Here is a 115,164-nt window from a genome sequence, read left to right as displayed (position 1 = left end):
GAAGGAGTGTGGTTGGATGGGGGTGGCCCGAGCACCCGAAGGGCGGGGCCCGAGGGGAATGGGACCCATGAGTCTTTGAGGATAAAGGGCGGGGCGGGCACGGAGCCCTGCCAGGAATGCGGAGCCGGGAGCCCGTGAGGGTGAGGGTGAGGGCGGGGGCGGGGGCGGGGCGATGGGGAGCGGGCCGCAGAGTGGATCTCCAGTGGCTCTGGGGCTGACTGTAGGGTCCCTGCCGGTCCACTATGAGACAGACATTCACTAGACTGTGCCAGACCCTGCCCTGGAGGACTCCCAGGCCGACGAAGAGAAGGGCGAGGGTCCGGGCGGAGGGCGCAGAGCAGAACCCTAGGGTGCCGGGAAAAGAGGGGAGGGTGCCGACTCTCAGGGTGCTGCCTGGGCTTATCAGTCACCAGGCCTGCCCCAAGAGCTATCTATCCCCGCAGCCTTTACCCACCCTTCTCAGACCTTGAGCTGGTGGGTCCCTGCCTTCCTCCCCAGGCCTCAGCCTGAGCTTTTGGCTGTGGAGGGCCTGGTGGGCTCAGACTCCACCCAGGACCAGAGAGCTTCCTGAGGAAAGAAACGAGGTAGGCAGGCTCCCTGTGCACGTGGCACAGGATTGGCTGGGCTAAGATGGCAGCAGAGAGCAGGAGAGGCTGGACAGTAAGGATGTCCCCTCCATATACCTCAGTCTGGCTGGTCTTCCACATTCAGGGCCCTGGCTCCCTGCTCCATTGTGTGCTGGTGACTGCGATTCCACCTGTCTGATCTTCAGCTTCCCCTTTCCCATCAGTGTCATCATTACTTACTCAAGATTATTAGTTAAAAAAAAAAAAGTCTCAGCTGGGTATGGGGACCATGCCTGTAATCCCAGCACTTTAGGAGTCTGAGGTGGGAGACCAGCCTGGCCAACATAGTGAAACCCTGTCTCTACTAAAAAATACAAAAAATTAGCCAGGTATGGTGGCGGGTGCCTGTAATCCCAGCTACTTGGGAGGCTGAGGCAAGAGAATTGCTTGAACCTGGGAGGCAGAGGTTGCACTGAGCTGAGATCGTGCCATTGCACTCCAGCCTGGGCAACAGTGTGAGACTGTCTCAAAACAACAACAAAATACTAAAAGAGTCCCAATTTTCTGACACCATTGCATTCGTATGTACAGGACTGGTATCAAGGCCAGAAACAGGAGAATGAGTGGCCCCAGCCACCAATTTGGGTGGAAAGATTGGAAATTAGGATGTTCATCAAGCATCATTTGTAATAGGAACACTGGGAATATAGTGCCTGTTCCTCAGGTTGTGTGCGGTAGACTGGCTACGAACTCATGGTGTATGAACTGTGGAGGTTGGGCACTGGAAGACGAACATTTAAGTACCTGAAATAAACATGTGGAAATAAACAGAAAGCTAGAAAACAGGATATATTGCACCTTCTGACTGCTTTTTAAAATGACTGGAGCAAGAAATAGGAAAGGACACGTGTCAAGATGTTAACTCTGGGGAGAGGACCAGAGGTGAAGTTGGGATTCTTGTTTATCTGTGTTAAAAAAAAAAAAATCTAGCAATTCTGGTTGACTTTGTTAAGGAGGTACTCCTGGCCATCTGAGGAAGGCCTAAGGTGTGGCAGCCAGCAAGAGTTTGGGGGTTGGAAAATTCGGAGCAAGGCAGAGAGGTGCAGGGCTTGTTGGCAGCACTAGGAGGCAGCACTTGCTCACTGTCTCCCCAGAACCAGGCTCCAAAAAAGCTGTGTGTGCAGTCAGCACATTAAAGGCCATGGAGGCAGTCCCTCAGCAGCCTGCGCACTGACTGCCTGATCCAGGTCCAAGCTTAGGACCTCTACTTGGGCACCTTTGCGGAGGGCTCATTGTCTATGGATGGCTTGCTGTGGACTCAGCCCCATGTTGTGCCAGCATTTCTGCAACTTTGTCTATCCTTTTCTCTTTAGCCACGGACAGGATGGTTGCAAATTTGGGGATTTGTTCCTTCAGCTAAGCCTTCCCACTTGAGAAACCATCCCAGAAACAGTCTGTAGGTTGTTTATATCAAGTCCGTTTATTCTGATACCACAGAATTACCTTGTCACAATACAGGGGGAGGGACACTGAAGTACCACGAGTTCTCACAGAGCACAGGAGGACAGCACACAATTCACAAGGTCATGTGGAGGACTCGGGTCATTGCACTTACAACTGTAAACTTGTTTGTTTGACTTTGTACAGCACTCTTCCCCCTCAAATAAAGGCGAGAAGGAAAGAAAGGGAGAGAGGGAGGAGGAGGGGAAAGCAAAAAAAAAAAAAAACAAGACATGAAAGCTAGAGGAAAAGATATTGAGTGGCCACCACTCTCCAGGGTACTGCACTTGGAGAGAAGGAGTTGATTTGACCCCAGAAACTGAATGAGGCAGACACACACACACACACACACACACACACACACACACAATCATGTGCATACACAAAATATCTCACCACTTCCATGGCTCTCCAGTGCCACCCCAGTGCACATGGCAGCAGGGCTGCTGGCACCCAGGGAGACAGAGATGGCATCTCTGAGGAGTTTCAGTTGGTTAGGCCTGTCCCTCTAACCCTGTTGGAGTCCATGATGACAAGTATTTACAGCATGGGCATGGGTAAGGGGAAAGGGGAGGGGGCAACAGGGCAGGACCATGCTGTCATGGCAAAGGACCTGCCTGGAAAACTCCCTACAGGCTCCAGAAGACAGGGCATAGTTGCCACCACTGCTGTTCTTTCATTGTGGGCCCTGAGACTACATGCTAGCCCAAGGACTAAGGATGGTGGTGGGGGGAGGGCTGTCACTGTGAAGTGAGTACACTGGGCCCTGAAGTGGGCAGAGAGAGGAGGCAATGCCCTTGTTCATGATGCTGGGAAGAGGGGTATGGAGAAGGCCTGGGCTGCATGCTAGAGACTCATTTGGAGATGTGTCTGTTGCTCTCTACTTCCCAAGGCACCGAATGCTGGTCCCTCAGCTTCTGGCTGCATTGTCCCCAGAGTCACAACTGCATCCATGCAAGGGCCAGGAAGGATAGTCCACGGACCAGAGGCCTGCTCCAGCCACCTTCACAGAGGGCCAATGATGTGTCCTGGGGGTACAGTGGGGGATGCGAAGTGGCAGCTGTCAAATTTCAAATTCAGAGGGCTTGGCCAGAAAGGAAATTTGCAGAAAAGTCAATACTTTAGAGCCTGAGACTAGGCCTGCTGGAGGCTCTGACTTCCTAACATTTCCCTGCCTGTTCCTTGCTTCTTGTCCCATCCCCTGGCCTGTAGTGGAAAGGATGATTGCCTTGGTCTCCAAGGCACATCCCCACACAGAGCTGGTCCTGGGTGGCCAGAGGTGTTAGATGATGGCTTCCCTCAGCCCTTGCTCAGATGGCTTCATTCAACCCATACCTGATCTCTGGGATGAAGAAGGTATTCCTTGGGTTGGGCGAGGCCAAGTCCCAGGAAGGCGAGGGTGTTAAGTCCAACACAGAGGTTGGCAGCTTCCTGTCCCATCCATTGCTTCCAGAGGTGAGCCAGGAGCCCTCACTGAAGGGGTGTGTAGACCTTATAAAAAAAAAAAACATGAGAAATGCGGACCCCTGAGAAATGCATGGTGCAAACCAGAGCACTCTGGACAAAGGTCAGGCCTTGAGGGGTCAGGCAGCTTCTGCCTGCCGTACTCCTGGCTCAGTGGTAGAAAAACTGATGAGCAGTGGGATGCTTGGGCTTTGGAGAAGAGGGTGGGCAGGGAGCATAGGGTCCTAGGGACAGATGTAGAGAGGGTCACACAGGACCTTCTATAAGATTTGCTATTGAGAAACTTCACAAGAAACTTAGCTTGAAGCCACTGTTTATATGCACAGTTCCAGATGACCATCATCAACTGTTCCCACCACAAGTGCCAAAGGCCCAGCTCTTCCTGAGCATCCATTGACCCCCTAGCTCCAGCCCAGATCTCCTGGCTCACAGTCCTTTGAGCCTCTTAGCCACAGAGGAGAGGCATGGAACAGGTGCAGTCAAGAGCTGGGGTCCCTGAGGCACAGCCTGGTCTGGTCTTATCTCTGCCTCTCTGGCATGGATGCTGCCCAGCTCTGCCCTTGACTAGAGCCCTTTGGGAAAGGGCTAGCAGATGCCTCTGGCTCAGGGTTGGGGTAGGAAGGGAAAATGACAGACAGACAGACAGAAATCCTACAGCAAGCCTTCAGAATGTCCATACACACACATCCTGTTCAGGGTCCTACCATTGCATCTGCTCCGGGGATTCCTGTTTACCTGCTATCCTGGACAGAGAAAACTGCAGGGTGTGTGGGGCCTTGAACTACCTGCCCTGCAGCCTGGCACACTCAGGCAACAATTCTGGCAGGTCCTCACTAGCTTGTGCAGAAGTCAGCTAGAAGTGCTCCTGAAGGAGAGGTTCTGAGGCAAAAAGAACTCCAAGCAAGAGGGTCGAGCATTTAAAATGGATGAAATCGTGCAAAGAGGCTGCGAGCTGTGCATGCTCCACTGCGGGACAGGCGGTGACTCACCTGGCAGCAGCAAGTCCTGCCACAGGTCAAACATGCCACAGACTGAGAATTTCACACACACAATGGGATCAGGGGTGGGGTGGGGGTTGGGGGTGATATGAGAGTGTATCTATCCAGTTTCTCAATTGCATGTTTGCAATTAACTCCATATACATAACATGGAATTTATTAAATATTAACAGTTGTCATTGAGGGTTTATATTTCATTGCATAGAACATTAGAGATGAGACTTGTGGCTGTGCCCAAGATGAAGGGAGGCCCCCAAGGGAAGGGCCTTGGGGAGGAATGCAGCCCAGTCCACCAGATGGATAGACAGTGGCACACTCCCCCACACAGGGCTCTAGGCCTTTCCCTTGGCTAGCAGAAGCCTGGCCACTCTGCTCTGAGCACACCCACTGGTGATGGCTTAAGAAGGACTGGAATTGCACAGTAAACAGAGGTGGGCTGAGGGACCTCCCTAGACCTCGCCCTGGGGTTGTGCTCTTGGTGGCCTGCTGCCCCCTATTGCTTCTAAGTCAACATTCTCCCTGTGCTGAGCAGGGGCAGAGCAGAGAGGAAACTGAACCATCAGTCACAAAGTGGTGGTGGAGGGGAGAGGCAAGGGGTGAGCCAAGAGAAGAGAGAAAGTGGGAGAGAGAAACAGAAGAAAAATGTTTATGAGGTATACACGTAAATCAAACTGGAATGATTAAGGCTGTTCTTGAAATCAAAAGAAATCCCCAGGTGTACGGACGAGGAGCCGGCTGGTTGAGACAATGGCGGTGCCGCTGGGATGCTCACGATGGCTAGGGGGATGGCTTTGAGATGGTGGCAGTGTGCTAGGACGCTGCCACCCACAGGCTGGGAGAAGCCTCAGTCAGCGCCCACGCTGCTTTTCGGTGCTACGGCCTCTTATTTCAGCGGTGAGACAGTGTTAGGTCCTAATGTTTGTAAAGTTCTCCCAACCCCATGCTGGCCACATGGAGGTCTGCTGTGATGTCACCCAGAGGGCAGGTGACGGGGGCAGGGCCCTGTGCCACAGAGGGATCCGGGCCAGCTGGAATGTGAAGGAAACGGAGCCCCGGGCCCCCAGCCCTCAGTCAAAGCCCCTCTCCAAGGCTGTGGAAAAACTTCTGGCATCTCGGAGGGAGGGCAGTGTGCGCCCAAACTCTGTGTATAACGCATTGGAAGCCTGGCTGGCCAGGCTACAAAGAGGCGGCTGTGGGAAGTATGGCAAGATACCGTGGTGGCCGGGTTTCTGGAGAGGGTCTTCCCGCCCAACGAGGGCTGTGCCTTGAAGGTGGTGCCCTGCAGAGAGCAGCGTCTCTGGAAAAACAATCAAAGGTCCCCCGGCCACTGGTCCCACTTGTCTAGCAGATGCTTCACATAGACAGCTGCTGTGAGAAAACATCGCGTCCTCAACTGAGGCCTGCCTGCCACGTCCCACCTGGTGAGTCTTTGGGCCAAGGGTTTGCCAGATTGTAGATGCTTGAAAGAGAAAAGGAGGAAGGGAGGAAGGAAAGAAAAGAAAGAAGGATTCTGTCAAGAACCATAGATAACTGCTTCCCACCCTCACACACCTCTCAGCCATCTGCCTGTGCCAGCAGCCACCTCCTCACCCATGGGGTGCCATGCCACTCAGGCCCAGGAGATGGGTGCTTGGGCAGGTTGGAGGTCACAGAGAGGACAGGAAGAAAGAAGAATCAGGTCAGCCAGGAAGGGACACTTCAATGTAACAAAAGTTCCTTTTTTTTTTTGCTTGAGAGTGATGGAGATGGAATCTGGTTTGCAATGGCAAACCTTTCCAAGCCCATCTCTGAAATCGCTGTAAAGAGCTCCAGGAGAGGGATACTCACGGCAGCACTGTCCACTTGACCCAATCATTAGCCGAATGCTAGAACTACAAAGTCAGTTGTCTCAGTGGCCCGCCCACACCATGTGGCAGGATGCAGAACAAAGCTGTGTCTGTGCTGCTTTTGCCTGCTCAGGAACCACACCCTGGCCCCAAACCCAAGGTAGGTACTGCCATGAATCTAGGCCATGGGCTGCCCCTCCTTCCCCTCCTCTCAGCACCACTTCTGATTTCACATCTGTTCCAGGGCAACTCCAAGGAAACATCAGCTGAGTGGGAAGCTGCAGGAAGCCTACTGTGGGAGGGTGAAGGCAGTAAGAACGCTGAGGCCTGCACTCTGCTACAGTAATTAGAATAAATTCCAGGCTTCTTACTTGGCCTGCATAACCCACCCCAGCTGGGTCCCACCCCCTTGGACTTTACCCCTGACCACCCCTCCCCTCCACTGTGGCCCTAGCTGTGCTGGCCTTTTCCCTGTCCCTGGTGCCCCCCCAGTCCTGTCCTAGCATCCAATCATCTGTCAGTGCTGTTCCCTCCCCTCTGTACATCCCACAGCAGCTGTCCTCCTCCTTCAAGCCTTCCCTCACATATCTTTAGCTCTGAGCACTTTATCTAGAGCAGACCTCACTGCTTTCATAGCTCTGCTTCACTGGCTTTAAAATACTTATCACTTTCAGAAAGTACCTTTTTAATTGAGTTTTTATTTTTTTAAACTTTATTTATTCTCTATCTCCTTTAATGGATTGTCAGCAAGGACTTGGTTTTGTTCTCTGCCACATCCCCAGAACCTGGAATAGCACCTGGCACATACCTGGGGCTTGACAAACATTTGTTGAATAAATGGATGGAAGCCTGGGCCTTTTCAGGGCCCCACTGCTTTTCCAGAGAGGTAGCCTGTGAGGTACCACACCTAGCTCCTTCCCTCCCACACGCAGGCCTGGCCTGGGCCCAGCATCTGCTGGCCCCAGGGCTCCCTTGAAGTGACCTGCTCACTGACCACCAGGCCCTGCATGGATACCACATACATGCCTGTGCACCATGAGAAGCACCCTGACGTGGGAAGGAGAGAGAAGAGGAGGGCCAAAGGGCTATGGGACAGTGGTCGGTGGTCCTGGCTATGCACAGAGCCACACCAACAGCCAGGTGATTCTCCTACCACCCAGGATGATGCACTTTCTCCTCCTGCCACAGAGGCAGAGCCAAGGCCAGGGCCAGGGCAGTGTCCAGGAAGTGGTGTCTCATCCTGCCTTGGCCACTGCAGCCCAGACAGGGTCAGGGCTCCCATCCTGAGGCCATTCTGTCCTCTCCTTGGGCTGACCTAGTCTGGGACTGAGACTCGCTTTCTTCTCTGTCCCTTCCTGTCTGCCTCTCTACTCCGTCCACTCTTCTATCCTGTGGGCCACAGGCTCAGCCTGTGACGCCAGGAGTGTTTTGACTTCATTCCCAGAGCTGCAGATGCAGCTCTGCAGGGTTTGGGGACTCTAATCTCTTCCAACTGACTGGAGCAAAGGCACCAGTAGCAGACATCAGGGAAGAGGCGTGCTCCCTCACAGGAGCCACAAACCACCCTGTCCTTTGAACTCAGTGCCCAGCACATAGACTTCAAGTTGTGGGGTGTAGTTGGCTTTTCTGGGCTCTTCTCCAGGGGTGCCACCTGACTCATCTGTCATCATCTCAGGGAGCTCTGTGGCCCCTGCCTCTGCCAGGATGGAGGGCTGCTGGGCCCATCACAGCTGAAGGAAGCCCACCAGGCCCTTCCCAGTTCACACTTGTTGGAACTGGCTAGCTGTTGTCTTGCCAGGCCTTGGCCCTTCACCCCTCCTCTGGCACTTCTCTCCCTGATCCTGACACTCACTGTTATACGCAGAGTCCAGAGCTGCACCCAGGCCTCTGACTCCAGAGATTTTTCCACAGCAATGATAACTCTCTTCATTTCTTCAAGAGCCTGTGGAGCATTTACAGAAGAGGGCTGGAGAGGAGCTGCATGCCAGGGACCCTACCTACAACCCAGTGCCAGCCCAGTGTTGTGAGAGCCCTGCAGGGGATAGCGGATAGTTTGAAAGACAAGGGGGCATCAGCCCTGGCTTTGGCCCCTCCTTTGCTGGGGGCCTCTACTGTGTTGGCCCCATGGTAGGGGCTCTGTGCACAGTGTCCTTCCTCTTTCTCCTCCCATATTCAGAGAAGAGAACATTGTGTCTCTGGCCACAGCACCAGCAGAAGACTGGACTCCTCCCAGAGGGCCCTTTGGACTTACAGCCCCACCCCCACCCCCATTGCCTGGGGCCTTTCCCAGAAGAGGCAAGGTACAGGCTGCTTGTACTCACCCTGCTGGGCATGGTCACCAGAATGAGGAAAATTTTTTGCCAAAAGCAGAAACAGCTGTGACATAGAAAGAGGAGAGAGGCATCAGGAAATTGGGCGAGACCCCTCCCAGTCAGGGCCGCTTGGCATAGTGAAGCCAAGCATCAGCAGGTGGGCCCTCTGGCTGGCCTGTGCCTGAGTGACTGAGTCTGGAATCATCTCATAGATGCACCAGAGCAGGCCCCAGAGCAGCCACCCACCACAGACCCGGTCACAGGCAGTGCATACCTTCCGTCAGTTTGCCAGCTTGCTCGGCTGCCCCTCCAGGGAGGATCTTGGAGAACACGCTCTCCCCTTCGGCACCTGGCTGGCTGGCGGGAGCCCCTGGGGTTCCTCCAGGCCTTGCTCCAGCCTTCACACCTAGGAGGAAAGAAACCACCCTCATGAGCTGTGCATGGCCTGGCTCTTCAGGGTCTGAGAGTCCAAGTAGCCACAAGGGAATCTGAACACAGGTACCCCATGAGGTGGGAGGGTGAGAAGGAGGCTATGAGAATAAAGAGATGAAGGAAAGAACAGGAAAACAAGGGGTGGGAGGAGGCAGAAAAAAGGAGGTTGAGGAAGGTAAAGAAGAAAGGGAAGCAAAGGCAGAGGAGAGGAGGAAAGGGGAGGGAAGGAGGGAGCAAGAAGCCGTGGTCCCTGCCCTGTGCTCACCAGTGCCTTCTAGCTTCTCCGCCCAGAGCTGCCTGGGCCCTAAAGCCCCTGTGCTGGTGACCTCATTGGCTTATTCTAACCCCAGGCTTGTTTTCTTCTGGTGAGGTCCACAGCCCGTGGGGCACCTCTTCAGGATTAGTAAGGGCATGCAGTGTGGGGGAGCTCAGGGTGCAGGTGGTGTAGAGAGAGAACAGCCTGGGTTCTGTGCTGTGGGCCATAGCCAAGGATGCCAAAGGATAGGCTCACCTGCAGGTCCAGATCCTGGTGTTGACTGGGCCTGAGGAGCCCTTCCCTGTTGCGGAGCTTTGGTTGTCCCTTTAGAGCCATTTGTCTGTTCTGCCCGTGGCTGCAACACAGAACCTACATCTGAGATTCTGCCCATCAACCCTGTCCATGCCCAGCCTGGAACCAAGGGGATGCCCAAGCTTCATTCGTAGCATCTGCCCTGGTTATAACCCATGTATGGGAGCTCTGCTTACCAGTCCTGCTGGCTGAGGGCCTGTGGCTGTCGTAGGACCTGGCTGAGGCTTCCCTGCAGGCTGGCTGGCAACAGGGGCTGAGCCCCGGGTGGTTGGCTGGCTCTGTTGCTGCAGCCGAGCCTGTGTCGGGGCCTGCTGCGGGGGCTGCAGCCCAAGACTTTGCTGCTGCTGTTGCTGTTGTTGCTGCTGCTGCATCTGTGGCTGGCGCGATGCTGCCCCAGAGGGTATTTGCCTGGATGATGGTGGCTGTGACTGCTGTGGCCCTGGAGCTGCCTGCCGACCTTGCAACTGCGGCTGTGCCTGGGGTTCTGCCTTTGACTGCGGTGCAGCGGGCCCGGAGTGGGCTTGCCGGGAGCCCTTCTTGCTGTCAGAGGCATGATGGTATGCGGAGGGAGCACGGGATGGCTGTGAGTACTCAGCAGAGCTGGGGTAGCCAGGCTGACCCTTCTTCGGCATAGCTGGAGCAGAGCTGGGCTGAGAGTGGGGCCGGGCCTCATGGCGACCCAGGTCCCGAGCATGTGGTTTGGCAGCACGCCGTCCTGGCTCCTCACCAGTATGGCGGCCTGAGTGTCGCCCGTGGTCACCATGGTGCCTGTGTTCCTTGGCTGAGGCATGGCGGCCTGGGCCACCCTCATCGTGAGGCCACAGGCCCTCCTCAAGAGGTTCATCGTAGTCATGGTAGCTGTGCCTGGAAGGGCCTCGCTTCTGGGAGGAGGAGGAAACTGCATGGCCCCCGTGGTGCCTGAACCGGTCGGAGCGGGCATCCCGGGGCTTATCAAACCAGTCTGTCTCCTCCTGGCCCAGGTGATACGCTTCAGAGACCAAAAACAGAATACCATCAACCCCCGGGCTGGCCGCAGGGGGAGGCCTAGCTGAAGCCATGCAAAGAAACCAAGAGAGTGGATGCCACAGCCACAAGCGGATCAGCAGGCCCCCAGCCCACCCTCCCGCAACCAGGGACCAGGGTACAGATGGAGCAGGCAAGGGCAGCCTGTAGCAGGGCCCACCAGAGGAAGTGCCAGACCAGACCCTGCTGGGACATCTCAGGACCCAGGGCCCCATAGGCAGGCAGGCCCCCCAGGTGCTGAGTATCCGCAGAAATCACCCCTGGCTGCCATTACCTTCACTGTCGGAAACCACGCAGTGGGAATCATCCAGGATGTAGCCCTCCTCACGCTTATATGCGTGGGCTCGAGGTCCGTCCTTGACATGCTCCTGGACATCAGGCATGGAGTGGCTGGAGCAGAACTGTGGGCAGGTATCCCCACTGGGAGGGAGGGGCCCTCCGGCAGGGCGGGGCCTCCCCAAAGGGCTGACAGGGCTCTCCTCTTCAGAGGCCTGGCTCCGCATGGGGGGCCGTGCCCGGCTGTGGGCCATACTTAGGGATGAGGGCTTGGGGCCTGCTTTTTGAAGTCGCTCCACAGCCTCCCGTTCCCTTTCATACCCCTTGCCCCTGCCGCTGAAGTCATGGCTGGACAGCTTCTCCCCACTGTATGTAGAAGGTGCCCGGGACCGGCTGCTCCCACCATAAATGCGGTCATCCTCCTCTACTGCGTCCCGGCTGGACATCCCATAGTATCTCTGCTGCTCATACACGTTCTTCTTAAGCCCATAGGTGATTTCATCCTGGAACTTCCTGCTTCGAGAGACCAGGCTGCTGCTGACTGCAGGTAGGGGGTAGGACGCCAGGTCTGACTCCACATCCTTGGCCTCTTCAATAGGCGAGAACTTGGAGATCTTTTGCTCCATGCCCTGCTTCCGGTGCTTGCTGCGCTTTGAGGAGATGGCAGCTGGAGCCAGGCTCTTGGAGGGATGTTTGGGCCCCATGGGCCCTGGACCATACTTCTCTGTTCGAGCCCCATGTCTGTAGTCACTGTCACCATAGTAGTGGGTACTGGCTGGTCGACCATTGCTCTCCATGCTCCGGTGATGGCCACCCTTGCCACGGGGGTCATACGAGTCCTCCTCCGATTCCTCTTCTCCTCTGGCATAGCAGCAGGGCAGTGTGGGCCCCTCAAGGACACCTGGTTCTCCAGGCTCTTTCCCTGAACGCCCACTGCTGCCTGGCCCCATGGGCTCCAGCCGCTGGCTGTCAGGAACAGTAGAGGTGCTGTCCTTGGTCAGTTCACTGATGTCATCGATCATTACATAATTTCGAGGAACGTTCTGCTCCAGATTGGTATAGTGTGAGTCAGAGGGGTAGGTGGGGGCTGGGCTCTGGCTCACACTGCCACGGTCACCAGCTCGGGGCAGCTCAGGAACCTTGCCCTGCTCATAGCCACTGCTCACTGTTGGGCCACTGTAGCTGGTTTCAGAAGGGGCCGAAGACATGGCCACAACGGGGCTGGCGATCACCTCATAGTTGGTAGGCACCTTCTGCTCCAAGTCGGCTAGCGATGTCTGCCGTGGCTTCTGCGGGGGGGCACGGCTATCAGTGGGGACTGGAAAAAGGGTGCTCTGTGTAGTTGGCATGGGTGTTTGGCCTACATAATGGCCTGTGGGACGGAAAGCCTGCTGGTTTGGCAGGCCAGGCTCGGCTGGGTAACTGGTGCCAGGAGGAAAGGCAGGAGCAGCTGGGTACGTGCTGGGGTCAGGGTAGGTAGGGGCCTGGTGGGCTGGGAATCCGTTCTGAGCTGGCCCACCACTGCCTGCAGTGTACTGTGGGGCCAGAGGCTGAAAGCGGGGCTGCTGGAAGGCAGTGGGACCTGAGGGGGTGGTAGGAGCAGCGGCAGTGGCAGGGAAGTCCACATACTGGCCAGAGGGAGTAGTACAGCCCTGGAGCCGCAGCTGGTTGAGCTCACTGTCCGACAGGTAGTCACGATGCTCACCAAGACCACGCAAGGGTGGGTAGTCACGGCCACCTCGGTCTTTGGCCAAAGACTCTTTGCGTTGTGTAATACCTAGCTCCAGGTACTTGAGCTTGGCGTCAATCTCCTTCTCCTCCTCATCCAACTCCGCCTGCTTCTTGCGCAGCTTGGTGGACTCATGTTCCACCAGCCGCAGGTCCCGGTCCAGCTCCCGGAGCAGGCTGGCCTTGGTAGCAGGGACAGCGGTGGGCCCCGTCAGCCCTCTCTGCAGCAGGCTGGCTGCATACAGCTGTGGGGCGGCCTGGCCAGCCAGGGGAAGGTGAGCCTCCTCTGGAGGGGGGCTGGGCAGTGTCCGCTTCACCTTGCGGACCAGGCTGTTGGGTGGCAGCGCCGACACCTGAGACAGAGGGAAGGGTGGGCAGCACTGAGACCCAAGGTGTGGTGACTTAGTGGGGTGTGGGGTAGCAGAACCCAGGCCTGGGCTGGGGCAGGAGCTGGGCTCCACCCTGCTGGCGCCCTGATTTACCAAGCAGCCTGGAGGCCTACCCTGCCCACCCATAGGCCTTGGTTTCTTTGCCATGGAAGGAAGATCTGTGATTATTTTAAAGCCCTCCTTCCCAGAGCTCTGGGAAGTAGGAGGGTAGGGGCAGATTCCCTTCATGCTGATGTCCTATACTGGCCCAGCACGTGGCTTTGAGAACCCCTACACATCTCCAATGGGCCTGCCACCCTCTGCTTCACATTGAGGTGAGGAGAGTACAGCTGTGGTTCTGGGTTTGGGGCCTGGCAGCTGAGGAGGGTTGAGATCAGTGGAGAGTATGAATAGGAAGGGTGGAGTGGAAAGGATCCTGGGCTCGCCAGACTCCCTAGAGGATCACGGGAAGGGACACGTGCAGGCTATATGCCAGTCGTGGCAGGCTCTGAGTCTTATTTTGCCTCCTGCCCTAGTACTCTAAAGTGTCATGCTTCTCAGCAACCTGCCCACCCTCTTCCTCTAGTGCCCTGCACCACCCTCTGCCAAACCGTCTGGGCTGTGCTCTTGGGCTAGTCCCTAGCTCCCTACAGGTCCCTCAGTCAACCTGCTGTTCTCTGGAGCCACCGGTGCACCTCTAAGTCCTCTCCAGCCCTATCTCCAGCAGCATGGCTTCCTGGCCAAGGTTCCCTAACAGTGCCTGCCGCAGATGCTCTGCATTGCCTGAAGGTCCACATTGCCTGGCAGTTCACTCCACCTTCTCACTTTTTCTCTAGCTCCTGTCATTCCCAGAATGCCCCATGCCCCTGGGTTTCAATGCCCTTAGAATTTGGACCACCCAAATTCTAAAATATTCTGAGAAGTGACTCTTACAGGATTCTTACTTTTTACCTTGTCAATTAACTACCTAAAAGCCTCCCACCTACTTCTACTATGTGTCATAATAAAAATTATCATGTGCCACCAAAATCTGAGTGGGCCTTTTATGGAATAAATTTAGCTTTTTGAACCCCTTACTCTGTTGTCTCTTTTCTTATTTTGGCCACGCATCATGAGTGCCTATCATGGCCTGGTCTCACATGACCAGCCCATGGGACCTCTGTGCCTGCAGTCAGGACCCCCCTGCCTCTCTGACCTGCCCTCCCTGCCAGCCCAGAGTCCTGATCCCACCCCCACCCATATGGCCTGCATATACCAAGACTCTTCACTACCCAAGATCAACACCACCACAACCCCAAACCAAGGCTCCACTTTTCTCCTCTGTGTCACACCTGAAAATGGGCAAATATACCTCACAATGCCTCTGCCAGGTCTCTTCCTTCAGCCCATCATCTCACATTCTGCCCAGGAAACTTCCCAAAATATCTGCTTTGTCCCATCTCACCTGCCTAAAACCTCCAGAGGCTTCCAGGGCCTTTAGGAAAAGCCCACCCTCCTCAGCCTGGCACTCAGTCATTGGCATTAGGCCCTCAAAACCCCCTATTCTCACCTCTGCTGTAGCCCACAGCCAAGCCGCCTCTCACAGTCCCCATACATCACTGGCAAATAAAGGCACAGCCAAGGGTAAGTTTATGCTTCTGAATCCCTTATCCAGGGGAGCAGACAGGTGTGTAAACAGATTTACCGAGGGCCAGGTAGGGGCAGGGAACACCCTGGGGCAGAGAGCACACTGCAGCCCACTGGATGAGCCTCTAGTGCCAGGCCACAGGGCCTGGGCTTCCTGTGTGGCAACAGAAACCAGGCCAGGACTGAGAGGCCAAGAACAGCCCTGCGAGGTCCATGTGACTGATTTTCCTAGGAAACACCCATAGAATGAGGTTTGGAATGGAAGGGGTCCAGACTAGAAGTGAGAGTTGAAGAGGCCTGAAGGGGGAGGTAGCAGTGGCTGGACTAGGGACAGTGCTGGGAGAAGGCTAAAGCTTCTAGTGGGGTATGTGGCTGGAAGGCTGTGGGGGCCCATGTGTGTGTCTGTATCTGCCAGGCTGTCCACCGGGCTGCAGGCTCTATCAGACGTGCACCAAGGAGCATCTGCCATTAACTCCTTCCCCTGGGGCTCTGGAGCCAGAGATGCCTCCACTCCCACCCCAGAAGAAGTCCCTCCCTGTGGGGGCCCCTTGGGCTAGGCAGAGACCCCTGTCCCACCCTGGAACAGCCCCTGTTCCCATACCTGGCTACCCAGTCCCCCCTGGTGCTGGTAGAGGGAGAATCTCTCTTTGGCAGACTCTTCAGCGGTGGGGCTGAGGGGCTTAGGGTCAGACAAGGACCGCTGCAGGGTCTTCATGGGGCGAGGCAGCGTCTGCTGGCGGAGAGTGCTGTCAGCTGTGAAGTGCTTCTGGGGACTCACGTGAGCCTTGTTCAGCCTCTCACTGGAAGCAAAGGAGGTGTCCAGGAGCCGGTGAGGGGACAAGGGTGAGACTGGTGAGTAGAGGACCTGAGGGGACTTGGGAGGCTGGCGGCTCATAAGCTGTGAGAGAGACTCTGGAGGCAGGTGGGCCTGGTACCCAATCTCCAGGGGATCTGGCTTCTTTTTTTCAAATCTGCTCAGAGGTCCTGGGGTGACGATCTGGATGCCAGGCAGGTAGGGGCTGATGGCAGTTGGCCCTACAAGCTGTGGCCCAGCTATACCCTGGGCCTGCCCATCTGGTTCCGTCTGGCAGGCCAGGCTCTCCCCGCGCCCAGTCTTCTCTGGAGCCGATATGTACCTGACGATCTCCACCTTGGGATCGGTGGCAGCTGTGATGTGGATGGCTGGAGAGACCCTAGGCATCTGGTCAGGCTCCGTCTGCACAGAACAGTCACTGATGGTCTGGATGCCCACACTGCTCATGGCCCTCGCAGTGGCAGCAGCAGTGGATGACAAGGCAGTGGCATCATGCTTGCTGTCAGAGCCTGAGTCTGAGTGGCGGGGAAGACGGGACCTGCGGCGGCGCACTGGCTGCTCCCACTCAGCACTGTCCTCGTCGTCCGTCTGCACGCTGCAGTCAGTACTCCGCCGTGCCCGGCGTCGCCGGGTCAAGAGGTAGCGGCCCTCCCCATCCTCATCGTCTGTCTGCACGCTGCTGTCAGCAATCCTCCTGACCACGCAGGGCTCAGGCGCAGATTCTGGTTCACAGGCATCTCGCAGGCGTGGCATGGAGTGTCTCTTCTTGATGCTACTACGGCTGGTCTCCCATTGCTCCTCCGTTTGCAGTGACATGTCTGAAGCAGAGCTGGGGAGACCCCGGTGCAGCACAGGCTCACGAGGCTGCCCAGGTCCTTCAGGCCCTGCCATGGCAATGAAGGCTGCATGGGTAAGGGGGGGCCAATATTGGCCGTTCTGGGCCAGCTCAGCAGCCGCTAGAGGAGGCCCTCGGCCAGGTGCCTCACAGGCTGCAGGGAAGGGGGCTTTCTGCCGCTGCTTCTGCTCCTCTAGCTGCTGCTGTAGCTGCTGCTGCAGCTGCTGGATCTGCTCTAGCTGCAGACGCTGCTGTGCTAGCTGTTCCCGCTGCAATGCAAATTGAGCCTGGCGTTCCTCTTGCTGCTGCTGCAGCACATGGTGCTTAATGGTCTGCAGCTCCTGCAACTCCCGCTGCACCAGCAGCTGCTCCTCCTCACGGTGCCTCTGCAGCTCCACACGTTCACGCTCTAGCTCCTCTTGCAGCCGAAGTTGTCGCAGCTTCTCCAACTCCACCCGCTCCCGCTCTAGCTGGAGCAGCTGCTCCTGCTGCTTCCGCTGCCTCTCCTCCTGTGATGCCTCCTCTTTCTCGAACCCTGGCCGGCTGAGGGCCCCAGTGCCACCTCCAGGAGCAGCATCTGCTGGTGGCTTCTGGCCAGTTAGTGGGACAGGAGCTGGGGCTCCTGCAGCCTCCTTGATGGCAGCAGGGGTGGTTGTGGGAAGAGGCTCTTCCCGTGCAGCCCCTGCTGGCATCTCTGGCCTTGAAGGGCCCCCAGCCCCAGAGGCCTTGGCAACAGCAGGTTTCCCCAGATAGAGAGGACCCTCTACAGGTGGAACACTGGAAGCAATGGGGAATCTACTTGGTGCAGGATATCGGTACAGCCCCGTGGGTCCAAGAGGTACCCGGGGGGCAATCATGGGCACACGTGTCAGACTGGTGAGTGGCACGGCTGTGACTCCACCAGATGCATAAGGCCTGTACATGCCACCACGCACCATGGGCCGCAGGACTGAGGCAGGCTGGGTGGTGATGGGCAGTGTTGCAGCAATTGGGGTGTTGATAGTTGAGTAGATCATGCCATCAGCTGCACGCACAGTGGCTGTGGATGGTAGCAGCTGCCTGACTGCTGTACCCTGGCCTGCTGCAGGCCCATACTGGGCCAAGTTCCCAGGACTTGGGTGGCCCTCTGGAAAGGTGGGGTTACCAAGGATTCCAGGTCGGAGGGGAGCCAGACTCTGCGGAGCACTGAGCCCGGGCCCGTGCTGGGACTGGTACTGTACAAGGTCAGGGCCACCACCACCACTGCCATGCCGCCCACCATACTGGTCCATGGAGTTGAGGGCAGCGCACATGCGACTGATTTCACGGGCTGTGGTGGCACTGTACTGGGCCAGGCTGGCCTCCTGGAAGCCAACTGCATCTCCCCGTGGGCCGTACCTGTGGTCTGAGTAGATGTTTGACACTGAGCTATAGCGCCGAATGGGAATTGGGTGAGCCAAAAGGTCTGTAGGATGACGCAGGTCTGTGAATGAGCCATACTGCAAGCCCTGCCCTAGGTAGCGTCCGTCCGCAAAGCCCAGGCTGTAGGAGTGCTTCAGTGAGCTGAGGTCCATAGCCGACTCTCGTCCAGGGCCCTGGAAGAGCTGCCCGATCCTCTGGGCATGGTAGTTGAGGCCAGCCTCAGCCAAATTGGTGTCAGACATGGAGGAGTACAACCTACCAGGCAGGCCCTGTGGGTAGGGCCTCTGCTCCTCATGAGGCCCAGGCCCCACAACCCCCTGTGCCCGGTAGGTGAGGGGCTCAGGAGGCTCAGGGTCCCGGGGACCATAGAAGGGGCCACTGCTTTGGCCAGGTGGGGCAGCATCTGCCATGCTCTTCTCAGGCGCACTGGGGGCGGGGTGGAAGGTGCCAGTGCAGCTGCTCCCAAAGGGGAGCTTATAGACCATGTCACAGCATGCCAGCTGGCTCTCAGGCCTCATCCCCGTGAGGTCCAGGGCACCCGTAGGCTCCTCTGGGAGCAGCGTGGTCACAGTGCCTGCCGTGCCCTCTCCCATCTGCACCACCACTGTGTGTGGCTTCCTGGCACCTGGCAGAGCATGTGACCGAAGCTCTGCAGGGGTGGCCCTATGGGGCTCGGCACCAGGCTCTGGCACTGGGCCTGGCTTGAGGCCAACACTCTGGGCGGTGCCCATCTGAGTGATTAAAACGTCCCTTCTGGCCAGAGGTGCTACTTGGTTGGGTAGGTTATATCTGGCAAGCTTGGCCTCCCTGGGTCTTCCCCGGGGCCCACTTCGGTATGGGGCTGTCTGGACAGCCTGCTCTACTTGTTTGACCTGGGCCAGGCACACGGGACTACCTCCACCCTGGCCAAAGTCAAGGCGGCTCTGGTAGGGGTCTCCATAGACCACAGGCTGCTTTTGTTGAGCCATGAGCACAGACGAGGCCATGGTGATGCTCACGGTGGTGGCAGTGGCAAGGAAGGTATGGGTCTGCTCCTGGGCATTGAGGTTGATAACCAAAGGCTGCACAGCGGTCGACTGTCGTCCTGGGATTGGATCTAGGGCAAGACCATACTTCCTTGCTTCCACAGCAAGAGAGGTGAGGTCCATGCCCTGGTCAGTGAGGATGATGGGCGTGGGCTTGACAGCTGTACGGAGGTCTACCACTGCAGTGCCAGGGGGCCTGGGTCCTGGCTCAACCCTAGACGTCCCAGGGACAGAGGAGATCCGGCAAAGGGAGATGTTCTCAGCAGGGAGGGCACCCCAGCCATATAGTGCCAGGGGCCCATCCACACCAGCACTGGGTGCCCGTGGAAAGCCAGGTAGCCCAGGTGGCTCTGGGGGTAGCTGAGACACACTCGGAGGTGTTGTCTGGCTGTAGCTATGGGTGGTCGGCTGGGTTTCAGTGGGTGAGCAGAGCGGGGAGGTGGAGGCACTGGCATGTACCATCCTGGTCTGGCTGGAGGCATCTGATGCCAGCGTGATGACCATAAAGGGAGCCTCCTGCGAGGACTCCTGCCACACCAGGCGAGGGGTGCTTGGTCGATGTGGTGTTTGTGTGCCCTGGGCTACCATAGGTGATGGGGTGGGGGCACCAGGGCTCCGTGGCATGTCTGAGGCAGGGGCTAGACTTGGTGTCTGTGTAGAGAACTCTGCTGTGGCCCTTTGGCCCAGCTTGCCAGGGGAGAATGTGGGACTCTCTGAGGGGGAAGATGGGGAGAGAGGTGGGCTGGAGCTTGCAAAGTAGGAATATGCCCGGGAAGGCTGAGGAGTGCCACCCTCACCGTCACTTGCACTCAATGGCTTCTCTCTGGCAGCCCATCCAGCTGCAGCAAGGCCACTGGGGACCTGTGGTAGATCCTCAGTTTGGGACCCATAGTTTGCAGTGGTTGGGCTGTGTCCATAGCTATGGCCTGTGGAAGACGGTGAAGGACTGCGCTCGGAGCCTGCTGGGGAGGCTGGAGTCATATATCCTCGTGGCAGCCTTGCTGGACAAGGAGCCACAGCTGTGGTGGCTGGGGTCCCAAGGCCCTGGGACAAGGGCATGCCTGCCTCCTTGGAAGCTGAGCTGGGGGAGGCAGGAGAGCTGTGCAGCTTGAGGGGGTCCTGAGGCTCCTTTGCAAAATGCTGAGTGACACGGACATCGGGAATAACTCGGCCCCCGCTGCTGTCCAAGGAGGTGGACGTGGAGAAGGACACAGGGGCAGCGAGCTGGGTGGGACTGGTACCAGGAGTAAGGGGGCCGCCATTTTGCTTCATCGGGTCCATGTATGCACTCTCAGCATTCAGAAACTGCTTCTCCTTCTTTTTGTCCTCAGCAAAAGCCAGGTCTCGTGAGGAAGCCTGCCGCATGAGAACTATGCTCTGCGATGTCTGAAGAATTTCTTCGTACACAGCTGCTCCCAGGCTGGCTGGTGTGCCCTCTGTGGCAGGCTGAGTAGCCCGGCCATAGTCACGGTCTGCAGTGTCTTGATATTCAAAGGAGCCTGGGCCCCGGGGGCCTGTGGGCTGAGAGGGGCCACCATGGGGTCCCCGGGCCCCTGGCGCCTGGCCCTGCTGCCTCTGGAGCAGCTCAGCTTTGCGCATCATCTCCTCATAGGCCTCCTCAGCGCTCTTGAGGGGCCGTCCGGAACTCGGAGTAGTGGAGCTGCCAGAGGGTGTCTCGGTTGGTGAGTAGAGGGACATGAAGGTGGGCAGGTTGTACTCACTGCCTGACTTATAAAGCCGGCTGGGGCCACCATCCAGGGTCTCAGCCTCAGAGTCAAGGGAGGGTGAGGGTGAGTACTCAGAGCAGGAGGAGCGGTGCAGCTCCTCCATCTCAGCTGCCTGCCTCAGCTCCTCTGTGGGGGAGGCATCCTCGATGGGTGACAAGTTACTGGGTGGTGTCTTGGAGCGCTCTCGCCTCCGCTGGGCACGCAGTTCTTCCTTGTCCCGCCGGGTCTTGCGGGCTGTGCTGCGGATGCGCTGCTGCTCCACCTCCCGCATCTTCTCCTGCTCACGCAACAGCTCCTCTTCCTCCCGCAGCTCCTCCTCCTCCGAGGAGTCCTCAATGGTGGGCAGCAGGGGTCCGTGGGAGCGGTGCCGGGCCTTGCGCTGCTGCTTTGCTTCTTCCAGACGCTGCCTGCGGCTGGGGCTGCTGTCACTGTCCTCCTCTAGGGAGGACAGAGAGGTGGGAGAGGTGCCCGAGGTATAGCTGGGTGTGGAGGCAGGCAATGTAGAGGAGTGCTCGCCACGGGAGCGGTCCTCAGGGGAGCCCGTCAGGCTCTCCATCTCCAGCTCGGGCTCCCGGTCCAGACTGGGGTCAGGGCCTTGGCCCAGGTCCAGCTCATGGCCATAACTTCCCGTGCTGTTGAGCTCAATGGTCTTGAAGCGACGGAGCCCACCCTGAAGGGTCCCACTGCCATCAGTAGCCTCTGCTGAGCCTCCCTCAGGGAGCAGCTCCTCATAGCCCGTGGTGGCATTGTGAGGCAGCCGCCTCTTGGGTAGTGCTACTGGTTCTTGGCTAGGCTCAGGCCTGGGTCTGGGGCCGCCCTTGTGGGTGCCACGCTTGGCCAGGCCATGCCCGGAGGTGGCAGCGTCATCCTCCTCCAGGTTGTCTTCCTCGGCACTCATCTCCAGAATCTGCCGTCGCATGAACTCCTCATCAGTCAGTTCTGCTGCCCTGGCTGGGGGCTGAGGTGGAAGAGGGGACAGGCCACCTTCACTGCTGTCTTCCACATAGTCATGCCTCAGTTGGCTGCCAAAGTCATCTGAGGACTCGGCAGTGTCCTGCTGCTCCCTCCGGCGCCTCCATTCGACAGAGCCTTCCTCTTCTTCCAGGATATCCTCCAGCTCTTCATCAGAGTCAAAGGCCTCAGGCGTAATGGACAAGGAGTGGGGCCGCTGCTTCTGCTCCTCGCCAGTACCACTGCAGGGTGGCTTGCTCCGTTCACCACTGGGGGCCAGGCCCTGGGCCTCCAGCAAAGGCCGCATGCTGCTCCCCACCTTGTGGATCTCAGAGGGGCTGGGTGGACATGGCCCCGTCACCCCTGCACTGTCCAGTTGTTCCACCTCCTGCTGCACAACTCCTGTGATCTCACTCTGGGAGCTAGAGATGCCATCGGAGGAATAGCCTGTGTCACTGAGGCTCTGTGGGCTCCGAGAGAGGTCCTGAGAGTAAGGCTTGCCCACCAGGTCCTGCAGCAGGGTGAAAAGCAGATACTGACTCCCCGTGGCAAAGCTCATGGTGGGATCCCAACCCTCCCTGTCAATCCCAGGGCCCCAGGGAAGAGTCCATCCATTTCTCAAGGGCTTGCCACCCACCCTATCTCCCTTTAGCCTTGAATAACCTGAAAGTTCCACGGCAAGCCCAAACCAGCCCTTGGTCTTCAAAGAGACACTTTACTAGATCAAAGGATATCAAAGCCCAGCAAAGCATCTAACAAGGTGCCATACGCAGCCTCAAACTCACAGTCTTCAAGACTGCAAGAACCTCATCTAGACTTTCTTTCTGCTGGGGTGTCCCTTTCCTCCTGTGTGGCCCCAAGGCACCTGTCCTAGGCCTACCCAGCTCAGCCACCCAGGAGGCAAGCCTTTCCATAGACTGTCCTGTCTGAAAGCTAAGGTCCCTGGAAAATGAGTGGGACTGACCTCCACCTCCCCACCCTTGGGGGCTTCTGGAATAGCCTTGATGACAGGGGTGGCAGGTTCAGCCCTCCTCACCCCACTCTTCACTTTAGGAGTCCCAGGGGTCGGGGTAGTTTCTGGAGGTGGCTTCGGCATGGGCTCAGCTTTAGTGGGGACTCCAGTCTTCTTTTCCAGGGCGTTGCTTGGGGTCTTGCTAGGTTCAGAAGCCCTGAGGGGCTTGGCCTGGGGGCTGGCCTTGGTGGGTAGGGGGCTGGCCTTGGTGGGTAGAGGGCTGGCCTTGGTGGGCAGAAGGCTGGCCTTGGTAGGCAGAGGGCTGGCCTTGGTGGGTAGAGGGCTGGCCTTGGCAGGCAGGGGGCCTGATGGCTGGGCCAGCCCCTGTGGCCCTTTCTGCTTCAGAGGGGTTGTTCCAGATGCATGGTGAGGGGCCCTGACAGGGGGCTGCTGTGAGGTGGGTGGTGGCAGGGGGGTCGGCTCTCCCAGGCTGCCCTCCAGTAGCCGCTTGGTTTGGCAGTTCAGACAGAGCCACTCTGTTTTCTGCAAGGAAATGAGAGAGGAGGTTGATGAAAATGACAAAGACACTGAAGAATTCAAAGAATATTTCCATGGCTATTTCTGTAACCTTAGGGAGGAGAGAGGCTTTCAAAGCATGACACCAAAGATATAAGGAGAAAAAAACTGATCAATTTACTGCCCCCAAATGACAAACTTCCTTATCCTTAAGATGAACATGTACAAAGTCAAAATGCAAGTAACAACCCCAAAGAAGAGTACTTTCCTTAACTGACAGAGAACTTTTCACCCATCCAGAAAAGGGAGAGAACTGTGGGGGATGGGAGGGCCTAGCCCTAGACATAAGGGGAAGCTGAGGTCTCAATCTGAGGGAGCAAACAGTGCCTAGCGGGCTGGTATGGAGTCCAGCAGTTGACAACCCTCACAGAACAGGAGTGGCATCCAAGCATGGAGTACTTCCTGGAGGCACTACCCTTCCCCTGCCTCCCAGCTCTCAGGTCTGACTCTATCCTTACCCAGCTGTGGAGGGGTATCCTTTAGATGCCCTACATATATATATTCACTATGTTCTGTGCACAGCCCAGCCCTAACACCACTTTTGACTCCCTTGGACCTTCTCTGATGCTCAATGTGTCTCCACACAAAACCCCATGAGGCAATAAGTGCTGGCCACTGGCCAGGCCCTGGGCTCACTTGGCCTAGCAGGGTCCACCCACAGAGGTGCCTGGGGAGAATGCTGGATAAGCCCCAGAAGAACAGAACATGGGAGAGCACAGAGCCCAATCCAGGAACCCTAGCTCACATGCCCCCAGCATCACCTGTGTACACAATGGAATTCCTCTGTGTCAGAAAGGACTGTGAGATGGCAAAATGACCCTGGAGAGATGGCAGGGCTACAGGCAGAGACCAAGAGAGAGAGCTCTGGAAATGAGCAAACAGCCCCTTCCCCAGCCCCAGGGTCAGCATGATGGGTTTAGGATCTAGGTCCAGACAGTGGGCTGGCCCAAGGCAGTGCTGCCCTCACTCCACTTTGGAGCCCCGTACATCCATCCCATGTTAGCCCTCTCAAAGTTTGGTTATCTGCCCTGGTCCACCTTGGTGGCTTGGCAAACCCATCTCTGGCCTGCAAACTCCACACAGAAGCAACAGTCTAAATGAAGTGGGGCACCTTGGAAGGGTGGTCTGGATGGAGGAGGCACCTAATGCTAAGTGCTCTGACAGAATGCTGGAGAGATCTGCTTGGCTGAGCCAAGGCCCAGCCCTCAGCAGAGATGCTACCTGCGATCCCATGCTTCCTGGGGCTTTGCTCCTTCATACGCTTATTCACGGAGAGAGCCAGGCTGCAGGTTGCCTGGCAGGCCCTCTTGCTCCTGGCTCTGCTATAGTAGGCAGTGAGGAAGGAAGAGCAGGCAGGAAGAGGCGTGTGAAGTAAGAGTTAAAAATAAACATTGACCTGGCTGCTGGAGGCCCTTCCCAAGCCCTCTGGGGGTGGGGAAGAAGAGTACAGCGCATTAGGGCTGGTAGGAGTAGAGCCAGGGGAGACCTGTCCCAGGCCCAAGTCTTCCGGGGAATGAGAATCAGGTGGAAGGCAGGCCATGTAGAATCTCTGTGCCTGGGGAATGGGACACAGCTGCTAGGGTCCCAATTCCTTTATTCATTCTATTCTCATTTTCCCCAACCCCAACATACCCCTACCTCCATCCCGATCATTCATTTCCTCATTCTTCCACTCACTTCCATTCCGCAACTTCAGTGTTCTTTACTCATTCATCCACCCAGTCATTGCACAGCCTTCTCATTCTCTGCCTGGACCAGCCCATGCCAGCCCGAGTCCTTGGGAAAGTGCTGTCTGCTTACCCCTTTGCTTGGCCTCTTTGACAAAAGGGCAGGGGATGGATAATGGGGTGGCTCTGTTGACTACTTCTACCTCACCTCCCTCTGCCCAGTTCCTTTATGGGGCAGGAAGGCACAAATCCCCCAAGGACAATCATCACCTAACGGTGGGAGAGGCAGGTGTGTATGCCTTTAGAAGGAACTCAGTGATTCAGGGCATCACTATTTAGGGTGAAGAAGGGGAAATGAGATGACTGAGTTACTGAGTCCTGGGGTGCCCTCTAGGCATGTGAGAGCTGCTGCCTTCTGGGACCACTGGCCATTTGCCTTGTGGGCCAGGACAGATCCTGCACTGTCTGCCATCATCTAAATGAACCTGTAGTCCACATAATCTCTTCATGTGTGGAGCTGGCTTACATGCCAGTATGGTTACGGTGACACCATTCCAGTCAACACCCTATGGCCAGCTGCCTGGCCCTACACACCCTCAGCCCCATTGCCAGACCAGGGGGCCGTGAATGAGAACTCCAGAGAAAAGGATGCCCAGAGGTCATCCTGGAGGACACTGGACCACAGGGATGGCCATCACTGGTGCTGCTGTTTCTCTCCTGACTCTGCAACGCTGCATCTGCCTATCCCTGAACGTACCTAAGCTCCTTCTTTCTGGGCCTCTTCTTCCCATAAGAGAAACCCTCCCTGGTGTTCCCAGTGTGTATCCTTGTGGCTGGGCTGTACCTCCCTCACCTCCCAGGACCAAATGTGTTCATTCCCTCTAGGGCATCCCTCATGATACCAAGAGCTTGCACTGGCCACAGGGTCCATCCACACTCAGATAGGAACTCATGGGGATGCTTCCTTTTTCTCATAGAGACCCTCTTTCAGGACACTCCTGTTCCAATACCCTTAAGCTTAAGGGCTGACTGTGTCAGGCCTTGCATAAGCATCTGAGGTACAGCATCTAACCTGGTTCTGTCCCTAAGAGGGAATATTGTGGCCCCCATTCTACATGGGAGGCAACAGGGTCTCTGGCCTGGTACCCCTGCTGCAACCCCTGCCCCTATAAGCAAGCCCAGCCCCACGTATCATGGGTGCAAAGCATTTTGCCCAGGGAGGCCTGACTTGTCAAGAGCACAGCTGGAATTCTGGCAATTATGATATAATAAGAAACTGGTAATGTTAATGTGACAATTCCAATTCTACTAATTTCTTCACAAACTCTATTTTGAACTGAAAGTCAATTAAAAATTAAGCCAGAGGGTACTATTATCCTTCCAAAAGATAAATAGGTAAAAAAAAATTGGAATCAACAACTCTTAATTATGAAATGACTCACTAAATAGCACTATGGTTATTTTTTTCAGAGGAAACTTCAAAGGGGAAAAGGATTCAATTTTACTCCCTCTTCTATTGTGTGCTCTGAGCTCCCAATCTAGAAAGACGATTTTTACAGCTCAGAAATGTTCAGGAAAATTTCCAACCTTTGGGGAAAATTCCCAACCCATTGGCCCAGATGCTTGACTCTGGCCTAAGATGGAGTCCTGGGAGGTCTAACAGGCCTGTGGGGAGCTATGAGTGAGGCTCTACTGGTCTGTCCTTCCTTCGTGTACAGAGACACAGCACAGTCATTCTTGAGCTGGCAAGGTCCAGAGACAGGTATGGCAGCACACCCTTAGGACCCAGAGAAGGCGCTGCTGGTCTTACCATCTCACTCCCAAGGCAGAGTAAGTGTCTCTGGCAAGTGCTGAGAAATCAGAAACCACTAACCAAGAACACATAAAGTAGGTCACAGGGAAGCACAAAATCACTCAGGACACCAAGTGGCCATTGGCTGAGGTGAGATCCAAGACAGCCCATGGCCTGGTTAGGGACCTCAGTGAAGAAAAGCAATGCTAGGGGGATGGGATGGGGGACATAGCAACACCAGCCCCTCTCCACCAGCCCCTCGCAAGACCCAGGGCAGGTGAAGTCACACAGGTTTTAGTCATTGTGTGGGTAAGGGAGGATAAGGACGGAAGGACTAAGGCTGTGACCATGGGTGGAAGAGGAGAGGCCAGATTCTTGTGACAGTGGGGAGGCAGGGCTGGCATGGCTTGATCTATGGAGCAGGTGCAGAAGTGAGAGAGGAGGAGGGGAGGATGACCCTGGCTGCTGGCTTGTGTGTCTGGTGGTGGATGGTGGCACAGTCTCTATGGTGGGAACCATGGGAGGGGTATTATGGCCGCCTGCCCACACCTTCCCCAGAAGGGCCGCGGGCCCTCTGGGGACAGTAGCATTGACAGGGAGAGCTATGAGAAAGGAGTTAGAGAGATTTCATCACCCTTGACTGCTGTCAGGAGCAGCCTGGGCTGGGGATGAGGTAGGACCAGGACTAGGACAAGGACATCTCCCAGCTTTGCTTTCAGGCTCACAGGATACATTAGACCTGTGGAGACAAGAGTGGTCCTGGCTAATGAGGGGTCAGCAGGGCAGGACATGGAGACAGCAGGAAATCACGGCGGGTGTGATGGGGGGAACAATGGCCATCAAAAGACAGAAGCTCCAGGGTGCAGGAAAGCCAGAACCAAGCAGTTAATGAAAGGCCTAGGTCAGAATCCAGACACTTCATTTCAGTGTGCAACTGAAGCTCTTCTGTTTGGGCAGAATCAGCAATTCCTGTGGCCTGGCCCAGGGGCTGCCAACAAGAGCTGTCAGGAATATTTATGCTCCTGGACAGAGACAGTTTTCCCCACCCCTTCATGCACATTCTGCTTAATAAGGAGATGTGGGCTGGGAGGTCTCTTGGGGACAGGAGTCCTCCAGGCCAGATCAACTCAGGAGTCCACTGGGGCTCACAGTCCCTCAGTGTCAGGGTGCCTCACCTGACCAGCAGTGAGTTTGTGCTTGGAGGTCTCTGGGAAGAGCAACCAGCTAGGGTTCTCCTGGTCTTGTGGTGACATCCTGGTACACCCCTTCCCCCGAGCCAGTGAGGCAAACCGTGGCCAGTGAGCCACCAGACCTAGAGCTTGGAGAGTTGGCTTTGTGGTGCCTAGAAGACCACATGGGTGCCGCGTGAGGAGGTCAATTGTCTTGTTCAAGGGTGCCCTTCCCTGCATATTGTAAAGCATGGCCTTTGGTGACCAAAGTAGTCTTCCTACTCACCCTGTGCTCCCATGGTGACTCCTCTGGAGGCCTGGCCCAAGGGAACTCAGAACAGGATGCCACAGATGCCATGGAAACACCATACTCTCCTCTCTTGTCTCATCCTGGGCCAGTGATGGTTTGTACTCTGCACACCGCTGCCCCACCATCAGCTACAAATGGCTCAGCCCAAGAGACCAGAGAGCTCAGGTGGCTGCCCATGTGCAAGAGCCAGGGCCTTGCCTCGAACATCTAATGTGACACAGCTGGGAAACACATTCACCTATCGAGACTGAGGGCACTCTAAGGAAGCAGACACACTAAGCTATGCCTAAGGTAGCATGGTAGGGGTGGCCCTGGGCCAGGGAGAGTGGGCCACAGGACTGGGGGAGGAGCAGTAGCAGCATCTGCTCCTGGCCCAGGCTGGTCCAGTTCTGCCAGGGCACCTTCACCTTCTGAGCCTCTTGAGCTAGACTCCAGGTTTCGAGGGAACACTGAGCCTTACACTGGGCCTCCTGCTCCCTCCCACCTAGCACTGCACAGTACCCAGTGCCCTTCCCTGGAGCAGAGTCTGCAGAGAGAATGGCCCCAACTTTGTGCCTCAAACCGTCCTGTGTGAAAGAGGAGCATCTCTGAGCATCCCCACAAGCAGTCTAAGGAGAGCCCAGGCCCAGCCTGGGTAAAATATGTGGACCAAAGGCTGTAACTTTGACAAGTAGACGTCAACACTTAGGACCTCAGAAGAGACAATCAAGGTTGAATACCAGCTAGCTGGGCTGGAGCCTGGGCAGTGGGACATGCCCTGCCCCATTGTGAGAAAGCTCCCACCCTACGCTGGACATGGGACACAACCCTCTGCCCCATGGCCGTTCAATCCCTACCCCTGTGAGGGTCACAGATCTATGGCAGTGTCAGACCTCCCCTTCTGAGCAGGGGAGGTTGGTGTCTTTCACTAGGGACATGCCCATCGTAGCTAGAAATGGGGAGGCCAGCTCAGGGACTCTGGGATCAGCCTTAGGGCATTAGTCAGAGTCAGCAGGCACCATTACCCCCAACTATTGTGCCAGTTAGTTCTCTGAGTGAAAGTTAGTTGTGAGTAGAACTGGGGCCTGAGGTAGGAACAGGAAAGGGAATGCAGTCCCTCTGCAGTATTAGATGTGCAGGGGCTGCCCCGCGGCTGCTGCACACCCAGTACTCTTCCTGGTTTCCATGCCACCCACTACCCCAGCCCGGCCTCTCATCAAGGCTCAAGGGAGCATGCTTGGTCCAGCTCTTACCTCCACCAGGTGGGGTGTTGGGTTGAAGCCACACAGGTTGCACACCTGGAGCTTGCAGGTGGTACACGTGTTATAGTTGGCTGGGCTCTTGCTGCCCATGTTGAGCTCAGCTTGGCACAGTGGGCAGGTGGCCCTTTCCTTCGGCATGGTCTTTGGCTTGGCAGCAGCCTTCGACGCTACCTGGTGTTCTGCTTTGCCATGCTTTGGACTGGTTGTTCCCCCAGTTTTCGCCAGGGCTCCAGGCCCAGATCCAGGACCTGTTCTAGCCCCAGGTTCAGTTTTGGCTCCAGGTGCTGGCCCAGGCCCGGGCACTGAGCCCGAGGGTTTTGGGCCAGCTTCCTTGCTGGCATCACTGAAGACGATCTTGGGTGTCCCCTTGCTGGGGGCAGGCTGGCCCTGGGTGTCAGCCTCGGGCTGCACAGACATGAGGGTGCTCGCCTGGGTTAGCAGCGACGCACCAAGGCCGAAGAGCTTACCAGTGAGGCCCTCCTGGGTCTGCTCGGTGGCACCAAGCCCAGTGGGCACTGTGGTGGCACTTTTGGCTGGGGCCTCTCCTGCAGGTGGCCTGGGCTCAGCTGTGGAAGGCTTGGTGGGTTGAGGGGGCTGAGGAGACACCCTCCCCACCTCTGGAGGGGCAGCTGCTTGGGCAGACCCCGGCACTGAGGTGGCCCTGGCTGTCTCGGCCTGGGAGGAGCCAGGCTGTGGTCCTCCTGGGCCCCGAGATCTCTCTTGCTCTGGCTTCCCCTGGGGCTGTTTGGCAGGGGAGTGGGCAGGAGACAGGGCTGGGGAGTGCAGCTGCTGCTGGCTCTTGGAGCGAGGCGCAGTGGTCATGTCCATTCCCAGAGCCCTCTGCATCTGACAGTTCAGACAGAGCCACTCCTTCACCTAAGGAGAGAAGCAAAATAGTCAGCAGGGTGGCCAGGACTGGCAGTACTCATGGCCCAGGTCAGTGCAGGCTCCACAGCAGCCAAGGGTACTCCTAGCACAGGTAGGAGCACCAAGCCCTGCTCAGGCATTTCTGGGCTGCCAGGGGGCAGGGCTGAAGGACAGATGGCACTCCCCTACCCTCTAGGAGTTGCCAGGTATATGGAGCAGAGCAAAGGTAGTCCCATCCTCCCGCCCCACCTGCAACCACCAGCCCACTGCCTGCCAGATGCTCCTGCTTGAGAGTCCTCCCCACTGCCCCCTGGCTGTGCCTCAGATCTGTGCACCCCAACCTCCTGCTTGGATGAACCCAATAGCCTTCCCCTGCTTTCCCCTTCAGGCCATTTACACACAGCAACCAGACTGCTCTTTTAAAACCTAACCCAGGAGGAAAGGCATATGGCCCTAGAACAGTGCCTGTATACAATGGGTGTTCAGTAAAAACTTGCAGAATGAATAAATATGTGAAGAGTAACACATGGGAGAAGGAGGCATAGAAAATTAAAAGAAACCAGAAAGAGAAAAAAAAAAGAGAATAAAAAGAAACCATGATTCCCATTCTGAAGGAGCTCAGAGTCTAGCTAAAGAAAGATGATACGGAATGAAAAATCTTGAGAGCAAAATAAGTGAGGGAAAAGTAATGTAATGTAAGTGACTGATGTTAAGTAGAATTTTTAAAAGCTTTTTTTTGCCCCTTAAGGAAGATAGCTTTTTAAAGAAATGGGATAATTCATGCTTCCAGAGCAAACGAGACATGTGCCATTATCCATGTGATAAACATGTAATTTCCCTCTGTCATTAGCCCTGTGCAGAGATAGGCATGTGACCTGGCAAACAGAGCCAGTTAGCACTTTCTGTGTTATTTGGTAATGAACAACAGGAGAGAGGGTCTTGTTTCCCTTTCCTTTGGATTATTAATCAGAAGGATGGAGCTTTGGAGCAGTAGTAGTCTTTCCCAACATGCAGAGAGACACTAAGAACAACGTCCATAGCTGGGCGCAATGGCTCACACCTTTAATCCCAGCAGTTTGGAAGGCCGAGACGGGCGTATTATGAGGTCAAGAGATAAAGACCATCCTGGCCAACATGGTGAAACCCCATCTCTACTAAAAATACAAAAATTAGCTGGGTGTGGTGGCGCGTGCCTGTAATCCCAGCTACTCGGGAGGCTGAGGCAGTAGAATGGCTTGAACCTGGGAGGCAGAGGTTGCAGTGAGCCAAGATCACACCACTGCACTCCAGCTTGGCAACAGAGCAAGATTCCATCTCAAAAAAGAAAAAAAAATCAAAAAAAGAATGACATCAATAGATGGTAGGAAGAGGAGTCAAGGAAACGGGAAAGGAGTAGATCTGATGACTTCATTCCATTCCCTGGATCTGGCTATGCCCCAAGTCTACCCTTGGACTTCCAATTACATGAGCCAAGATTTTTTTCTCCAAAAAACCCACATGTAAATCAGAGCATCTCACTAATAGGATCAAACCCTCTAAGTGGATTCCCACCACACCTTGGGAACTCTTTGGTACAACCCTGTGACCCACCCCAGCCTGCCCCTTTCTCTGGCCTCTTTTCTGCCATTTCCCCTTGTCTGTCTCACTGCAGACACACTAGGCTGTCTGCTCTGCCAGTAGTTCCCTGAGCTCATTTCTGTACCAGGGCCTTTGTACTCCTTATTCCCTCTGCCCCTTGGCCCACCTTGTTGTATAGATTTCAGATGAGGTATCACTTCATCTGATTGTGTGGCCAGGACCTCCTCTGGCCACACAATCTAAAACACTCTCTCTCCTTTGGCCAGGCGCAGTGGCTCATGCCTGTAATCCCAGCACTTTGGGAGGCAGAGGCAGGAGGATCATTTGAAGTTAAGAGTTTGAGACCAGCCTTACCAACATGGTGAAACCCCATCTCTACTGAAAATAGTAAAAATTAGCTGGGTGTAGTGGCGAACACCTGTAATCTCAGCTACTTCGGAGGCTAAGGCAGAAGAATTGCTTGAACCCAGGAGCAGAGGCTGCAGTGAGCCAAGATCGTGCCACTGCACTCCAGCCTGGGCAAGAGAGGGAGACTCCATCTCAAAACAAACAAATAAATAAATAAAAATAAAACACCCTCCAGGTACTCTGCATCAAATCACCCAGCTTATTTTCTCCATAGTGCTTATTCTTTCCCAAAGTGTCAACTGATTTGTTGTTTATGAGGTATCTCCTGTCCCCGCAAGTGGCCTGTGAGCTCTCGTTGACAGGTTGTTCCCAAGGCTTCACACAACATGTGGTGCAGAGTAGGGCTCATTCCAAAGAGGCTTGCTTCATTCATCCTGGCAATTTGGTTAGGCAGGTCACAGCTCAATAAGGTAGAAGCCCCAAGATCTGGTGCCTCAATAAAGAGGCTCCTCCTCCTCAACCAGAGCCAAGGCTGGAGGCCAAGGCTGTTTTCTGTCTGTGGTTGCAGCCAGAGGTTCTGAATGCACCCAGAGGGCCACCCAGTCATCACCAAGGGAAGGTGCAGTCTCATCCCTTATTCACCCACAAGCGTGGCTGCAGCCCTGCTCTCTGCCTTGAGAAGAAGTCTCACCCCAGGGCTACTGCTGCAGCTTGACTTGCCAGTTAGGGGGCCTGGGCTCAGGTGCCTTATCCCAGCAACCCAGGAGCAGCAGCCAAGAAGAGGGAGAACACTGCACTTTAGCGAGCACCGCCTTGTGTCAACCACCACATAGGGCATGATCACAGGCATTCTCTCATTTTGTCCTCACAGGAGAGAAAACCAAATTCTGAGATGTTTTAGCAACGTGCCCTCATGGTTCCCTGGCTTGGAAGTGTTGCTGCTGGCAAGATTGGCCCTGACAGCTCTGCGCAGCTCCTAAACCACAGCCTGAACAGCCTGGATCCTGATGCCTTCTACAGTCCTGCCTCTTCCAAAGGCCAAGTCAGGCTCTAGAAGTCAGCACTGCAAACCCTGGCAGAGGCCCCTAAAGGTCAATCCCAGTTCTAGAAACTCTAAGAACGGTGATGCTGAAGCTGTGAGGTATGAAGCCATTCGCCTAGCTGGGAACCATTAACCTACCCAGATGCTTTTTAAGAAGCAAGGCAGTTTTGTCTATGTTTGGGCAGAGAAAGCCACAGAGAAAACAATTTCAGTCCCTGAACCCAGTCTAAAGACCTCTTTAGAAAGGTGATTCTTAGGAGGGAGGGGCTCACTCCCATCAAAGTGGGAGTTCCCAAAAGCAGGCCACCTCTACTCATCCGGAGAGGGAACCTGGAAGGGGATTACTCCCCAGAGGGAAAGCTCAGCCTCTGGTTCAGGGTGGCAGCCACAAATTCAGTTCTTGCCGTGGGTGCCCAGCCCACACCCAAGATCCCATCTCTCTCATTCACCTGGCCACTGCAGCATGCCCTGAGGTGAGACTTCTTCCTGGAAAAGGGGATTTTGGAGGTAAGGCTTCTTATCCTGGGACTTTAGGGTGACTCTCTCTGGGGTTCTACATTAGGCTGAACAAAGGCATGTGCCAAACCTCCTGTACTTGCCACCAGAACTTTCCTTTCCCCAGCCCCTGTTATCTAGGCTGTGGCACAGGCATCTCACCTAAAATAGAACTTCTCCAAGAAAAGGCTGAAACACCCCTCAATGACTCATCGCCCAGATGGGTGCAGCTATTTCTATCCAGCCTCTTCCAGACGGTGAGGAACCTTGACCGCACCCTCCTCACAGCCCCTCCCAGGCTCAGGCCCAGCATGCAAGACCTCCTAAGGAAGACACTGGCTGAGGGAATTCTCTGAGGCCAAAGAGACCTCCCCATCTCTGCCTCTCCCAAAGATCCCCAAGAGTTTCCTGGGAGGAGCCCAACCTCAGCCTTTTCCTCCCTGCTGCAAGGGCCCCTCCATCCTCAGGGGGATGGAGGCTGTCCATGGGGTAGGGAGAAAGATGATAGCCGTGCACCCCAACCTACCTGCTCACCCAGCCTGGGTATACATGAATAGTCCTATGGAAGACTCCCCTGGTCTGAGTGCCAGCACAATTAGAGCCTTCCTTAGCTGCGCAGTGATGCCTCTTCATCAGGAGGTTGAGCCCAGAAGGCCCCTGTGGCTCCTAGGCCCTCTCCAAGCTGGCTGTCCACCAGAATCAGAAGAGCTAGTCTTCTACCAGTGCGACAAGAAGCCTCAGCTAGGATTCTGCTGTCTAATACCTCCAAGACCCTGATCTGGCACATGGGCAGGAGATGTGCAGGCCAGCAGCCATTAGCCTTATGTCCCGGGAGTCTTCCTGGGGTACCCTAAGGTGAACAGCTCTGCTAGACATTAGCTTTTATCAAGCTGACCCTTCTTGCCAGCAAGGAAGCCCATCTTGCCTTCTCCAAGGACTGGTAGGGACCTCCATGGAAGCCTATGCACCCTAGCCCAGTGGGCGCCTGGATAGCAGTAAGGATGGGAAGGCTCAGTGCAGTACAAGGTCAAGAGGTTGTTTGAGGAGTAGGGGAAGCAGAAGCTACAGGAAGCCTTCCTACAGGCTGTGCAGGGAGCCACTGCCACCTGCTCTGCCATGTGTCTGCTAGGGACTTGGAAAGGCAGGGCCCTGTGGGCTCTGTGGCTCTGAGAGGACTTTCTCCCTCAGAAGAGTCTTTCTTAGCTGCTTCCTTACTCAAACTGTTCAGTGTGCAGAAGGGCAGCTAAGGTGGCACTGGCTACCAAGGATCCAGAGGCTTGGGGCCCAAGCCGGGGGCTGTATGAACCCTAAGTTGAATGAGGAACTGTGATCTGTCTGCAATGGCCCTCCCTGCTAATTCCTCCAATGGGCTCTGGAGCAAGGAGGGCAGTTCTGGGAAGAGCTTCTACATCTTCCCTGCAGGAACACTGGCTACAAAGAGTGTCTCAGCCCTCAAGAGTGGGACCCAGCCTTGCTTGCCATATCTGGCCCCAAAGGATGCTCACAGGGTGGAGTCTACCTCACTGTCACCTCCATGGCTACCAGGAAGCTCTGAGAGCCCCCAGAAGTCACATGTTCTCTTCCCACTCCCCTTCCCTCACCGCCCCCCGCCCCCCGCAGCAAGGAAAAGGAGGGCTGCAGACGTCAGTCAGCCTTATTCCTGTGGAGAGCCCCAGCCCTACCAGGGAGAGCAGGCATTCAGTGTTTCAGATCACTCAGCACTGACATCACGCCTGATGCTGCATTCATGTTTTCCATTTTGGCACAAGTTGAAACATCACAGAAACAGCTCATAAAGGAGCCCTCCCTGCAGGTGCCAAATCTAGAGGTTCTTAGAAGGGCCCCACTGACTAGTGTAACTATATGCCTTTCTGGGCTATGAGTCACTGGCCAGGTCTCAGCTGGAGAAGCATACCTCCCCATGTCCCCTGGATAACAAGGACAGGCCAATATGCAGAAGGGCAGCTAAGGTGGCAGCTATGAGGGAGGGAGCCAGGCCTGGCCTGGGTCCTCACACTGCTATAGCAACGGATATGTCACCTGCCCTATCTAGCACCTTAACTGTCAGCTGGCTGACCTCAGGCTTAGGAAGCAGTGGGCATAGTCACACTGATCCAGAGCTGGACTAGCCAGGGGAGGCCTGTGCCAATCTATCAGAGTCCTGAGGAAGGTCTTGGAAACCTACCCAGCATCTGAGGTCAAGATCTGGGGAGTGGAGGGTGAACCTAATCGCTTCTTGGGGCTAGAAGGCCTCACTGGCTTGGATCTTCACAAAAGGGAGGAAATCCATTCCCTTGCTGATCCCTGGACACATCTGCCTCTCTGCACCCAGTATCTCTCAACTCCTCCCACACTGCTCTGGACAGCCTCCCCTCCCTTCCAGCCCAATCCAGTGCACCCTGTAACACACCCCGTCCATGACCTGCCAACTCACCTGCACCCTCCCCATACACACTCCTCTTAGTCCCCAGTCACCCTCTCCAGGTGCACCCTTGGACTAGCCTCAACTTCTCCTTAAAATCCCCAGGACCCCGCCGGTGCAGTGGCTCACACCTGTAATCCCAGCACTTTGGGAGGCCGAGGTGGGTGGATCACGAGGTCGAGATTGAGACCATCCTGGTCAACATGGTGAAACCCAGTCTCTACTAAAAATACAAAAAATTAGCTGGGCATGGTGGCGTGTGCCTGTAATCCCAGCTACTCAGGAGGCTGAGGCAGGAGAATTGCCTGAACCCAGGAGGCAGAAGTTGTGGTGAGCAGAGATCACACCACTGCACTCCAGCCTGGGTAACAAGAGCAAAACTCTGTCTCAAAAAAAAATCCCCAGGACCCTTTGGCTCATCCCCAGCTTCCCCACATTTCTCATTTCTCCCTGGCTTCTGCTGCCCTCCCAGCCCCTTCATCCTGGCCTGCAAGTCCTTGGCCCTTGCCTCCTAAACTCCCATTAAATGACTCTCACGGTCACTCCAGATGACCTGCAACCCACATGGGGCTGAGCTGCAGACCGCTTCTCAAAGCTTACCGACTGGAACAATTAATCTCTGTACATTGCATTATATGTAAACTTTACCTAAAAAAAAAGAAACCTTACATAAATGCTGAACTCTAGTTAATTATATGCTTGGTGAAGTGCTTAGCTGGAAGTATACTGATGTCAGCAATGTACTGTTTGTTTGTTTGTTTGAGACAGGGTCTGGTTCTGTCACCCAGGTTGATGTGCAGCAGCATGATCATGGCTCACTGTAACCTCTGCCTCCCAGGCTCAAGTGGTCCTCCCACCTCAGCCTCCTGAGTAGCTGGGACTAGGCATGGCTCCACCATACCCAATTTTTTGTATTTTTTTTTTTTTTGTAGAGGCAGGGTTTCGCCATGTTACCCAGGCTGGTCTTGAATCCCTGGGCTCAAGCCATCCTCCCACCTTTGCCTCTCAAAGTGCTGGGATTACAGGTGTGATCCATCATGCCTGGCCCACTGCAATGTACTTGGACATTCAACAAAAAGATGGATGGAGAGACTGACAGAAAGAAGAACAAATAGAAGAATGGATAGGTGATAAAGCCAGGAGAGGAGGGGTTCATCATAAATCCAGATAGTAGCTTTGTGGGTGTTCCTTGTACAATTCTTTCAACAATTTTGTAGGCTTGAAAATGTTTATAACATGATGTTGGGAGTAAAAATGAGTTGTTGACCTGGTTGTTCTGTGTTGCTCCACCCAGTGAGGCATCAAGAGCTGCTGTGATGGGCTCTTGGCAGTTGACTCCCAACTACTGCCCAGACATTCTCCCCTCCTGGACCCCTTGGCCCTCCACTTGCTGGCCTTTCTACTCTTCTTTGCTTATCCTTGCCAGCCACCTTTTCTGGGTTCTTCTCAGTGTTGGGGAGCCCAGATCCTGGCACCTCTTCTCTCTGTCCACATCTCTTCTACGGCACTTTAAGTATCATTATATGCTTGTGAATATGAAACAAAAGTCTCCATCCCAACCTGCCTGCTTCATGCCAGGGTCTTAGATTCATCAGGCACCTTCAACCTGGCATGGCCCAAACAGAAAAATTCCCTATCTCCATCTCCTACCCCCACATCCGATCGAATTCTGTCTGGTTAGCCACCCAAATACACCAGGAATCTATCATGACTCTCCGCAGTCACCATCACCACTACCCTAGCCTCAGCCTCAGCCCCTTCTGCCCCTCTGGCTCCCAGTGCCCACCCCCTACCCTTACAGGCTATTCTTCACATAGCAGCTGAGGGGGAGCAGTGTATATACATGTGTTTGTGTGTATGTGTGTGTTGTTTTAGTGTATATGTATGTATATGCACACATATATATAGTGTGTGTTAAATATAAAATTGCCATTTTAACCATCTTAAAACATACAATTCAGTGGCATTAATTATTCATAATGTGTAACCATCACTCCTGTCTATTTCCAGAGGGTTTTTAGAATTCGCATTATTTTTGGCCAGACACTGTGGCTCACGCCTGTAATCCCAGCACTTTGGGAGGTTGAGGCACATGGATCACTTGAGGTCAGGATTTCGAGACCAGCCTGGCCAACATGGTGAAACCCGAACTCTACTAAAAATACAAAAATTACCTGGACATATTGGCAGGTGCCCATAATCCCAGCTACTTGGGAGGCTGGAGGTGGAGGTTGCAGTGAGCTGAGATTTCGCCACTGCACTCCAGCCTGGGTGACAGAGACTCTGTCTCAAACAAATAAAAATTTGCAATATTTTTATTGTGGTAAAATATATGTAAATTTACTAGCTCAACCATTTTTAAGTGTACGGGTCAGCGGTATTATATTCATAATGCTGTGTACCCATTATCACCCTCCATCTTTGTAACTCTTTCCATCTTGCAAATCTGAAACTGTACCCATGAAACTCCCCATTCTCCCTTCCTCCAGCTCTCGGCTACTACCATTCTACTTTCTGTCACTATGACTTTGACTACTCTGTCTACCTCATATTTGTCTTTTGGTGACTGGCTTATTTTACTTAACATAATGTCCTTAAGGTTCATCCATGTTGTATCACGTGTCAGGCTGTCCATCCTTTTTAAGGCTGAGTGATGTTCCATTGTGTGTATATAGGTATATACATACACTTGGCTTATCTGTTCATTTGTCAATGGGCAGTTCGTTGTTTCCCCATTTTAGCTATTGTGAAAAATGCTGCTATGAACATGGGTGTACAAATAGCTCTTCAAGACCTTCCTTTCAATTTGAGTGTATACCCAGAAGTGGAATTGTTGGATCATATGGTAATTCTATTTATAATTTTTTGAGGACGTGCCACACTGTTTTCCAGAATGGCTGTACCATTTTACATTCCCAAAAACGGTGCAAAAGGATTCCAATTTCTCCAACATTCTTGCCAACATTTATTTTGTTTTTTTTTAATAGCAGCCATCCTAACGAGTATGAGATGGTATCTCATTGTAGTTTCAATATGAATTTTTCTAATGATTAGTCATGTTGAGTATCTTTTTTTTTCGAGACAGAGTCTTGCTCTGCCGTCTGGACTGGAGTGCAGTGGCACGATCTTGGCACACTGCAACCTCTGCCTCCCAGGTTCAAGCAATTCTCCTGCCTCAACCTCCTGAGCAGCTGGGATTACAGGTGCCCACCACCACACCTGGCTAATTTTTTGTATTTTTAGTAGAGACGGGATTTCACCACGTTGGACGATCTGGTCTCAAACTCGACCTCATGATCCACCTGCCTTGGCCTCCCAAAGTTCTGGGATTACAGGCATAAGCCACCACCGCCAACCTATGTTGAGTATCTTTTCATGTGCTTATTGGCCATTTGTATATCTTCTTTGGAGAAATATTTCTTCAAGTCTTGCCCATTTTGTTTTTCAGAGACAGATCTAGCTAGTTGCCCAGACGGGTCTCAAATTCCTAGGCTCAAGATATCCTCCCGCATTAGCCTCTCAAGTAGATAGGACTAGAGGTGTGTGTCACCACCACACCTGACTCCTCTTTGCCCACTCCCCCTGACGCTTTTTTTTTAAGACAGGGTCTGGCTCTGTTACCCAGTACTGCGATCTTGATTCACTGCAACCTTTGCCTCCTGGGCTCAAGCGATTCTCTTGCCTCAGCCATCCGAGTAGCTGGGACCACAGTTGCTCACCTAGTTAGTCCCCAGCTAATTTTTGTATTTTTAGTAGAGATGGGGTTTCACCATGTTGCCCAAGCTGGTCTCAAATGCCTGAGCTCAGGCAATCTGCCTGCCTCAGCCTCCCAAAGTGCTCGGATCACAGGCGTGAACCACTGTGACCAGCCTCTTTGCCCATTTTTAATTGTTTTTTGTTTGTTTGTTTTTGTTGTTGAGTTGTAGGACTTCTCTGTATATGCTGGACATCAATCCCTTATCAACATATAATTAGCAAATATTTTCTCCGATTCTGTGAGTTGCCCTTTTACTCTGTTGATAGTACCTTTAGAAGCAAAAATATTTTTAAATTTTCATGAAGTCTATTTTTTTTTGTTGCCTGTGCTGTTGGTGTCATATCCAAGAAATCATTGCCAAATCCAGTGTTGTGAAGCTTATCCCCTATGTCTTCTTCTAAGAGTTTTATAGTTTTAGTTGTTTTTTTCTTTTAAAGATGGGGTTTCACCATGTTGGTCAGGCTGGTCTTGAACTCCCGACCTCAGGTGATCTGCCCACCTTGGCCTCCAAAGTGCTTGGATTACAGGCGTGAGCCACCACACCCGGCCCAGTTTTAGCTCTTATGTTGAGGTATTTGATCTATTTTGAAGTTAATTTTTGTACATAATGTAAGGAAAAGGTCCAACTTCTTTTTTTTACATGTAGATATCCAGTTTTCCCAACACCATTTGTTGAAAAGATTGTTCTTTCCCTACTGAATGGTCTTGGCACTCTTATCAAAAATCATCTAACCATATACCTAAGAATTTATTTCTGGGCTATTTTACTCCATTGGTCTATATGTCTGTTTTATGCCAGTACCACATTGTTTTGATTACTGTAACTTTGTAGTAAGTTTTTAAATCAGGCAGTGTGAGTTCTTCAGCTTTGTTCGTTTTCACAATTGTTTTGGCTATCTGAAGGGCCCTTGAGATTGCATCAGAGGGGTGTTTAAAATGCACATCTGACCCTCCTACTGCCACCTTCCCAAACCTTAGGAGTACAGTAGGAGACCCCAGCAAGCCCAGAAGGACGTGTATGCCTTCTGGTCCTGTTCTGTGATACCCCAGCTGTCCTGGACCTGACTTGCTTCTGAGCCCTCAAATAGACCAAGCACATCCCCTCAGGCCTCCCCTTTTACCAACTGCCTTCTGTCCAGCAATTCCAACATTCTACAGCCTAATGTGCTCTCTTTGGAGAAGCCCCCAATAATTTTTTTTTTTTTGACAGGATCTTACTCTGTCGCCCAGGCTGGAGTACAGTGGCATGATCATGGTTCATGCAGCCTATACCTTCCCAGGCTCAAGTGATCTTCCTACCTCAGGCTCCCAAATACTTGGGACTACAGGCATGCACCACCATATGTTTTTGCACCATGTATTTTTTTTTTTTTTTTTGAGATGGAGTCTCACTCTGTCACCCATGCTAGAGTGCAATGGCACAACCTTGGCTCACTGCAACCTCCACCTCCAGGGTTCAAGCAATTTTCTGCCTCAGCCTTCTGAGTAGCATTACAGGTACACACCACTACACCTGGCTAATTTTTGTATTTTTAGTAGAGACGACGTTTCACCATCTTAGCCAGGCTGGTCTTGAACTCCTGACCTTGTGATCCACCTACCTTAGTTCCCCAAAGTGGTGGAATTACAGGGATGAGCCACCATGCCTGGCCACACCATATATATATGCATTTTTTTTTTTTTTTTTTTTTTTTGGTAGAGATGGGGTTTCACCATGTTGCCCAGACTAGTCTTGAACTCCTGGGCTCAAGTGATCTGCCTACCTCGGCTGCTCAAAGTGTTGGGATTACAGGTGCGAGCCACCATGCCCAGCTACCCCCAGAAATCTTGTCTCAGCATTGTACCAACAGCAGCCCCCACACCACTCCCCTCCTTGACCCCAGATGTGGTTGTGTGTTTGCTTGTATGGTTCTTGATGGAAGTGCTGCCTCCTGCACTGGCCTGAAGGCTTCACAGAGCTGAGCAGCACATCTGCTTCACTTCTGCCTATTTCTCTGGGTCTGGGACAGTTCCTGGCTAACAATAGGACTGAAAAGCACTGTGGAGGGTGGCAAGGACAGGAAGAAGGGAGAGGTCTGCCCTCTGACTCAGTAGGAAAAGCATGCCTGTCCAGGCCAAAGACTGAGCAAAATAAAGAGTAGAGCAGCAAAACCAACAGGTTACCAGCCAGCAACTGGGAACTTTACCAAGATTTCATGTTCCCTGCCTCTTGCTGCCTCTGGCTCTCTCTCCCTCACCTCCCTTTCCTGCCTCCCCTTCTTGTGCCTTCTTCCGCATCTTCCCACTCCTGCTTTATTTACGGATTTCTCTTTTTCTCTACCATTTTTAATGCATTTTCTTTTTAGTCTGTTTCCTTTATCCTTAGCTATGAAAACAAGTGTTTTAGGAGTAAAATTTCATATTTTTGGTTCAGAATTAATTTTACATTCATTCTTAGCTTAACTTATGGCCATCTTCCAAAACTAAAAGGTAGAATTCCATGCCTGTTGTCTCCTCATGACCCCAGTGGCTCTGGCCTCCACCCAGCAGAGGTCCAAGCAAATAAGTAGGCTGAAGGTCCTGTCTCCTGGGAACATGGACTGCTTCGGGGCATGTACTAAGCTGCCCCAGGGTAACTGAAGTTTGGAGAGCATTTCTCTATTGACTTGGAGACTGTTTAGGTCAAAGAGGCTACTCTAAAGCAAACTGCCCAAGGACTAGCTATTCGGTGGGAGAAAGGCCGCCTGGAGGACCTGCCACCTGGAGATCCACTTCCATTTTGCTTGGAGGTGAGCATTGGAAGGCTGGGCAGACACCCTCCTGGGCCCAGGAAGGAGGAAGACACCTTTGCCTCCCCTCAGTACACTGCTGGTCCCATGTCCTGAAACCTGTTCCTCGTTCCTCTCTGGCCCAGGAGGCAGTGTGGCCAGGTGGGAGCAGAGGGAAAGAGACAAGGCTGCTAGCTGCAGCGGAGGGATCTGTGCTGAACTCACAGCACCACCCCCGAGCCATCTGGTGCCCTGGTCCTTGCCGGAAAGCAGTGGGATGCAGGCAGGAGAGAGAGAGGTTCGGAGCCACTGCATTATCTCCCTCCCTCCTCCACGCCACCCACCCTGGGTGGGAAACTGCGTAGGCTCACGGCTTACCATTGGGTAGGAGTAGTGGATGATATGGGTTAAAAATCTTTGGGTTGGCCTCAGCCAAGTCCAGACCTTGGAACAGGTGAGGGAAGACCATGCTTGCTCCTCTGTGGTTTTCCTAGAGAAGCTTATAAGTAATTCTGACTAGAGCAAGGGAGGTGGGAGGCAGATAGACCACATTGGCTTAGAAGGCTGGGAGTGGGGTGGCAACACTGCTGTTGCCCACAGGCACAGAGGGTGGGTCCCTTTACTCTAGATGGTGCTCTGAGAGGATTCAGCTGATCAGACTGGAGGCTTGGACATGCAGGCAATCCTGCATCTACACCGCAATCACTGCTGGGATGCCTCTCTGATGAGGACAGACTGGTGTCTGAAGGAGCTCTAGGCCAGGATGTGCTTCTGGGGCTGCTTTGAGGGTGGCATGGAAGCTCCAGACCACTGTTCATATTCTCCAGCAGCTCACTCCCATCCCCACTGCCCACCCAAAATGCACCTTCCCATCTTCTACCCAGCAGGCTCAGGCCCATGCCTTGTCTCCTACTCCCAGCTGTCAAAATAGAAGCAAAATAAGGGCAACACGGACCACCCTTCTGGTTCAGAGAGGGGTGGTGGGCCCAAATGTAAGTCACTGAAGAATGGAGAGGTGGACTCGCAGGCCTGAGCAGGCATGGACATTACCAAAGCCACTGATGCCAATCGCCGGACTCCTGCTTTTCCATCAGAGAAATCTGACATTCAGGAAATTCAAGCACTTCTCCAAAAACCCACATCTACAGAGAGAAGAGGAGAACTGTCTTCCTGACTTCTCCTCATCACTGGGGACTGAATGCCAATGCCTCTGCCTCCCTGGCATCAGTGTATTGCCAGAGGGAGGGTCTCTTGTGGTTGGTGAGAAATGTTCAGGCCTCAAACAGAAGCACCTAGTCTTTCTCTGTGGTTTCAGACAGGTTAAATTACTGGCTTGCCCTGAGCTACCAGGCCTGAAAAAATCTGGAAAGAAATGGCCTCCACCAACAAGAGTATCTGGGACCTCCCTATTTGTTGAGAACCAGCTTCAGTCTGAGCAAAAATGGACTATGGATGGGGAAAATGAGGCAGAAAATCCCTGGGGGAAAGCTGGAGACCAAGCCACTGGTCTAGGTCCACAGCTCTTTTGTCCAGAATAAGCCAAGACACAAGGAAGATGTGCCACGGATTATTTTTCCTTGACAAGAACACCACTGAAGGCCAACTCTGGAGAAGCAAAGGTTCTACCTGGAAACCCCAGCAGAAAGGGCATCCATCATGTGTGAACTTGGAGAAGGGACCAGGTCAGCAATTCCCAAACTGGGTGCCATGGAACAGCAGCTCCCAAGATGTTCTGTGAAAGCAAGTCTGGGAAAGGCTGCCAACCATAGCCCTGTCCTGGAACTCTGCAATGCCCCTCAGAACACTGAAAGTTCTGCAGAATCTCACAGCAAAGAACCATTTCATTTCATCTGTCCAGCCCATCATTTGCTTGAAGTATTTGGCTGAGACCTGCTCTTCACCAAACACTGTGGATCTGCAGTGAGATTGAGGCCCCATCTTCTCCTGGCCCTGAGCCTCAGCTTCCTCTCAGCACAATGAGGCAGATGGACTGAGTGTCTCCAAGGTCCTCCACTCTGCTGTTTTTCCAGGAATAGCCAAAGGCTGGCTCCCTTCCTACCTCACTGAAGGTCCTGGGCTTGGAGAGCCTATACACAGAGGCCATGGGGTGGTGAGGAATGGGATACCAACCAGGAACCTGGGGCCACCATGTGTGGCTCTTCCTTAATCCCCACCCACCTCTCCTGGAGTCTCCCAGGTCCTGTGCTACATCTCAGGGGAGCTGGAACCCAGAGGGGCAGGGCCAGCATGAGGAGGGAATGTCCCCATAGCAGTCCAGTCCACCTCCTCCCTGTTCCTGTGAGGTGCTTCTGGCTTCTCGCTGGTGGAAACACACAGGTGAGCTTCCCTGGCCTTAATTGTATTGTTCTAAATTCTGAATAGCAAGCGCTTACCTAACTGAACAGTGCAGGATGGCCTGTTTCTAATCACAGATGCAATAATCACGAGCGTGCACGCCTCCTCAGGAAGCCCCCACACTCCAGGAGCGACTCCAAAGGCACTGAGTCATCTCCCCACACCGACAGCTCCTTCCTCAGAATCTCACACTTACCTCTCACAAACCACACATCCCACACCCACAGCACCTCATGGCATATATAGACCCTGACCTGTGAACAATTATTCTCACTCAGCCCTCTCCCACATGGTCCAAACGGCTCCAGCTGCTGTGAATCCCAAAGGCAGCCATGCCTGTGCCTGCAGCCAGCCTCTCTCCATTCTGTCGAAAGACAGATCCTTGTGGAGAGAACCAGAGGAGTAGTAGAAAATCAGCAGACTACTCTGTTCATTTCAAAGCGATGGCCTCAGCTCACTTGGCAAGGCATCCCACAGTCATTCAAAGCGTCCTCAACAAAGTCAGATTAGGGCTGTAGACCCAGAGTCCTCTTGTCCTCTTGGGCAAAAAAGAAGCCAAATTCACAGAAATCGTCCTACAGTGGCCTCTTGGTGAATGTAGGACACTGTCATCATCCTTGGCAAATGCTTGGTTCCCAGCCTGGGTCTTTACCCCGTCATTTCTTTAGAGTAGGGTAGCTGCCCCACCACCTCAGGCCCCCAGCTGACTGGAACTAAAGCCCATAAGAGGTGCTTCCCAAGCCCAGCTGGAAGACAGTTTCCTCCCTCCAATGAAACCTTTCTCCCCTCACCAGCATCCCCCTGTAGGGCCTGCTGTCAAAGAGAGGCCTCCTGGCCTAGGTCAGGGAAGTTTGCCATAGTGAGGTTTGACCCCGCACCAAATGAGCTCCATTGGGAAAAATTGTTCATAAGATTGTCTTGACCCCCATCCAAGGCCATTTTTCCAGACCAAACTTGATCCAGAGGGTTAGACAGTATCTTCTACTCTCGGACTCTGCCCAAGCTTTCAGGATATGCAGAAATCCCTTGGGACATCTGGGGCCAGGCCCAGTTCTTTGCTACCACATCTTATAACCAGGACACATCCCCACAGGAGGACACAGATGCTGGTGGCCAAGGGAAATGACCAAGAAAAGAAAGTTGATGAAAGAGGGGAAGGGAACCGGGGGAGGCACGGTAATGAGGTGGCAGGTGAGTGGGGAGCCGGCGCAGGGGTGGTTACCTGGGTGAGATGAGGGTTGGGGTTGAAACCACACTGGTTGCAGACCTTGCTGTGACACTGGGTGCAGGTGTTGAAGTTTGGCTGGCTGGGGGTCGACGTAAGGTCCGAAGTCTTGCATATAGGACATAGCATGCTGCTGGGAAGGGGGGCGATCTGAGGGACGGAGTAGGGCGATGTGGGGGTGCTGCCTCTGTCCGGTGACACGGAGGGGGACCGCCCTGATCTCTGTGTCCTGCTGTCTACCTGCAGCGTCCTGCGGGGACCATCAGCCTCCTGGCCTGCTGGTCCCTGTGCCCTTGTCTCCTGCAGGCTCTCATGGCCAGGAGTAGTAGCAGAAGCCTGCTTCAGAGTTGGGGAAGGTGCTCTCTGGCTACCCAGGGGTTCCTTGGGGTCCAGTCTCCGGGAAGTGCTGAAATGACATTGAAAATGACTGTTAGAGACACATTTTAGAGAAGCAGCTTAGAGGTCTCTACCAAGCTGGGTGATCCTGCCAAGCCCCATCACCACCCTCCTCCTCCTGCCCAGCGGCATCATCATGGTGCCCATTTGCTGTGTCCTGTGCTGAGCTTTGACAAGCGTCTCTCACTTGAACCCTTAGCACCACATCATGTGGCCGGATCAGAACATGTCCTCTCACGTTCTGATAAAGTACAGACTCTGATTCAGTAGATCTGGGTAGGGTCTGCATTGTAAGAAGCTCTAAGGTGATACCAATACTCTGGTCTGAGGCCCATGCTTTGAGTACCAAGATTCTAAACCTACACATTAGAAATACCTAGGGTGGGCCAGGTGAGGTGACTCAAGCCTGTAATCCCAGCACTTTGGGAGGCTGAGATAGGCACATCCCTTGAGGTCAGGAGTTCAAGACCAGCCTAGCCAACATGGTAAAACCCTGTCTCTACTAAAAACACAAAAATTAGCTGGGTATGGTGGTGCATGCCTGTAATCCCAGCTTCTTGGGAGGCTGAGATGGGAGAATCACTTAACTGGGAGGCAGAGGTTTCAGTGAGCAGAGAACGTGCCTCTGCACTCCAGCCTGGGCAACAGAGTGAGACCCTGTCTCAAAAAAAAAAAAAAAAAAAAAGAAAGAAAGAAAAAGAAAAAGAAAAGAAAAGAAAAGAAAAGAAAAAATACCTAGGGTGATATTTAAAATTCTGACTCCCAGACTGCAACCCAGTCGAATTACATAAAAATCTGTGGAGGCAGGACCCTGGCATTAGTATTTTTTCCAACATACAGCTCAAGTTACTATACTATACCATACTATACTGAGATACTATACTGAGATACTACAGTATACCATACTATACTGAGATACTATACTGAGATACTACACTATACCATACTATACTGAGATACTACACTATACCATACTATACTATACCATACTATACTGAGATACTATATTGGCTGATCTGTTATATCTTGCCTTGTCTCCTTCAGAGGCTACCCCTAGATCACTGGGGATGGGGAGATACTGTAATGCCTAGTTAATGCCATCTCTTATACCAAGGGCCTGTCTCTATACAAAGGAGCCTTCCTTCTGGTGGCCTCTGGCAAGCCTGATGCCAGACCAAATCTACCAAGATGGGACAAAGTGTTACTTTTCCACTAGTGTGAAGCGGGGTGGGGCTGGAGTTCCAGGATCCAGCCTTGAGGAACCACTGAGTGAGATCCAATGTGTCTAACCCCCACCTCTATCCCAATCTGGCTGCAGAGGAGCCAGCAGTGTTGGGTAGCTCCAGGAGGTAGAAAGCAGAAAGCAAACCATCAGGCTAAAAGTCCATCATATATTCCTTCTCCTTTGACCCAACTTAAGTTCATCTCTGCAACTTTCCTCTTTTTCAGTTTAAAAGAGGATGAGCACAAAAAGCTAAAGGCAATGCTTTATACTGCTTCCCTGAAATTCTCTCCCTGCTTTAGTCTGTACTCATTAGGGTGATGCTGACACTCAGGAGACAGGGCCGACTGGCTGAGAGCAGTGAGGAGGCCCAGCCCGTGGAGGAGGCTGCCCTGGCTGCTTCTGCCTCAGTGCCCCAGGGTCTGACTGACAGGGGATGATTCTAACTTTGCTGCCCCCATCTGAGGCCATCTGCTTGCCAAAAAGATTTAAGAGCCGACTGGTAGGGCATCTTAGGACAAGCCATTTAAGGGGAAAGATGAGGAGCCCGCCTGGGGACGCCCAACCCAAGACACTCTGCAGTCCTTCCTCCCTTCTGAGGAACTGGGGTGTACAGAAACATATCCTTGGTCTAATAAAGGCTCTTCTGGAAAAAAAAAAACCCACTATTAAATAGTGTTTAACGTTACTGTCATCAACCATCAATGGCATATACCTAAACCATGCAGTCACAGACCCACCAATTTCTTCTTCAGCAAGACAACCAGAGTTTGAGTCCAGCCCCTCAGGGCCATCTTAGCCACCAGCTGTGAAGCCTAGCATGGTAGTGGCCACAGCATCTGTGGCCCACAATGGGAACCTGGGCTTCTCCGGGCCCTTTTAGTATACTAATTTCTAGGTGTCCTAAAGCAATATTTCCCACTTGGCTAAATTTATAGTTTCATTTTTCACTTAAATTATTTGGGACTGGAGTTTAAAGGCAGCCCTTGAAAGCAGATCAGAAGCGATTGAGAGCCTTTTTAACATGTAAATGGGCTGCAGCCCCCTCTCCAGGCTGTGCAAGTCTTCTGAGAAATGTAGCCATTTCTACTCTATTTGTGTTGCCCAATAAGTAGCAGGCAATCTATGTACACAGTGACTTTTTAACTCAATGTTGTATCACAATGTAGTCTTTCTGGAGACATTTTATGTGAAGATTGGGGTTCTAAACTCAGCTGTGGTAAGTGAATAAACAAGCAATGTCTCCTGCAACCAGCGAAGTCTGCACTGCAAGGGCAATGCTCCTGGCATTGATGTGTGCCCACATACCTCATAGTAGCCATCTTAACACCTGGAGATTGCAATATATGCCCACGGCCCTTGTACTCTCCCATCTTCCTGGATGCTTCCTCATACCTCCTTGATCCTCAAGCCTCCCAGCACCTCCTTCTGTCTCTTCACTGTCATTGATGACCTGCTGACCCATCTCACGAAAAAGTAGGACCCACCAGAGGGAACCTGCACAACCTCAGCCTCCCTACTCCTGTCCCCAGTGTTCACCTGCCTCTTGATCCCAAGGCCCACTTCTAACCTTCTCAAATTCTCCCCTCTCCCTCATCATCCATTTCCCCCTCGCTATTGGATCATTTCAATTATCATACAAACAAGCTTCTCCCATCCTCAAAAAAAGAAGCAGCAGCACTTTGCTCCACTACTCCTTCAGCCACTGCCCCATTTCTCTGCTCTTCTTCACAGCAAAACTCCTTAAAATAATTATCTCCACTTGCCTGGCAAGGTGACTTGCACCTGTAATTCCATATTGGGAGACAGAGGCAGGAGGATCTCTTGAGCCGAGGAGATCAAGGTTACAGTGAGCTAGGACCACACCACTACACTCCAGCCTGAGCGACAGAGCAAGATTCTGTCTCTAAAATGAATAAATAATAAAAGAAACTGCCTCCGCTCACTACCTCCCACTCCTCTCCTTTCTCCCTCTCAACCCACCCCTCCAACCTGGCTTTTGCCCATCACTCCACAGATATTGCTCAGGTCACAGTCAGTAGGGACCTCTACATCGTCAAATCCAACAGTCACATCTCAGTTCCTCATCTCACTTGACCATCAGCAGCACTTGATCCTTGGTGTTCACTCCCTCCTTCCTGAAATAAGTTCTCTACTTGTCTTCAGGAATACCACCTTCTCCTGAATTACCTCCCCCTGCCTGGCCACACCTTCCCTGCCTGGCCACACTTTTCTAATCTCTTTTGCAGGTTCTTCCTCATCTGCCAACCCCATAACCCCACTTCTTACACTGGAGAGACCTGGGGCTCAGTCTTTATACAGATTTGCTTCTCTGGGTACTCACAGTCCCCAAGTCTCAAGACTTATCCAGTCTCAGGGCTTTAAATCCACTTTCCATTAATACCCACCAAATGTCTATCTCTGGCCCGAACTCTGCTCTGAACTCCTCACCTGTCTAACTGCCAACTCCACATCTTCACAGAGATGCCCTGCAGGCATCTCCACCTTGACACACCCAAGCTGAGCCCCTAATTTTCCCCCTAAATGTGTACCTCCTAGTCTCCCTGTTGGTGCCATCTCTGCCTCCCTTCCTCTCTCATCCTCAGTCAATCCAGCAGTAAATCTTGTTGGTTTCTGAAGCTGGCCACTACTATCTCCTCCCTCCTCCTCACCCTACCTGGTTCGAGCCATTCTCAGTTGCCAGGATAAGGCTTTTTGTTTTGTTTGTTTTTGAGAGAGTCTCCTTCTTTTGCCCAGGCTGGAGAGCAGTGGTACAATTTAGACTCACTGCAATGTAGCTGGGACTACCAGTGTGCACCAGCACGTTCGGCTTATTTTTTGTATTTTTAGTAGAGTTGGGGTTTTGCCATGTTGGCCAGGCTGTTCTCGAACTCCTGACCTCAAGTGATCTGCCACCCTCGGCCTCCCAAAGTGCTGGGATTACAGATGTGAGCCACCACACCTGGCCCCAGAATAAGGGTTTAAATATACAAATCAGGCCACTTCTCTGCTTTGTTTAAACCCTCCACTGGCTTCCATTCCCTCCCAAAGGAAAAGTCAAAAGTCTTACAATAGCCCATGAGGCCCCATGAGATTTGGCCCCTTTCCCTCCGGCCTCATCTCTGATTACCATCTCCCTGATTCCACTTCCCTATGCCAGGCCCACTCCTGTCATGTGCATTTGGCCATTGGATTTGCTGTTCTTTCTGCGGACACTTGCTCTCTCTCAAGCCTTTGCTCTGGTGGCATCCTTTCAGGGAAACTTACCCTGACTATTTAAAACTGTGCTTGTCTCCCTGCCTCTTTGTTCTCTGTGGCACTGAGCACCTTCTGATCCATCATATAACAAATGTACTGCTTTTTATATCCTCTGGGATCCCTGCATTAAACCGCCAGCTCTGTGTGGGCATGGCCTCCATGTGCTTTCTTCACAGCTTTCTCCCAAACCCTACCACCATACCTGGCACAAACTGGATGCTCAATATGTATTTCCTTAATGGACGGACTGTAGGCACTATGTGATTCAGGGCAGTAAAATGTGGCCCCAAAGTTTTAAAGCTAGGGAAACACGGCAAGTACCTGGCATGGTACTCGGCCCTTCTCTGGGTCTGCCTTCATGCAGGAGATAACTTAAGGAACAATACCTGGCATCCTCCCTGCAGCTGCTGGCTACACCGCCAGCCATACCACAGAAGGCTCTGCTGACAATAATCATGGTAATGCTGACCGAACCCTCACCATGAGCCACCTGTCACATAGTAACTGCTTTAAGCCTCACAGCAAATTCACTGGGTAGGATCTATTTTGCCCATTTTACATATGAGAAAACTGCCACACATGAAAGTTAAGTAAATGCCATCATGACTTGCAAATGGTGGAGCTGGCATTCCAGCATCCAGGCTACCAGTATATGTCCTTAACCATGTCCCATACTGCCTTTCTAGGGGAGCGCCGTGTAGCTGTAGAGGGGGTCTCTGTGTATACAGATTGCCTGCTACGTATTGGGCACAGTAGAAATGGCTACATTTGTCTCTTGCACAGCCTGGAGAGGGGGCCGCAGCCCATTCACGTGTTATAAAAGGCTCCAAATAGCACTGCAGTTGAGATTCTTTGGATTATTTTTTCTGAAGAGCTGCTTGCCACAATGCCTGGCAGAAGCTCCCTGGGAAGAAGTCTCACCATTTTGCGCCCCACTATATCCTTAGGACCCAGTGCCATGCTTGGCATTGAGTGCACACTCAATAAGCACATGCACAGTGACCAGAACAATGTGTAAACAGTAGAATGAGCTCACGGAGTGGGGCTGGGCTAGGGCCATGACACCTGGGACTTGCCTAGCAACACTGAGAGACTCATACAGAAAACGACTCCAACAATAGATATTCATTCATTTAGGCATCACATTTACTGACCCCTGGAATAGTTCCAGGCCCTATAATAGGCATTGAGAGTATAAAGGAATTATATCTCTTCAATGGAAGGTGGGTCCACAAGTGTTCATCATATTGCTATTCTTCACATCTTACTCATGTTTTGTAAGTATTCTTATATTCTCTATAAACAGTTATTTAGTATTCAATTAAATTAATTTTTGTTTTTTTGAGATGGAGTCTCACTCTGCTGCCTAGGCTGGAGTGCAGTTGCGCGATCTCGGCTCACTGCAGACTCTGCCTCCCGGGCTCCAGCGATTCTCCTGGTCTCATGGATGTGGCCTCATCAGCAGAGAGGCCTCTTGAGGCCAGTGCTCCTCCCAGTAGCTATGGGTCCACTACTGCTAGGGAGGGCCAGGGTAAGGGTGAGTAAGCAAGGACGGGAAAGGGGCGCCACCATAAAGCAGACACAGGGTAGCTGGGACTACAGGCATGTGCCACAATGCCTGGCTGATTTTTGTATTTTTCCTAGAGATGGGGTTTCACCATGTTGGCCAGGCTGACCTCGAACTCCTGATCTCAAGTGATCCTCCTGTCTCAGCCTCCCAAAATGCTAGGATTTCAGGTGTAAGCCACGGTGCCCGGCCTAAAATAAATTTTTAAAAATGATTCATATAGGAGTCCAGTCCTCCAAGAGCCTCTGGCCTAGAGTAGAAACAGATAGGCAAACAAATCCCTGCAAGACGCACTGCTGCATGGTCCAGTGGCGGGCAGAAGCAGAAGTCTTTGACGATGAGAAGACATCTAAACTGGGTGTTAAAGGATGGGCTGTTCATGCCAAGGTGACAAGGCACGCTAGCCAGAGGCAATAGCACGCACAAAGGCCCAGAGGCACAGCAGAGCACGCTCAGTCTGAGTAGCTGTGTAGGGCAAGCATGGAAGATGCAAGTCATTGCTGCTCCCAGAACCTAGAACAGCTCCCAGCAATGGTGTTGTGATAGTGTGTGTTGAACTACCTGAGCTCATTGGGAAGCTAAAAGCTAAAATGAGCAGGGCCTGTAAGGTTTTCACATAGGGGAATGTTTAGGCTCTGTTCAAGGAAAAGAAGATGATGAGGTAGGGAAACCAGTGAGAATAAGGCACTGGCCCAGGAGATAGTCCGTGTGGTGAGAGGAAGGGAAGGTACAGCAGCAGGTATTCTGGCTTTGGCTCCTGGGAGGAGTGTTCCTTTTCACTGAAATGGGGAATCCAGGGAGATATGTCAATTAGTGGGTGAGAAATGGAAAGTGAAATTGCAAAATCGCAAGTTTGGATTGGTTGTGTTGAGGTGGGGGTAGGGGGTAAGACACATTAAGAGATGGGTCACGGCTTGGGTTCAATTCAGATTAGTGTAGGTATTTTTATCTGGGAGAGTTAAAGGTCTTGTTCACAGACAATTCTCAGGCAGAAATCACCTGGAGAGCAGTGGTCCAAGAAAGCTTTGTGGGGAGGACCAATGTTCATGGTAGTAGAGGAGATGTCAGAACCAGAGAAGTCAGAGAAGGAGAAAAAAAGAGAAGACCCCACAGGGTTAGAGGAGTTCCTGCGAGGAGGAGCACTCAGCAATGCCCCATGCCATGATGACTTTACATAATATGAAGGCCAAGAAGTCACAGGAAGAAAGGTTACACCCATGAGGGCCACACACCATAAATGCCCAAGCCCTGTCCCAAACCAGTCCAGCTCGGAGTGGCCAGTTCCTTCTCCAGCTGAACACAAAGGCCCACCATGGCAGGAGCTTCAGGGGTCATGACTATCTGTGCCACACAACTGAACACACGTCCCAGGAGAGCCACAGTGACTGCAACCATCCAAGGCCTCCTCAGGAGGGAAGAGGTGAGCCCTCCTGAAGGCTCTTCTCAAGAGACACAAACAAAGTCCTGGGCAGGAGGAAGAAGGGAATGAGGAAAAAGAGAGGGAGGTGTCCACAGACAGGACTCAGCCCACCCCAAGGAAGACCTGGTCTCACGGATGTGGCCTCATCAGCAGAGAGGCCCCTTGAGGCCAGTGCTCCTCCCAGCAGCCATGGGAGCCCTATTGCTGGGGAGGGCCAGGGTAAGGGTGAGTAAGCAAGGAGGGGAGAGGGGCACCACCATAAAGCAGACACAGAAGATAGGCAGGTGTAGGAGGGGAACAGCAGAGAGATGAAGGAGTGGCTAGGAGCCAATCAGGGAAGACTAGAAATGCCTTATCTAGGGATAAATATATATTTTTTAAATTTTTTATTTTACTTTAAGTTCTTGGACACATGTGCAGAATGTGCAGGTTTGTCACATAGGTAAACATGTGCCACAGTGGTTTGCTGTACCCATCAACCCGTAATCTAGGTTTTAAGCCCCATATGCATTAGGTATTGAGACAAATATATTTTTAAGGAGGCCAGTAAAGGTAGAGAATGTAGAAACAGCCAGATATCTACCAGTTTTCCTTCCTTTCAGCATTTAAGGCTATTAACTGATCAGAAACAATCTTAACTCAGAGCTGTTTGCCAAGGCAGGAAGGAGCCCCCTGGCCACAGAAGGGCTGCTGGGAAGGGGAACAGAGCCAATTCAGTTAGCCTCTCCCCCAGCAATCCTTAGTATCCTGTGGCCTCCTGCCCCATCCCATGACCACTGCTGGGGAGAGATAATCCTGACTGCACTGGTCAGAGGCTGGGGTCCTCTCTGTCAAAAGCCCACAGAAAGGCACAAGGCCAGCAATTGTCAGTGACTAAAAAATGCTCCAGACACCAGTTACATCCATAATGGCAGAACGACCGGGGAGAGACGTGGCTGCCCTGAGGCACAGTGGGAAGAAGGGCCTGCCCAGGCTGATTCAGACCAGAAGGAAAAGCAGCCAGGCATGGAGCCAGTGCAGGCACCAGAGGGAAAACCAAGCTGGTCCCCACAAGGCAGCATTCCAAAGCATGCCCCTCATGGCCACCAGTTGAGCATTTGAAAGAGAAGTGTTTCCCATTAATAAACGGCTGTCTTTGTTCACCAGGAGGGGAGTGAACTTAAGGAAACTGTTTCTCTAAGTCAGAGCAGCCGGAAGAGTCCCACAGCTTCAACCGAGGTTTTGATAAATTCATGGCTGACCTTTCTGTAATGGGCAATTAGGGATGGGCAGGTGCTGTGGGAGGACCCTATCCTTTGAGGCCCAGGGCTGGAAGGACTACTGGGCCACCCCACTGGTCCCTGTGCACCCAGGCAGTTAAGTAGAAGCTGTACAGCAGTGGGTGCTGGGGCCAGGCCCTGTGTCCTAGAGCTCCTCTCTCAGAAATGGATATGAGAATCCAGAAGGTTTAAGCTTGGAAAAAATTCCAGTTTTTGCATAAAAATACATGTCCTGGTCTGCTCAGCCTTCAGGCCAGTGGCCTCCTGCCTTTTCAATCATGTGCCTTTAACAATAAAACATGTTTCAGCCTCTCCAACATATGAATATTCATCTACCAATTATATGCATGCGTATTTTTTATAAAACCCACCTCCCCAAATGGAAAAGTTTTAAAAGATGAGATAGACAATAAATGTAAATAGGAATTTCCATATGTTCTACCTGTCCCTCCCTCTTCCCCAATCCATTGGCATATGTGTCCTAGATGAGGCCACTGCTAGGAAAATTCTTAAACTCTCAATCCCCAGTCCTTAAAATAGTATCTGTTGGTTTCCCAGACCAGATTCAGTCCTACCTCCCAGTGGGTTCCATGGAAAGTATACTTAGGTCAGTGACAGCGAGGCCCCAGGCCATCAAGGGCTGGCCTCATCAGCTTCCTGATTGCCTATAGGCGGCCAAAAAGAATTTGCAGTGCTGATGGCAACAGCACAAGGGTGAGGATCTCCATAACATTCAGTCACACCTACAGAAAGAGCCTGTGATTGCCCAAGAAGATGGTATCAGGAGCTCAGAGCCTCTAAGATGCTGTCTGCTGGCTAGGGAGGGAAGATGCCACACTCAGGGTTCCTGGGCAGGGTAAGAGGTCATGCCATAGGCAGAGCTCCCTTGAGGCTGACATCTTCTCTTCCTAACTTCCCAGCCCTTTTAAGTTGTGGCTCCACTCTGATGGTAAGTTTCCAAGACCCAAAATAACTCAGAGTAACCCAGAGAGCTAGCTTTTTGGTGGAGCTGGGGACAAAGCACCATGGTGGCCTGGTGATGGCAGGTATATACCGATGCACTTGGGCAGACACGCACTCAACACTCCTGGGCAGACAAACCCACATGAAGGAACCATCAGTGTTACCAGGTACCTGCCACCTCCACTCATCCTTTCCACTCAGAAATGTCTGGCAGGTGGGACTCCTGTGGCCAAACAACAAGGCTCAATTTGCTCCAGGCCAGTCTGTTTGGGCCAGAAGAGAACATGTTTAAGGCAGTGAGCTCTGACTGCTGTGCTGTTGCTGACAGCAAGAGTCTGGCATGAGACTTCAGGTGGGTCAACAAGGGGAGAATGTGACAAGAGGAACTAGTAGGAGCAAGACTTGCTACCATTAAACACAGGCTAGGGGAAGCTGCCAGCATCAGAGGGAGAGACCACCAGGAGTCTGGGAGCAAGGGGGAAGCTAGTAACCGCCACAAGAGCAAACCTCATTCCCCAGCCTTGGGGCCTGAGTGGGTGTACTGGATTGAAACATCTCTCAGGGAAAATTGATTTGCATTTAGTTTCCTCCAGGACCAGCTAGTCTCCAGAATCCAGAGCAAGGATGGGAAATAAGGGTAACTTTCCTAAAACTCCAATAAATTGGTAGTGACTCCAATAAATGAGGTAGGTTTGGGAAGGATTCATGGGAAAGACTGTTACCATCAATTAAGCATAAAGGCCATGGGCTTGTCATCCATGATGAAGAACAAAATCAAACCCTTAGAGCTGCCTCTATTCTTGTAATGTCCCACTAAGAATTGCACCAGGCCCACCTCTGGCCAAATTCTATAAAGAGACCAGTGGGTATACAGTAGCTGTTTATGTAGTGTTTACCTTTGATCTTCCCCTCAGTCCCATTTTCACCTCTATCCCATGGCTTTTCCAGAGTAGCAAGAGCTATATGTGGCACCAGTCAGCTGAAGTGTCAAATGCCATGAGCTCAGTGCCACTTTAAAGACTGAATGTCGCCGGGCAAAGTGGCTCAAGCCTGTAATTACCAGCACTTTGGGAGGCCGAGGCAGGTGGATCACGAGGTCAAGAGATCGAGACCATCCTGGTCAACATGGTGAAACCCCATCTCTACTAAAAATACAAAAAATTAGCAGGGCATAGTGGCGCGTGCCTGTAATCCCAGCTACTCAGGAGGCTGAGGCAGGAGAATTGCCTGAACCCAGAAGGCGGAGGTTGCGGTGAGCTGAGATCACGCCATTGCACTCCAGCCTGGGTAACAAGAGCAAAACTACGTCTCAAAAATAAATAAATAAATAAAGACTGAATGTCTTTTGCACCATGGGGCCAGTGACAAGCATTGTGTGATTGATGGCTCATCTGAGGGCAAGTAAGTGGTGACAAGGTTACTAGTCCTCTAATGACAGCATCTCCATCTATGTCTTATGGAGTTTATCTCTAGAAGTTTTTATTCATTCATTCATTTAAAAAGAACTCATGGCCAGGCATGGGGTCTCACGCTTGTAATTCCAGCACTTTGGGAGGCCGAGGTGGGCAGATCACGAAGTCACAGAGTTTGAGACCAGCCTAACCAACATGATGAAACCCTGTCTCTCTTTTTTTTTTTTTTTTTTTTTGAGACGGAGTTTCGCTCTTGTTACCCAGGCTGGAGTGCAATGGCGCGATCTCAGCTCACCACAACCTCCGCCTCCTGGGTTCAGGCAATTCTCCTGCCTCAGCCTCCTGAGTAGCTGGAATTTTTAGTAGAGACGGGGTTTCACCATGTTAACCAGGATGGTCTCGATCCCTTGACCTCATGATCCACCTGCCTCGGCCTCCCAAAGTGCTGGGATTACAGGCATGAGCCACCGCGCCCAGCCCAAAACCCTGTCTCTACTAAAAATACAAAAATTAGCTGGTTGTGATGGCGTGTGCCTGTAATCTCAGCTACTCAGGAGGCTGAGACAGGAGAATCACTTGAACCCAGGCCCTCCAGGAGGTGGAGGTTGCGGTCAGCTGAGATCATGCCATTGCACTCCAGCCTGGGCAACAGAGTGAGACTCTGTCTCAAAAACAACAACAACAACAACTCAGAGAAACCATATTTTCTAAGTACTTGAATGTCTGAATATATCTTCATGACCTTTACACTTGAACTACAGCTGGGCACAGTGGCTCATGCCTGTAATCCCAGCACTTTGGGAGGCCAAGACGGTGGATCACTTGAGGTCAGGAGTTCGAGACCAGTCTGGCCTACATAGTGAAACCCCGTCTCTACTAAAAAATCCAAAAAAAAAAAAAAATAGCCAACTGTGGTGGCACATGCCTGTAGCCCCAGCTACTCAGTTGGCTGAGGCAAGAGAAGTGCTTGAACCCAGAAGGCAGAGGTTGCAGTGAGCCAAGATCGCACCACTGCACTCCAGCCTGGGCAAGAGAGCAAAAACTCCATCTCAAAAAATAATAATAATAATAATAAATTAACTTGAACAACAGAATTCTGGGTTTACACTCTCTCTCCCTGAGGACTTTGCAGATATAGACCCTCTGTTTTCTATCATTGATTATTACTGTGGAGATCTCTGGGCCAGCCTTTTTCTCCCTTTATATAGATATGCTAACTTTTCCCCTCTGGATGCAATAGAACTATTCTTTTCTCTTTGGAATTCAGTGACATTGCCAAGATATGTTTTTGGGGTATATCTATTTTTCCTAAAATTTGGTGTGGCCTTTCAAACAAAAGATTTATGTGTACTTTTATTTCAGGGGAAAAATTTTCTTCTGTTATATCTTTGAATATTTTTGTGTTCCATTTGTTTTGTTTTCTTCTCCAGAGATACTAATTATACCTATTTTGAATTTCCTTCATTTTTCTATTGGCTGAACTGCTGGCAACCCACAGTTTTCCCCTCCCATGCCACACCCTGCTCAATTCCTAGGGTAACTCCACCTCCCTAATAACTCCTTGGCATCCCACAGGGTTCAAAGACACTCCCTAACCTTCTCTGCATATGTTGGCTTTGCTAACCAGTCCAACAGAGCATTATTTGTTTTGGCCCTCTGGACTGTGACAAGTGTCCCCGCCTAAGATCCTCCAACCTGGACTGATTTTGATCCTGGAGTTGAAAATCATTCTTTGTTTCTGGTATTTCAGGTTATGGGTGTTTGTTACTTTTGGTGAAGGTAGAGTTTTCTTTTCTGTTTCTTACTCCTCTTGCAGCTTTTGGTAGGAAAAAATGCCTTTTTTTCCTACTTAGTCATCAGACTTGGGTAATAGCTCATCAGCAGGAAATTCTTAGGGGAGCTAGGACAGGTGGGAGCCCACTGAGGCCAGGCCAGAGTCACCTCCTGAAGCCAAGACCTGGGTCAGCAGCTCCTTGAGGAGCTCCCCCTATGATCTCCTAGGCTCTCCAGATGACCTTGGCCTGGGACACCAGAAGAAACTAGGGCCTCAACCTTAGGGACTCTTCCTTTTGGGTGCCATAGGACTGAACCCAACACATTGCATGTCTCTGAGCAAGTCACAGTGCATTCCTGCATTAAGACCTTCCTGGCCTTTCTAGTCTACAGTGACGGGGCACCTTTTAAGAGTGTTCTAGGCCAGCTAGGTATCTCCATGTGTTTCCCTACTAGGCTCAACTCCCTGAAGGAACGTCTAACCAGCCAGGTAAACTCTCAGCCACCTCTCCACAGACTTCTAAGGACCCTTGGCCTCAGTGCCGGCCCTCTGTTCACATTTCCAAACCCCATCTTCTGGGAGTACGATGGCTCTCAAGTATACCCCAGGAGTTCTGATGCAGCCCAATTAACTGAGGCTTCTGCTCCCCAGCCAGGCCCAGGCTTGCAGACACCTGCATTAGGACCCCACATGACACAACTTTGGGTTGTATAGAATCACAGTGTTCTGGCCCAGGTCAGCTCCTAAAGCTGGGAAGCTTGAATCAGGAGACTGAAGTCATTACATAAAGCTGAGCCAGCTTTTCCTATGTTCCAGCTACTGCAAATCCTACTACTACAGCCTTTTACCAAGGGGACAATGCTGTGCTTGTCAGCTTTCTTCAAAATTTTTCTGCAATCTGGAAGTCAAGATAAGCTAAGAGAAAACCACAAGTCTTTGTGACTAGAAAGGAAGCAAACCACTTCCCATAGTCCTGCTCCCAACAGGGCAGAAGCCAGGAATCTGGTCAAAAACTTCAAGTTTCTGACTAGTCATCAGTCCCAATACTGATAAGAGACTCAGCACTGAGCCTGCCCTCAGGGGCTGTCTGGACACATCTTTAGCCTACAAACATGGTTAAGGGTCTACTTCACACTCAGCCCTGCTCTAGGCACAGGAAGAGAGATACAGGCCAGCAATGGAGTTAGCAAGATCACCCAGTGTCTGTGTCAATAGTGCATGCATGAATTAGCTGAATGAACATCTGCTGTGCTCAGGGGACTAAACTGACCCTAGAAACATCCCAGTGTATGAAGCATCCCAGAGCCTCCTGTTTGAGACTTCCAGGGAAACCCCGTCTGAGACCCCTTGATACCTTTCTCATGGGAAGTCAGTGGAATTAAAAAACTATGTCTATTGTCTATTTTTCAGGAGAAAGAAACACCAAACTAATATCTATTCATCCCATGTTAAAAATCTCTCTGTCCAGAAATCTGGCCTACTTGCCATTTTCTTTTCTTTTTTTTTTTTTTTTTTTTTGAGACAAAGTTTCATTCTTGTTACCCAAGCTGGAGTACAGTGGCATGATCTCGGCTCATTGCAACCTCCGACTCCCAGGTTCAAGTGATTCTCCTGACTGAGCCTCCCAAGTAGCTGGGATTATAGGCCTGAGCCACTATGCCTGGCTAATTTTTTGGATTTTTAGTGCAGATGGGGTTTCGCCATGTTGGCCAGGCTGCTCTTGAACTCCTGCCCTCAGGTAATCCACCGACCTCAGCCTCCCAAAGTGCTGGGATTACAGGCGTGAGCCACTGCACCCGACCCTATTTGCTTTCTTAAAAATTCAAAGAAAAATATTTTGTTGACTAACAATAGCCTGCTTGCTTTTACTATTTCTATATAAGAATAAAGGAAAACTAAAAATTAGCTGGGTGTGGTAGTGCCCGCCTGTAATCCTAGCTACTCGGGAGGCTGAGGCAGGAGAATCTCTTAAACCTGGGAGGCGGAGGTTGCAGTGAGCCGAGATCACACCATTGCACTCCAGCCTAAATGACAAGAGTGAGACTCCATCTCAAAAAAAGAAAAGAAAAACTTACAGCTGGGCGCAGTGGCTCATGCCTCTAATCCCAACATTTTAGGAGGCTGAGGTGGGCGGATCACCTGAGGTCAGGCGTTTGTGACCAGCCTGATCAACACGGTGAAACCCTGTCTCTACCAAAAATACAAAAAAATTAGTCAGGGGTAGTGGCAGGCACCTGTTATCCCAGCTACTTGGGAGGCTGAGGCAGAAGAATTGCTTGAACCTGGGAGGCGGAGGTTGCACTGGGCCAAGACAGCATCATTGCACCCTGGGCAACAAAAAAAAAAACTCATTCTCAAAAAAAAAAAAAAAAAAAAAAAGAAAGAAAGAAAGAAAAGAAAAACTTTTCCGTGACTCAAAAATGGTAAAAGAAAATTGTGATTGGGGATCACCTGTGTTTTAGCTCTGCGCAAAACAACAGAAGGGGTCTGAACTTCTCCATCCTCCTTATTCCCCAGAATCATCCTGTTGGTGTCCTCTGTCACTTGCCCTCAAAGCCCAGGACACTGTGTTAGCTCTTGGAGAGGGCTACTGCAACAGCTGAAGAATCCTACCTTTGGACAAAGGGCTACAGCACTGGTTTGGCACCAGGCAGTGCTTGGCACTAGAAATGAGAATGAGACCCTCTGAACTCTACCTTTGCCTTGCAATTTCAAATGTATTACAATCAGAAGAATACAAAGCAAATGTTCTCACACACAAAACTCCATCTGTCACACACAAAAGCATGGGAACTTGAATGTGCATGTGTGTGCATGGTAAGAGAGGTTAGTGGTCCAGGGGCTCCCAGAAGGAGAAATCAATGTGGGCTGGCAGAGTTCGAGAAAACCCTGGAGGAAGACGTGGAGAAGGGGATTGGTTCCAGAGAGAAGTGGTCCACTGGTTTTCCACCATACACAGTCACCACTGAGTCCTCAGAATCTGGCACAGGGCCTGGCCAAGAGCAGGGCTCAGTAAATGTTTGTGGACTGAATGACCTATGGGCTCAGTTGATTGATCAGGGAAGCAGAGGCTCTGTGTGGTAGTTGTGGCCAACACACTGGGCATAGAAGACAGAGGACCCACTGCATTAATCCTGGGGCCTGTAAGGGCATCCCAGGTCGATGATAGACAAGTCTGGGGGAGACAGGACTCTGAAGCCTGGTACAGAGACATTAGTTAGGCCCTACTTAGGAGTCTCACTCAGCCTGTTTGAAAAAAGGCCTGGCTTTCGTATGGTAGCTGCCACAATCACAGTCACATGTGTGAAAGCTCACACTGGTTATACTGTGCCGAGTGCTCACTCCTCCCACCTAATCCCACCATATGCATGTCGGGCACAGCAGCATATCCAGGGTTACCACTCCACCCTGGACACATGTGCCCACAGCCTTCAAAGCACTCTACCGTGTGGCTCCTTCTATCTAGGCAGTCTCTCTTCCTGCACTAGGCAGGGATTCCTGAGGCTCCTCATCTGACCCCCACCCCTACCAGCTCATGCTCTATTCTCTTTCTACAAGGCCGTTTCCTTAAAAGCCAATTCAGGCTAGACGTGTGGTGGCTCATACCTACAGTCCCAGCACTTTGGGAGGCTGAGGTGGGAGGATCACTTGCACCTAGGAGTTTGAGACCAGCCTGGGCAATACAGAAAGATCCCATCTCTACAATTTTTTTTTTTTTTTAATTAGCCAGGCATGGTGGTATGTGCCTGTGGTCCCAGCTTCTTGAAAGGCTGAGGCAGAAGGATCCCTTGAGCCTAGGAAGTCAAGGTTGTAGTAAGCTATGATCGCACCACTGAGCTCTGCAATCCAGCTGAGGTGACAGAGTGAGACCCTGTCTCAAAAAAAAAAAAAAAAAAGTCAATTTAACCTTCAAAACCTGGTTTAAGCATCCTGCCCTCTATGGGCCCTCATCAGATTCCTCAGTTCCCAGAAATCTGCTGTGCCTTCCTGCAGACTCCTCATGGCCTCATGCAGGAGGGCTCCTATATGCTGTGGGCCCCCTCTGGCCTCCCTCTTTCCCCTCTCCTGCATGCTGCATGAAGCCAAATGCCCAGGGCTGGTGCTAAGGAAGTATGGACCAACTGAATGCAATTCTTTATAAGGCTTATAAAAGACAATGAGAATGATTTTTAAAATACCATCTCAAGACAGTAACTGAGACTCAAGATTTTCAGCAGGAAAAACATCCCCTCTTCTAGATAATACCCATTGCAACATCAAAGGACATTAAAAAGGAAAGCCATCTACCACTTTCCAGCCTTCAACATTACTGTGTCCTTTGTTCTACATGCCTGTCAATCTAGTTGCAGAAAAATGTACATAAATGGTGGCTTGTTTTCCTTTCTTGCCAACTATGCATGCTTTCCTCTGTGGTTTTCTTGTTTTTCACTTCTGAGGTGTCTAACTCAGAAGGAGAAATCTAATACCTATCTGTGGCACTTTGGCTACTGCCTTTCCTTCTCTCTCAGCCTGTGAGAGCCAGGAAGGTGCTGGGAGTTCATTTCTAGATTCCCCCTATGGACAATTTCCCTAGTGGCCAGTCGGGGAGATTGCCTCCTACTGACAGACCACCCAGTGAGAGGCTTCCCGCAGGAGATGACTGACGCCCCCTCCATACCCTCCTCCCATTCTTCCCTCCTGCCTGAGAGATTGATTCGCAGTTCTTCTCACTGTTCTGCCTGATATGGGGTAACAGCCATGAAGGCCTGGTCTAAGGAGCCATCAATCCCTTTCAGGTGGCTGGACCCACCCTTGACCAGAAGAGTCCCCCGCCCCCCACTCCTGGCAGACCACCAGGAGCTCCCTCCTCTACTCTCTTCCCCTTTAGAGGGTTCAGGTCTGTGGAGCACAGGATAAGGGAGCACAGGTCTGGGGAGCACAGGTTCAGGGATGCCCATGTTCCTACCTGACATGTTTTCACACGTTGAGAGCATTAAATTCAGCTACTGCGGCCTAAATTCAATCAAGACAGATGCTCTCATATAGGAAATATCTGCCCATTGATTTGAGAGTGGTGACTAAGACCTGAGAAAAAAGCGTGATGAGACACTGTGCACACGTGCATGTGTAGTGTGTGCCCACACGTGTGTGGAGTGTGTGCCCACATGTGACTGTGCACATGCATTGTGTGCATGTGTGTGTGAGAGCATGTGATAGTATATTGTGATCACACTCTCCATGACACGGAGCTAGCCACTGAGTAATGAGTAATATGCTGCCAAGCAGTCCTGCTCCCAAAGAGACGGGCAAGGGCTCTGATGGACTAGCCCAGCCCTGAATCACCACACCCAGAATGCCTGGGCCGGACTGAGCCAGCAGGGAGGCCAGGGCCACCCCAGCATGAGGAAATGCAGTGCCAAGTGCCCAGTAGGCACTGAGAAAAACATTAGCCTTGCCTTCCTCCCTTTCTTCCTTCCCTGGCTTGACAACAAGTGGAGTGGGCAGGAAGCCTGGATTCTGATGCCAAAATCTTCAGAGTAGTGGGAAATAATGAGAAATCCAGGCAGCAATGCTAAGGTAGAGATAGTATTAGAACTGTATGGTCTGTGTCTGACAAGAGAAGAAAGACCAGGGTCTGAGAGCCACGCTCATGCAAAGGCCCCCTGGCCCAGAGGATCAGGCAAGTGTGTGGGGGTCCACACAGCTCTGCTGAGGGAGTAAGGAGAATACTACATACTCAGGCACCCGCCACCCTGTCCAGCTAATTTTTGTATTTTTAGTAGAGACAGGGTTTCACCATGTTGTCCAGGCAGGTCTCAAACTCCTGACCTCAGGTGATCCACCCGCCTCAGCCTCCCAAAGTGCTGGAATTACAGGCATGGGCCACAGCTCCCAGCCTGCAAATAATATCTTGACATGGCCAGGTTTTTAGCTAGCAGAAGGTAAAGGGAATGTCTGTGGAAGGTGCTGGGCTCAGGGTAGCTTAGGAGTTCCAGAGAACAGAGTGGGGTACCTAAGATGGAGGATGTAAATATAGACCCAAATATAAAACGGGGAGGTAAAAGGGGTCAGGGCTCCGATGGTGGCCAGAGCAGCACAGGTGTGTGGCTTTACTGCATGTCAGGTCCTCACTGGGAGCTTCACAGCCCCTGGCACTGGGCTGCCCTGCAGATGCTGGCTACCTAGTAGTGAGCAAGGCAGACAAGGCCACTCATCTCACAGGACTCACCTTATGATGCAGGATATAGGCAAAGGCCAAGAAGACAAATCGATAAGCCCCATTCATTCAGAGTACAATAGGTGCTTAGAAGAATGATATGAATGAGAAAGGAAAGAAACTACCCTGGTGGGTAAGGGGCACTTCTGAAAAGGAGCTACCTGAGCAGAGTCATGCAAATATATATATGCATACATATATATTTTTTTGAGACAGAGTTTCACTCTTGTTCCCAGGCTGGAGTGCAATGATGTGGTCTCGGGTCACTACAATCTCTGCCTCTGGGTTCAAGCGATTCTCCTGCCTTAGACTCCCAAATAGCTAGGATAACAGGTGCCCACCACCATGTCCAGCTAATTTTTGTATTTTTAGTAGAGATGTGATTTCACCATGTTGACTAGGATGGTCTCGAACTCCTGACCTCAGGTGCTCTGCCTGCCTCAGTCTCCCAAAGTGCTGGGATTACAGGTGTGAGCCACCATGCCTGGCCTGCAAATATTAATATTTTGGGAGAAGCCATGCCAGGGCCTTAGGAAGAGCATCCCAGAGGAAGAAATGACAGGGTCCATCAAAAAAAAAAGAAAGAAAGAAAAGAAATGACAGGGTCTTAGAGGCTTTGAGGCGGGGGTGTGCATTGCAGGTAGGGAGCAGCAAGCAGGCCAGTGTGGCTGGAGGGATGTAGTCAGGGAAAATATGGGGAGGGGAGAGGGTGGGGGAGGTAGATGTGGGAGGCCTGGGAAATGAGAGTAGACCCTGCTCCTGGACCCATTCTCACACCTCAGCATCTCATCCAGTGCTCAAATGTATGACCCTGCTCCAACTGTCCATCAGGCTGTTGCAGTGCCCAAGAATCCATGCATAATTCACACTAGCCAAGAGGTAAAAGCAACCATGCCCATTGATAGATGAATGGGTAAAAAAAGAGTGGTATATGGAGTATTATTCAGCCTTAAAAAGGAAGTAAATTCTGATATATGCTACAATATGGATGAACCTTCAAGAAACTATGATAAGTGAAATAAGCCAGTCACAAAAGGACAAATACTGTATAATTCCACTTATATGAGGTACCTAGAATTGTCAAATTCATAGATATAAAAACTAAAACAGTACTTACTACAAGCTGGGGGAAAATGCAGAATTACTGTTCAATGGGTACAGAGTTTCTGTTTGGGATAATGAAAAGTTCTGGAGATGGACGGTGATAATGGCAGCACGACAGTGTGAATGTGCCTAATACCACTGAACTGTACACTCAAAAATAGTTAAAATGACACATTTTGATCTGGGCACAGTGGCATGTGCCTGTAGTCTCAGCTACTCAGCTACTAAGGCCTTCAACTCCTGGGATCACTTGAGTCCAGGACTTGAAGGCCAGCCTGGGCAATGTAGTGAGACCCCCATCTCTTTAGAAGAAAAAGAAAGGTACATTTTATGTGACATATAGTTTACCACAATAAATAAAATAAAACAAGATAAAACAAAAGGAATGAAGTACTGATACCTGCATACTACAATGTAGATGAACCTCAAAAACATTAGGCTAAGTGAGAGAAGCCAGGCACAAAAGGATATCTATTTTATGATTCCATTTATATGAACTATTCAAAATAGATAAATCTATAGAGACAGAAAGCAGACTAGTGGTTACAAGGGGCTGGGGGAGGGGGAAATGGGGAGCAACTGCTTAATGAGTGTGGGGTTTTCTTTTGGAGTGAAGAAAATGGTTTGGAACTAGATAGAGGTGACAGTTGTACAACATTGTGAATGTATTAAATACCACTGAAGTGTTCACTTTAAACTGGCTAATTTTATGTGATGTGAATTTCACAGAGAAAGACAGAATCCCTGTGTAAGATCAGAGAACGCTTCTAATGGGCTGCAGAGATCCTCACCTTGTTCCTACCATGAGGCAGGCTTCATTTAATGTACCAACAAACCTGCAGGCTTCATCTTCTTCCTGACCCACAGGGTCTACTCAGCACTTCTCCACATGAGGCCCCTCTTGGACAAAGCTCCAATCATTTGCTCATTCAATAATCATGGTATAATCCAACAAGCCTACATTGCCTAGTGTGGCAACCTTGGCAGGCAACTCCTAAGATACACCCTGAGAAGTGAGGAACCTGAAGAAGGAACTGGGCATGGCTGGTGGCATCTGCTCACCATCACTTCAACTGGCCCTCAGGAGGAAGAGTTTAACTAGGGTCCCACAGTAGCCAGGTAGCAACCACCAACAACCAGAGATGAGTGAGTCACAGAGGCAAGGGCACTTCCTGTGACAGCTCAGAGACTGTCCCCAGGCCAAGCACAGAGCAGGTAAGCAAAAAGGTAGGACCTGGGGGCCTCAAGTTCCCAGGCTGGTTGTCTGGGAGGGGCCAGCAGTGGAGAGGCATGACTTGATGGGCCCAGCCCTGGCCACAGATATGGAAGACTAGGCCCCAGCTGCCCAGTGAAAGGCAGGTATGCCCAAGTGGGTCAGGCTGATCTGCTGACCAAGCATGAAGTGCCAGGAGCAACACTGCAGGGAGCTGCGTGGGATGTCAGCATCTTCCGTGCCATGCCCTGATTCACAGCACACCCCTCCCTTTACTCTGCATGAGCATGATCTGAAGAAGGGGCAGAGTGTGCAGGAGAGGAGGCCAGACTATGGGAGAGGATCAGAAAACTGGTCATTTTTTAGCATGTGCCAGGCACTTTATACCCATTGGTTAATCATCCTCATAACAGTGCTGCACTGGAGGTCCAGATAAGGAAATCAAGACTTAAAGAGAGGGCCAGGAGCAGTGGCTCATGCCTGTAATCCCAGTACTTTGGGAGCCGAGGGGGGCAGATCACTTGAGGTCAGGAGTTCAAGACCAGCCTAGCCAACATGGTGAAACCCCATTTCTACTAAAAATACAAAATTAGCTGGGTGTGGTGGCGTGTGCCTGTAATCCCAGCTACTAGGGAGGCTGAGGCAGGAGAATCACTTGAACCTAGGAGGCAGAGGTTGCAGTGAGCTGAGATTGTGCCATTGCACTCCAACCTGGGAGACAGAGTGTGACTCTGACTCAAAAAAAAAAAAACAAAAAAAAGACGTAAAGGAAGTGATGCGCATAAGGCAGAGCAAGGATTGGTCTCTCCTTCCCCAAGCCTGTGCCCTTTCTCTTGTATTGTTTCATGCTCCCATGACCCTTCCTGACCTGAGGCATTGCCAGCTGCCTCAGAGAGAATTCAGTCAGAATGAGTTGTCCTGCTGCCCCAGGGACACAGAGGAGACCATCAGGGCACAGCAGGTCAAGAGGACCTACGGAAATCACCCTGCAATGGATGCTCCTCTTTCTGATCCAAGGGGCGAACTCAAGGGCACTTCAAGGAAAGAGCTGGCAGAGTTCAGTGGATAAGGAGCCCTTGGCGCCAGCCCCTACCCTGACTCACCCAAACACAGTAGGCTAATTAAAAGGATCCCAAGTAGAGAGGCTCTCAGGAAACAGGGCCCATTTTCCCAGATCTCAGGCAAGGCTTGTGTCGGACAGGCAGTGATGGTGAGCTCAGGGAACACCAAGTTCTCCTGCTTCTCTTATAGCTCAGTCATAGAACAGAACCGGGGGACCACGCAAAAGCAACAGATGGAGTCCTCTCTATTTCAGCCAAATGCTGTGACTCATTTAAACAAATCCTACAGTTTTCAGAAATCTAATAACTACCTCCTATCAAGAAATAAAAGAACAAATACTTCAGAAGCAAACCATGCTAGTGATACATACAAAAACTGGAAAACTGTTCTGGTGTCATTCTGAGACAGGATATAAACCAGGCTACACTCAGAATCAGCCTTCACTCTGAAAGTGGCACCACAGAGCAGCTTGGGTGAGAACGACGGCCTCCCAGGAAATAGGCTCCTGGTCCTCCCACCCAAGCCCAAGCTCTACTTGCCAGACTTGGCTTCACCCTCAACTTTTTGGCCAAGATACAGAGCCACCAGGTGGCACTGGAAGGAGGTGCTGCTATACTCAGACCAATCTCAAAGAAGCCATCCTCTTATTCAGGTCTCTCCAGGCTTCCGGCCACTCGTACATCCCATGAAACCTTGGAAACGAAGGCAGAGCTAAGCACATGGGATGCTGTCACACCCAGAAGTACAAGTAAGAACCTCCTTAACTCTTGCACAACCTTCAAAGGGAAGCTCTCACATGGGGGACATCCAGGAAGCTCTCATGATTGTCACCTGCAATGCAGACCACCTCCTCTGTCCCTCCAGTTTTTCTGGCCATATTTCTAGGCCACTACTAGCTGCATTTCTCTGGAGCCCAGGGCAATGGGCTTCCTCTTAGAGAACCAGCTCTCCTGTCTGTTCCCCTAGAGGGGTTTCTCTGAGACAGAGTTAGTATCTACCACTGGCCACTGACCGTATCGCAGGAGCTAAGGATAAAGAATTGGGGCTTCTTGCCCTGCCTTGACTAAGCCTTAAGGATGGCTCCTCACCTGCTCCTTCCTCATTCCTGGTGCGCTATTCTTCTGTCTCAGTCAGCTCTGTCACTGGTTCCAAGATGAGGCCTCTGGGTTATGACTACAGCCTCCACTCATTCCCAGGGCTACAAGCTCCCCTCCTCCATATATGCCATACACAGTGGCCAGAAGAATTTCCCTAACAAACCTCAGCAATCTTCAAGGGCTCCTCTGCAGCCTTTATTTACTTATTTATTTTTTTAGAGATGGGGTCTTGCTCTGCCACCCAGGCTGGAGTGCAGTGATGTGATCACAGCTCAGTGGAGCCTCGACCTCCCTGGCTCAAGCAAGCCTCCTGTCTCAGCCTACAGAGTAGCTGAGATTACAGGCATGCTTCACCACAACCAGCTAATTTTTTTATTTTTACCTTTGTGGAGACAGGGTCTTACTGTGTCACCTATGCTGGTCCCAAAATCTTGTCCTCAAACCATGGAGTTTGGCTTGAGCACAGAATCCTTCCACCTCAGCCTCCCAAAGTGTTAGGATTATAGGCATGAGCCACCACATCTGGTCCTCTGCCACTTTTAGACTCAAAATGCTTTAGCCTGACATCCCAAGCCCTTGCCTTCTGGTCTCACCACCCTACTCAACCTCATGTCTGGAGGTCCCTTAGCCCAGCCCTCCTTTCCAGCCAGGCTGGCCTCCTCACAGCCCATGCACACTCCACAGATAACCATCCTTTCACTGATTTCCTCACCTGGAGCCCCAGTCTCTACACATTCTCCCATGCCCCTGCCAACATCCTGCCCCAGGCCCAGGCTCAGGGCCTGGTTCTTCAAGGCCTGGGCTCAGACTGCCAATTCAGGATCTGCCTCTGAGCTCCTCTGTCTCCTCCTCCTGAACTGACAAAGCTGCTGTGTGGGAATCATCGACCCATCATTTCATCCCCAATTCACACATTACACACAGCAAATTACTTGATGAAGAGCTGCTTGCTTGCCTCCCACTGAGGTTTCTTCTGGTTCCTTGAATACAAAGGGGCTATCCCTGTGTGGGACCCAGCAGCAGGCCAGGGTCTAAGCACAGAGCAGGCCTCCCTCACTGCTTATATGGGGAAGCAAATTCAAGGTGTTTTACTTCTTTTTACTCCACTGGACAAATCCTTAACGGCAGTCCATGTTACCCACCCAGGAAGATTCCTAGGGCCATCCATGGGGTAAATAAGAATTGATAAGAAAGAACATTTGGCTTTATGCTGAGGAGTTACAGTATGTTTTAAAATAACCTAGGAAAGGACTTCTAAAATGGTGGAGAAAAGAGGTTGGTGAACACCTTCCCCAACAAAAGAACTTAAGTGGAGGAATTTTTTTTTTTTTTTTTTTTTTTTGAGACAGTTTCACTCTTATTTCCCAGGCTGGAGTGCAATGGCGCAATCTCGGCTTACCGCAACCTCCGCCTCCTGGGTTCAGGCAATTCTCCTGCCTCAGCCTCCTGAGTAGCTGCGATTACAGGCATGCACCACCATGCCCCGCTAATTTTTTGTATTTTTAGTAGAAACGGGGTTTCACCATGATCACCAGGATGGGCACGATCTCTTGACCTCGTGATCCACCCGTCTTGGCCTCCCAAAGTGCTGGGATTATAGGCTTGAGCCACCGCACTGGGCCAAGTGGAGGAAATTATAATGAACAATCATTTAAAGTCTCTGAAAATTGTCCTAAGGGTATATAGCAAATGGAAAAATATTCAATCCAGAAAGTCTACTAAATCCTGGTAAGAACGGTAAGAGTCTGTGGTGTTTGGACCACAACTCATTCCCTCCCCCATCCCTAGCTCTCTGTCTTATGAAAATGCTATTCCAGATGCTCCACCCCCAGCAGGTATGGCCAAGAAGATGGGACTCCCTTTCCCCCCAGCTTCCAGTTTAAGACTGTAATTTCACCCCAAGAGAGGCAGACTTCCAGGTTTCTCAACACCCCCTTGTCCCCCACAAAAAGTTCATGTTGCAGAAGCTCTATTCCAGGGAAAGATACATCCAAGAAGATCCCTCTTGGGGTCACTGTCAACCTCAGGGATTAGGAAGGCTGTGAACATGCACTAGGCCACATTCACTCATGAGCAAACAAAGCAGGATGTAAAGCAGATTTGAAAACATTCCCCAAGCCACACATGGCTCCATCAATAAAAGGAGGAAGCCTCACTGGTACAAAAGACCTCAGCACAACCTCTGACCAAATACTGTCGCAGGAATAAAGCTACTCAAACCCAGGGGCAAACAGGCTTAAAAGCGAAATTACACACATCCCTAGCTGTCTGGAAGACTCTATACATACCCAAGGCTCCAACCTCTCAGAAGCAATCAAAGGATATATCCAGCCTCCTAGTTCCTGGCTGAATGTGGACCAAAAATGTAAACTCCGTGAACTGTGATAGCAGCCTCCAAAACATGGGGATATCCAACAGTAAAGGGCAAAAATCTGGCTGGTCAAAGAGGCCTAAGTACAAGATTTCACCAACTGTTGACCATTGATCTCTGACTCAGGGATGGCCCCTAGGATAAAAAATTAAAGGAAGAAAAAAATCTGATATCAAAAGTTGGACACTTCAGGGAAAACAGACTCCATAGAGTCAGTTTAGCCAAGTCACTAAGCACTAATGACTGAGCAAACAACAGCAACAATATCAACCCTTGAAAGAGGGCCGAATCAATAACAAGTTGTATAATATATTACCTAAAATGTCCAGTTTGCAACAAAAAATTATGAGACATGCAAAGCAACAGGAAAGTGTAATCCATTCATACACAGAAAATGAAGTAAGCAATAGAAACTCTTTTTGAGTCTAGATGTTGAACTTAGCAAAGACTTCACAGCAACAATTACAAATATGTTCAAAGAACCAAAAAAAAACCATATCTAAAAAATTAAAGGAAGCTATGACGACAATAAAGAAAAATTATAAAAACAAACTATAAATTCTGGTGTTTAAAAATACAATAATGAACTAAGTGCAGTGGCTCATGCCTGTAATCCCAGCACTTTAAGAGGCCAATGCAGGAGGATCACTTGAGGCCAGGAGTTCAAGACTAGCCTGGGCAACATAGTGAGACCCTGTCTCTACAAAAAAATTTTAAAATTTGCTGGGCGTGGTGGGGCACACTTGTAGTGCCAGCTACTGAGTGTTGCGAGGAAAGGGCCGATGTGGGAGGATTGCTTGAGCCTAGGAAGTCGAGGCTGCAGTAAGATATGAACATGCCACTTCACCCTAGCCTGGGTGACAGAGCAAGACCCTGTCTCTAAAAAAAGAAAAGAAGAGTACATTAACGGAAATGAAAAAAAAATCCTACATTTGAGCTGGCAGGAGAAAGAAATAGTGAACTCAAATATAGATCAGTAAGACTGGGCAATCTGAAGAACAGAGAGAAAAAAGAAAAAGGAAAAATGAAAAGGGCCTCAAAGAAATGTGGGACAATATTAAGTGTATCAACATATGGGAAGACAAGGATAAGACACAAAGGAACATAAAAAATGTTCCAAGAAATAATGTCTGAAAAGTTCCCAAATCTGATGAAAACATTAATCTAAACATTTAAGAAGCTTAACTGTCAATCAAGAGTTTAACATCCAGCAAAACTATCTTTCAAAAATGAAAGCAAATTGTTTAATTTTTGAAAATCCATTATTGTAAACCACAACAGCAACAATATAAGGAAAAAAATCTAATAATCTTACCAATTGACACAGAAAGAGTATTTGACAAAAGCCAACACCCATTCATAATTTTAAAAAAAGTTTCAGCAAACCAGGTGCAATGCTGTAGGCCTGCAGTCCCAGGTACTTGGGAGGCTGAGACAGCATGATCACCTGATGTTAGCAGTTCAAGGCTGTAGTGTGCTATGATCACATCTGTGACTAGGACTGCACTCCAGCCTGAGCAAAATAGTGAGACCCTTTCTAGAATTTAAAAAAAGGCCAGGCATAGTGCCCCACACCTATAATCCCAGCACTTTGGGAGGCCAAGGCAGGAGGATTGCCTGAGGACAGGAGTTCAAGACCAGTCTAGGCAACATAGTGAGAGTTCATCTCTACAAAAAATCAAAATTACAAAAATTGTTTTCATTAAAAAAAGTCTCATCAAGTAGGAATAATAGGGAATTATTGCAACTTCATAAACAGCACATACAAAAAAACTACAGGCACCATTATACTTAATGGTGAAAAACTGAATGCTTACCCCATAAAACTGTGTACAAAGCAAAGATATACTCTCACTATTATTATTCAACATAGTAATGGAAGTTCTAGTCACTGCAATAAGGCAAATAAAATAAGTAAAAGGAATAAAAGGCATATAGATTAGAAAGGAAGAAATAAAACTATATATTTCTTTCTTTTTTAAAATATTTAAACACAACCACTTATAAAAACTATATATTTACAGATGACATAATTGTCTATGCAGAAAATCCTAAAGAATCTACCAAAAAATGTAAAATTATTAAGTCCATTGAGCAGGATTGCAGGATACAAAATAAACACATAAAAAATCAGTGACATTTCTATATACTAACAATGAAAGTGAAAAAATCAAAATAAAAATGTAACACTACTTACAATAATTCCAAACAAAATGAAATAGGAATACACTTAAAAAATATTTACAGGGGCTGGGTGTGGTGGCTCATGCCTATAATCCCAGCACTTTGGGAGGCCTTGAGCCTCCAAAGTGGGAGGATGCCTTGAGCCCAGGAGTTCAAGGCTGCAGTGAGCTATGATTATGTCACTGCATTCCAGCCTGAATGACAGAGCAAGATACTGTCTCTTAAAAAAAAAATTTCTGTTGGATCTATATGCTAAAAATTATAAAATGCTGATGAAAGAAATTTTTTAAAAACCTAAATAAATGGAAAGATAATCTATGTTCATGGACATAGTATAGTATGTAGTCAATGTAAAAAAGATGTTAATTCTTCCTAAATTAATCTGTAAGCTTAATTCAATTTCTATTAAAATCTCAGTAATATTTTTTATAGAAATAGATAAACTCATTCTGAAATTTACATGGAAAGGCATGTACCCTGGAATATAAAATAATCTTGTCAAAAAAGAATAAAATGGGAGAAATTATTCTATCCAATTTAATATTTCCTATGTAGCTCCAGTAATAAAAACAGTATAGTACTGGTGGAAGGATAGACACATAAATCAACAGAGGATTTAGAACAGAGAATTCAGAAACAGATTCACATAGATATACTCAACTGATTTTTATAAAGGTGCAAAACTAATTCAATGAAGGAAAGATAGCCTTTTCAACAAATGGTGCTAGAGCAATTAGATATCCATATTTCTTTTAAAAAAATAAAATTTGGCCTAAGCCTCAAACCTTACATGAGAATTAACTAATGCTGGTTAATAGATTTAAATGTCAGAAAAAGTTTTCAGGGTCTACAACTAGATGAAGAGTTCTTAGACTTGATACTAAAAGCATAATCCATTACAGGAAAGACTGACAAATTAGATCTCATAGAATTTAAAAGGTTTTGCTTTGTTTTTGTTTTTGCTTTTTTTTTTTTTTTTTTTGAGACGGAGTTTCGCTCTTGTTACCCAGGCTGGAGTGCAATGGCGCAATCTCGGCTCACCGCAACCTCCGCCCCCTGGGTTCAGGCAATTCTCCTGCCTCAGCCTCCTGAGTAGCTGGGATTACAGGCACGCGCCACCATGCCCAGCTAATTTTTTGTAATTTTTAGTAGAGACGGGGTTTCACCATGTTGACCAGGATGGTCTCGATCTCTTGACCTCGTGATCCACCCGCCTCGGCCTCCCAAAGTGCTGGGATTACAGGCTTGAGCCACCGCGCGCGGCCAGGTTTTGCTTTGTTAAAGCCCATGTGAAGAGAATGAAAAGAAAAGCTATGGACTGGGGAAAATGTATTTGAAACTACATATCTAATTTTTAAAAACTAGTATCTAGAATACATAAAGAACTCTCAACACGCAATAGAAGAAAAAAACTCAGAAGAAAAAAATTTAGAAAACAGCAAAAAACATGAATAGACATACTGAAGAGGCTATACACATGGCAAAAAGTGTTTGAAAAGATGTTCAACATCATTAGCCATTAGAGAAATACAAATTAAAACCACAACACCGGGTGCAGCGGCTCATGCCTGTAATCTCAGTACTTTGAGAGGCTGAGGTGGGTGGATCATGAGGTCAAGAGATCGAGACCATCCTGGTCAACACGGTGAAACCCCATCTCTACTAAAAATACAAAAAATTAGCCAGACGTGGTGGCACATGACTGTAATCCCAGCTACCTAGGAGGCTGAGACAGGAGAACCACTTGAACCCAGGAGGCGGAGGTTGCGGTGAGCCAAGAGTGCGCCATTGCACTCCAGCCTGGGAAACAAGAGCATAACTCTATCTCAAAAAAAAAAAAAAAAGATTCACTACAGACATATAATACAAAGATGTAGAGAGAGTGAATCACTCTTACATTGCTGGTGGAAATATAAATGGCACAATCAACCTGGAAAAGTTTGGCAATTTCTCTAAAACTAAGCATATGACTACCAATTGACCCAGTGACTTTACTCCTGGACATTTATACCAGAAAAATGAGGACTTATGTTTGCAGAAGTCTGTGCATCAAGGTTCATAAAAGGTTTATTTGTAATAGGCCAACACTGGAATCAGCCCAGACTACCTTCAACAGTGAATGGTTCAACAAACATATATACATATATACCATATATACCATAAATACTACTCAGTAATAAAATGGAATGAACTATTAACAGATCTAACAAGTTGGATGAATCTCTAGGGAATTATACTGAGTGAAAAAAGCCAACCCCAAAAGGCTACATACTGTATTATTCCACTTATGCTACATGTGTGAAATGACACATTTTCTTTAATGGAGGACAGATCTGTGGTTGCCAGGGATTAGGGATGGGGTGGAAGGGCTGGGCAAGAGGAGGTGAATGTAGTTGAAAAAAGACAACACAAAGGATCCTTGTGCTTAGAACTGCTCAGTATCTTGACTGTGGTCATAGATACACAAATCTACACAAGTGATAAAATTGTATACAATTTCAGCACACACAAATGAGTACAAGTAAAACTAGGAAAATCTGAGTAAGATTGGTGGATTTTATGAATATTGGTTATAATATACTGCACTATTTTGCTCAATGTTACCACTGAGAGAAATTGGGCAAAATGTAAAAAGATTCTCTGTATTATTTCTTACAACTGCATGTGAATCTCAATATCTTTAAAATTGAGAAATAATTGGTCACGCACGGTGGCTCATGCCTGTAATCCCAGCACTTTGGAGGCTGAGGCTGGTGGATCACCTGAGGTCAGGAGTTTGAGACCAGTCTGGCCAGCATGGCAAAACACCATCTCTACTAAAAATATAAAAATTAGCTAGGCATGGTGGTGTATGCCTGTAATCCCAGCTACCCAGGAGGCTGAGGCAGGAGAATCGCTTGAACCCAGGAGGCAGAGGTTGCAGTGAGCAGAGATCGTACCACTGCACTCCAGCATGGAACAGAGCGAGAGTCCATCTCTCTTCCTCTGGAAGAGGCTGGGCATGGTGGTTCATGTAGGATTACAATCCTAGCACTTTGGGAGGCCAAGGCAGGTGGATGGCTTTAGCTCAGTAGTTTGAGACCTGCCTGGGCAACATGCCAAAACCCCATCTCTACATAAAAGACAAAAATTAGCTGGACTACACATCTGTAGTCCCAGCTACTCAAGAGGCTCAGCTAGAGAGGATGGCTTGAGCCTGCGAGGTCAAGGCTGCAATGGGCTGAGATTGTGCCACTGCACTCTAGCCTGGGTGACAGAGTGAGACCCTGCCTCCAAAAAAATCCCTGGAAGAAATAGATTAGTTTTAAATAAAGGCAAAATAAAGATATTACCAGATAAACAAAAGCAGGAAAAAAAATTCTTGGTAGCAGATTGCCTTACAAGAAATAACGAAGGAAGTTCTTCAGGCAGAAAGCAAGTGACACCACACAATACTGTAATTTGAATCCACACAAAAAAAACGAAGAGTGCTGGTAAAGGTAATTATGTAGGTAAGTACAAAAGAAAGCATAATTGCATATTTCATCTTTTTTATTCTCTTAACTGAATTAAAAAGCAATTCCATAAAACAATGTGTGTATGTGTCTGTATTGTTTCTATATAACATATAAAGTATAATATGTTTGACAAAAAGAGCACAAAGGAGATGAGTGGGAACAAAACTGTATTGAAGTAAGGAAATGATCAGATTTCCTTGACCCACAGGAAAAAAATGAGAAGAATCAGGAATGGTAAATAAGATATATAACAAACTCTACAAATATATACTTGCTCGGCTGGGCGCGGTGGCTCACACCTATAATCCCAGCACTTTGGAGGCCAAGGCGGGCAGATCACGTGAAGTTGGGAGTTCCAGACCAACCTGATCAACATGGATAAACACCGTCTCTACTAAAAACACGAAAAATTAGCCAGGTGAGGTGGTGTATGCCTGTAATCCCAGCTACTTGGGAGGCTGAGGCAGGAGAATTGCTTGAACCCAGAAGGCGGAGGTTGCAGTGAGCCGAGATCACACCATTGCACTCCAGCTTGGGCAGTAAGAGCAAAATTGTCTCAAAACAAACAAACAAACAAATAATAATACACTTGCTCTCCTTTTATTCCTCTCAGCTTCTTTTTGTTTGTTTTTTGGAGACAGAGTCTCACTCTGTCGCCCAGGCTGGAGTGCAGTGGTGTTATCTCAGCTTACTGCAACCTCTTCCTCCCAGGTTCAAGTGATTCTCCTGCCTCAGCCTCCCAAGGCTAATTTTTACTATTTTTATTGGAGATAGGGTTTCACCATCTTAGCCAGGCCATTCTCAAACTCCTGGTCTTAAGTGATCCACCCATCTCAGCCTCCAAAAGTACTGGGATTACAAGCATGAGCCACTGCACCTGGCCTCGCTCAGCCTCTTAAAAAAATCATATAAGGTTATCTATAGCATTGTATAATCTTGCATAAAGTCACAATTATATAATTATATAAAATACTTACTATTATGCTTTATGTATAACCTATGTAGATATAATATATATCATAATAGCACAAAAATGGGGTGAAGCAATGTAGCTGTATAGGAGTAAAGTTTCTATATTTCACTTGAATTAAATTAGCATTAATCTGAAGTAGATTGTGATAAATTAAGATGTGTATTATAAGCCCTAAAACAACCACGAGGCACATAATTTTAAAATATATAATTAAAATGTTACACTAGAAAATGTCCACTAGATAAAAAAGAAAGTAGCAAATTACAGTGGAAGAGATAAATAAAAAAGCATGGGACAAATAGTAAAAAAGTAAAATGCCAGATATAAATCCAACCATATCAATAACGTTAATTAAATGAAAATGGATTAAATAATGTAATCTAAAAGCAGAGATTATCAGATTTGGTGTTTTTTTTTTTTAAGACTCCAACGAAATGCTAACTACAGGAGACATTTTAGACTCAAAGAAACAAATAGGTTGAAATTTTTTTTAATGAGCAAAGATTATCATGCAAATAGCAACCACAGAGAGCTATAGTGACCATACTAATATCAGACTAAATAGACTTTAGAACACAAAACAAAAATTATTGAAAATTAAGATTTGGCTGGGCCCAGTGGCTCACACCTGTAATCCCAACACTTTGGGAGGCTGAGGTGGGAAGACCACGAGGTCAAGAAATTGAGACCATCCTGGCCAACATGGTGAAACCCTGTCTCTACTAAAAATACAAAAATTAGCGGCCGGGCACGGTGGCTCAAGCCTATAATCCCAGCACTTTGGGAGGCCAAGACGGGTGGATCACGAGGTCGAGAGATCGAGACCATCCTGGTCAACATGGTGAAACCCCGTCTCTACTAAAAATACAAAAAATTAGCTGGGCATGGTGGCGCGTGCCTGTAATCCCAGCTACTCGGGAGGCTGAGGCAGAAGAATTGCCTGAACCCAGGAGGTGGAGGTTGCGGTGAGCCGAGATCGCGCCATTGCACTCCAGCCTGGGTAACAAGAGCGAAAACTCCATCTCAAAAAAAAAAAAAATTAGCTGGGCATGGTGGCGCGTGCCTGTAATCCCAGCTCCTTGGGAGGCTGAGGCAGGAGAATCACTTGAACCCGGGAGGCAGAGGTTGCAGGGGGCCAAGATCGCACCATTGCACTCTAACCTGGTGACAGAGCAAGACTCCATCTAAAAAAAAAAAAAAGAAGAAAGAAAGATCCCAGCACTTTGGGAGGCCGAGGCGGGTGGATCACGAGGTCAAGAGATCGAGACCATCCTGGTCAATATGGTGAAACCCCGTCTCTACTAAAAATACAAAAAATTAGCTGGGCATGGTGGCACGTGCCTGTAATCCCAGCTACTTGGAAGGCTGAGGCAGGAGAATTGCTTGAACCCAGGAGGCAGAGGTTGCGGTGAGCCGAGATTGCGCCATTGCACTCCAGCCTGGGTAACAAGCGAAAACTCTGTCTCCAAAAAAAAAAAAAGAAAGAAAGAAAGAAAAGAAGAAAGGAAATTAAGATTAGCTGGGCACCATGGCTCATGCCTGTAATTCCAGCACTTTGGGAGGCTGAGGTGGGCAAATTACTAAACTCACAAGTTCAAGACCATCCTGGCCAACATGGTGAAAGCCCATCTCTACTAAAAATACAAAAAAAAACAAGCATGGTGGCAGAAGCCTGTAATCCCGGCTACTTGGGAGGCTGAGGCAGGAGAATTGCTTGAACCCGGGAGGGGAAGGTTGCAGGGAGCCGAGATTGCACCACTCCACTCCAGCCTGGGCAACAAAGCAAGACTCTGTAAAAATAAAAAATATAAATAAATAAATAAATCCCCAATTTCCATGTCCAAGTAACAAAATAACAGAGGCTACTCCCTTTACATGGCAGATGATAGAAAGTACCTTTGATTGGTCCCCTCCTGCAACCAATCAGACATTTGCATAGGGTGTAATTTGTAACTTCAATTCAGCCTCTGATTGGTTGCCTTCTACAACCAGTCAGACTGGTCACAGGCTACTATTTTTACCTAGGGAGTAAACCAAATAACCAATGGGAAACATCTATAGGCTATTTAAACCCAGGAAAATTGTGTAACCAGCACTCTTGAGCTGCTTGCTCTAGCCTGCTCCCAGTCTGTTGAGTGTACTTTCATTTCAATAAATCTGCGCTTTCATTGCTTCATTCTTTCGTTGTGTTTTGTCCACTTCTTTATTCAAAATGCCAAGAACCTGGACCACCTGTAGTCAAGAAACTTCACCAGTAACAACAGTACTGAAGTCCTAGCTAGAGCAATCAGACAAGAGAAAGATATAAAGGGGATCCAAATTGGAAAGGAAGAAGTCAAATTATCTCTGTTTACTGATGATATGATCTTGCATTTGTAAAAACTGGAAGATGCCACAGGAAAACTATTAGAACTGATACATTCAGTAAAGTTGCAGGATACAAAATCAATAGTATTTATATTACTATATGCCAACAGTGAACAATGTGCAAAAGAAATATAAAAAGTAATCCCATTTACAATAGCCATGCATAAAATTAAATACCTAGGAATTAACCAAAGAAGTAAAAGATCTCTATAATGAAAACTATGAAATACTGATGAATGAAATTGAAGAGGTCACCAAAAAATGGAAAAATATTCCATATTCATGGATTGGAAGAATCAATATTGTTAAAATTTCCATACTACCCAAAGCAATCTACAGATTAAAAGCAATCCCTAGGCCGGGCGTGGTGGCTAACGCCTGTAATCCCAGCACTTTGGGAGGCTGGCGGATCAAGAGGTCAGGAGTTTGAGACCAGCCTGGCCAACATAGTGAAACCCCATTTCTACTAAAATTACATAAATTTAGCAGGGTCTAGTGGTGGGCACCTATAATCCCAACTACTCAGGAGGTTGAGGCAGGAAAATAGCTTGAACCCAGGAGGCAGAGGTTGCAGTGAGCCTAGATCACACTATTGCACTCCAGCCTAGGCAACAAAAGTAAAACTCTGTCTCAGAAAAAAAAAAAAGATTCAAAAATAAATAAATAAAAGCAATCCCTATCAAACTATCAATGACATTCTTCACAGAAATAGAAAAAACAATTCTGAAATTTATATGAAACCACAAAAGACCCAGAACAGCCAAAGAGATGCAAAAATCCTTAAGAAAAACATTAGAAACCAAATTCCGCAGCATATTAGGATTATACATCCCAACTAATTGGGCTTTATTTCTGGAATGTAAGGTTGATTGAACATCCAAAAATCAATCAATGCGTTGGGCATGGTGGCTTACACCTGCAATCCCAGCACTTTGGGAGGCTGAGGCTGGCAGATCATGAGATCAGGAGTTCGAGACCAGCCTGGCCAATACAGTGAAACTCCATCTCTACTAAAAATACAAAAAATTATCTGGGCATGGTGGTGGGTGCCTGTAATCCCAGCTACTCAGGAGGCCAAGGCAGAAGAATTGCTTGAACCCGAGAGGCAGAGAATGCAGTGAGCTGAGATCTCACCATTTGCACTGCAGCCCGGGTGACAGTGTAAGAATCCATCTCAAAAAAAAAAAAATATATATGTAACATACCACATTAATAGAATGAAAAGGGAAGAAACCATATGTTTAACTCAGTTGATGCAGAAAAAGCATTTGACAAAAGTCAATACACGTTGATGATTTAAAATACTTAAGCTAGAAATAGAAGGGAATTTTCTCAATATGATAAGGGGCATTTATGAAAAGCTCAGAGCTAACATAATACTCAGTGGTGAAAAACTAGAAGCTTTTCCTCTACAATCAGAAAGAGGACAACGATGTGCAAGGATGTTTTACCATTTCTATATAACATCGTACTGGAAATTCTAGCCAGAGCAATTGAGCAAGAAAAAAAAAAAAGGCATCCAAATTGGAAAGGAAAAAGCAAAATTATCTCTATCTGCAAGCCACATGATCTTACATGTAGATAACCCTAAACAGGCTACAAAAAGAGTTAGAACTAATAAACAACTTCAGCAAAGTTGCAGGGTACAAAATCAACACACAAAAATCAGTTCCAGCTCCTCAGCAGGCTGAAGCAAGAGGATTGCTTGAGCCCAGAAATTTGAGCCTGTAGTGTGTTATGACTGCAAATGTAAATAGCCACTGCACTACAGTCTAGGTAACACAGCAAGATCCTGTTTCAAAAATGTATATATATGTATATATATATGCAAAGGACTTGAATAGACATTTCTCCAAAGATATACAAATGGCCAATAAGCCATTGATTAGAAAAATGCAAATCAAAACTACAGTAAGATACCACTTCACACTTTTTAGACTATTACTAAAAACAAACAAGATAAACAGAAAATAACAAGTGTTGACAAGGACGTGGAAAAATTGGAACCCGCCTACCATGATGATGGAAATGTAAAACGGTACAGTTGCTACAGAAAAAATTTTGGCAGCTCCTCAAAGAGCTAAACATAAAATTATCATATGATCCAGTAATTCCACTCTTAGGTTTATATCCAGAGGAAGTGGAACCGGGGACTTGACAGATACTTCAATGCCAATGTTTATTGCACCATTATTCACAATGTAGTAGTCCCCACTTATCCTTGGGAGATATGTTCCAAGATCCCCAGTAGATGCCTATATACACTATGTTTTTTTCCTACATATACAAACCTATGATGAAGTTTAATGTATAAATTAGACACAATAAGAGAGTCACAATAACTAATAATAAAATAGAACAGTTATAACAATATATTGTAATAAAAGCTATATGAATGTGTTCTCTCTCTCAAAATATCTGATTGTACCATACCATTGGTAACTAAAACCACAGAAAGCAAGACCGCAGATAAGGAGGGACTACTGGACTCAAAAAGCAGAAACAACCCAAGTGTCCATCAATAAATGAATAGAAAGGCCAGGTCTGGTGGCTCATGCCTGTAATTCCAGAACTTTGGGAGGCTGAGGTGGGCAGATCACTTGAAGTCAGGAGTTCAAGACCAGCCTCGCCAACATGGCATAACCCAGTCTTTACAACTAAAAATACAAAAATTATCCTGGCATGGTGGCACACACCTGTAGTCCCTTTGGGAGGCTGAGATGGGAGAATTGCTTAGGCCCAGAAGGCTGAGTGAGTTGTGATTGTACCACTGCAACCCAGCTTGCGTGACAGAGCAAGATCCTGCCTCAAAAAAAAATTCATAATGTAATATATAATAAACCACTGAATTATACTCTTTAAATGGGCAAATTTTCTGGCATATTAACTATAACTCAATAAAACTGTCTTAAGAAGATTTCATATTAATCTTTTACAAGTTCTTCTAAAAAATAGAATAGGATAAAACACTTCTGAAATCATTCCACGAGGCCACAGTTACCCTGATATCAAAGCCGCACGTAAGTTGGATGTGGTGGCATGTGCCTGTAGTCCCAGCTACTCAGAATAATAAGGTTGGACAATCACTTGAGCCCAGGAGCTTGAGTCTAGCCTCAGAAACATAATGAGACTGTGTATCTAAATAAAATAAACAAAATAAAATTAAATTTTTTAAAAAATAAAAAGATACAGATATCACAAGAAAATTATAGACCAATTTCTTGTTACTACAGATGTAAAAATTATAAACAACACACTAGCAAAACAAATCCAGTGACAAAGAGAAAGGATTTAATATAATAACCAAACGAATTTTTCTCAGACATGCAATTATGGTTTAACATCTAAAAAGCAGTTAATATGATATAGCATATTAATAGAATGATGGACAAAAACCATCTATCAAGATTATAAAAGCTACATGATCATCTTGATAGATGGAGAAAGCGTTTCACACCTTTTCCAATTCAATACCTTTTTATGATGAAAAAATTTAACAGACTAGAAATAGAAAGAAAACTTCAATATTTTAAAGCACATTTATGAAAAACTCACACCTAAAATCACACTTATTGATAAGTGGATAAAATGTGGTACATCCATACAATGAAATATCACTGGGCAATCAAAAGGAATGAAGTACTGGCTGAGTACAATGGCTCAGGCCTGTAATACCAGCACTTTGAGAGGCTAAGGAAAGAGGATCACTTGAAGTCATGAGTTTGAGACCAGCCTGGGCAACATAGAAAGACCATATTTTAATGAGAGTTCCTAAAACTATCATTACAAAAAAATAAAAATAAAAATTAGCTAGGCATGGTGGTACATGTCAGTAGTCCTAGGTAACTGGGAGGCTGAGATGGGAGGATCCCTTGAGCCCAGGAGTTTGAGGTTACAGTGAACCATGATCATGCCACTGTACTCCAGCCTCCATGTCCTCTGGGTGACAGAGTAAGATTCCCTCTCTAAACAAATAAATGAATAAAGGAATGAAGTACTGATACACACTACATCTTACATCCTGGATGAGCCTTGGAAAACACACTAAGTGAAAGAAGCCAGACCCTCAAAACATATATTGCATGATTCCATTTATATGAAATGTCCAGAACAGGCAAATCTAGAGAGGTGGATAGTAGATTAGTGGTTGCCTTAGGCCCAGGGGGGTAGATGGAGGGAGGAAAAATGGAAAGTGACGTTTTGGGTATGGAGTTTCTTTTTGGAGGTGATGAAAATGTTCTCAAATGGTAGCTTTGGTTGTAGAACTCTAAGTGCACTAAAAACCATTGGATAGTACACTTAAAATGGGTGAATTATATGGTAAGTGAATTATATCTCAAAAAGACATTTTTAAAAGAATAACTAGGCAGGCAAAGTGGCTTGTACCTACAATCCCAGTTACTTGGGAGGCTGTGGCAGGAGGATCACTTGAGGCTAGGAGTTTGAGACCAGCCTAGATGGGCAACAAGGAAGTCCCTGTCTTTAAGAAAAGGATATCTGAGTCTGCAGCCCCCAAATATGCAATACTTATTTCTAAATTGTAAGCATGTATTACTTACTATGCTAATACATTAAGCATTCACAAAATGAGAAAATAACAAGTGACATTTAAAATGAAAAAAAGAAAACTTAGGAATGAAACCTGTAATGATTTAAATGCCTTTCGTTGCAGGGAATCAGGACATTAACCCCACTATTCCCAGTAGTTACGATGGTCTCAGCTCATTCTATGTACCAGGCTCTTCCTTTACATAATACCTGCCTAACAACCACACAGGTGTGTATTCTTATCACTTCCATTTTTTTCCAAGAATACTAAAGATTAAAGAAACAAAGCAAGCCAGACACAGTGGCTCATGCCCGTAATCCCAGCACTTTGGGAGGCCGAGGCAGGCGGATCACCAGAGGTGAGGAGCTCAAGACCAGCCAGGGCAACAGGGTGAAACACTGTCTCTACTGAAAATACAAAAATTAGCCGGGCATGGTGGCATGCGCCTGTAATTCCAGCTACTCACAGGAGGCTGAAGCAGAAGAATTGCTTGAACCTGGGAGGTGGAGGTTTCAATAAGCCAATACTCCAGCCTGGGCGACAGAGCGAGACTCAGTCTCAAAAAAAAGAAAAAGAAACAAAACAGCTGAAGGTCAACAGAAAAACATTTAACCTTACCTGGAGCTGAGACGCATCAAAAAAAAAAAAGAGAGAGAGAGAGAGAAAAAAATATATAATAAAATTTAAAAAGAAAAAAAACAGAAAAACAGGCAGCAAGACTAGGACCTGGCCTGGGAACTCCTGGCCTCCAAGCCCTGCTGTCATAGTCTCAACCCTCTGAAATGAACTGCTTCCTCTGAACTGCACCAAGAAGGCCAGTTCCTAGGAAACGTGTCTCCCAGCTGTCTGCCATTTCATAGAAGATAAAAAAAAAATTGTTCCTAGTAGGGTAGAATTTGAGTTAAAACTCAGGAACAAACTCTTGTGATTTGATTGCTTGGAAATTCATATTCCTGGGGTAAATTTCGAGGCAGAAGCCTCTCACAAGCAGTAGGGAAACAAGCAAGATAAAAAAGAAACTCGGGAGCAGGATGTACTCAGTAGCCAACATTAAGGACTGCCTAGAGCAGTGTTTGGCATGTAGCAGGTGCTCAATACATATTCGTTGAATAAATGAATGACCCTAAGCACTATCCTACCCTGGAGAGGAGGTCTGATACAAGGTAGACATGGACTGCACTAGAAAAAAAATTTCAAATGCCAAACACCAAAACCTTTAATGGAGAAGAGTTCCAGGGAGAAGGGAACCACCCTCCTTCCGGTTTGGGGTTGAGTCTCTGAAGGGACACAGGCAGCATATACCAATGTAGGGCACCATCTGGCATCAAGAAGAAAGGCAGGATGCTGGCTGCAAATGACTACTCATGCTGCAATGGCCCTGCTCCCAGGGAACCTCTGAAAGCAGTCTTCTGCCAGATGAGTATGAGCCTGAGCAAGGCAGATTGCCCAGATATGAAGGTATGAATAAAGAAAAGTGAGGCCGGGTGCAGTTGGCTCACGCCTGTAATCCCAGCACTTTGGGAGGCCAAGGCAGGCGGATCACCTGAGGCCAGGAGTTTGAGACCAGCCTGGCCAATTTTTGTATTTTTGTATTTTTAGTAGAGACGGGATTTCGCCATGTTTCCCAGGCTTGTCTTGAACTCCTGATCTCAAGTGATCTGGCCTCCCAAAGTGCTGGGATTACAGGTGTGAGCCATCATGCTTGGCCTTACTTGTATAATTTTTTAAAATTTTAAGCCAAAAGAAAAAATTCCAGAAGAGTCTCATCAACATAGTCAAAACTCAAAAGTATAGGACATACCAGAACTCAGAAGAGGAATATACAAAAGGGACACCAGCCATGCATGGTGGCTCATGCCTGTAATCCCAGAACTTTGGGAAGCCGAACTGGGCAGATCATCTGAGGTCAGGAGTTCAAGACCAGCCTGGCCAACATGGTGAAATCCGTCTCTACTTTAAAAAAAAAAAATACACAAATCAGCTATGAGTGGTGGCACATGCCTGTAGTCCCAGCTACTTGGGAGGCTGAGGCAGGAGAATTGCTTGAACCCAGGAGGTGGAGGTTTCAGTGAGCTGAGATCACACCACCGCACTCTAGCCTAGGTGACAAAGCAAGATTCTGTCTCAAAAAAAAAAAAGACAGAAACCCTGTCTCTACGAAAAATATAAAAATTAGCTGGGCATGGTGGCAGGTGCCTGTAATCCCAGCTACTAGGGAGACCGAGGCAAGAGACTTACTTGAACCCAGGAGGTGGAGGTTGCAGTGAGCTGAGACCACACAATTGTACTCTAGCCTGGGCAACAGGAATGAAACTCCACCTCAAAACGAAAGTGGCAGGGAGGACACCAAGAGAAGACCAAGAGCACAAAAATAAAGAACAAACCACATTTGCAACAAGAATCCTGCTCAGGCGAGATCACTGAGAGGTATGGGGTTGGCAGGACCCAAAATGGGTAAGAGCCCACCCCAGGCAAGTCTCCTTCCCAACGTTGCTGCTCAGTGTCCTTCACCATTCTTGGGGCCCCCACCGTGCCTCTCCCTGCTGGGCACTCAGTATCCCAGGGCCGTTATGACCTGGTCTGGGATGAGAATGTAGTAAACCTGCTCTCCATGTATCAGTTATGCTAAGCAGCCACACTGTTAGCACTGTGGTCAGCGGTGTCATGGTCACAAAAAGCTACCATGAGCAGGCTTTCCTGCCCCTACCCCTGCAATGCACTTCCTGCCTCTTCCCTCCACATCTCTTCTTCGTGAACTCAGCAATGGGGTCAGCCCTGGGGGTCTCTGTCACATCTGTGTACAGGTCTGGTCTTGGCTTCCTAAAGGTGTGGCTTGTGCTGCTGGGGTTTTAAGAGGTTTGTCTTGAGACTAAACAGGCAAGGAAGGCTTCTCTGTGAACCCTGTGACAGGCTAGTCTAGCTAATGAGGGCTACTGGGCTTGCTCTGGGATGCCCTTGCTGTACACCAGCGTAGAGAGGGGGAGTGGGCAGCAACTTTAGATGAGACCCTAGTGAGACAGACCAAGCCCCCAACTCCAGGAGAAACACCTGGGTCCACCCACTGCCAAGGCTTCTCCACAGGGAGGCCACAATTGGCTATGGATGACCCTGAATCCCATCCCGCCCCAGTGTTTCTTGATGGGTAACATGGAGTTCCTGCCCTTGAGAAGCCTGGTGAGTGAGCCCCAGGAGCTACTCATAGTTTCTCAGCACTGCTTTGCTATGAGACAAGGAGGGGGCAAGCTCTTCCTTGCATCTGCCCCCAGTGCTAAGTTTTTGGACTGCTATGCTTTAAATGTTTGTGTCTCTTCCAAAATTTATGTTGGAACTCAAACTCCAATGTGATAGTATTAAGAGGTGGGGCCCTTCGGAGGTGATTAAGTCATGAGGGTAGAGTCATCATGGATGGGATTAGCAACCTTATAAAAGAGGTGCAGAGAACTAACTAGGCTCTTCTTTGCCCTCTGTCCCTCCTGCCAAGTGAGGACACAGCATTTGTCCCCTCCAGAGGTTGCAGCAATAAGATCATCTTAGAAGCAGAGACCTGACCTTCACCTGACACCAAACCTGCTGATGCCCTGATCCGGAGCTTCTAGCATCCAGAATGGTAAGAAAATAAATTTCCATTCTTTATAAATTACCTAGTCTCAGACATTTTGTTATAGCAACCAGAACAGATGAAGACATGGACTAAGGCCCCAGCCACAGGCAGAGGCTCCATGTCATGGTGAAGGTATACTCATGGAAGACAGAATGGGACCAGCAGCCAGGACCTGGCTGGGAAGCAAAGGAACTTGGGGGCTCCAGGGTAGAAGACAGCAATTAAGCACACTCTTGGTCCCAGAACAAAAGAAGGGGCCCCAGAAGCAGGACTCTGGGAGGAAAGAGTCTGGGAGGATGGGGCAAAGTCTGAGCTCAAGGCTGCTGGAATATGTTCTTCTCTTCCTGGACAAGCAAAGACTCAGGCCCAAGAGCCATCCTCTACTCTTTGGAGCACACACCCCGGAAATCATCCTGGCCCACCTGGCCTTTTCTATCTCACTTGTATACCAGGTTCCCCTGGGTGTAAGATAGAGTCAAAGAGGCTGCACATAGGAAGAGTTTTAAAGGGGCACTTTCACATGCTGGCCAGCAGCAGGAATCCTGCAGATGGCCCTGATGGTGTACAGTGAACTTTTCAGCTGGCTGGGGACCCTGGAAGAGTATAATCCCTGGTCAGCAGTCAAACCTGACTGTGCTTCTACTCCTGATGACTCCTGGGAAAGAGGTAATAATTTTACTATGCATCCAAAACATGTCTTTACAAGTACTGTTGGCTGGGCACAGTGGCTCATGTCTATAATCCCAACACTTTGGGACTTTGGGAGGCTGAGGCGGGCAGATCACTTTAGTCCAGGAGTTCAAGACCAGCCTGGGCAACATGGGAAAACCTCGTCTCGACCAAAAAAAAAAAAATATATATATATATATATTTTGGTGTATATATATATATATATATATATATATATATATATATATATATTTGGTGTATATATATATTTGGTGTATATATATATATATATATTTGGTGTATATATATATATACACCAAAAAAAAAAAATTAGCCAGACATGGTGATGCACACCTCTAGTCCCAGCTACTTGGGAGGCTGAGGTGGGAGGAGAATTGCTTGAGCCTGGGAGATTGAGGCTGCAGTGAGCTGTGATTGCACCACTGCACTCCAGCCTTGGCAACAGAGCAAGATCCCATCTCAAAAACAGAGAGGAAGTACTGCTGCTACCTCTCTACCTCTCCTCAAGAAGCAATGACTGTTTTGGTGTGCTTCCATAGTGGCAGGAGCAGCTAGCTGGACAAACAGCCCCTAAGTGGGGAGGGGCAGTGAGCTCCTATTGGAGCCCAGAGGAAAAAGCTGGGGAGGAGTTAGAGGGGACAGGAGAGGCAGACTATCTGAACAACCAGCCCCAGCAGTCATAGCAGGAGGATGTCCTGGCTAAAAGTAGGCTGTGTGTACCATTGCCAGAACATGTCCCTTTGCACCCCTCCATGCTTGTGGTCCATCTTCCACTGAAAAGAAACATCCTGTTTCTTTGACCATGAGCCTCAGGGCCTTTGCATGTGTGGTTCCACCTGCCTAGAAGGCTTGAGAAAAAAAACCCTTTCCTCTCCACCTACCTGTTTCCTTGACACCTACTCAACCCTCAGACACAAGCCACACACCTTCCCCTGGCATCACTGCCTCAGGACTCTTCCTCAACCCTCAGACACATGCCACATACCTGTCTTCACCTGGTGTCACCACCTCAGGGTTGCTACTCACCCCTCAGACACATGTCACACACATGTCCTCGCCTGGCATCACTGCCTCAGGGCATTATCCTCATGGCTTCTGGTCCTGCTCCTTCAATAGCATTTTGATTTGTGTGTGATTCAAGTCAGTCTCTCCCACTAGGCCCTTATCTCCTTGAGAATAGGGCTGCACCAACTTTGCTCACCACTGCATCCCAGACCCTAGCATCTCACCCATCTCACCTAGGAAAGACAGAGTGGAGGTTTCCATTAGCCTGGGTCCCTCAGGTACTCAGACTTCACCTCTCCCAGTCTCAGAGTACTGGAGAGTCATCCCCAAAAGAGGTACTTGGCAGATGCTGCCTATTAACTGGCCTTCCCCCTTTCTTCTGCACACACAGCTGAGGGATCTGAGGAGCCCATGAAAATGGAAGGTGATCCCAGTAATGAAAAGGGACTGGCAAGAGCAGCACAATTCCATCATCTATGAAAGCAGAGACTGAGATGAGCCCTGCAGGGACAGCTCTAAACCGGAGAAACTGAGCTCAGTGGACAAACAGGGACTGAAAGCCTCAAGACCCTTGGGAGTCAGGCTAGAATAGAATGAATAGGTCCCTGGGGTTAGTCCTGCCTTGAGAGAGGAGGGGGAGAGAGGGGAGGGGAAAACAAGTGAGGAAGATGAATTTACCTTCAGAATTTTCCCCGAGTTCATCTCTTACTCAGTCTCTCCTGCCTAACTGTAGAGGCTGCTTTTAGTACACCCCCCCCCAATAGATCTGCAGAAGAGTCCTGTGCAGACCATGTATGATGCAGCCCCACCTGCACTGCAGCTCAGAGCTGGTGCTGGCCCCTGGCCCACATTGAGCCTCTCAGAGTCGCTCTCCTGGAAATCTAAAAGGGGAGAGAAAGGAGAGCAGGCAGAGGAGCATGTGAGCCAGGGGTTGCCAAGATCCATCAGCCTGGAGAAGTCCAAATAGCCAGGTTACAGAAAGAGAAAGAAGCAAGGAGATTAAGAAAGTAGGGGTTGGGTGCAGTGGCTCACACCTGTAATCCCAACAATTTGGGAGACCAAGACAGGTGGATCATTTGAGGTCAGGAGTTCGAGACCAGCATGGCAAACATGGTAAAACCCCATCACTACTAAAAACAAAAAAATTAGCCACCCATGGTGTTGGGCGCCTGTAATCCTAACTGCTTGGAAGGTTGAGGCAGGAGAATCACTTGAACCACTTCTCAGGAGGCTGATGCAGGAGAATCACTTGAATCCAGGCGTCAGAGGTTGCAATGAACTGAGATCATGTCATTGCACTCTAGCCTGGATGACCAAGTGAGACTCCATCTCAAAAAAAAAAAAAAAAACCACAAAAGAAAGAAAGTAGATACAGGAGATGGTTTCCTTGATTCCTTATCCTTTTCCAAAACCTGGCTGCAAACTACCCTTGAGTCCCAAAGGATACCACTCTGATCTCATAATATCACCCACTTTTGACCTGGGGCTGTCCAAGTTGGATTGTGATATTTTCCCCCAGATGTGTTCCTTGATCCATCAAGCATATCCTACTCAGCTTCCCCCACTGACTTCAAGGCCCTAGGGAACCCAAATCTGGGTCTGAGAAGAGGTTCCATTCCCAAACAAAATACTTTTTAAGATCTCTTATGGACAATGAACAAAATAATTGATTTTTGTCCTCAAAAAGTTTTTATGTCTGATTAATTCCATCATGTTATAGACTCAAGTTTTCCCAAGAAAAGAGCTCCTACAAGTCCAATGGTCAACACTATTTCAGTATTGAAATACTGAAACAGGGGGAGGGAAGGGGATAAGTGATGGTACTGTGCATGGTGGTGCCCATATGGAGATGTCCACTGAGCACTGGAGAACCTGAGCTGAAGAAAGTTTTGGAACCATCAGCATGCAGCACCTCTCAAGCAGAAGCCCTGGGTGGGGCCCAGTGAGAGGGAGAAGAAAGATGGCTCAGGGCTGAGTCCTGGGACTTAGGCAGGCAGAGCAAGTGGTGCCACAGTGGAGAATGAGAAGTAAACAAGGAGGCGGTACAGAAACCTAGAAGGGAATTTCCAAGACAGTGTGGTCAAAAGGGTCTGAGCCCCACGAGGAAGTTCACACAGATAAAGACAGGCAAGCATTCACTGAACCTGGCCATTAGGTTACCCCTGAAGCCCTGGGAGCAGCATCAGTGTGGGGTGTGGGGTGTGGGGTGTGGGGCGTGTGTGTGTGCTACCTGCGTGTGCATGTGTTGGGGAGGAGCAGCCATCACCTGAAGCTCAGGCCTGCCCAGCCACAAAAGAAATCCTGCTCAAGGCTGGCAGGACATCAGCACTCTAAGACCCACAGTGGGAACTGTGAAGAAGTCTGCCCCTTCCACTACGTAGCCTTAGCTGAGGCTTCTGTGCTTATCCAGTCTGTGGGATCCAGCTAGCCTGACTGTTGCGTTTCCCCTGTGAACTCAGAGCCTGCACAAACTCTGATACACAGCAGGGGCTACATGTTTGTTGGCTGAATGGACAAAGAAACAACACTCTCAAAATGCTGTATGCACTGGGGAGCAAATCTTTCTCTGAGGATAAAGCAGGGTCTCTGCAAAGCTAATTTATTAGGGTAGGGGGAGTTGGTGGTGCTGCCTCTATTCCACATGCCTAAACTCACCCCACTGCATGCCATCAAATAATAATCCATACACTACCAGAATCACTTACATGGTGTGGGTCTTATTCCGGATGGCTGTGTGCTCCATATGCATCAAGAACATGTCATCTGATTTACAGTTATTCCCCCATGTCCATGGCAGTTGGAGGAAGAAAGGGATAACCAATCTCTGTCCTCATTCTCCCTACTATACCCTGAGGCCTCTGGGGCCTGGCTCAGAGTGGGCACTACAAAAGTGGGCTGTTCCAAGTAGTCTCACTGTGGCAGAGGCTTTGCCACCAAACTCCATCCTATGAGGCCTGGGCTTTTCTGGTCCTGGAGCCTTATACCCCAAGGCTACTCTGAAACTGCCCACTCCCACTCCCCACCCCCAGTCTACGCTCCCAGAGGCCTGTGCCTTGCAACAAGGGCAGGAAGTGTGCCATTCTTACCTACTGGATGCCCTGACCCTTCACTGGACACATAAAAGCTTTCTTATTCCAAAGTAGCCAGGGAAATTCACCATGCAGAGATTAGAGCTAGGAAACCCAGGCTCCTCTTCCCTGTCTGGCCCCTGACTTGCTGTGGGGTGCTTGGAAATGCCAACTACCTCTGTAGAATTAGTATTTCCATCCCACTAGTGATCTTAACCCTCTACTGGCCAGAGCTACACAGAATTTTTTTTTTTTTAAAGTGTATTTTAAAAATTCCTCAGGCGCTACTAAGAACTGTTACTATCTTTTCAAAAGCAATGCATATCGCTATGTGAACTTGTTTTTTCCTGAGCCATGAGTAGGGACTAAGGAAAAGGAAGCTGAAGGAGCCTGACTGAGGCCCATGTTCCCTGCCAAACTTTGCTGGGAGGCTCAGCTCCAGTACTCCTGGGGTTGCTTTCCCTCCATTTCACAGGCCTGAGAGCCTACTAGTCTATTCTTTGCCATGTGACTGTGCAGTTCCTCCAACTAGAGGCAGAGTATATTTTTTCCAGAGTCAGTGCTCATGTGGGACTGCAGGGAGCACAGGAGGTTTTCCAAAAGGGCAAAGCTTCTAGTTTCCTCTTTCTTCTTGCCCCTGAAAACAAGTTATCAGCACTACCAGGCAGGCTCAGCACAGTGAGCCAGGGTCTTGGCATTGGAAGGAGAGGTGTTGTCCCCCAAGAGTCCCCACCAGGCTCTCTGACAAAGTTGAGAACAGGGAGAACATGTTTGCTTTCTTCACTCAACACTCAGGAGGTAGAGGTTTTGTTTGTTTTTTACTATCTAGAAAAGGAGGTGATTATGAGGCTCTAGCATCTGTCCCTGGAACCTTGGAGGGTCTTCCCAGGGCTCCTCATCCCCAACTGGGACCTGGGTAGGGATAGCACAGAGGCTGATGCCTGCTGCTCTTCAGTCTGTTTCCACAGCTCAAACCAAAGTAAACAACAGAATGGCCACGTAGGTGTTACAAATGACAGCATGAACCCTTGGGTGGGCTCCAACACACACCCTAATCAAGCTGGGGAGGAAGGGGTCGGGTGGAAGGAGGCAGTGTGGCAAATCGGGTCTGTTGGGAGCACCAGATCAAGCCTGCCTGTTCTGCCTGCTCCCTTCCTCCCTTTCTTCCACTGGTTTAGCCTGCATCATAGCTCCCCAAAAGTGCACTGGCAGGAAATCCCCTCTGACTCTGCTCTATAGGTGGTGTATCTTAGACTGCCAGGCAATCAGTGCTAAGTACCATCATTTGCAAAAAGTGCTTTCAGCACAGGAGGGGAGCTGAGATGAGTGCTTGGCCATTGGGAAACTCCTATTCCAGTCCGCTGGCTTCCGAGACAGTTTCATGTGCTACAGCCTGCATCCTGGTTCCTAAGGCCAGAGAAATATGCATCCCAAAGTCAAATTACGGTATCTCTGTTCAGCTGCCCAACAGCAAAATCACAACCCCAGAGCAGCGGCCCCAGACCTGGAACTCCTCCTCTCCTGCCCTCTTCCCAGTACACGAAATCTGTCAAGGGCGGGGGCCTGTCCCATTCCACTGTCACTCCAGCTGAAGGCCAACCCCCTTTACCTGGCTTCATGAAGTTTACTGAGCAGGAGTGAGGGCTAAAGAGTCAAAGTGACACTTTTCCCATAGTGAGAGACAATTATCTGTGGTTCTGGTGGCCTGAGCTTCATCTCTGACTAGCTGAAGATTCTAGAGCCAATAGAATGGGCCACACCTTTCAAGTGAACTCTCCAGTCTGAGCTTCAAATTCCTTTTTTTTTTTTTTGAGATGGAGTTTCGCTCTTGTTACCCAGGCTGGAGTGCAATGGCGCGATCTCGGCTTACCACAACCTCCGCCTCCTGGGTTCAGACAATTCTCCTGCCTCAGCCTCCTGAGTAGCTGAGGATTACAGGCATACGCCACCATGGTCAGCTAATTTTTTTTGTATTTTTAGTAGAGACGGGGTTTCACCATGTTGACTAGGATGGTCTCGATCTGATGACCTCGTGATCCACCTGCCTCGGCCTCCCAAAGTGCTGGGATTACAGGCTTGAGCCACCGCACCCAGCCGAGCCTCAAATTCTATAATCTATTTTAGCAGCTGTATATGAAGACGAGGAGGCTGGACCATAGTAGGCCTCTGAGCCCTCCAAGCATCCCCTACTGAATCAGAGCTCCCAGAGGCAGGGACTATACCTTTAATCAGGTTTAACTCAAACATGTCTGAGGTAGGAAATCAGGCATAATCTACCTGTTCGCCTTTCTATCCTCAGTCCTGGGCATGGAACATGACATCAACTAGTAGGCACTTAATGCCTGGCCTCATGCTGAGTGTTTTCACTTCCAACGTTTCATTTGAAAAGGTAAATATTTGTTGAATTGAATGCACTTGATTCACTCTCTTGGAACTTAGTATTGCCTCAATTTCCTCCTCCCCCTTATCTCTTTTTCGGGGTACTTGTAGGAACCAGGTGGCATTCATATTAAAGCACTTGCAGGTGAAGTGCTACTTTATTTTTCCAGCCCAGACTTGAATACCCAGCTGCCTACCTAATATCTCACTTGGATGCCTCTAAAAAACAACTTGTCCAAAAACGAACTCCTGGTCTAGGCCCATTCCTCCTCCTCCCCGTGTATACCAGATGCCCAGGCCAAAACTCAGAGCTCCTCCTAACTCCTCTTCAACTGTTTACAGCTAACCCTTCAGCAATCCTTTTGGCTCAATTTCCAGAATATATTCAGAAGTTGAGCACTTTTCACCACTCTTACTACTCAGCCCCTTCACACTTCCCTGTCCTGTGACCCCCATGTAACCCCCACGATCATCCTCTCATGCCTGAATGCTATTGCTTCTGCCCTTGGCCCTAAGTCTTAGCAACATAGAGAAAAACAACTTATACATTTACCATTTTGTTGCAGCAATCCTACTTCTAGGAAACTATCTCACAGATACACTGTTAAAATTACAAAATGCTGTATTTACCAGATTCCTCACTGTAGTTCCACTTGTAAGGGCAAAAGACTGGACACAGCCCAAAGTCCATGGATAAACCATGGCACGTCTACACGGTGAGGCACAGTGCAGATGCAAAAAGGAATCAAGAGGATTTCTATATTCTGCTACAGGGTAATCTTCAAGATGGATCATGGGGGAAAAAGCAAAGTATAGAAGAGTACTTAGAGTCTCCTACCTTTTACGTAAAAAAGAAAGGTAAACAAATACATTTTTCCCTTAAATTTGCAAAAAGAAACAGTGGAAAAAATCTGATAGAAATTATTTCTTATCAGAAAGGCAGAGAGAATAAGTAGAGGGAACAAGATGGAATTAGACTTCTCTCAATATACCTTGTTTTATTTGGAATCATATGAAGCTTTACATAATTTTTTTAAAAGTACGGTAGATGCCATTGTTGTTTTCAGTTCTTTACCTTCCATCAATTTCTGTTCTTTGCCATGTGACTCTGCAGTTCCTCCAACTAGAGACGGAGTATATTTTTTCCAGCTGTGGCAGACTGTATTTTCCAAAAAATGTAGCAATATTTCCAGTCCCACATGTTCTAACAGAGTCCATATGTCCCCTTCTTTGAAACCTGGGCAGGATCTTGTGATTGCCTTAGTGAACAGAATGTGGCAGAAGTAACACTGCATGTCTTTTGAGACTAAATCATAAAAGTCGGTACAGTCTTCTACCTGCCTCCCAACCCCTACCTTGCCCTCTTCCACCCCTGGAACTCAGCAACCACATTGTGACGCAGCTCAAACTAGCCCACCTGGAGAAATCACATGGAGAAGCCCTGGGGCTCCCAGCTAACAGCCAGCATCAACTCTCAAACATATAAGTGATGAGCCTTCAGAAGATTCTAATCTCCGGCCTTCAAGTCTTCCAGCTGAAGCTCCAGACATTGTGGAGCAGAAACAAGCTACATTCTACTGTGCCCTGCCCAAATTCCTGATCTGCAGAATCTATGTAATGGTTGTTTTCCACTACTAAGTTTTGGGGTAATTGAAATATAACTCTTTGACTTGGATTTAACAATGAATTGCTTTGACTAAAGGAATGTTACCAGATGTGTCATAATGTCAGAGGCTTGAAATGTGCTGTGTGGTTAGGCACACCCTCTTGTGTGTCTCTCATCACCATAAGAACATGTGGCCAGGCGTGGTGGCTCACACCTGTCTCAGCATTTTGGGAGGCCAAGGTGGGCAGATCATGAAGTCAGAAGATCGAGACCATCCTGGCCAACAAAGTGAAACCCTGTCTCGACTAAAAATACAAAAATTAGCTGGGTGTGGTGGCGCGCACCTGTAGTCCCAGCTACTTGGACGGCTGAGGCTGGAGAATTGCTTGAACCCGGGAGGTGGAGGTTGCAGTGAGCCAAGATCGTACCACTGCACTCCAGCCTTGTGACAGAGCAAGACTCCATCTCAAAAAAAGAGAAGAAGAAGAAGAAAAAGAACATGCCCCAGCTAGACTGCTGTCCAGGGAAGATGAAAGACACATGAATCTGACCAGGACCCAACTGCAGCCTGGAGCCCAGCCTACATCAGTGAATTCTAGACAACATGCAGATGTATGAGTGAGAATAAAAAATTACTATTTGAAGCTACGGGGCTCGGGCTGATTTACTGTGCAGAATGACAGCGATAGCAGAAAACCGATCGAAAAGTAATACTTACAAATTAAACACAAATTGGAAAAAAATAGCCTCATTTTATATCCTAATCAGATAACCACACAGAGAAGAATCATTTCTAATAACTCTAAAACACAGAACTTTAGATCTCTGGAAAGAGATAACCATGAGGAAGTCTTAAACTACATTCATGAGTATTATCGTTAATAAAAATACCTACATTGTTATTTAGAAGCAACTCACTGAAAGAAGCAACAAGCATGGAGAGTCAGCCCAGTTTGGAGGGCATCTTGAGAACAGAACTGTGTCTTTTTCCTTCTTGTGTTCCTGCTATTGACTGCAATGTTTAATAAATGTTTGGTACATGAAAAATAAAGTTGACAGATAATTTTTATAGAAGAAATTCAGCTAATTTTGCAGTCTCTTATTAAATAATGAGTCTAGCTAAGGATCATTAGTGAATGCTAAATTCATCAGGCAAAAGTTGATGAGGACTTCATAATGGATTAATCACTGATACTACTTGAATCCCCTAATCCATCTTTTTTTTTCCTGAAACAGGGTCTCACTCTGTGACCCAAGCTAGAGTACAGTGGCATGATTACAGCTCACTGTAGCCTTGGCCTCGCGGTTTCAAGGGATCCATCCTCCCACCTCAGCCTCCTGAGTAGCTGGGACCAGAGACATGTGCCATCAAGCCTGGCTAATTTATTTGTATTTTTTTTTGTAGAGATGGGGTCTCGCTATGTTGCCCAGACTAGTCTCAAACTCCTGGGCTCAAGCAATCTGCCTGTCTCAGCTTCCCAAAGTGCTGAGATTACAGGGGTGAGCCACTGCACCCAGGCTTGAATCAACTTTTCATCACTAATGTGGGATAAGGAAACAGATGTAGTTCCTCCTTCTGGGATGCAATAGGAAGTACACAATATCAGTGAAGTGTTCTTTCCAAAAAGATTGAATCTATTCTGATCTGAATCTAACTACCAGTTTGTAGAAAACATGGAGACACTAGGAAGCAAGTAAAATAACATCATGACGATGTGCTTAGCCAAAACCAAAATGAGAGATAGTCTAGGACAAATGTCCTGATGTCTTCACCAAATAAGTGGCATTTAAAAACCAAAGGAGCAATGGCGCTGTTAGAAACTTAGAAAACACAGGCCAGGCGCAGTGGCTCACGCCTGTAATCACAGCACTTTGAGAGACCGAAGAAAGCATATCACCTCAGCTCAGGAGTTTGAGACCAGCCTGACCAACATGGAAAAACCCTGTCTACTAAAAATACAAAATTAGCTGGGTGTGGTGGCACATGCCTGTAATCCCAGCTACTCAGGAGGCTGAGGCAGGAGAATCACTTGAACCTGGGGGGCGGAGGTTGCAGTGAGCTGAGATCACACCATTGCACTCCAGCCTGGGCAACAAGAGCAAAACTCCGCCTCAAAAAAAAAAAAAAAGAAAAGAAAAAATAAAGAAATTTAGAGAACACATCAACTAAATGCAATGTGTAGACTTTGTTTCAATACTGTTCGAACAAACTAAAATGTAATTTTGGGGGTCAGGCACAGTGACTCACACCTGTAACCACTCAGGGAAGCCGAGGTGGGCGGATCACCTGAGGTCAGGAGTTCAAGACCAGTCTGGCCAACATGGTGAAACCCTGTCTCTAGTAAAAAATACAAAAATTAGACTGGGCATGGTGGCTCATGCCTGTAATCTCAGCACTTTGGGAGGCTGAGGCAGGCGGATCACTTGAGGTCAGGAGTTCAAGACCAGCCTGGCCAACTGATGAAACCCTGTCTTAAAAAAAAAAAATACAAAAATTAGCCAGGTGTGGTTGTGGGCATCTGTAGTCCCAGCTGCTCGGGAGGCTGAGGCAGGGAGAATTGCTTGAACCCATGAGGCAGAAGTTTCAGTGCGCTGAGACGGCGCCACTGCACGCCAGCCTGGGCAACAGAGCGAGACTCCATCTTAAAAAAAGATAAATAAAATAAAATGTCATTTTTGGTACAATAAAGAAAAATTAAACATGGACTCGGTATTTGGTTATAGTAAGAAATTAAAGTTCACTCTGTTGGTTGTGATAATGCCATTGAATTAAATGTAAAGCACCCTCTAACTACTAGAGGTACATCCTAAACTATTATGAGTAAAATTATATATTTCTATTTTGAATGAAAATCCTCCAGCAAAAAAAAAAAGTGTGGAGAAATACAGATAAAACAAGTTGACAAAATACTAATCACTGTTGAAGCTAGGTGGTAGGTTCATAGGAGGGACTTCAGCATACCATCCTTTCTCCTTTTTTTAATTTCTCCTTTTATGTGTGTTGGAAATTTTCATCTGCAGAGCACTTGCTGCTCCTGGAGATACCTACCCTACAGAGCCAAAGGCCAGTGCACCCCAAAGTGAGGCCAGCTTAACATGGCTGATCAGGAAAGGACAAGTCTGCACAAGGGTTTTCTCTGCAGAGCACAGAGGCTGCCATGCTAGGATGCAAGGGGTGATTGCCTCTCCAATATAACCCTAGCTGTCATGTCACCTGAACTATGAGTGACATGGTCTGAAGGACGACGGGCCTTCCTCTTGGAGCATGAGAACACCCTTCCTACACTGTGAGAGCTCTTGGGCAGCTACTCCCACTACTCAGCCATCATCACTCCAAACCTGAGCTGGCAAGGCCTTGGTCTTGAGCATCCAACACTGGTCATCCTACTCCAGGTCAGATGCAGGGGTTTGGAAAGTGGGCTCTCAGGGCCCTAGGAAGGGGAGAAGTTCTCACAGCATGGTTCCTGAAATAAGCACACTGTCTTAGTTATTACCCTCAGTTTGTGGAACAGAGAGAGTCAGGTTCCAAAAGAGTCTCACTAGGTTGGAAAGGATCTCTAAGTATAGCCAGAGAAAACATAGCAAAGACTCACGCAGGCCCCCACATATTCACACTTGGGCTGTGCAAGTCCAGGATGGAAGGCACCAGACTTCGTGTGAAGATGCCCAGCATGAGGCTGGGTAAGTGTGGGAGTAGCTGCCCAAAAGCTCTCATAAAGGTGTAGGAAGGGTGTTCTCATGCTGCGAGAAGGAAGATCCCACGTCCTTCAGACTATGTCACTCATAGTCCAGGTGACATGCTGAGCTCTGGGCCCTGTTCTCTGAGGCCTCCCTATCCTTTTAGGATACTGACAGCCTTGGGCAGGGCAGTCCAGGCTGGCAAGGGTCTCAGAGTCCCATCGCACCCACAGGAGCTGGAGAAGTGAAGTCCAGAGAAGAAAACCAGGATTGAGGAGGTAAGTGCAGGGCCCTCAGCCCTGGCACATAGCAGGCACAGTGAGCACTTGCTAAACTTGTGAGCAAAAATAAGTCAGCAGTGCTGGAGGGCAGAGCCAGGACCAGTAGATAGGAGGTGTAAGAAAACCCGTTTCAGGATAACAGCAGAGAACATGGCAGCCCAGAGGGAATGGACCTCAATGGTGTCATCAAGAGCAACTGGAATGAGATTGTTAATAACTCTGATGATATGAATTTCAAGGAGTCTCTTTTTCGGGGCATCTATGCTTACGGTTTTGAGAAGCCTTCCGCTATTCAGCAGAGAGCGATTATTCCCTGTATTAAAGGGTATGATGTGATTGCTCAAGCTCAGTCAGGTACTGGCAAGACAGCCACATTTGCTATTTCCATCCTGCAACAGTTGGAGATTGAGTTCAAGGAGACCCAAGCACTAGTATTGACCCCCACCAGAGAACTGGCTCAACAGATCCAAAAGGTAATTCTGGCACTTGGAGACTATACGGGAGCAACTTGCCATGCCTGCATTGGTGGAACAAATGTTCGAAATGAAATGCAAAAACTGCAGGCTGAAGCACCACATATTGTTGTTGGTATACCTGGGAGTGTTCGATATGTTAAACAGAAGATCTCTTTCTCCAAAATGGATCATAATATTTGTTTTGGATGCAGCAGATGAAATGTTGAGTTGTGGGTTTAAGGATCAAATCTAGGAGATTTTCCAAAAACTAAATACAAGTATTCAGGTTGTGTTGCTTTCTGCCACAATGCCAAATGGCGTGTTGGAAGTGACCAAAAAATTCATGAGAGATCCAATTCAAATTCCGGTGAAAAAGGAAGAACTGACCCTTGAAGGAATCAAACAGTTTTATATTAATGTTGAGAGAGAGGAATGGAAGTTGGATACACTTTGTGACTTGTATGAGACACTGACCATAACCAGACTGCTATTTTTCTCAATACAAGGCGCAAGGTGGACTGGCTGACTGAGAAAATGCATGCCAGAGACTTCACAGTTTCTGCTCTGCATGGTGACATGGACCAGAAGGAGAGACATGTTATCATGAGGGAATTCCGATCAGGGTCAAGCCGTGTTCTGATAACTACTGACTTGTTGGCCCACGGGATAGGTGTGCAACAAGTGTCTTTGGTTATAAATTATGATCTACCTACCAATCGTGAAAACTATATTGACAGAACTGGCAGAGGGGGTCGATTTTGGAGGAAAGGTGTGGCTATAAACTTTATTACCGAAGAAGACAAGAGGATTCACTGAGACTTTCTACAATACTACAGTGGACAAGATGCCCGTGAATGTGGCTGATCTGATTTAATTCCTGGGATGAGAGTTTTGGATGCAGTGCTCGCTGTTGTTGAATAGGCAATCACAACGTGCATTGTGCTTCTTTCTTTGGGAATATTTGAATCTTGTCTCAATGCTCATAATGGATCAGAAATACAGATTTTGATAGCAAAGCGACATTAGTTATGAGCTCTTGTGAGGAAAGTCATTGGCTTTATCCTCTTTAGAGTTAGACTGTTGGGGTGGGTATAAAAGATGGGGTCTGTAAAATCTTTCTTTCTTAGAAATTTATTTCTTAGTTCTGTAGAAATAGTTGTATTAGATGTTCTCTATCATTTAATAATATACTATGGACTAAAAGATATAAGTGCTATATAAAATCAGCCAATTATGTTAAACTAGCATATCTGCCTTTATTGTGTTTGTCATTAGCCTGAGTAGAAAGGCCTTTAAAATTTTTTTAGAAAGCATTTGACTGCATTTTGTTTGGCATTGTATTTATTTTTATTTTATTTTATTATTATTTTTTAAAACTGTTAAGAAAATTTATGTGGTTTTATTGTTTCATGAGGCATTGAAACATCTGAACAAATCAACTTCTGGGCGGTGAGGCAGCTGCTTTCTCCTTCACGTCTTTGGGTTACTAGAGCAACTTCTCAGTAGATTTTAAAAAAAGGACAACCTTTTGCATTACTTAAGTCTTTCCAAAGCATGCGCTGGTACAACACAAACTTCTCCTGTCAGATGCAACTAGTCTAGCGTCCAAACATCATGCACAACACCTTGGTGGCAGCAGCGCACTGCGCCCACTCCCGCCGCAGCCCTGCTCATTTGTGCATGATATTTGGAGCATCTGGAGGAGTGGTAATGGTATTGGGAAGAGGAGGGAGGAGGAAACAGCGTGAGTGCCTGAAGGTCAGCCGAAGTTGTGCAGGGCGAGCCTGAACATGTCATTGGTGCAAACCCAAGCATCGCTGATGTTCTTTAATAGGAACATCTGGTGGAACCCCATGATGGGGTCTTCATCTGCCTTAAGCTGGCCCACAATCATGCTGATGATACAGCTATCTGGTGTGGGCTGATGGTCCTGTGCCGTGTTGCTGTGCTGGATTTTCTGGAATGGAAGGCTAGACAACTTCTCCACAATGGCAGCTTTCCCCTGGAACTGTTGTCCTTCCCACGTAAGGCATGACGCGTCAATGTAAATTGCGTCTAGTTGGGTTCTATCATTATCAAATAACTGGTAATAATGTTGAATGAAGCTGAATCCAATCTGCTCCCAAATTGGCTTGTCTCCCATTCTGGAGCGTCACCCGGCCTCACAGAGACCCAAGGGGCTGGCACAATGGTGGCAGTGGTGGCGGCGGCAGCCAGCATTGTATTTATTCAATAAAGTATTTAATTAGTGCTAAGTGTGAACTGCACCCTGTTGTTAAGCCCCAGCAAGCAATCATCCTAGGTAGGGTTTAATCCCCAGTAAAATTGCCATATTGCACATGTCTTAATGAAGTTTGAATGTTAAATAAACTGTATATTCACTAAAAAAAAAAAAGAAAGAAAACCCGTTTCGGACAAATAGGAAAAAAGAACTCCAGCAGTTGAGTCATCTGCCTGAGAAGAACCAAAGGCTGCTGATCTCAGGTATTCACACCAAGGCAGAGCTCCAGCCCATACCGAATATGACAGCAGACATTCTGGCATTTGTTGGGGGTTGGATGCAATGCTCAAAATAAAAGGATATCAGAGCAAACATATAACCTGCTGAAGCCAAACCACACTCTTGAAGGAAGCAGCCTCACATACCAGACTTCGACATTGGAAGAGATCTGGCCTGAACCCACAGAACCCACAGAGCGGCAAAAGCTGCAGAGAGCACCACATCTGTCTCTTCATTCTACAAATGAAGGATTCTGCCTAACTGGAGTCTGCAGATCTAAAGACCCTTTCAGGCTAGCCCTTCCCATGCCCCACCCTTTCCCATCACAAAGCATTTGCCAACCCCAGCTCCCATGGAAATCATGGAGCTCATGGCAGTTGCCAGTGTGCCTTCAGGAAGTGGGTGGAACAACATTCAGGAGATAAGCAGCCGAGCATAGCTGGGAATAGGGAGCCTGCAGCAGGCTCTCCAAGTCTGGGTAGGAGACTTGCTGGCTGGCCAACTAACCCAGCACAAGGAGGCCATCCGCTTTTCAAGAACCCCTGCCTACCAGAAGCAACCCAGAGACGGGTTGCCAGCCAGTCCTTCTCTCCTGGCTCCAGGCTTGAGTGTACAGTCATCTCCTCCATTCTGAAAAATCTCTGCCACACAATAGAAGAGTAAGGGCTCTTCATTTAGAGCTGCTACAAAGTAAACCAAAAAGTGCACAATGTACTTTTGATTTATGACCTTGTTTTCCATGCTCAATGGGGCTGTAGAACAATGGGAAGCATCACCCTTCCTTTTTACACATCTCACAGAAATTATCTGTCGGAGCTGGAAGGAACTGTGGAGATCATCTAGTTAAATCTCTCATTTCACAGATTAAAAAACCAGGGACATACCCAATGTACATAGCCAAGTTTGGGCAATGTCAGGATTGATTAAAACCTGAATTTCTGACACCCAGCCAGGATGCTTCCACTATTGCTCTTCCTCCACATCATTGTACTTTGCCCTTTGCTCAAATGTCCTACTTTCTGACCCTTTCCCACTCCTCAAAGCCTTTCCCATCATCTTGCTAAATCTCCCATCTTCACAGAGGAGGAGGCGGGGAAGTGACAGTTCACAGCATTCGGCATTTTGGTTTGCAAAGTCTGCTAGCTGGCTGTTCTTCTACATCACTCCTCTTAGGCCTTTGGAGCTTCCCAACAGAATAAGTGAATGTTATGAATGTGTTTTGTAAGCTGTAAAATACCATACAAATATATGCTCTACTATTTTAGAACATGAAATAATGCAACCCCTTCTAATCATACTCTCATTTCCCTTAACTCTTTAAGACAAAGAGAAGGCAGGAGCAAACTCTAATTTAAGGAAGACAAAATTGAGGCTAAAGATCTGGACAAGAGTTATTTCTCCCCACACCATGGGCCCCTTTAGGGCAGAGCCTATTTTGTGCTCCTTCTTTTATTCCTTAGATTTCACCCAGGGATAGGTATCCAACAGATATTCAGCAGAGTTTCCTGAATACATGGATAAAATTTCACTTAAAATTTTTGCTACTTCTCTGTAGAATCTAACTGTAAAAATCCCCACAAGCACTCCCATAACCAAATAAGTGTAGGTGACAGGGTAGGAGGTAGAAGGGAAGGTTGATGAAATGTTTCAGTTAAATAAGAGGAATAAATTCAAGAGATCTAGTCTGGGCATGATGGCTGGCTTATGCCTGCAGTCTCAGCACTTTGGGAGGCTGAGGCAGACAGATCACTTGAGGCCAGGAGTTCAACACAAGCCTGGCTAACACGGTGAAACCTGGTCTCGACTAAAATGCCAGCAAAAAATTAGTTGGGCATAGTGGCACATGCCTGTAATTTTAGTTACTCGGGAGGCTGAGACATGAGAATCACTTGATCCCAAGAGGCAGAGGTTGTAGTGAGTCGAAATCGTGCCACTGCACTCCAGCAGCCTGGGCAACAGAGTGAGACTTTGTCCCCCACTCCAAAAAAAAAATCTACTTTTTGTAGTACCACATGGTGACTATAGTTAACACCAATGTATTGCATTCTTTTAAATCACTGCTAATAGATTTAAGCATTCTCACCACAAAAAAATGGTAAGTATGTTAAGTGATGACCATGTTACTTCACTTGATTTAGCCATTCCATAATGTCATCATATGTAAATATTTCAAAACATCAGGCTGTATATAATAAATATGCAATGCATAATTGTCAATCTAAATAAGTATTTAATTTTAAAAAATATTTAAGTGCGAGTGACCCTTGTTACCTGCCTGCAAACACAAATGTAATAGTGTCACTACTGGGAAATTTCCTCACCTACCCTTTCTTCCAAGTACCCAAATGCCTTAATGGTTCTTCCAGCATCTTTGGGAGATTTGGCTCCCACGCAAACCAGTGGCACTGAAGAGCTAGAGCTCCTCTGAATACAGGGGGCAGTCCCAGATAGGACTGGGTGGGGTGCTCCTTGCTGCTGAGGTTCTTCGATCTCCTCAGTGTTTGGGACCAAGACCCAAAAGCCATCCCCATCCCTTCTATTTCCCCTCAGGGAAAATCTCTTCTTCACCTTTGGCCCTGAGAGCAGCCCCACCCACTTCAGGGGAAGCCTGGCCTCTCTAGGCCATTCAAGATTTGGTCTGATCCTAGGGTGATCTAGAGTTCCCTGGAGGCTTCAAATCTGCTTCCATGTGACCCTCTTGTTAGAAAGAAGTAGGGGCACCAGGTAACAGGTCTCTGCTAGAGCAAAGCTCTCTTCAGAACCCTATGTGCCCATAAAGACAAATAATAGGAAAGAGAGATGAGAGCAGCCCTGTGGCCAGCCTGAGAGCCCAAGGCACAGCACAGATGAGTCAGGGAGTATCCTATTCCACAGCAGAGCTGACCAGAACCTAAAGTATAAGACAAAGGAGCAAAGAGAATGCCAGGGGACAATAGACATGCACTAGAGGCCCAATCTGTAGGGAAGAAACCACAGAGAGTGAGACACCAAAATTCTATCACCCCTACCACAGGCAGGAGCCCACGGGCCAGTGTCCCAATTCACTCCAAAGCTTCAACCACTGTACTAGTGAACAGAGATGGCAGAGGTCCCTCCAGAAAAGGAGCCTGGGCAAGTTCTACAAATGCAGGATCAATACCAGCATGACATGCTCCTGGCACCAAATGAAAGGACTGGGCAGGAGTCCCCACAGCTAGATTGTCCACCAAGTCCCAGCTTACCCAGAGGGCCTCATGTCCCAAAGTGACAGTCAGCCCTTGCTGTGGGCATGCAGGGCTTAGCCACCATTTTACCATTTAATAAGTTAGCCCCAGGCAGGAAAAATACGTAAAGCCAGGGTAGGCAGGGCCTGCAGAAGCTGAATGACCAAGCAGGTAGAATAAGAAATAAAACACCCAGCAGAATGTCTGTGACAAGGCAGTCATTCAGTAATGGTAGTTCTAACTACTATCACAGTGTTGCCAACCTACCTTCACAGTTAGCCCCAACTTACTGCACATGGCCCACAGGCACAACAGGTTCCCCTCACATAGCCCACACAAAGTTGGTCTGGCCCTCCACACCCCCACAACTAGCAAGAGAAAAGGGCCCCATTCATAAATACAGGACCTATGAGAAGGGAAAAGATTTATTAAAGCCCCCAAATCCTAGCAGCAGCCTCCTATTCACATATGCAGGGAGGACTCCCCTAAACTGGGGTGAAAGTCATGACCTTTCTGGGGGGAAAAAAAAAAAGCTTTCAGAAAAAAGCTTTCCTCTGAAAGCTTTGGTTTCTTAAACTCAGAACCAAACTGACTCAGAGGAATGAGAGCTTTAGAAAAGGAACAGAAAAGTGGTCCACTGCACTGTTCTTTGGCTCCCAATTAGCCCAAAGCCTGGCTCTGCTTTCAGTGAATTCTCAGCCTCTCCACGTGTGAAGCCTTCAAGAAACCCTTTTTTAAAAAGCTAGAATTTCTAGGCCCAAAGAATAAAATTTGAATCTGATTAGCTTCTAGATAGAATTCCCAGTTTGCAAGAAAAATATGGGACAGAGGAACATCTTAAATGATACCACAGGGATGCAATCAGCATAAACCCGAATATGAGAAACCACAGGACAAATGACACAGTTCTCTAATAATACACTGCAAGGAGAAAAAAGGAAAGAAAATATATAAAGAAACTAGAGAGATGCATCAGACAGATTCAATGTGTAGACCCTGTTTAGATCACAATTCGAACCAATTGTAAAAGTAAATTCATAAGACAATCAGAAAAATGGAATCTTGACTGGATATTTGCTGAGTTTAAGAAGAGATGATTATCCTGTTTAGATGTGGCTGTGGGCCTGTGGTTATGTTCATGTAAAACCCTTATTTATTGGAAATACAAACTGAAATACTGATGATGAAATGTTGGGATGCCTGGAATTTGCTTCTGTAGCGGGTGGGATAGAAGAGATAAATTAAACTCAATTGGCCGTAAGTTGATGATGGCAGTGGCTAAGCAATGGGAACAAAAAAAGTTCATTAGACCATTTCCTCTACTTTCATGTATGTTTGAAATTTTCCATAATAAAAAGTTTTTAAGATAGCATTTCTCAGCCAGGTACAGTGGCTCACACCTGTAATCCCAGCACTTTGGGAGGCCAAGGCAGGCAGATCACCTAGGTCAGGAGTTCAAGACCAGTGTGGCCAACATGGTGAAATGCCATCTCTATTAAAAATACAAAAATGAGCCAAGAATGGTGGTGAGCACCTGTAATCCCAGCTACTTGGGAGACTGAGGCAGGAGAATCGCTTGAACCCGGGAGGCAGAGGTTGCAGTGAGCCAAGATGGCACCACTGCAGTCCAGCCTGGGCAACAGAGCGAGACTTCATCTCAAAATAAATAAATAAATAATGAACAAAAGATAGCATTTCTCCTCATAATCTCTCCATTACATTTTTACATTTTTTTAAATCAATAGCACCTTATTAGTCTTCATGATGCTGGGAACATCTATATTATCAAAAGTACCCTGCTTTGCCCTTTGGGCAAAATTTTGACATCATCACCATTCAGATGTAAGATCACTTCAATTTAGACCCCATGACATACCCTCAGTGAGATCCAGCCACTGGGGACAAAGAAGATCTCTAAGTGATAAAGGAGCATTATTTCCAGACCTGGCAGTTAGGTCCTTTCATTCTATCTTTACAAGCCTGGGATAGAGTTAGTCTCAGATTTTTCTAGAGGCTTACTTGGCTGATACAATGTAACAAGTTTAGCTAATCCCAGAGATACCATGCCTGACAAATCCATTTTGAAACAGGAACTCTGGGTATGGTTCTCAGAGCAACATTGCCCACCTTCCAGTAAACAACCAGGTTTTCCATATCTAGCTACCTTTGGCTCAGGGTGTCTGTCTCCTTAGCATATGTGCCAGAAGTGAGTAGAGGTGACTTTGGCATTGATTATGGATTCTGATGGGCAGTGAGGGAGAAGGGCCTCTCTTGGCTTTGCCCTGGCTTTCCCCCACCCCACTGCACTCAGCCTCATTCTCTGCTCACTGTCCCTGCCTGTGTAGACCACACTCTTTATGCCATTTCTATCTCTACCTCGCCTAACTCAGTCATTTTCCAGGATGGCTTGTATCTCTACCTCTCCTAAAGCCTAGCTCTGCCTCTCCAGTCTTCCCAATTAACAACCCTATAAGCACTGCCTATTTGACATTTCTCAGATACTGAGCTACCCACAGTGTCTCTCTTACGGTTCTTCCATTATTTGATTCTTCAAAAGCTATCTGACCAACCAGTTTGTGAGGTGCTGAAGGACAGGAAAGCACTTTATATCCTTTCCATATCCACCACAAAGCCAAGAACTGTGCTTGCTTTTGATAGCTAACAAACACACCTTAGTTGATTGACTAGATATCAATTTGCAAAAATCAAAACATGTGCAAGTCCACAGAGCTGGTGTAAACTAGACAGGCTGCCACTGGTCTACATGGCTCCTTCATGCACTTATTTTAAAAAGTACTTTCTGGAGTACTGATAAAGTTCTGTCTTGATCTGGTAGTGTGTCATGGGTGTATGCATAGGTAAAATCCCATCAATGTGTATGTTCCACTGTACATTAGGCATATATCCATAAATAAGTAAATGAATTAATGAATGAATGATGCCCCTTCCTCTAAGAGGATGCAGCCTACACCAGGGAACACAACTTAGAGATAGAGTTTAGCTTTCTCCCAAACTGGCACTCCTTGGAAAAGGCACAGATTATATAATTGTACATGGCCACCCTGACATCAGAAGCAGAGAGCCCTTCCTTGAGGGACTTTTCAATGCCCAAAGGTCCACATCATCCTGACGGGCTAAGAGGCAGCACTATGGGTGTGGCGGCACTGCTACCCTACTTCAAGTCAGGCTCTTCAGCGGAAAATGCTGGAGCCACCCCCTCACAGAGTCCAAGTCAGCTCAGTATGAGGATGAAAAGACTAATTCAGCCTGCGATGACAAGGTAATATGGCAATAGAAAAGAGCTAGGATTTAACTCCCCCAGAACCTTAGTTCCATCTCCCTTTTACCTGGCCCTCTACCCACCTCTGTGAGGTTTCTGACTGCTTTAAAATTCAAAATCTTGCTGAAAGCAAATATGTCTCTGTGTTAACGCTCTTTCCTGAATGCCCAGAAGCACATCCACAGGGCTTTTTCCCCATCAATGGGCCAATCTGTTCAGCAGCATCTTAGAACAGAACATGCTAAATTTGGCATCAGGTACCTGAGACAGACAGACGCTCTAGTAAGAGGAAGTAGAAGGCACTGTGATGCTGTAGAAGAGATAAACCATGGAGGTGCTGTCAGCTGAGGTGCTATGATAAGCTGAATATCAGCTAGAGAAGTAAATCCCACCTCCAAAGGGTCTCTAGTCCTGAGCTTTGGGGACAAATAACCGGCTCACTTCCTGAGCCTGATAGTCACAGGACCTCAGCACCACAGGCCCAGGTATGAGCCTTGCCGACGGTCAGGTAGGAGACTGTGTGACTACTAAATCCACCAGGTCTGTGGTTCCCCTTACCCACAGCAGTTCATGGGTCTGCCATGCAGCAGAATGTACGGATGAAGTAGAAATGAAACACTAAAAAGGCATGTGAGCAATAGACACTAGCCTCTTTCTGGTCCCTCTGAGCTGCCCAGGTCTTTCCTGACAGATTGGCTCTGCAACATCTGATAAAATACAATCAGAGCAGCCTGTTTGGTTATCAGAAGAGAAATGACAAATTCCCCATATAGAGAACTCTCAATAACAAGGTGTTTTTCCATTCAGTTTCAGAAGCTTTCCCTTGGAAGGAGAACACTAAAGCCTGGGTGAGCCTCCCTCAAGCTAAAACCCAAACAGCAACTCAACACGCAGCAAAACGGACAGTGTTTGCATTGCTAAGAGCTGTGTGCTATCCAACTGCATTACTATAATAGCTAATATAAAATGGACAAATCCCACCTCTAAAAAGGATGCTCACAGGCTGACCTGTCTGGCGCAGGTTTCAAGCTACTAAGAGCCTTTCATTACTATTAGTTGTCTAAGAAATGACTTCTGAGGAAATAAACACATGAGAGGCACAATCAGGCAGCCAAAGGATAAAAAATTATGCATCCTCACAGTTTATGTGTCCCCACACATACATTTTAATGTATAAAACCAGGGCAACATTATATCAGCAGATTCACATGGAGCTGGAAGCACCCTCCTCCAACCCCCTGAGGGTTTTCCTACTCTCCAAGCCTATTTGGCACAAAGATAATGCCTTCCATTTTATCCTGTCATCTCTTAGTGGTTTTCCTGAGTCTATAAGGAAAAAGTCTAAGTCTACTGACTTACTATATATTGGCATTCCCTTACAGCCTTTGCTACCACTTGATTGTTTTTGCAGGACCTGGGTTGGCACACATTTAAAACAAACTGGTTTCACAGTATTTAATCAGATATGTTCTGTTTAAAGCATTCTATATGGGGTTCAGCTTTTCCACTGGTTTGATCTAAATCATAAGGTAACAAGAACCTATCTGGTGTTGGATAACTCAATAGCATTTTTGCTTCACCCCAAAATGCTTCCCTAAATCTTGGTGAAAGCACACGATCCTATTAATATTGTTGGGCCTAAATAAGCACCTCTTGGTGTCCAGTGGGCAATTTTCCTTTCCCCCAAAGGTGATTACAGCCACCAAATGCCCAAGGAAAGCCCAAGACCAAGTTCATGGTTCAACTATTTTCATCTCTCTGTTCCTCGCAGTGACGCTTATCTTCCCTGACAGCCACTCCCATTGTGCTCTTTCCTCGGCCCGGCACAACGGACACATGCAGACACCAGCCTTAAGGGAGGACGTTTTCCATCCCATTGCTCCCCTGTGCGGAGGGACCAGGCTAAGGTTACATAAGCCCCTCCTGAGCGGTCAGGCCCCAGCGTTGGGGAGAAGCGAATTTGGGGTTCGTGACGGAGTCACGGTCTGCAGGCCCCGATTGACCCTGCGCTTGTCATCCTGCCACGCCAAGGCGGGGCAGCTGGAAAGGAAGGGCCGCTTTCCGCGACCACCCAGTTCACGCCAATCCGGCAGGGTTCAAAGTGCGGTGGGACGTCGAACCTCGTTGTCCACACTAGATCGTAGGATACTCGGCCCGGGCCCCAGCCTCAGGCTGCAGCTCACCGCCCCCCCGGGCGCCGAGATACGCGCTTACCTGCCCGGGCCTGGGCCGGGGCCGGGGTCAGGGACTGGTGGTCCCGCGGTCCCCCGCGCTGCTCCCGCCGCGGGGAGCTGTCCGCCGCCGGCTGGTGCTGAAGGCGGCTTCCCTGCGCCGGGGCCGGGGCCCGGGCCGGGGCCCGGGCTGGGGCCGGCGCCTCCAGGCGGCAGCGGCCCGTCGCCAGCGCCACCTTCCAGGCTGGCCTCGTTGCCCATGGTGGGCGGGCTCGGGGTCGCGCTGCGCCCGGGCCGGCGGCTCCCGGGCGGTGCTCACACTCTCGGCGCCGCCGCCGCCGCCGCCATCTCCCAGCTGGGCTCGCGCCGCCGCCTGCCGCTGCGCATGCGCTCCCGCGCCCCCCTTCCTTGCACACGCCCCCCTCCCCCAGTGCGCGCTCTCGCCAGCCCGCTAGGACCTGTGTCCACGCGCTAGCCTCGGGGTCGCTGGGAAACTGCCGCCGGCGCCCGCGCATGCGTTCTCCAGGGCCGACGCGGCTGTCGCGTGCTGACAGGAGCGGGGCGGGGGCCGGCGGGAGTGTTGCGAGGGCCCTGTGAGGAGGGGCACCGGCCACTAGAAGCGGCCGCGTGGGCGTCGCGCTAAGTCCTGATTTGGAGTCAGGGGCGCTTTCCACCTCGGTGAACTCTGAAGTAGCAACTCTCCACCGGGTAACCGGAGTGCCACAGAGGGCAGGCGTCGTGAGGACGGGCCTTAGAGAGGAGAGGGGCTACCCGAGGTGGCCTCAGAGGATACATAAGAGTTGGGAAGGCAGAGAAACAAGTGTGTTCAGAGACGCAAGGTCGTAGAAGGAAGGAGAGGGAGGGTGCTGGGTGGACAGGCCGGATTGTAAGGGTCTCTAAGGCTAGCTGGGGAGTGGAGCCTTTATCCAGATGGCGATGGGAACCATCTGGGATTCAAGCTGAGGAACTCGAGTCCCAGGAAGCACCCCGGGGACAGATGGAGGATGTGACAGGGCTGCCTGAAGCCAGCTGGAAGGCCACCTCAGCCGGCCCTGGGAGATTGACCTTGGGGATGGAGAAGAGGAGTTGATGATTCTCAGGCCTGGAGCCCTAAATCCCGGGACTGTCTCCACACGGGTCCGCAGGTTGCCTCTGCATTACCCTAAGAGCTTTCCGAATTACTTCTCCGCTGTCTCACATTTACAACCGGTGTCTGCCCACTATTCAAGATTGTCTGTCTCAGTGGCTTCTCACACAAGCCTGTGCTTTCCTGAAGAAGATTTCCTAGGAGAAGACGAACTTATATTCCAGTTTGTCTCTGGCTTCATAAATCTTAACTGTGTAGAAGGGCTTGAGTAACTTGGACTCATTTTACAAACC

The 115,164-nt window shown here is 49.1% G+C and overlaps 1 protein-coding gene and 2 pseudogenes across 4 annotated transcripts; 1 reads left to right on the top strand and 2 right to left on the bottom strand.

The window, feature by feature from the left end:
- Window positions 1-2,023: 2,023 nt before the first annotated feature.
- On the bottom strand, window positions 2,024-114,155 carry BSN (bassoon presynaptic cytomatrix protein). 4 transcript variants are annotated; one of them, XR_004734551.3, is made up of 12 exons: window positions 113,828-114,155; window positions 45,981-46,389; window positions 29,139-30,023; window positions 22,405-22,935; window positions 15,289-21,951; window positions 10,964-13,046; window positions 9,843-10,654; window positions 9,610-9,709; window positions 8,941-9,072; window positions 8,676-8,730; window positions 8,207-8,296; window positions 2,024-5,987 (listed from the first exon to the last, which is right to left on the bottom strand). XR_004734551.3 is itself a non-coding variant. In XM_035275520.3 (11 exons), exons 1-10 carry the CDS (start codon window positions 114,043-114,045, stop codon window positions 8,690-8,692), a joined length of 11,874 nt encoding a protein of 3,957 aa, XP_035131411.2. In that variant the 5' UTR covers window positions 114,046-114,155; the 3' UTR covers window positions 2,024-5,987; window positions 8,676-8,689. The 4 variants fall into 4 exon arrangements, 1 of the variants encoding a protein (XP_035131411.2); XR_004734552.3 differs by having other exon boundaries at window positions 2,024-3,557; XR_004734553.3 differs by having other exon boundaries at window positions 22,477-22,935.
- Window positions 102,886-103,609, top strand: LOC128929726 (eukaryotic initiation factor 4A-II pseudogene; annotated as a pseudogene).
- LOC100396244 (nuclear transport factor 2 pseudogene) lies at window positions 104,261-104,817 on the bottom strand (annotated as a pseudogene).
- Window positions 114,156-115,164: the final 1,009 nt, after the last annotated feature.

The sequence above is a fragment of the Callithrix jacchus genome, chromosome 15 (assembly GCF_049354715.1).
Source record: "Callithrix jacchus isolate 240 chromosome 15, calJac240_pri, whole genome shotgun sequence".
Lineage (NCBI taxonomy): Eukaryota > Metazoa > Chordata > Mammalia > Primates > Cebidae > Callithrix > Callithrix jacchus.
Note: the sequence above shows the minus strand (reverse complement) of the source record. Positions and strands in the feature narration are given on the sequence as shown.

Bases quoted from the DNA above. Each gene is read 5' to 3' on its own strand.
- BSN (XM_035275520.3), bottom strand. From the start codon at position 114,045: ATGGGCAACGAGGCCAGCCTGGAAGGTGGCGCTGGCGACGGGCCGCTG. The intron at 22,936-29,138 runs GTAAGAGCTGGA...ATTTCCTTGCAG, and splicing joins CAACACCCCACCTGGTGGAG to AAAACAGAGTGGCTCTGTCT. The intron at 9,710-9,842 runs GTAAGCAGAGCT...TCTGTGTTGCAG, and splicing joins GCCCTCAGCCAGCAGGACTG to CCACGGGCAGAACAGACAAA.